The sequence below is a fragment of the Protopterus annectens genome, chromosome 5.part1, assembly GCF_019279795.1.
Source record: "Protopterus annectens isolate FY-2018-M chromosome 5.part1, PAN1.0, whole genome shotgun sequence".
NCBI lineage: Eukaryota > Metazoa > Chordata > Ceratodontiformes > Protopteridae > Protopterus > Protopterus annectens.
The window spans coordinates 549,485,721-549,629,899 of record NC_056736.1 but is presented as its reverse complement, the minus strand read 5'-3'; positions in this window follow the sequence as shown (position 1 = coordinate 549,629,899).

Below are 144,179 nucleotides of genomic sequence, written 5' to 3'. Positions count from 1 at the left end.
GTAGCTGGACCCCCCCCCCCCAATAACATATGTATGTAGTACAATGCCAAATACAGCATTAAACCCTTGCTGAAGTCTACATCCTCTGTAGGTGTTACGTAGCTGCAGATCAATGACATGTCACCTGTACAGTTTAAGAAAAGCTTACCGATGTAATCCCCATTCCCCCGATTATATTAAAACATATGCATCATGTTGAAAACAAAATGGTTACATATCTGATGGAGTACAATACTCCTCTTTTGAAAGATACAGATATATACATGTTGTGACAATTAGTTCACCATATAAAGTAATTCATATACAATGGTTTCCTTAGCAAGGAATTTGCCTTTTTAAGATGGTTCTCATTACCAGGTGATTGCCTCTGAACAAATCTGTGGTTCAGGAATGCTAATTGAAGAATACACAGGTGATTTGCAGTGTAATCAGACAATCCCATGCAACTATTGAAGGAGATATAAGGCCTGTATGTAGAATCCATCCCCTTTCTCATATGATGGGGTGGAAATACTGGGGTAGTGATACTACATCAGCACAGAGAGGATGTTTGTAGTAGATACTTATTACATACACATGTGTGTGCTACAGACTGCAGCTGCTGTTGCAAGCAATAAACATAGTGAGAGAGGATGCAGAATGTGGAGGGCAACAACACTTATGAGTAATGGTGTGGCCAGTGACTGCCCTGGTGTACAAAGAGAGTCTGATTAAGGGAACCCATCTTACAGGAAATCGAGGTATGTGCTTAAGGTAAGTATGTTAGCCATAGGTATCATTAACAGACTAAAAGGCAACATGTTTGTTATGTCCTTGAATGAGGTAGAGGGTACACTTACCATTATCTCAACCATTTGGGCAACTGCCACGCCATGTGTTATGTTACGGTGGTCTTCTGGAATGTGTGTGCTGGCAACCCTTGCTTCTAGCACAACCTACATATATGTGTGTTACTTGTGCAGCTGTGCTAATCTGTAATATCAGTAGCAAATGACTGTGTGCTGTAATCAGATATTAGTGGGCCTCCTTTGTATTACATAACTTAAAATCCTCTGTGAATGCAAAGCAATGTATGACCTGACACTCTATGCACTTTTTAGTGTTGTAATAGGAATATGTGAACTGTGCTCCTATCTGCAGGCCTTTGACTTCCATCATTGAAAAGCAGACAGTCCATCTGAAATGCTTTGGGTGGATAAATAGGTGATGCGATAGTCAATGATATCAGAACTTACAATGGTGAAGTACACATACATTTATTTTAAATGATAGACACCACTGGACTTGAGCCCAGGACCATGTGTAACAACAATTAATGTTTTCAAAGCATTTAACAGACTATGCTACTGAGTCACTGCTACAGCAGGTGTATTTATCAATATATAATTTCACACTTACATGCTGTTACATAACTCATTTACATCCATTATTCTGCGTATGGCTTTATATTAAGTCTGAGTTAAACACAGATTTTTCCACTACTGTTTTAGTAGCTGTATTTCTAAATGATGCCGATAGAAAGAAATCTCACTTACATCCATTATTATGTGTCTGGATTTTTAGTGCTGTATTCCTATACCAGAGTTCAAGTTACATTCCCATTTTTCTATTATTCTTTTATCAAATTTTCGTGATGTGCCAAGATGCGCAGCATTGCTTAAACACATTTAATGATGGGAAGATGGCAGTTATTATGTTTTGCTTAAAACGCCTCCGTTAATTAACAGCTGTGTGGCTTGGTGAATTGATGCACTATAGATCAATATAGCACCATCTAGCTGAGCTTAGAGACATTATGCATTGCGCTGCGTCACGCAAAAAATCTTTAAAGAAATGAAAAATGACAAGATAGGACATTGGTGAAATGGAGTGCAACCAGGGGGGAAAACATAGTGAAAGGCATGTAGTTATGTGCAGGAAGGGTGTAGTAAAGAACCATAGCTATACTTTAACAGATTTTTAGCTGAATTTGGATGGTCACCCCCAGAGAGAGGGATGAGGCAACATAAGTGCATTGCCAAGACAATTGGACCAAATTAAGTGTGTCCAGTGGACACGTGTGTGAAATGGAGAGCTGTTTGGGACAATATATACATATATATATATATATATATATATATATATATATATATATATACATACACATACACAAAATATATATATATATATATATATATATATATATATATATATATATATATATATATAGATATATATATATATATATATATGGTATACCTTCATAAGTTCGAAGGCTGCTGCAAACCGGGAAATTCAAAAATTGTGAAAACCGAAGTGCCGAATTATAAAACCTCGTTCCCTTTTTGACCCGTGGTAGCACTTGTTTCAGGGGTGGAGTGATCGGGAATTTCAAATTTCAATATTTTTATGACGTTTAGGGGAAGCTGGCGTGACGGAATTCGGCTAAACGGTTCACATTTCAGCACATTCGGAAATGTGCCTTTGCACATATGAAGGTATACCATAAATAAATGCATTATCTGTTAGTTAATATGTAACAGTTGACTGGTGTCAGATTAGAACACATGCAGTGAATACAGGAAGAATGAACACTTATTTGAAAATATTACTTATCAGAGCATAATCTCTTTTAAAATTTTATTGATAGTTTTTCTTAAAATCTAGCATTTAGACACATGGATAGCTGTCCAGGACTTCAGTTAACTTACTCATATATCATGTTTATTTACTGAATGGAATATACATCATTATCTCAGACAAAATGAGCAGAAAACAGGCTTGAACCTTACTCTGGGTATTGCACTACATTCATTTCAGACATTTGTTGCTGCATTCTTTATTCATTTGCATTTAACAGTTGACTGGTGTCATATTAGAACACACATGCCATCAATACAGGAATGGTGAACAGAATTTTTTTTTTTTAAAGATTAGTTATCAAAGCATCATCTCCTTTTAAAGTTTATTGATAATGTTTCTTAAACTCTGGCATTTAGAAACAAGGATAGCTGTCCAGGACTTCAGTTAACTTACCCATATACCATGTTTATTGACTGAGTGGAATGCACATAATTATTTCAGACAAAATGAGCAGAACACAGGCTTCAACCTTACTCTGGGTATTGCACTACATTTAGTTCTGACATTTTATGCTCCGTTCTTTATTCAGTTATATGTAACACTTGACTGGTGTCAAATTAGTACACACATGCAGTGAATACAGGAATACTGAACACTTTATTTGAAAACATTACTTATCAAAGCATCATCACCCTTTAAAATGTATTGATTAATATTTCTTCAACTCTGGCATGTAGACCATCAATAGCTGTGTAGGACTTCTATTAACTAACCCATGTATCCTGTTCATTTATTGAGTGCAACCTACAGCATATTTCAGACAATGAGTAGACCAGAACAGTGATTCTTAATCTGGGTATACCACAACATTAACTGATGGTTGGCAGCTATACTACACAGTACTTCATGTTTTCTTGCTTTACCATTTCAGGAAGGCAGTGACACATTAATAAAGATGTAAGATGTCCCAGGTATGTCATATCTGTTAAGACTGCAAACTCTGTAATTTAATTTATTATATAATTACATTATATATTAAGTTATTACTTTGACGTTTTCCTTCTTAACACATGATTGCCTCACCCTGACTAAGTACCCTGCATGGGACTGGACATTGCGAGCCCTCTCTTCTGCAGCTGTGGGAAGAGAAGCAAACCATTATGCATACCAGTTTTACACAAATTCAGCTTGTATATTTCTAAATTACTGACAAACATACTTGCATATCTGTGGGGGTGTGCCCATCCCTAGCTTCTTGGAACCAGGTGTCCAAGGTTCCCCTCTTCCTACACCTCAGGTAATCATAGTGGTGATGACACTGCTCACCAGTGCGGGGAATACCAGTAGCACTGGTAAGTTCCCTGGCCAAAGGATCCCAAGCCTCAGACTTGCACTATGAGCCTTGGTAGTCTCCCTGCAGCAGCCAGGGTTCATAATTCTTAACCAGGACTCAAAAAAAATTCTGGACTCCTGCACTCCCCACATCTGGCACAAAAGCACACTCCTTCATCAACAACACCAGGCATATCCACAGCCAAGTTAAGACTCCAATGAATGATGTGAAATTATTGCCTATTGGCCTTTGAATAAGCTGCATTCCCGCCCTTGCACCTCATACTGTAGCTTCAAAAAAGTGCAGCACCACTTAGCATCATGGAAATTCAGACAAACTGTGTGTAATTGAAGTATAGCAACTTGCAAATGGGAATAGACTGTTGACCATGTTTAAGCACTGCTTAGCATTCCACAGCTTTTCCAAATGTAGCAATTTTTTAATTTTAAAATAAACCAATGTTTCAGTCACCTGACACATTTTCACAGCAATAAATGTAAAAAGTATGACAGCTCAGGACTTGAACCCTGGACCTACAACACTGTAGGTCATGACTCTGACTATCTAGACTGGGATAGTGAAGGGAGCTCGTATATCTTCACATATCCTACAAAGGCTCCTGTAAGCATAACACAGCTTTGTTGAGTGGGTTTGCTCTTTGCTAAGCACCACAGGACTGCAACAATTGAATACATCTGGTTTGTATTTTTAGATGTCTGGCTGATGTCTTCTGTGTATATATATATATATATATATATATATATATATATATATATATATATATATATATATATATAAACACAGCTCAGCATTGCTAAGCAATGCACCACACCGCAGAAACATGCACATGAAAAAAAAAAATTAATTACAATTGAATACATCCAGTTTCTATTTTTAGATGCATAGCAGATCTCTACTGCATATGTGAGCAAAGAAACACATAAAAGTAAAAAAAAATTAAATTGCAATTTCATGTAGTAAAATTGTTCATCTTTTGGTCCAGGCTAACAGGCTGAGATATTCTGCTGTGCTTACCAACTGTCCAGAATTTTCTGGACAGTCCACAAGTACAGGACAGTCTCTACACTGTTGCTTTCATGGATTCAGTATCCAGGTTGCTGTGATCTCCCTGTGCTGCTGTGGGAGAACCTTGGTTGTGTACACTGATTTTACTGAATCCTGGAGTGTGTTTCTTCATTGGTAATGTTTTTTTTCTTTAGTTCATTTTGAAAGACTTACTAGAAATTTCCTAGACAGAGAGTAACAAGCCTCCTCACATCTTCTGTGACTAATCAGCAGTCTTCTGTGAATAGATTAAAAGACTACCTCAGCAGAAAATACACATCTGGCAGACAAGAACTATCATATCCATTGAGTTAGTGATTTTATAGCAAGGAGAAATGCATCATAAACCAAGAAAACAATTTCCCTTTCCCATATACATTGTAACACTTTTGGATAGTTCTCTGCTAAAACTGCTATTCTCACTTGTTTTGTTTCGTAAAAGACCCAGAAACCTTTAATAAATGCATTGCCCAAACCATCACTTTTTAATGACATTTTTGCTTTTATGCCTCCAATGATCAAGCCTCCCCTCAATCAGATATTACAGTATCTAAAGAGGGTTTCATTCTAAGAAGTCATAATGGTAATTTGTACTCTTTCCAATATTCCAGCAACAACATATTTTTTTCTATTTTATGGCCTATCCTTATCTTGATTATTACATGATAGTGCCATGAGCACGTGCATCACAGCAAGGCCATTTATGCCACTTAGCTTCTGTATCCATTATATGTCAAAGGGAGCTACCATAAATTGGTTATGCAGCCATGCTCACATCTACCCAACAACAGCTGACCCTGGGACTCTATTCTCCAGCCAAGGCTATGCCATCAAAGCAGTAACATGAGCCAGGCAGGAAGCACTGTTCCCTGCTCCAGGTACATGATCTCCAAGTCAGACATCTGCTGCCTGAACTTTAGTCAAGGCTTCATACCTCTAAGTCTATGTTTCAGAAACTATCATCCCTTTTGGTCATAAAAATAATCCCACTTTATGCTACTGAATATCATCCCTATATTAAATACACTCACTTGTTTCTGTTTCTTGCTTTCTTTAACTATAGCTCTGTGTTACCTTCATTGTGACACAGATGCTGCTAGACTTTTGGTCATACATGAGCAGTCTGTTCTGTATCTATTTGCCACCCTACAATCTACTCGAGATTTGTTATTAAAATCTTCACCAAAGCCTCTGCATCCAAACTCATAGCATGGGGCAGAAGGTAGCCATGTTATCAGATCCACTTCGCATTCTCTAATACTCACTAATGACTATTTACAACTTACGTTTGAGAAATTAGCCTTCTTTGTGGAGCAGAACCTGTAAGTAGTCATTATCTGACATGTTTCATTATACTGATTTTACAGTCATGGGTGGGTATGAATTCTGTTCATGATGGTGAATGTAATATATATATATATATATATATATATATATATATATATATATATATATATATATATATATATATATATACAGACAATATATTCATATGCAGTAGGATTTGCAATGGAAGCAAAATTCATATTTATTTTTGCTGTAGAACAGTGACTTTGTTATTTGAAAGATATCATTATCTATTATCCTTCCACTGTGCTCAGAGATATAATCGGGTCTATATCATAATCGCAAAATCTCACATACGCGAATTCAGAAACGTTGACACATATTGAGTGAACCACGAAAATACCGAACGGCCTGAACTGCGAAATTCAAAATGTCAAATCGGCATAGTTGGCCAACCCCACCGCCTGCTACGTACTACCTACCCAAACAAAATAAATAATCCACATACATACACTTAACAAAACCCTACTTCTAACCCTAAAATAAAGCAAACATATATTACTATGTATGCACTTACCTTAACCTGCACACTAACTGTAAGGTCCGTAACTATTGCACACTTACCTTAAGGAGCCATACCGGAGAATGGCCAACTATGATGATTCGACATTTCGAATTTCGCGCTTCAGGACATTCGGTGTTTTTGCGGTTTGCTCAATATGTGTCTACATTTCCATATTCACGTAATTGCGGTTTCGCGGTTGTAATAGGTAACCGATATAATCAGACAAAATTCAATGCCAACTTGCACTTAAGTCTTTAATTTTGGAATGACAGTCCTAGCTAAGTTTTATTATGTGTGCATGCTAGTGTCATGGTCTGCAACCTTTACTATGAATTGTAAATGACTGATTGAGACAAATCTTGTTACGCCTATGATGAATGCAGGATTTTGCAGGACATATACAGAGATAATTATACTGAATTTCTACTAGAGTTCTTATGGATGACTATCCAGAAATGTTATATATTAACTTGACATTACACAGGAAGTAAAGTTATATAGATGTTTTTCCAAGGCAGTGACCTTTTCTGTCATTAAAAGTTGTTACCACCAAAATTCCAGATAGTGTCCAGGGATATATTGCCAAGCCAACTTCAACACTAAATTGAATTTTAACCATTAAGAGATCAATGGAAATCTGAAATGCAATATGCAAGTGAAAATACAAGCATAATTCTTAGATTGTTTTCTGAGATCTGCCAAATGAAGATTGACATGTGCCCTATTTTATAAAGGTGCAGAATGCAGTATTCTAAAGAGAAATTACACTGACAATCTACCATGCAATGTTATATAAGTGGATATATCACTTCTTTTCTGTCCATAAAATTTCTGTTTCTAAAATTACATCAGATATATAAACCATTTGTATCGTCCCAGAATACTGATCTCTCTTATTAGGAGGAGGTCACCAACAAACTCTTTATACTGACGATGGCAATATGGTCAGGACTACTTCAACATTAATCTGAGTTAGCATCTTTAAGGGTGGAATTGGATCCTTTGGTGCATTATGCACCTGTATATCTAAGCACAGGACTGTTAAATAGGATTATATATGGTATGTTATACTGAGGCATGCAACAGAGGGTTTTACAAGAAATTAGGTAATAGTCTACAAGTAACATTATGCTCATTTTCCATTGGGTGGGCATATGACTTCGGCTGTCAGGGAAAATGCAATCAATGATAAGACATAACTGTATTAACACTACAGTATATTTTAGTAAAATTAATATACTTCTACACAACAGTAAATTTTTATGTCATTGGAAGGATGCCACAGCTGAAACCCAACTGACCAACATGACAATATTGAAAGTCATCTTCAGACTTGAGCTCCATTTAGTTCCTTAATGGTAGAATGACATTCTTAGTCTCATGACCATTCAAGTACAATTCTCAGAAAGGTGATTCATATATGATTATATATGTGGGTTGCATTTATTTGATCTTATATGTGGGTTGCATTTATTTGATCTGAGGTCAGAATATCTATAAGCTTTTGCTGACACAAAATATCTAAAACTCAAAATATCAAAATATTGGAATTTGTCCCTTTTGGGTCTATATGACATCATTGAACTTACTATTTATTGAATAACTCTTCATCAAATTCACTTTGGTAAAACCCCTTTTTGTTGAATGATCATTTAGTTAATATTTTCCCAGGGAAAAATGCAGTGGACCATGACTGGGAATTTGCCCTTTTCCCCACTGTAGTGCAATCTTAGAGTTGGTATATTTATTTGGGGGGGATGTGGAGGGGTGAAGCCCCCAACCTGAGTTGGTTTTAGATTTTTTGCTTTTTTGTGATGCTTGGTAGTTGGACTACAGGTTCTTTTCCCTGGGAAAATACTTGCTAAAATGATCATTTGCCAAAAAGGAGTTTCGACAAATTGAGTTTGACAAAAGGTATTCGATAAATAGCAAGTTCTATGATGTGATATAGACCCGTCCCTTTTCACTGATAGATAAATAGATAGATAGATAGATAGATAGATAGATAGATAGATAGATAGATAGATAGATAGATAGATTAGATAGAGAGATATATAGATGACAGATGGATAATGAATGATGATATTACTGGCATTTCCCACTGGCAGTCTGCTATATTGCATTATACTATGGAAATATGATTATTTTTCTCATTCAGGATTGTAACACATGCAAAAAAATATATGTATTAAGTTGGCATTGCACTACAAATAAAATGTGCATAAATTCATCTCTAACAATGATACTTAAGTTAAAATTACACAATAAATGAATGTCATATACATTTCTCCATAATAATGATACATTCATTCTTTGGATTTATTCTTGCCAAACTTCCCAACCCCCAGAAAATGTAGATTCATAAAGATGCACACTCTGAACATGCATTTTAACCTTAAATTAATAAATAACTGTATTTTTGTAACATAGGTGTCCTCGCTTCCATTCCATAGAAATTTGCCAGAAGGTTTTTGGTGGTTTGTGACATATGATTCCATATTTGTGAACACATCATCTAATCTTATGTAATTATTAGGTTGCCCTGTTTTACCAGTTAGTACATAGTCAGCCTTTTCAAGTGAACAAACTCAATAAACATAACTATTTAGTGTTATGTCATCAGAACCCAAAGTTGTTGTTTCTTAGAAATAGTGAGATTTTGATTATGCTATGTGTTGTAGAAAAGGCAGTTTCACATGGGTAGACTGCAACCTACACATTAAAAAAATCACAGTCTGTTGCAGAAGTTTATGTAAGTGAGTTTTGTAATAAAGCTTTAAAAAAATTATATTAAAGCAATTTAGAGATACTGACATTTCTAAGTAGAGTGTAGAGTCAAGTTAAAACCAAAATAGACAACAGTTATTGACAAGCTGTGATACTTGTAAAATGCTGAGTTTAAAATAAGTGTGGATCATTACCTTCATATCAAACTAACAAATATGAAAGCTATTAAAATATTTAAGTGTGATAGCAGGCATAAAAAGAATATACATTTATGTGTACAAATTCACTTTTTAAAGAGTTGCAGTACATTTTTATTTTCTATTATTTTACTAAAATTCAGTTCAAACTGCCATTGTTTCTGTTGTAATTAATTATTTCAGACAGTACAATGCCATGGTGTGTAGCATTAGCACCTCATAGGAAGAGATTCTCCAGTTTAAGTAACAGCCGGGGTTGCCTTCTCTCCAGAGTCTTAATGTCGATGTTTTTATGTGTGTTTTTTTTTCAGATACTCCGTTTCCTCCCAAATCCTAGAACTATGTAGTAGGCAGATTGGCAATTGTAATTATTGACTAGGTGTGCACATGTGTGTGTGTGTGTGTGTGTGTGTGTGTGTGTGTGTGTGTGTGTGTGTGTGTGTGTGTGTGTGTGTTCTGCAATGATTGCATGATACAGAACAAAAGGCCTGTCCATCTATTTTCCTTGACCAGTAAACTCCATGTATGTTGATAGCTGTTCACAGAATTGCTATCAAAAAAATATTATATGAGTCTTGGTCAAGCCATTTTCACAACACATCCTTTATACAATAGGCCAACATAGCTTGAAACAGTCAGCAATAATGGTACAGATTTTTTAATAATTATCAAACACTAAAGGTGTTAGTAGACATAAACATTTCTAAAGCTTGGCAGAAAATATTTTTCTCTCACTGGAATGAGTGTAATATATTAAAATACTTTATATTAGTAGCTCTGTATAAACCATTGAAGTCAGGCAGTAGAACATCAGTTTGAAATAAGCTTAAAACCTTTCTAGAGTGACATGTGATGAAAAAGCAACAGAGAGTAGGAAAGGAGCTAGTATCTGCAGCTGCAAATCTTTGTCTAGACTGAACCAGCATGCTACTGAGCTAAAACCATTTGCTGAGATCTTTCATCAAGCAAGTATCATAATGCTGAAAATTGCATTTTTTTATTTAAAGTGCATGAAAATGCTTGCATTTGTATAATTGTAGAGTTACATTTTTCTGTTTATCTCAGTGCCACTGAAACCTAGGCTGAAAGAACAACTAATTGACAACATTTTTTTTATTTTCTTATACATAAATCCTGTTTTCTGAAAGAAGTATTGATTTCCTTTACAGGAACTACACATATCCTTGTTTAGTCTGCAGTACAAATAAAATGTCCAGGACCCTTATACAACCTAACCTCCCAAGACTGAAAATGAGGACCAATTAAGCATGTCAGAATTGTACAATATCTGTTTGCAAATCCTGTTTTCCTGAGTTATTCAGTTAACCTTTAATTCTGAATGATGCAGAATTCTTTCCTGGATCCCAATAGAAATAAGAGATTCAGCTCAGGTTTGCTTTATTGAACAAAAAAATTGAGTGAAAGTAATACAGTGAAAGCAAGTTAATTAGTAACTTCCTTTTATGTATAACTTGAGAATATCTTTAGATGTGATATTATGCATGTGTTATCAAAGGGCATGTTGTGATGTACAGTTTTATTTATCTAGTTACTTGTTTAATTTTGTTTGCCAGAGTATAGCACTGGTAACTTTTTTCTTGCCTTTTATTGAAAACAATACCACTTACATTATTCAGGAAAAGAATAAAGAACCAAAAACTCCATAAGTTATTCCCACAAATAGACAGAGGATATAACAACCATTTAAACACATGTTTCACAGCATCAATAACCATAACGATGTTTAGTTCAATAATAGAAATGACCCCCATATTCAATCAAAACCAGGATGCCTTCAAGCCCATGATCAGTTTGGATCCAGTTGTTAAAATGATCTTACATTTTCCCATCTTTTAAAAATTCCCATTTTTTTCCATATTTCCTAGCACACATGCCATTTTGTAATAAACCCTGATATTTTTCCCCACCTCACTCCATTCCAATGACACCCCTTTCCAATCCTTAGCTAGTTAACTCCTTACCCATCCTCTTAATATTAACATTACATTTTTTTTCTGATTCAGTCCATCTTCTTTCTTTTCATTTTCAACCAGACAAAAATCTCCAACATTTGGGGGCTTGCTTATCAAAAATGCTTTGCCAGTAAAAAATGTACATTGAATATCCATGTACCCACAAAAAATGTGTAAAGTTTCCACCAGTTGTGTATGTCAACATCTTCAACTTTTCCCCTCCACAGTTTTACAGTCTTTTGCTAATTGCACAGGAGTTCTAAATCACTTATGTAGCTAGCCCATATGATGTTCTCATATTCCTGTTAATGCATTTAATTTAGCTCCCATTTTAAAACAGTATAGCCATGCTTTGTTTAAAAACTTAATTCCTTCCCTATCTTCCCACGATGTTTTCAATTTATCCATCTCTTTTCAATATTTATGCTTTATGAGCACCTTAAACAACATTCTATATAACACTTTCCCTCCCAGTTCCCTTGTTTCAACAATATTGATCTACCATCACAAGTCCTTATCCAATATGATTTTTAACTGTTTCTCATCAGTAGTTAAATTGCTTTGGTCGCTCAATCAAATTGAAGACAACTGCCTACTAGCAAATGATACTTGCCCTTAAAGGAGTGCCATTTTTCAAATCTGGGGACCCCTCCTCCTCCCAACATATCAAATCTCCCACTATCCGCACTATCTTTTCAGACCATTTCTTTCAGTGAAAATATTTTCTATGTACAGTAATACTCATGTTGTTCCAAATCCCTACTCGTAATATACCCGATATCTAATTATAGCATCCTTTTCTTGCATGTGCCAACCTATCTAATGCTCTTTTCACCTCTAAATCCCTTCTCCTGTCTACCAGTTCTGCATTCCTCCACCAGAAATCATGGGAGAGAAGGACTGCAGCAGCACAGGGCAAGGCATATAAGACAAAATCAGGAATTTCCCAACCACTCCATTTTATTTCCTTAATAAATGCATCCTATCCTGGGTTATCCTACTACCCTTTCGTGTTCATTTTATTAACTGTCTTCCATCCTTCCGACGTACTAGAATCTGACAGCATACATACAAGAGCTTTGCAAGAATTCTTACTTGGATTAAATGATTTCTGTCACTTAAAGTAAAAACTATGGCTAACCAATTTGCCAATACCTTGGCTATCCTCTGCCATTGTCAAATTTAGATATGTCTCCTCAGCTTTCCTAACAATCTCTTACCTCAATGACTTACCTACTCTAACCTGAAAGACTTCGGACTAGTAACATACCAACCCTGTAGACCCCTTAAAATTAACAAATATTTTGAAAAATCATTGATAAAATGAGATCTAATTTATTAATGGTCTTCCATTCACAAGGAATGCTCTGCACACAAGACCAAACATGTTGAGTGAGGGTATCCATGCCCAAAATAAACAAAATTGGAGATAGTGGGCAACACTTTTGAATGCCTCTGCCATTAATGATAGCCATTGATCATTACCCATTTATCATGAGCATCCCGATAAAGTGCAACTCCATATTCAAAAACATATTGCTAAAGTCCACCTTTCAATACTGTAAATAAAAAACTCCCATTCAAAGAAATTAATACTTTCTTAAAATAAAAAAAAATATAACACCAACATGTTCCCGTCCCTCATTTTCTGCTTGTCTCAGAAAATTATTCATTAACCACTAGTTAGTCTCCATTAACTGATACATCACAAGACCCCTTTTTCAAGAAAAGTGGCTATAAACTGCTGCAACCTGTTTACCAAGATCGCCTCCAGACTTTTTGCATCCACATTTATCACTGATATGGAATGATGATTTTCTGGGATCCACGTTTCCTGCATGCCCTTAAGTAACAACAAAACTAAAGCTCTAGCATTAATCTGGTACAATTTCCATTTATGCTCCATATTAAATATATTCTGGAACATTTTATAAAATTCAGTCATAATACAATCACACCCCAGAGATTTACCCCTGCTGAGGCTTCCAACCACCACTACTACATCCTCCATTATTATTTTCTTATCCACTGCCACTTTTTTCCCCTCTGTCAGTAGGCACCCTTTCCAATTAAAATCACCTCTTCCTTCTTTTTGGCAACCTACTCTTCCTTTTTCTGATGCATATAAATTGCTGAAAAATTCAAAAATGATTTGTTTAATAGTAGAATTTTCCTGCTCTATTCTAGCATCCTTACCACCTTCTTCAATGATGCAGCAGTCTACCTGTTTGGCCTTAACCTTAATGACTATCCATTTGCCTGTCTTCTGTGCTATACACCACCAAGAAGTTTGTATCTGAATAAGGCCCTTCTCCATCACTGTGGTAAAGGCCTCCTCTATCCGTGTCTGCAGCCTATACATATATACTACTTTTCGGTACCCCTCCCTCATTGCTGCTCCCACTTCATTATGAATAACTCTAAGTTCTTCCTGTTATCTCCATATATTTCTGCCATCTTCAATTTCCCAATGTCCTTCACAACTCATCATATGGCCTTTGAATGAACATTTAATTGCTTACCACCACTCCCATGGTGGGATGTCTCCCACCCTGCTTGTATCATTCAACAACAGAATTTCCTTCCCCACCTACTTCCCTTTCTCTCTTCTTTGTTTATCTAACCACTTCTAAGCCTTTCATTCCAAACACCCCTTTGCCTTCATGCACACAGTAGAAGAAAATCATTCCCCCTAATTAGAAAACTATCTGTTCTACTGGTTTGTTTAGTAATATTCTTAACAAAGGTACACCCCACTACATCATAATATCTCCACCTTCAAATATCCAAATAACCTTCCTCTACTGTCCACTGAGCGGCTACCTGTGATGCTTTCAAATTCCTTTCTCTCTCTACCCAGATACACAGACATGCTTCCTACCTACTACCAAATTAAAATCCCCACCTATAACTTCTCTTTCATAATAAAGCAGGAACGCCTACATTTTGTGTAAAAATTTAGGAGAAAATCTGTAGAGTTATCATTTGGCCTGTATAGTGATTCTCTTTTCTATTTCTGTCCTTCAGTTTCAATACCTGCCATAACCCATCTCCTCTCCAGATCCTTTTTCACCTCCTTCCCTCTAATAGCTATTTTATTTACTGGCTAAAATTACTATATCCCTCTTGCTTACCCCTTTCACCATACTACAGCCTGCAATATCTATGTCTCGCTCATCTAATTTCAGGGCTTCCTTTTTCTTCAGCTCTACCTCCTATAACATGACTGCATTTACTTTCAATCTTTTAAGCTTATTTCTTATCTTTCCTCTCTTTATCAGGTGGCATATCCCACGTACATTCCGCATAACCAGTTTGTCGCCCACATTCCACATAACCAGTTTAACTCACAACCAATCCCCTCCTCATGTCTCCCCTTCCCTTGACACCATCCCCTTCTTCAAATCTTTGTTTAGGTTCCTTAGGACCCAGGGATCCTCAATAGAGCTATGCCCAGCTTTCTGAGCTCTAGAAATACTGGGAGCTGCCAGTTTGCAAAAGCAGGCAGAAAACATTTGGTGCTATCACACCCTCAGTTAAGAGCTTATACTATAATTTCTGCAACGGACTACCACTGAAACATAATTGCTTCAATTCTCATGAATCGATGCATCCACCATTAGATCTTTACATCCCATCAACAAAACTGAGAAAATTGTATTCAAACAACCATCACCACAAGCTTTAAAGATAGATTTCTAGATGTTTCACACACATATATTCAATGGTATATTATTCCATAAATTAAGATCCCAGAAATCATAGTCTCCTCCCTTAGTATAATACTAAAACATGTAAATATAAAAATATTTAGTATATTTCTAAACATATTAGTCAATATTCAGACATAACTAGAAGTTAATTACTTTTTTCTAACAAGAATTTTTGAAAAAGGAAAAAAAAACAGTGTTAGAAAGATGTCTACAATCCCATGGTGTTTTTTTTTCTATGCAGTACAATAAGCAATAACTAAATCACAGAGATCCTGATAAAAAAACAAAACAGTCAGATCCTTCGATTTTCAAACCACCCCTTCTTAGCCTTTCAGTACCTCTGTCCACAGAAAGCACTGTTTTTCTATGACCCACATCTATCAGTTCTTCCACCAAGCCATCCAATGCTGTCACTATTGAATCCACACTGTTATTAACACCGCAAGCTGGGATCATTATCAGCTCTTTTGGTGCGCAGGACTCACTTTCCTGAAAATCCAGCCCATGCATGGACTACTATTAGCCAGTTGATCCATGTTTTGTATCCTCCTGTTTTCTGCCTTGCTTAAGCACTGTATTGGTCTCCTGCAACTCTTTCTCACTGCTGGGTTTTCAGGATCTACAGTGGTTTGCTGCCCAGTTCATCTTCTGACAGGAAACACCTTTTTCCTCCATGCATCCATAAATCACTGTCCTCTCTTTACCCTTAAAACTACATTGTGGAGAATTATTCTTTTTATTTACATAGGTCTTTCACTTATCTATAAATTGTTCTGCCTCCTCTGGGGAGGATAAAAAACTTTCTTCGGGACCCCACCACAGCACTAACATTGTAGGACACACAATACAGTAGGTAATTTCAAACCAACCTTTTCAACTCCTTTTTCACACTGGCATACATGGCTGTCTTAAGAAAGAGAGCTTTAAGGAAGCCTTGGTATATCCACACAACTGCAATATTTATTCATACCCCATTGCTAAAAAGAAAACACTCCTTTACCACATAAGAATGCAGCTTTACAATCACTTGCCTGTGGAATCATCTGTCATGCTTTCTCCCTGCTGTTCAGTATGCCCAGTCAACCTCCAAATTCATGCCTGCAGGCACATTGAGAGGAGACAGGAATTTAGTATAAAAATATGCCTGCAAATCTTTGTCTTCCACAGTATTCAGCACTCCTACCAGGCAGATATCCCCCAACAATTTTTATGATTGTCTACCTTGCTGTGTAACATGAATAACTCCACTTCTCAAGAATCAATCCATTCATGCTGGGCAACTATTTTATTATTTTTTTTCTTTGCCAAGAACATTTTAAGGAGCATAACTCTTGCTGAATGGTACTAATAGATTCCTGTGACTGGTGATTTCAGCCATGGGCCCCTTTCCTTTCCAGAGTCTTGTAACATCTCTAGCATTTTTATCAATAAAGGTTTTTCTAAAGGGCTCACAGAAACTTCTTGTATTGTCTTGTCCTGCCATACTCTCAGTGCAAGGGGCCCTTTTTCTTGAAGGCAGTCAGAGCAGTAGAAGAGTTAGACTACCATGTCCAGCTGCTGGCCAACTCCACACTATGATCAGTGGTCAAATCTGACTATTTACAGACTCAGCTTGGGTTACATACTTAATAATAACAGCAAAGTAACATGAAAGGTATAACTAAATTATACAGTATAGCGGCATAGCATAACATAGATTAAACAATACCCACATTTACAAGAAGGTTTAAAAATAAGCAGGATCAGGCATACACAATGCATAGTACTGGTGTTATAGTTGAGGTAAATGTGGTCAAGCCAAAACATAGATATGAAGTGTACAAGTAAGGAAGAAAATGTTAGCTAATAATAGCAGAAATTGGTATTAGGTAAATAGAAGGGAAAGGATAGAGCAGATGGGAAAGCACAGGATTTGATTTTTAAATTGAAGAGGTTAGGAGATTACACAACCATGGATTTCCAAGATGAATGTAATAGTGCAACAATGGGAGTTGGGTGACATGGCCTGTTTTCTGTTGGTGACATGGATGTGTTCTGATTATGTGCACTTATATTGTTTAGTTAGATATTGCTTGAACTGATGGCTGAACTGTTTGCATTCTCTGATTTCAGTAAGAAGTAATATGATTGTCATAGTTTAAGGACAGGAACAGAGAAGCTGTGGCCTGTAGAATGAAGTTTAGTGGATGGAATCATGAGAGTAGTGCTATTAGTGGACTGGCTTCCTAGGTTGCAGTGTGGGTTGGATCTACTCAGTCTCATAGTTAGGGGAGTGGTGTGTCTTGGCATAACAGCATGAAGAAAAGACAGCCAAGAATGATTTTGGATCTGCCTTGAATGGAAAGCTAGTTTTCCTTTTACAAGGAGTTCCAGTAATGTTCATGCTGAGAGGAGAATATGATTAAAATCCATATTTAAGTAGAAAGAGATTGTAAGGTGGTATCATTGTTCTTATTTTTATTTATTTTTTTATTGTTTTACTTTTTTGTTTGTTTTATTTTTTTTGTAAGTGTATTGTGAATAGTGTTAAACCATATTCTGTCTGAATTGTCAGGGCATCTTTGCCTGTGCCTGATATATCAGGTTATGAGAGGAAATGAGATATTTGTGGATCCAGAATAGGAGGTAATTGACTTTGTATCTGACTTTCTGAATGTTGTCTTCCAAGCTGAGGGACTGGTGAAGCCCAATATCAAGGTATCTAAATGAGATGTGGTGGAGTCTAAGTTTGTTTTCCAGGTCTTTGATATGGAGAGGACTAGAGGTGTAGTGAGTCTTTTCTTTGTACCAAACAGTATGGCATTGTTTTATTTAGAGCTGTCAAGCACTTTTTGGAAAAAAAGCCAATTATTTAGTTGCAGAAGGCATATTGTACTTAATCTTGAATTATGCTGTGAGAAGGGTTGGATCAATAAATAACCAGGTCATCAGTTTAATTTCTCCAATTATTTTGGGTTTTTATACCATAATGGGAATGGACCCCATTCCTAAGTCAAAGTATGATTAAAGTTCATGAAATTAGTATTGTTTTAATCTTTGATGTTAGCCAAAAGTGCTGTTTGCAGCACCTGCAATTTGCCTAGAACTGACTCCTGCAATTCATACAGAGTTACATGTATCGGTATAATATCTAAATACAACTGTAAATTCATTATGAGAGCCATTGCTCCTACTACTGTTACTGGAACTGTCTGGGTATCTTTTCTCCACATTGCCCTTGTTTTTGCCTGAAAATCCTGGTAGTTTAGTAGTTTGTGTCTTTTTTTATGTAAAACACTGTAATCATTGGGTGTAGCAATTTCAGTGATCAATGCTACTTTTGCCTTCTTTTCATGGACTACTATATCTGTTTTTCTTGCATCTATTTTTTGAACTGCTGGTAATGGGTTATCCTAAGTGATATAAACCTCAGGATTTTCTATAATGCTTTATGTCTCATGCTTCCAGTGCTTCTCAGCAACTTTAGCATTGTAATGTTTGCATAATCCCCAATGAAACAGTTTTGCCACATTATGATGCCTTTCAGTATACAGGCCCTCTGCCATTAGTGTATCACACCCAGCAACAAGACGTGCAACTGTTTCCAGTCCTGTTTTACAAAACCTACATTCTTACGTTTCTCTGACATGTTCAAGGGACTTAATAAACTAATGTGTACATATTCCATTTTCCTGGACCACCAATAGTAACCTTTCGCTTTTTGGTTTAAATTCATCTCTCCTTAACTACTCCTGCAACAGATTCTCATCGACATGACGTTGTCCCAGGAGTGTTCTCTACTTGCAGCTATATTTATGTTTTTTCCACATTTCTTGCCTTCTCATCTGATCCTTCACCTTATATTCTTTCTTTTGATTTTTTAGCACATTCAGTTGCCTGATTTTTCTCTACTTCTGTTTTGATTTCCATTCCCTCTTGACACTGATATGCTTATGCTAAAGAAAGCAGAGAAGTCATCTTAGACTTTTTCTACTCATATTTTAAATCTTTCACTACATTTGGGTCTTGTGAGATCAGCAGATATGTATGCAGTCTTAGGATTGCAGAGCTATATATGTGATCAATTGTGAGGAGGCCCATACCTCCTTCAAAACAGGGAATATATACTCTTGGTACACACTGATTTTTGTAAATCATTGATAACAGTGAAGCATTGTTCTTGTTTTCCAGTCCAACTGATCCAATACCTTTTAGAGCCAGTCAATCACCCCAAAGCTGCAAGTTAGAACAGGAAGAGATAATTGGTTTAAAGCTTAGACTTTGTTCCTACATGTCAGGACTGTTTTTCAGTATTAATTGTATTCTTCTAAAGTGTTCCTTGTTAAGTTTTATTTGCATTTGTTCATGCTTTATTGGTGATCCTTCATCAGTTCTCAGATATTTATATAATCCCTTCTGCTCAAGTTCCTTTATATCACATTCATGTTCCAGACTATTTTCTTGGTGCTGCAGTTTTCTTGCTTTAAATGCTGCTTTTCACATTTATCAATCCTAAATTACATTCTTATATTATCTGAGAAAGCTTTGACCACTTGCAGTTCTGATTTCCGCTCCTCATCTGATGACGTATGCAGTTTCAAATCATCCACAAAAAGAAGATGCAAAGTCTTTATGCTTTGTTGTTTTCTGGGAGCCAAATTGTAACCATGACCTAATCTGTCAAGTAGACAGTTTAATGGATCAAGGGTAAGACAAAAGAGCAGCAGTGATAGTCACTTTGGAATATCCCCCTATGATTTTTTATCCCAGGAATAATATTTTTTTTTTTATCATGGCTTAGCTGCAGAGTAGTTTCCCACTGTTTCATGGTCACTGTAATGTAATCGATCAGTGTAGGGTGTATCTCATACATTTTTAAGCACTCTGTTTTCTCTTTTAATAGCGGCACATTTTGTCTCAAATGCTTTACAGTTTTTTTCTATTCGCTATTTCCATGATGGCATTTTATTTCTGCCCTTCCTTTCCCTTATTGCTCTCTGCTTTTGTGATATGAACTTATCTATTATAAATTTAGCACAGTAATATATCCTATTTACTTCTGTTATATCACATGAATTTTTGTAAACAGTCTTGGTTGTTGTGTTCATTTGTTTTATCAAACTTCTAACATCTTGGGTCTTAGTTCTGCAATCTTTCCATCTCTATTAAATCACTCAACTCCTTACTTAGATCATTTTCAAATAAGCTGAGGGCACATTCATTGTTCCCTGTTTTCAGTGGACATTCTTCATAAAGTTACAGAACATTTTCCTGTGATATGTTCACTTCAGCTTCATCCTGCATAATCTGTATATGGGAGTGCACTGTTCTGTCACCCCACAACATTAACTGCGTCAGAGCTACCGCTGTTTCTTGCCCCTTCCCTTGCTGTGCAACTCCAACTGGTTTCTTATTGAGGGCTCCAAAGTATCGTCAAATGCAACTGATCAGATGTTTCCCATTCCACCAGTTTCTCCTTAATCTGGGGACTCACTCTTCTATCATTCTGTGATGTCACTAGAGTTGTATTTTCTACAGTAAATCATTCACTTCACAAGTAATCAATAACGTCAGTTTTTATGTCTTTAATTTCTCCATTACTAATCCTCTTGTCTACTTCCCTCCTTTTTTTTCTTATTTTTGTATTGTAAAACCTATTTCCATATCTAGATGTACTAATCCTCTTTTCTACTTCCCTCCTTTATTTTCTTATTTTTGTATTGTAAAACTTATTTCCATATCTAGATGTACTAATCCCCTTTTCTACTTCACTCCTTTATTTTCTTATTTTTGTATTGTAAAACTTATTTCCATATCTAGATGCCTTTGCCTGTATTTCTCCTCAAATATCTTTGGTGCTGCTTTTTGCATTGATTAGATTTGCTTTTGCATAAATATTACACAATATTAATTCTCTTTTTCTTCCCATGTCCATATTTCTTCTTCAGATGTCTCCTACTCTTCCTGTTTTCTCTTTGTTTGGGGTCTAATTGTTCCATCATGCTGTGACATGACCTGTGTTAGACATTCTACACGAAATCCTTCACTTCGCAGGTATTGCATAGCATTAGCTTAATTTGTCTAACTTCTGCTTTAATAATCTTCTGTTCTACGTTCCCTCTTCATGATCTTGTTTCTTGTATTGTGAAATGTTCCATATATGGGCCTGTATTTCATTTCTAATATCTTTGAAGATGCTTTTTTGTGTTGATTAGTTTGGCTTTCTCCTTTGCATAAACATTGTTCCATATCAGATCTCTCTCTTTCCCATGTCTATATGTCTTTTTTATACCTTTCAGAAGTCTCTAGATTTTGTTCTTCATATTTTCACACTCCCTCAATCACTTCTTTTTCCAAACAGCTTAAGGTTTCTTGGTTTATATATTTTCAAGAATCTGTTATATTACTGTACACATATTTGCATTTGAAGCTTTTGGCAGTTTTTCTTGTGCAAGTATTTTTCTTATACACAGGGTGACCATCCTCCCACTAAGCTTGGCCTTACCCCATTGTAGGAATATTTCCTAGTTTTGTGTTGTATGATATTGTTTGAAGGGATGGATCTGTAGACAACTAAGTCATCAGTGTAAATGATGAGCTGTAGATATAGTATGTCAAGTGGCAGTTGATTTATAAAAATCGTGAACAGTATTGCTGCAAGAATTGATCTCTGAAGAATCCATGAAAGTGCAAAGGCTGCATTTTATAAGGCATGCCTGATTTTAATTATGAACATTTGGTTGGTCACAAAATCTTTGAATCATTGGTTAGATTCAGAACTTGCACCAATATCTTGTAAGTGGGACAATAGGATGGAGTGGTCAGCTAAGTCAAAGGCTTGTGTAAGGTCAATGAATACAGCCCCATTGAGACTATCTCTATCCATGTTAGTAAGGACATCATCAGTGAGTGTCCAGAAAGCAGTCATGATAACTGTACCAGTCCAAAAGCCATGCTGCTATAAGCAAGTAAGTGGCATTTGTCAATGTAAGTGGTGAGATGACTGAAAATTATGTCTTCAAGGATTTTACCAAGGGAAAAGTATTAAACTTGGACAGAATACAAAAGAGAAGAAGGCTTTCTGATCTCTTGGCACAGGTAAGACAAAAACTGATTTCCAGATAGAGGGCATGATGCCGGTTGTGTTGCTAAGATTGCAGATGTGTTTTATGGGTCTATGCTTAGTCATCAAACTGACTAAGTATAGAATGGCTAATCAACAAACACAAATCAGCGGACATTCATTTATTGAACTTTCACTTTATTGAAGCTGTGAGATGCAGAAAGTAACTAGTTGGCCAACACTTCCCTGTCTCACACATGGCAGTATTTCAAGCACCCTTTCCCCACTGTAGTGTGGTTTTGGAGTTGGTATATGTAGTTAGGGGGGATTTGGGGGGGCAAAGCCCCCATGTCAGGGGATGTGGAGTGATAAAGCCCCTCAACTGAATGGGTTTGTGTGAAATGGAAAAGTGTTGGCCAAGTAATTACTTTCCTCATCTCACAGGTTTGATGAAGTAAACGCTGAATGAATGAATGTTCGCTGATTTGCTTTCCATGATTAGACATTCAATGGTTAGTCCATTCGATGACTGAACATAGACCCATGTATTAGAGAGGTGACTGTGAAATCTCTACAGTGATAGAGAAACCAAGGTAAAGGTTATCAGGACCAGAGGAAGAGTGAAGAGGAATATCGTTTTAGTTTCAATGTATTTGCTTGTCATTTTGGAGAACTAGAAGGTTGGGATGCATTCTGGAGGATTTAGTTGAAAATTACTGAAAGATGATGTAATGTTCTGCTGCATTGGAAAACTAGAGCATTTTTTGAGAAAATCAGGAGCTGACATGCTTCCAATACAGCAAGAATTGTGGCCAAGAGGGTAGAAATCTTCAGGTAGATTTCTACATCAGATGAGACTTACCTCATGCCAGAACTGTTTGTGGGAGTGTGAGCAATTTGTTTTGATTTGAGGTACCTAGCTTTATGCCTGCATGTGGGTTGTTTAGTAGCTTAGTGTATTGTTCCCTTTAGATGGGAATGGAGTGATTTATTTCCAGAATTCCCAAGTTTTGACATGCAAATGCATTAGCATTTTCAACCCTTTTGACAGACAGTCTTGTTATGTTTAAATACTCTAGAGATTATTGGAAAGAGTGTAGTTTTTTTAAGTTCTAGTAAAAGTTGTGAGAGTATGTTGGCAGCAGAGTTTCGACTCGTGAGGTTGAGAATTGGGGACCAGTCTATTGTTGCAGGATGGGAATTCAATCTAGCATTTTTTGGTCAGCACAGAATAATTCTAGGGGAATATTTCATTTTTAGACTTTATTAATGAAATACTAAGGGGAAGTGTTATGAAGGCAGGTAGATGGTTTATGACACTAGAAATTTTCTTAGGGTAGGTGATAATTATGAAGTCAAAAAGTGAGTGATAGTTTTAACATCAGATCTGGTATGTATAGTCACTGGTTTGGTTTAACCATTCTTCATTTTGATGAGCTGTGTGCAGCTGAATTTGAAGAACCTGATTCCATTGACAATGGGGTTTAGACTCCAATTTTCTTTGATGCACAGCTTCTTGTTTTGTCAAGCTCCATGCATTGTGTTTGTCTGCTAATAAATTTTTCCTTGCTTAACATCTGCTTACAGTGACTAATGTGCTAGAATGATATACTGTCATTGTCCACCTAAATAGTCACAATTCCCCTAACAAATTGTTCTGAAGAGGAAATAGTAATAATACAATAGAGAGCAGAGTCACTGAAAACAAAATGGTGGCTGCAGTGAAAGCACTTTTTGGAAATAATTTCTTGCTGTTATTACTTTTGTTCTTGGGGCTGCAGTTTTAAAGTACAGAAAAAAGAAGAAAAAGAAATGTACATAATTTACTTTTATCTTCATGCCTCTATAAATTGGGGGCAACTGGACAGCTATAGAGGATTATGATTGGCTTGCTGATCATAACCCACTTATTATGTATTCAAGACATGGATGCCAAGCAAGAAATTCACCTTAAGAGTGAAGCTCAAGAGGTGAATCTTGGCATCCATGTTGATAACATATAATACAGGGTTATGATCAGTGAAACAATCATAATGTTTTGTAGTGTATGGAGTTATATCTGTGTTGTGTATTATTAGTTATGAGAAAAAAATCCCAAAGTGTTTTGCCGGCTTTCAAAGCCATAAAATGCTTAATGGACGCTGTCAAAAAGGCAATGTAATACTGCACGTTAAGTTTACACTTCCTTTCATGCCTCTCAATTGTCCATGTTTTGCAGAATGTCTGGATTATTCCTTCATGTTTCTGGTTTGATTGTCATAAAAATCTGTGTTTTTTGGACAAATCACTGAGGACAGAAGTTACTGAATAATGGTATTTGTCTGATTTTCAGAGTTTGTATCCTTCAGAAAATACATGCAGACACAAATCTTATTATTCTAACAAGTTCCCAAGTTCATTATACAAACTTAGGCACACGTTACCAGAATGGACAGAAGGCAGAAACAATTTCTTATTCTGCTGCTGTCATTTGTTGGTCAGTACAGATACCTATGTATCACTTTGATGTCTCATAAAAAAACTTTAATTTGGTATAAAGTCACTAACTTGGGATCCAACCTTAAGAACATTCGCAGGCGGGACATAACATGTGTTATGGTTGAGTCTTGCACTATTCTAGTGCTTAACTGGTTTGACTTTTCCCGAATACTGGAGTGTAATCAGCGTGCTCCATGCACTACAGGTATATTTGGAATCAGAAAAGAAAAGTAATGTTGCCTGCATCAATTACAAAAATATTATACTATAGTTTGCAAAATTTAATTTAAGGTTGTATTCTCCCATGGGTCCTAAAATACTGAATTATTTTTTGTAGTTAGCACCTTAACATATAAATAATCACATAAAGCTGTGGCAGCATTTTTACCAAAGGAGAAACTTAAACCTTTGTGTTAAGCCTTTTCATGTGACTTTATCCCATTTTTTTATAAGACATCAAATTGATACATGGCTGCTACAAAGAGGCAGCTAAAAGTAAGAAATAGTAATGAGGATGCTTGCATTAAGCATAAATGCAACTATCAGAGTGTCATGGTTACCAAATATTATTGTTTGAAAGAGAATATATAGCTTTTCAATTGTGGCTGCAATACTCAAATAATGATACACCATCCATTTCATTAAGAGTAGCAGCAGCAAAAGCAGTAAAATACCATTATCAATGCTAAATGACATTATCTCCACTATAATTACGACAATCACAAGTATTCTAACGTGCTTTAGAAAGGTATGACTAGGAAAAGCTAAGCTAATGGCAGAGATGTGAAACAGTGCTTTGTCACTGTGCCTTAAATAATACGTTTCTAATCTCTCGAACAATGTATAATCTCTTGAACTATTTAAAGTAATTTTGTAATATATATCTTCGCATTTCATCCCTCAATGTATCAGTATGTCTTTATATCCAAATGGAAAAGCAGTCAGGAGGCTGTTATCTTATTCCAGACAGTGCTGAAGGCTTTCTATGCATTATTAACTGATGGTAGTCTTCGATTTTTGCTTTGAGGCATACTGTAAACAAACCTTCTCTCTGTCTTTTATGTTTCTTTGTCAGAAAGTATTCAAAGCAGTTGCCTCTATGAAACAATAAAATCTCTTTAGCTAAATGCAATGCTGAACTATCCTCACAATGCAGTGCTGGGTATTCACTATATTCCCATACTTTGTTATCATGTTTAATTAACTATATATGCATATGACAGATTGAAACTTTGGTAGCACACTAAATTCATAGATCTGAGCAAAACAAAGAGGACAATAGTATATTTGTGTGGATACATCAGTATTTGGAGTAGGAACTGTTAATGTAAATGATAATCATAACACAGGTTTCAAGTAATTTTAGTGTTTGTTCAAAAATACAAACTAAGATAGCAAAAAAGAAATCAAAATTAACTTAATAGCTTATTCTGACTGAATGTTTGCAATTGAGTAATGCTTTAAAAACTATAAAAATAAACACATTTTGTCCTCTTTGCCTGTACCATCAAGCACTCTAGCTGCTAATAAAATGTGGGCTTCCTGGGCCATAGTCTGGGTTATCCATCCATATAGTGAATATGCAGCACCTATACTAATAGGTTCATATGTTCATAGGTAAGTACTATGCTAGCTGTCCATATGGGCCATTTTAAGACTAGACAATTTCCATCCATTTTTTGGTTAGAGTTTGGCCATATCCATCCCATGGTTGATAATTATATATTATCACTAACAAAAGTAGCTTAGATCATGGCATAGATAATTTGAGCAGACTTGTGCATGGCATAACACATTTAGGAGCTGCCTCTTAGTACAGGTGGCATCCTGGGGAAATTTTCTATTTCCCCATCTATAGATCCAAGATGCACTTGACTATGGACAGGGATGAGCTTTATTTTATGTGGATGCAGAGTCCATTCCAGATCATTAATATCCTCTGCGAGATATACCTGTCCCTCCAAAGCATTCTGTTGCTGTTGCAGAAAAGGTTTAGATCCCTAGACTGAGTTTATCTGATGCCATTTGATTTACTGATGTGAAGTAAGTCCATCAGTATTAGGTCAGAGGATGTCTTGTATGCCAGACATGGGCCACCTCTTAGCTGTCTGTAGGATACTGATTACAGTGACAGTGCTTTGAGTCAGTCCATGTAGGACATATTGTTTAGGTCTTGTATCCTTTTAGTAAGGTATCTCTATGGATATTCCAGTTGTTGCATGTGTCTGGACAGGTACATGTCAAAGGGGCATTATATTTAATGACTGGCCTAAGGAGAACTGAGTAAAGGGGAGGGCAAAGGCATCCTTCACTCTAGACACATTCCCTTTGTTTATATGCTGTGCAAAATAGAAAGACTTTCTTACAACAATGAACACGTGCTGGTCAAAAGTTAAGTCACTTCCCACATAAGTTCACAAATCCCAAACAAAAGGGTCAGTTCTTAGGGGCATATTGTTAATATTGTAGTTCCCTAGGATAGATGATGGCAGTAAACAGCCTGAAGTGACTGGCATGAGGAGGAATACTATACAGGTTGTGGCTCAAGTTCACAACTCCGGTGATTTAAATGGGGCTTCAGCTATTTGTAGAACTTCAAACGGTGCAGCAATAAATGAAGAAGACTTTTTATGCAATAATGGTCCAATGACTTTAACGTTCCCTTTACCACTCAGGGAGCAGAAAGTACAACAAATATAGCAGCAACATCATGGATGCAGCAGAAGCAGAAACAAACACAAACACTAAGAGACAATAGTGAGTCCGTACAATATAAAGAAATCCTTTTTTCAATCAGAGAAAGGCCTAGTTTGGAATTTATCTAAATATGCTTTAACTGACCATGAGCTGAATGCCCTTAAGAAGGGGCTGTCTGATTTCACAGACGTTATATTTGATGTTAAAATGTTCACCAGAAATTTGATGTTAAACATCATGTTTAAAGATACAGATAGTATGCAAGTGCAGGGGTTAAATGTATGTAAGAAATCCAGTACTTATTGACCAGTTTTGAGTCCTCTAGTGAATGCCTTTGAGGAAATGTGTATTGAAGGCATATATAAACTGAATATGGGGAAAGAACAAAATATGTATAAGAGAAAACATTATAATATGACCAAAAATGAAAATGAGACACTGAGTAAGCTACAAAGTAATGTGAACATTGTAATAAGGCCTGCAGTCAAAGGAGGACCTATTGTTGTGATGGATAGAGTGTGATATGATATGGCAATGTTGAATAGGCTTAATAATGATGAATTTTATTTGAAAATACATCTTAATATGATGCCTCAACTGGTAGAAAAGGTGACTGCATCACTTAACGATATGTTCCTCAGGGGACTGATTGATAAAGATTTGTTGAAATATTTTAGTGTTACATCCCACCACAACAATTATACAGGGGTTTCCCAAAATACACAAAGCTGTTGTCAACCCCACAATGAGGCCGATAGTGTCTGGGAGGAATTGGTGCATGGAACCAGTATCTATATACACTGAGAAATGTTTAAGGCCCATTTTGAATCATTTGGAACATGTTCTTAGCTTAGGGATACTGAACATTTTCTAAGGGACCTGCATAGTTTTGGTATGAGTCCTGGTAATAAGTGTTTTCTACTGGTCACATTAAATGTGGATGTTCTTTTTACAGTGATTTTCAACACATTTGGAATTGAAAGCATTGTACAGTTTTTGAAAAAGTTCTCTAACTTAGATGAAGCAATGTTTTTACGAATTAGTCAATTATTGACTCTGGTACTTGAAATTAATGTATTTCTATTTGGAGATTTAGTGTTTTGGCAGTGTAATGGCGTAGCTATGGGCAAATCTTGTGCCTATAGCTAAGCCAACACTGTTATTGTTATGTGGAGAATTGCAATACTTATTGCATGGCCCTTATCATCAGAATATATTTTTTATGTGAAGATTTGTTGATTATATTTATTGTTTGGGAGGGGACAGAGGAAAGTTTTGAAAAATGTCATATATTTATTGATAGGTCTACCCCTTTTTAAGGTTTGTTTCCACTTATTCCAGAGCAAAGATATTACTATTAATATGGATGACGATTTTAATATATACACATGTTTACATAGGAACGATTGCCATGTGAATCATCTTTTGTGTAAAGGAAGTATGCATCCCCACACATTTTCAAAAATGTACACAATCAGTTATTCAGGGCCTCTCGGCTTGATGTTAGAGATGTCGATTTTTTAAAAGTAGAGGTCACTAGAGATGAGTTGAAGGAAAGGGGTTACAGAGAGGTGGACATCAAGGACCATGTAAAGGACATTATGAGTTTGAGAAGTACCAAGGCTAAGCCATACTTCTCAGAAGGTTTGGATGGTAGCAGTAGAGAAGAGCAGAAAGGTAACCAGAATAGTTCTAAGCTTAAGGTACCTTTATGCTATTTCAGTAATATGAACTCCTACATGGATATTATAAGTAAACACTGGGAGATATTAACAACAGATAAGGAAATTATGAAGTTAATAGCAAGCCTAGGTTTTTGTTTAGAAACATGAAGTCACTGAAAAGAAGACTCTGTGCCCCCAGATACAGGCATATGATGTTGGATGAAACAGGGACCAAACTATGTGAGAAATGTTCCTATTGTGGTTACATAGATAGTAACATGCACTTTGTACATCCTGACCAGAATAAGAGCTATGTATTTAAAGTTCAGGCCACTTGTGAGAGTCGGCATATTGTTTATCTGGCACATTGTTTAGAATGTAAGAAGTTCTATATCGGTAAAACTGACAGAACCTTAAAGGAAAGGATTCGTGAACATATCTACCATATTGGTAAAAAGAATAGACTTAATGCCCTTGCTAAACATATGAGCAATACTAGCTCTGCACATAAGTTTAAGTTTATGGTCATTGCTAGAATTTTTGAAAGTTTGAGGGGTGGAGATGTCTGTAACAGGACAGAAGAGATGGAGGCTTGGTGGACTTAGATCAGATGTAGGGCATGGTCTAAATGAGTATGTGCCTTTAAGACCAAAACTGAAGTCTAGACCCCTTTTAAGATGATCTGGTAAGTAGTTATAGGTCTATTTTATATCCCTAATAATGTTAATTTAGGAGTATTTCTGGATTTTATATCATAAGTCTTACATGATTAATGGTTATTTGAATGTGTAAGTAGATATATGTATTCTTGATATATTATGATGTATAGGGTTATTTAAGGAAGGATCATGTGATTTTTATTCTGGGATCATGTGACTTATCGGATTTATTTAAAGAAGTAAATTGTATTGAGTTGATATTACACCTGAGGTAGCAGTTTGTGAAAGCGCTTGTGTCTCATTAAAGGATTATTTATACTGAACCTGGCACCTTCCTGTGTCTGTATTTGTTATTGGATACTTAATACTCGCTTTTGTTTGGATACAGGTACCTGGTGGTTGGTGGCTGTTTTTTGTGCTTGTTTGGACCTCTGAATAAATGATATGAGATGGAGTAAAGGGATAGGGCCTTTATTCAGTTTGTATAAGACGTATGTCTCACACTTTGTAAATTTTTAGTGAGAAACTTCTGGGGCTGCTTTAAGTGCCTGGTTAGCTACATGCAGAAGGGATCATTGTACTCAATTATGGGCTTTATGAGGGCCAAGTACAATGGCAATATGACTTCCTTTGAAGTTTATGCCATGGCATTACTTATATGTTGAGCCACACCAAAGGATTTCCTCACTACCATAGCTACCTGGTGGTCAAAGTTTAGATTACTCTCTATATGTGTTCCTAAGTCCCTTACCACTGGTTTTACTTTTAGGGGTGTGATATCAATATGATAATTTTCAGGTATATCTGATTTACCGAAGGGTATGATTACACTTTTTTTAGCATTTAGTCTTAGACCATGGTTTTTGTCACCAGTCATTTGTCAATTTTAGGCCTGTTTGTAGGATATCATCATCATTTTGGATGCAATGATTGTTTTTGTGTGCTCTTCTTTGGGAGTTTATATCTATGTTTTACTTGTTCATTCAATGATTGCTCCCAGTTTACAGTCATCGGTGAACTTGCTAATGCAAAGGCCCTCAATATTGGCCTTCACTTCAGAGAAGCAAATACCAAACATAAGGGGATCCCAAAACTGAGCCCTGTGGGACACCGCTAGTAACAGGTTTCTTATTGGAAGTGGAGTCACCTGTCTTGACAACATGTGTCCTGTCAATGAGGCAGTTTGCTACACATCTGAAGATTTAGAGGTTTATGCCTAGCTCAGAAAGTTTATCTATGATACCCGAGTGGGGATTGTGTCAAACACCTTGGTCAGTTCTAGATAAGGGGTGTGTATCATTTTACCCTCATCCATTTCCCTGTTGACTTTCTCAAAGAAGTCCACCAGATCGAGCAGGCAAGACCTCCCTTTGACAAAGCATATTGGGCCTGGTCCAGTGTTTGAAGATCAGGTCCATGACAATTCTCTTCATGGTGTTGCAGATAAGGCTGGTCAAGCTTTTGGGTCTGTATTTCCCTGGGTCAGTTGATGGACCCCCACTTGTGCAGAGTGGCTACTGTTACAGTTGTCCATTCCTCTGGGACAAATACCATCTGTAGGCTGTGTTTAAAGACGGTTTTTAGTGGCCCTCATAGTTTCTGTGTTATGCTATTTAAGAAGTTCTGGAGTGTTGTCAGGACCAATGAAGGCTGTGTTTTTGGATTTAGCGAGATCAGTAAGGATCTGCTTTCATGTAATGAATGGTAGGAGGATGGCTGCAGGTATTTCTTTGGTTGTGGTAGGAGGTGATATTGGGAGGGGGAGTTTAAAGTGAACATGTTGGACAGCATGTTTGCTATAGTTTCAGGCTGGGTGTAAGTGCTGCCATTCATGATTAACTCAGCACATTGCTGAGCATTTCCCCTGATGTTATGAATATAATTAAAAAAGCCTTATGGTTATCTTTCAACTGGAAGGCTATCTTTGCCTCTTAGTTTGCTTTGGCAGATTTGACCAGGTCTCTAATTAGTTTGTTTAGACTGGTGAGTGGCTTTTTACACTGTTTTGTCTGTTCCTTTTTGGCTTTAGAGAGGATTTTGTTTCCTTTTCTTGACTAGCCTGTTTATGCTAAGGGTCTACCAGGGTAGTATATTTTTGCTAGTTATCATAGGTTTGACTCAGATAGGTACTGCCTCCTTTCTGTAGCTATGAATGTAGTTGTACAGTGCTTCTGTGTACAGCTCAAAGTAGGCCTCAGCATCATCTGGGTTCAGAGGTATTTGAAAGTTTAATAAGCTTTCCCGTTAGTTTAAGGTAATTGGCCTTAGTAAAGTTCTTTATAGGTTTGAAGTTTCTAGCTTAGTTTTAATACTAAAATAGATCATTTTGTGGTCAGATCTTACCATGGACAAGTTAATGCATGGCAGGAAACAGCGGTCCTCCATGTATGTGAATACTAGGCCTAGGATATTTGTACTTCTAATGGGGAGCTAACTAGTTGCTCCAGGGTGCTTGCATTGATGAAGTCCCAAAACCTCTGAGCAAGTAAATTATGGGTCATATATGCCTCCCTGTTTATGGAGGGGTAGATGAAGTCACCCATAAGTATGGTGTTGGACTGAATGTTAAGAAATGTTGTTAAGAAATTCCAGTAGGATTAGGTAAAAGGTGTGGTTTTCCAGACTTGTGTTAGAAGATCTGTAGTTAGCAAAGATATGATAAGGGTCATACCTATGATTAGTTAGGCATGGAACAGCTCAAGTGAGTCATGTTGTTGGACAAGTCTTCTCAACTTCTCCTTTTGTTTTATGTTAAGCTGAGGGGAAATGAAATGTATAAAAAACATTGCAGCCTTTGATAGCCAGGTTGCATTCCATAGTTTTGAACCATGGTTCCATGACTGCACATATGTCTGCATTGTCCAGGGTAAGGAGTGCTTCCAGGAACTACAGTTTTTTTTATTTAAACTCCAAGAATTGAGCAGCAGTTCCTTCAGGCAGTCTTGAGTGATTTTTTGTTATACGTTCACAGGTTCATAGGTTGGTATTAGGCTATCGGCACTAGGGCCTCTACAAGCCTAGCCATAACAATTCCCTGGCTATTCCCACAATATTTACTTCCCAGGACCCCTGTCTAGCAGGGCGACTGATGTGATCCACAGGGTGAATTTTCTATCTCCCATCCATTCGTCAAGGTTCCTTTTGAAGAGAGTCAAAGAGGCGCTGTACTTGACATGAATGGGCAGTCTGTTCCAGAGTCTTGGGAGCCTTTGGGTCAGGAACTTATCCCTCCAGCATGTTTTGTTCATTATGATGACAAGGTTTAGATACCTGGAGCATATGGCTCTGAGGGATTGGGATTTCTTTAAGTGTAGCATGTCCAACAGCTCTGGGTTTGACATGGCCTTGTATGTTAAGCAGAGATGACCTCTGAGTAGACGATATGCAACAGAGTATAGCTGGAGTTTTTATAGGGCATCTGCTTTAGGCCTGATATTCTTTTAGTGATGTATTTCTCTGGCCTTTCCAGTTGTTGCAGATGTCTTGAGAGGTACATACCAAATGGGGCATTGTATTCTATAATGGGTCTAATAAGGGATGAGCACAGTGGGACAATGACCTCCTTTTTTCTGGATGAAAAGCCCTTAGTGATGAGGTGTGCCACATAGAAGGATTTCCTGATTGTTGTGGTGATGTGGTTATCGAAGGTGAGACCACTGTCCACCTGTGTCCCTAAGTCTCTTATCACACTTTCAGTGTTTAGTGTACTGCCACCTATGTGGTAATTCATGGGTACATGTTTTTTCCCAAAGGAGATAACTATACATTTCTTGGCATTGAGCTTGAGCCCATGGCTCTGGCACCAAGCATCTGTTTCTGTAAGGCCCTTTTGTAGAATATCCACATCATTTGGAGATCCAATAATGGCTCGCAGTTTGCAGTCCTCTGTGAACTTTGCTAGCCAGAGTCCCTTAATGATGGCCTGTACTTCAGAGAAGTAGATGCCAAACAAGAGTGGTCCCAGGACTGAACCCTAAGATACTCCACTTGTCACTTATCTGGAGCTGAATTTGGAGTCAGCTACTTTTACAGTGTGGGTTCTATCAGTAAGCCACTTGGCAACCCATCAAGTGACGTAGGGATTAATGTCCAGCTTAGTAAGTTTATCTATGATTCAAGAATGGGGGATGGTGATGAAGGCCTTGACAAGGTCCAGATATGCTGTGTGGACTGCCTTACCCTCATCCACAACTCTAGAGACTGATTCATTGGTTCATAGGTTCATAGGTAGGTACTAGGCTATTGGCCCAAGGGCCTAAGTAAGCCTAACCAACAAGGTTCCCTGGCTTACACCATCCAAGAAAGTTAATTTCCTGTGCCCTTGTCGAGCTGAGCCATAGAAGTGATCCCTGGGGTGTATTTCCTATTTCCCATCCACTCATCAAGATTTTTCTTGAAGAGTGCTATTGAGGAACTTTGCTTGACATAGATGGGTATCTTATTCCAGAGTATAGGAAGTCTTTGGGACAGGAATATATCCCTCCAGCATGTCCTGTTTATTGTGGTAACAAGGTTCAGGTTCCTAGAGTGTGTAGCTCAGAGGGATTGGGATTTCTTTAGGTGTAGCATGTCCAACAGCTCTGGGTTTAGCGTAGCTTTATATGTTAGGCAGAGATATCCACAGAGTAGGCGATATGCTACAGAGTAAAGCTGAAGTTTTTTGAGATGGTCAGTGTAGAGCATATGTTTGAGGCCAGTAATCCTCTTTGTGAGGTACTTCTGTGGCCTTTCCAGCTGCTGCAGATGTCTTGTGTTTGAAGAAGTCAATCAGATTCAGGAGACAAGATCAGCCCATTATGAACCCAAACTGGGTGGCGTCCGGTGTTTGAAGGTTGCCAATGTCTTTGTTTATAAGTTCCATGATGATACATTCTATGGCCTTGCAGATCCGGCTTGTCAGACTGCTGGGGCCGTAGTTCCCGGGATCCAAGGTGGATCCCCCCTTGTGTAGTGGGATAACTGTAGCTGTGTGCCACTCAGTGGGCATGAAGCCTGAGGTGAGGCTATGATTAAACATGACACTTAGGTGATGTACCAGTTCATTTTGTAGTTCATATAGTACGCAGCCCTGGATGTCGTCTGGTCCCATGGATGCTGTATTCTTAGCCTTGAAGAGTGCATTTTTTACCTGTGTAGCCATTATTACCAGAAGTTGGCAATCTTTCAGTATTGAGACGGGACCTTTAGGGGTTGAGAGGGGGGTGAAGTTGGCACTGAATTGATCTGCCAGGATATTCGCAATATCCTTGGGATCAGTATATTTAATGTCATTCTGTTGTAGCTCAGAGCAGATCTGAGCATTGCCATTTAGATTCTTGACATAGCTATAGAATGCCTTGTGGTTGTCTTTGGAATCGTTGGCAATTTTATTTTCATAACTAGCTTTGGAGGATATTATGAGGGATCTCAGCTTCTTACTGAGGCTTGTAAGGGAGTTTTTTGCATCCTGGGATTTTACTCTTTTCTGCAGCAGTTTTTTTCCTATTTGTTGTAAAGTTTCTTTATGGCAGGGGACCACCAGATTGGCTTCCTTTTTTTGGATGAGAGCGGCTTGGGTCTATTTGGGATGGCATGATTCATGCATGAGTGGATGCGCTTGTACAGTGCCTTAGTGTAGGATTCAGCAGTCGAACTTTCAGTTCCCGTCTGCATGGGTGTCATGAAGTTTGTCACTTCTGACTTGAGTAGCATGAAGTTGGCTTTGGAGAAGTTTTTTATGGAGGTTTCCTTACTGGGGGGTGGGGGAGGGGTGTGTATGTCAAGGGTGATTAGCTTATGGTCAAACCTGACCAATGAGGGGGTGATCATAGGTGTGGACCATCGATTTCCCATGTTGATAATGACCAGGTCTAGGATATTGGAGCCCCTGGTGGGACTATGGATTAGTTGATCTTGGGCATTGGAATTTATGAATTTCAAGAACCGTTGGGCAAAGGTGTTGGTACACAAGTAGTTTTCCCAGTTAATGGCAGGGTAGTTCAAATTACCCAGTATTAAGGTGTTTGGCTGTATCTTGATATTTTTCAGTATGTTTAGAATGGTGTAGTGAGAATCTTGGGGTATGGCAAGGAATCTGTAGCAAGCTATAATTTGGATTGCAGTCTTATCTAGTGCTAGTTGCACCCGGAGAATTTCAGACACATTGTGTTTGGCAACTAGCCTGGAGGTGTGAATATCCTTGGTGAATATGGACACTCCTCCACCTTTAGTTTTTTGGTCCTGGTTTGGTGGCAGAAAAGTGTGGTAAGAGGTGTAGCTTGGTATTGCAGGGGTGCACTCTGGAGCCTTGAACCAGGTCTCAATTACTGCACAGATATCAATGTTCTCAATTTTTAGGAGTGCCTCAAGAGAGTGCATTTTGAGGTTTAGACGTCTAGCATTGAGTAGCATTACCTTCAGATTTTGCTTGCTTGTACCTGTTACAGTGGTAGTCTTGTTCTTTGAACTTTACCTAAAAAAGGCATTATAGGGGTGGCAAGAGCCTTAGCCAGTAACCTGAATCCCTGGGGAGACAGGTACAGGCCATCTCTGGCAAAACATCATGGTTTGTCAATCATGTCATCACAGGCAGACAGATACTGGATCCCCTCTGAATGACACCAGAAGCTTAGCCAATTGTTGAAGTCAATCATTTTGTCCTTATACTGTGGTATCATTCTTGGCAAAGGCAGGATGCTACTCAGGGCTAGGGTCATACCTGCCTGGGCCACATGATCCAAGAGCTCTTCCATGTCTCTTTTCATGTAGTCCAGGGAGGTAAGTCTCAAGTCATTCACTCTAACATGGACAATGACAGAGTCATATTTGTACTTGTTGTGGAGTGACTTGAGTGCATGCATTATGTGGTGGATCTTGGCACCTGACAGGCAGCTGACTGTAATTTTATCCTTGTTCAGCCTGGTGAGTGGGACATCAGTGTGCCTGACTATAGAGTCATCTATGACTAAATTGTTGGGTACGTTGTCTTGCCTTAGGGGCTGTTGTTGGGTGGTGCACTGGTGCTGTGAGCTATGTGACACTTTAGTTGTGACTGGTGTTTGTTTGCGTTTCAGCTTTGGAGGTCCTTGTTGCTTGGGCAGGTTACTGTTAAGGGCCTCCTCATATGTGGGTTTAGTGTTGCTATGTGAGGGTGTTGGTGGTGTGGGTTTAGAAGGGCTATGTGTTGCTTGAGCTCTAGTGCATGTGTTAACCTTCTCCTCTTGGCTGTCTAGCAGAATCTTGGGTGGAGAGAGCTTTGCTTTCAGTTTGGCTATGTAAGTGCATCTCTCGCAGGTTGCAGTGTTGGGTGGTAGGAGGAGAAGGTTGTCTGTATACATGAGGCAATCGCTGCATTGCCCCAGTATGCCCAGATTCATCAGGTGGACAGGAGAAATCACCGGAAGCTGACCAATGGACATGCCTAGTTTGGTGCTTTTTTTTGTAAAGTACAAGAGCTGTTTTCCCTTACCATTGAAAGGTACTTTCCAGTTATAGGCTGTTTAGTGCCTATGATTAATTTCTCCTTATTAACAAGGATGGTTGAGTGCTTGCATCAGTTTGAGGCTTCCTAGTGCTTTCCAGAAGGTTAAGTGCTAGTCACAAGGATGCTTAAAGGAAAGATAAAAAAAATGGTTTATCCTAAACACTGCAGTGTGCACTAGAGGAGTAACTTAAAGTTTTACCTGTCTAAAAAGTTGTTTTAGTGGAGAGTCACTATTTTTAAAACAGCAAGATAGATTGAAAGGGGGTGGTCACTTTTGTATTCTGGTACTAGAGAATACAGTAGGATGACCAATACATTTAAATAGTTGAAGGGGAGTGATTTCACAAAATGATAATTCTGTGTTTACTAACACAAGCCAATAAAAGTAGAGAGGAAATGAGATATATGGTCAAAATAACATAAGGGGCAAGCAACTAGAAAGATGGTGTGTTTTAAGAACACAAACGTAACTGGGTGTGGGAGTGGGGAAATGATTTCTGCCTAACTCACAAGAGACAGAGCTGTGGTCTCTTTTCAAGTTTTAACATCCAGTTAAAAGCAGAATACAATATAACACAAGGTAAGGAAAATAAATCACAGTATTCAAAATAGAAAAAGGCAATAAAGTAATACAAAATACAACAAATAAAAAGCAAACTAAACTTTCCCTCCCAGTAAACTGTAGTAGAGACTGGGTGAGCCTTTCTAGTAAAGGGTTTAACAACTTGGCATGATGTAAATAAAGCACTATCAGGATAGATAACGTTTTTGCCAGTATATGAAAGCCAAGTGATAAGAAGTGCAAATCATCTCCGGCAAAGTATCATGATTTGTCAGTCCTGTCTCCCCAGTCTCACAGATATTGGATCCCCTTGTTCTGGCACCAGAAAATAAGCCAATGGTTGAAGTCATTCATTATTTGCTGGTACTGTGGCATCATCATTGGTCAAGGTAGGATGCTAATCGAGGCTAGATTCATACCTGCCTGGGACACATATTCAGAGAGGTCCATCATGTCTCTGTTCATGTAGTCCAGTCAGGTACATCTTAGGTTGTTTATGACCACATGGAGTATGACTATGTAATACTGGTACTTGTGATTTAAAGACCTAAGTGCATGAATGATCTGGTGGAACCTGGTGTCAGACAGACAGCTCACTGTGATCTTCTCCTTGTTTAGCCTGGTAAGTGGAGCATCAGTACACATTACAATGGAATCCCCAATAACTGTAGTGTTTGACTTTGTGGTGTGTTGCTTTATGGGCTTAGAAGCTGGGCTACTATGATTTTCAGAGTTATGCATTGTATGAGATGATGTCTTTTTTGAGAGTGTTCATGTCCAATGAGAGATGCTTTTAGGAGGTCTTGGAGGATTGGGTAGATTACATGTGAGTACCTCCACATGTGGGTCTATGTGTTTGCTCTTCAGTGTTAGCAGTGAGTATTGTGGGTGTAACACAAACAACCTGGTTTGCATTTTTTGTGTGTATGTCAGAGCTTTGCCTCCAGTGACATTATGAATCTACAGCTCTCACACAATGTGTTTGCCTGTTCTAAAATTAAATGGTTGTCAGTGAACATGAGGTGGTTACTAGCCTGCCTCAGGATGCCCATATCTACCAGGCCAGAAAAGGAGATGACAGAAATGCCTATGCATTACACCAGATCCTTAGTAGATGGGAAGGAGTAGGGAAGAGTCACTTACAGGTCTTTCATTCCAGCAAGATGAAAGACTTTACACAGTTAAGCCCTCAGGCCAGTCATATAAGCACACAATAAGCCTTCCACCAAGAGTTTTCAACTCAATGGGTGGAATCATTCCTGTGCTTCCATCAGAGTGCAGATGTAAAACAATCTCGTTTTGAGCTCAAGTTCAGTAACAGATGCTTTACAACAAAAGGCTTAGAAATAAATTTAAAAACTTCTACAAAGACAGAAAAAACTTTGCAAACCTTAGAAATATTTTACCAAGCTCAAGAGAACTTTGAAAAACTCAGAACAGTTTTTGCTGTGTCAGGGGTGGTTAGGAAATATAATACTTTTAAAATGACCGAAAACCAGTACAGTACAGTAACAAACAGATCACATTTCTTTAACAAGGGCAAGCTTAAAATAAATGATAAATTCAGCCAAACCAATAAAGGCCACACAGAACTGTTAAATAGCACTGACATAGGTAAAACAAGTGCAAAAAATACTTGTATCAGCTTTGTAGGTACCCAGATGGTTATAGATGTAAACTAAGGTTTTGTAGTCACTGGTGTCCAAACCAAGCACAGCTATACAATATTAGTATACCACTTTCTTTTTGTGTCTTGCACAGTGGTGCCTGGGTCATGTCTGAAAAGGGTTTCTGTCAACCAGTCCACTAACCTAGTTATCAAACTGAAATACATACATTGGAAATAAGTAAAGCAATAAATAAATAATGTGCAGATCAGTAAGCACTAATCTGTGCTCCTGCCCAGTGAAGATAGTACTTTATCACCTTGTTGCACGAAGCAAAGTGTTATAAGATGTCATAACAGTATTCCTCTTGTTTTTTACCTCTGGCACTATTATGGATGTATAAAATGCTGACTACAGACCAGGAATCCCAAGTTTGATTAGAAGCTAGAGTGCTTGATGGTACAGGCAAGGAGGACAAATGTGCCTATCCTGGTGGGGAGGGAGCATGCTGTGTGGAGAGCTGTGACAGAAACTGAAGTTTTTTTTCTGAAACACACTGCCAGGCTGGGCATGTGATAGGTTGGGTGCTGGGCTGATCTTTGCATCGTATTCTCATCATAAGGATGTCTCCTTGAGAAGTTTAAGGGACCAGCTAGTGTTATGGTGACACTGGGAATGACCTGTAAGGAGCAAATGGGGATACAAAGATTGTGCAAGTACAACTGTGGGATCAGCTGAAGAGTTTGATGGGACTATGGAAGTTCAGACTAACAAAGTATTACTATAGTTTACAATTTAAAATATGTAGAGAACAGTCTGAAATATCAGGACCTGCTATAATGAGTCCCAAGACACAGAGATTGAAAGGCCTAAAAACTGACTTAGAAGTCCAAGGTGACCATTTCTTGGAATATTCCCTTTTCTCCAATGTATGGCAATCTTAGAGTTAGTATATATACATTTGGTAATGGGGGGGTGCATGGGTGTTTCCCCCTGCAAAACAGAAGTTTAAAGGAGAAAAGCAATGTTTGTGATTCACACTTCTGCATTTTCAATTTTTTTTCTGGCATTTTGGCACTTGGCACTTTGAATGCCAACATTTCAAATGGGAGCCAAGTATGAAACAACAAATTCAATATGCTCGACTTCATCTAGTAACATACAAAGTCAACTTGGAACTGTGCTTGCTTAGAAACTATGATCCCATACACTTAAGTAGAGCTATGAGCAGAATCTCTTCAGTAACACAATTAAAATTGGCTTTCATTGAGAGAAAAGATCGGTGATTTGAGTATTAGAAAATCATTTGCAAATGATTTGGTCTCTTAATTGTGAAATGAGTGTTGCACAAAGTTCATTAGTTTTCTCATTGTTTTCTCCTAAGTCTGAAAAAGAGAATGCCTGTTCAGTTAAGGTACGTGAGTAATGAAATCCATACATCATCACCTCAACATCAGGCTGGGACTTAAGTACTGTGTGAGTTTTAAATACAACATGAGAAAGCTGAGGAAAGAGATTGAATTTCAGAAATGTGAAAATAAGAATATGTATAGGAAAGTTGATCTGGGAACTCCTTTATAAGAATTATTAGGCTGAAAAGAGTATTACACAGTGATGTTTGTATTTGGGATATAGCAAAACAAATTTCCCCAACAAGTGGAGAGGATCCTGAGATTTTAAACATTCATGACTTTGAAGCCAAAATCTGTTTCTGTTTTAAATTACCCTAACCAAAACTTGTTTCTGTTTTAAATTATCCTAAATAAAAGCAGAAAGTTAGTTCCTGTGGAACGAGCTTTTTAGATAACTTGATACTAAAAATGAAGCCTGGCTGATTTTGAATTGTAGTTTTAGATATTACAGTGAAATTGGATTAAGAAGAGGCCTTGTGAAACTCATAAGGATCTCCTAAAGTGAATCAAGAATAATACTGATAAAGATGATATGAAAATCAATACAGGGCTAGCATGGTATATACTGAGGACACTGCATAGTGTAGTAAGGGCACATAGACAATGAGAAACAGAGAGCTCCTGCACATTTACATGTAGCATAAGTGCTTTTAGAAAAAGGAATGTGCATTCCAGAAGCAAGTGAAAATTGTTTGAGCTTCAGTAATAACTCACAGAATGTGTCTGGGGATCATGTGCAGTTATCCTCCATAACAATAATAACATTCCAAGTCCACCAAAGTTTATTTATACTGTGATTCATTCTCCAATTCACACTATATCCAAATTAGGGTCACAGGGATGTTGAAAACTCTCCTGGCAGTCAATGGACAAAATGTAGGGAAATTTGTCCTTGACAGCATGCAGGGTTATCATACATGCACATAAACACACACACACACACACACACACACACACACACACACACACACACACACACACACACACACACGCACACACACACACAAATGTGCACATATACCCACACGTACCTTCCCCACCAAACACACATTCCCACACATATCCCCCACTCACAAACACAGACAGACACAGCCATATAGGCGTGCACACACACACGAACACACACACACACACACACACACACACACACACACACACACACACACACACACACTCGTTCATTCACACTTGACAAACACTCCCACATTAAATTTGGAACATAAAATATTTAGTTCTGGCATATCTTTAGAAAGTGGAAAGACATCAGAGCCCCTTAAAGATCAACATGAAAAAAAGGAGGACATGCAGGAACTACACACAGAGGTACCATAGTTATAAATTGAGTTGAAGAACTAAGCACCTTGAGGCTATCTTCAGTAAGTACTCAAAGGTGTAGCCAGCTCATCTGGCACCCTTTGATAATTTCCCCCGAATGGTGCTCTCTCCACTGAAAGTTAAGGAGCAAATAACATGTTATGCAGCATGCTGCTTTATACAGGTGTAACCCTATTATAGGTAGCACACACTCACATTAAGCTACAATCACAAATACAGTATCAGCTTTCATTTATGAAATGGTGTGGCTCTCCTGGCTTCATAAATGAATCTCAGATCTGAAGTCATACTCCACTGGCATATGCTAGTCACACTCTTTAACAACTTGCACCTAGACAGATGCCCCCCCCCACACACACACACACACACACACACACAGTTATGGTACTGTAAGTTCCCATGTGCTATTATTAATAATATGCTGCCACATGGCAATTAGTGGAAACCAACACTAACATAAACACACAGGGTAGGATGCACAAATGTAAACCTACTGTAACACTATACAACAAAAATCAATAAAGCACATACAATGCACAGTAAGGAGCATGGCTTACTCCAGTGAAAGGCATTGAGACAGAATATAGAAGTATAACACAGTTGCCTAAAACATACTTTGACACTAACTTTACCTTGCTACTATGTTACAATGGGAGCATTAACTAACTAGTAGAATATATTTGAGATTAGTATGTATACTACCTTTGTCGTGAGAGATTAACTAAGAACCAGCTTTGAAAAAAGATAAATTAGGAGAGTAAATTATTATTGTTAACTGCATGTGCAAACTCCAGATGATACAGTTTCTAAATGCTGGTAGTACTACGCTTTCTGTACATTGTAAACATAGAATGAGATATGCAAGTAAGAGAAGCCTTCAAGATGGAGTCTGTAAATAGTCAGTAAGCTCCATTATTCAATTAGAAAGCTTACATAATTGCTTATGCAGGACTTAAAGATTTTCAAAAGTACAATTTTGCCTTAGGATATAATAAAATCAAGCTTGTTTTTTGGTATTTCAAGATGGCATTATTCACTGACTCCTTTTATTATATTTACCTCTCCAACTTTAGCATATACTTTAGAAAAACTTTTTCACAATTAAATCAAATACAAGGCATTGCTTACAAATAATGTATGAAGTGCTGGAAGTAATTAATCAGCACAGATAGGAATCATCAATAGTAACGTCTTTCTTTCTTTAATGCACAAATGTACTGTTACTTAATGTTAATAGACTACATACAACAGTGAAATATTCACACACTGATTTCAGTTATTTATATTCATTTCACCAGATGATTTTTTTAAAGAGACAGTCTTCTCAGAAAGGAAGATGAGGTAAACCATAAATCAGCTCTTCTTTATCCTCAAAACTAACCAATCCATGATTACATTACTAAAGCAGACAATAGCACAGGTTTCTCAAAAAGCAATTCGACATGTTAATGGGCTAACAAGGGCATCTGAAGTGTGTTATAAGGGTAACACCTGTGCACTGATATATGAAAACTTATTAATGAATTTGGAGTTAAAACCATTAAGCTTATCATGAACACACACACACACACACACACACACACATATATATATATATATATATATATATATATATATATATATATATATATATATATATATATATATATATATATATATATATATATATATATATAGTTTCATAGTTTAGTACTACGCTATCTGCCCTGGGGCATTTGTAAGCCTAGCCATAGTGATGTGGCTTTCGCCACCCCATAAAATGGTACAAAATGCACAGAATAGATTTAGAATACTGTGCCTCTGTCTAGTAGTGACACAGTGAAGGTCCCCTTATATAATAGAATTAGTTTACTGTGCCCCTGTCTAGTAGTGACACAGATGTGACCCCTGGGGTAAACTTACGCTCTCCCATCCACTCATCAAGATTTCTCTTGAAGAGAGTCAGTGAAGGGCTCTGCCTAACATGAACTGGGATCTTGTTCCAGAGCATGGGAAGCCTCTGGGTTATGAATCTATCCCTCCAGCATGTCCTATTCATACTTGTGCCAAGGTTTAAGTCTTTAGCTCTCGTGGTTCTGATGGATTTGGATTTTTTGAGGTGGAGCATGTCCATCAGTTCCTGATTGGACATGGCCTTGTACATCAGGCAGAGATCACCTCTGAGCAGGCGGTATGCTACTGAATAGAGCTGGAGTTTCTTTAGTCTGGCAGAATAAGACATATGTTGGAGACCCTTGATCCTCTTGGTGAGGTACTTTTGTGGTCTCTCCAGCTGTTGCAAATGCTGGGTGAGGTACATACCAAATGGGGCATTGTACTCAATCATGGGTCTGATGAGGGAGGAGTATAGGGGTACAATGACATCCTTGGATCTGGATGTGAATCCCTTCATGATAAGGTGTGCAAGGTAGAATGTTTTTCTAACCACTTTGGCAACGTGGGTGTCAAATGAGAGGTCTACAATATTTTAATGACCCTACAATAGTTACATCAATTTTTCCATTTGTAGTACACTTGCACACACAGGAATATTTTAGTGTGCAGCATAGTTTTATGACTGCCCCCGGTCATATAAATATTTTGACACATGCTTTTTGATATTGCTCCATATATATATGTTATCTGGAAGTTTTTGTCAAAAATTATAAAAGACCTTTATATGAATGAAATGGAGCTAAGCTAGTGTTATAGCCTTGGGTGTGGCCCTTAAATTTCTTTTCAAATATTCATATGTAAATGGCATATAGGCTATTCTGTGCTCACACAATATTCAGTTTTCACTTAAGTGTATATGCCTTAATGCCATGTTTTCTTCTGGAATCATGGACCTCAAACCTTGGTTATGATAAAGTTCATGTTTGGTTGCTTTCAACTAGTAATAGTATGCTATAACATAACATGGCATGCGGTCGAATTATTTTATGAATATATCTTAACACTAATGAAATATCACCTCATATTTACATAGACCCACTGGTGATTTTCCACCATATACTATTCATACTGGTTACAATAACATCTGAGGAAGACATTTGACTTACATCGGGAAGCTGTTTATTCAACCCCGTTATGCCTTCATAGGAATTTGAGCTTTCTGTTAAACCAAGACCCTATGGCAATTCTACATTCAGCCATAATAAGCACCAGATAAGAAATGCTTAACTTTATATCAGGGATGAATCTATGTTTATATTTTAATGAATGTCAATATGGTTGGGTTTAATAAAGGATTATATTTTATTCTGACACTATTTTTGTTACTAAAGTCAGATATATTTTTTGTTTTCTGTAATCATATATACCATTGAGATAGAAGTAATATCCAGGTCTAGATGGATTATTTCTTCATTCTAGATTTCTGAGGCCGTTTTACGGCTGACTCTCTTGCCCTCAGTAGGCACTTGAATAACTAAAATAGAGCATGGACGTCTTAAGGTGATTAAGCTCCTAACTTGGTATCAAGTATGGAGTTTCATATAGCTATGAGTAAGATTACCATTCATTTGGATGGCATATGGCCTTCCTCTTTCCTTCTATTTACGTATAATTATGTACCATTCAACTTTATAATAGAACATGACTAATGCTCCAATGAAAATGGATTCTTTCTTTCATTGTGCACAATATTCACATATCATGAAATATATGCAATGAAAATAGCGGAATACCATCTCGCTTTTGACACGCTATGCTATTGGTCTAACACGGGCACAATTATTTCTATATATATTTTTTAAGTACTTGAAATGCTGCCTCTAGCAACAGCCTTTCTGGTATGTCTTTATCTATTGGTGACATATGTATGCACTGACGCTAGTCAGAATAATATTTTTTCGGGTTCTCATCTAGTTGTTATTATAAAATGTATTGTTCTTTTGTTGATGATTTCTCATGAAATGTGATATATATAGATATGACTAGTGATACAGTTGGTACAGCCTTTAAATGACAGCATTTATGTTGATGTTTTTCTGTTTGTCTTTTGACAGACTTCATCGAATGCGGGATGAGCAGCAGTAGTAGTGGCTGACTTTTCCTGCTTGATTTTGATCTTGTGTTGTGCTTTGATGATTTTATTTAGAATAGTGTATGCACAACGCTGTTTGTCTCAGAGAATGTAGGTGCATCCTCTTCTAGCCACGAATGCAGGCTGTACCGCATTTAAATGGTAGAATATAACAGCTATCCCGTGCGGTCCTATATAATTTGAATTGATACATGTTATATTATATGATTATGAACTATTGGAAAGGTAGTTACTATTTTTTATATAATTTATATTGATATATGTTTTACTATATGACCATGAACTATTGAAAATATAGCTATCAATGACATCATGAATTATTTAGGTTTTATTATTGTGAATTTGGAATTATTTTAAAAATGTGAAAACGTTCCTTTGTATTTGTGATTCAATGTTTGGCTTGCTTCTTGAGCCAGCATAGGAAATGGGCGTTTTCGCTTAGCAATTTTGTTTTAATTGTTTGCTTGGATAATTGATTAATTGATGAATTGTTTTCTCTTAACTATAGTGAATCCTGCTATATAAAGTGATTCATTTATTGTGTAAACCATAACCTGATGAAGCGCACATCAATGCGTGAAAGCGCTTGTTTTACTTCAATTTAAAATAAAACCATTTCTTCTTTTACCGTGGTGGTTCCTGGCAGTTTTTCATCTATTGTTAACTGCATGTGCAAACTCCAGATGATACAGTTTCTAAATGCTGGTAGTACTACGCTTTCTGTACATTGTAAACATAGAATGAGATATGCAAGTAAGAGAAGCCTTCAAGATGGAGTCTGTAAATAGTCAGTAAGCTCCATTATTCAATTAGAAAGCTTACATAATTGCTTATGCAGGACTTAAAGATTTTCAAAAGTACAATTTTGCCTTAGGATATAATAAAATCAAGCTTGTTTTTTGGTATTTCAAGATGGCATTATTCACTGACTCCTTTTATTATATTTACCTCTCCAACTTTAGCATATACTTTAGAAAAACTTTTTCACAATTAAATCAAATACAAGGCATTGCTTACAAATAATGTATGAAGTGCTGGAAGTAATTAATCAGCACAGATAGGAATCATCAATAGTAACGTCTTTCTTTCTTTAATGCACAAATGTACTGTTACTTAATGTTAATAGACTACATACAACAGTGAAATATTCACACACTGATTTCAGTTATTTATATTCATTTCACCAGATGATTTTTTTTAAAGAGACAGTCTTCTCAGAAAGGAAGATGAGGTAAACCATAAATCAGCTCTTCTTTATCCTCAAAACTAACCAATCCATGATTACATTACTAAAGCAGACAATAGCACAGGTTTCTCAAAAAGCAATTCGACATGTTAATGGGCTAACAAGGGCATCTGAAGTGTGTTATAAGGGTAACACCTGTGCACTGATATATGAAAACTTATTAATGAATTTGGAGTTAAAACCATTAAGCTTATCATGAACACACACACACACACACACACACACATATATATATATATATATATATATATATATATATATATATATATATATATATATATATATATATATATATATATATATATATATATATATATAGTTTCATAGTTTAGTACTACGCTATCTGCCCTGGGGCATTTGTAAGCCTAGCCATAGTGATGTGGCTTTCGCCACCCCATAAAATGGTACAAAATGCACAGAATAGATTTAGAATACTGTGCCTCTGTCTAGTAGTGACACAGTGAAGGTCCCCTTATATAATAGAATTAGTTTACTGTGCCCCTGTCTAGTAGTGACACAGATGTGACCCCTGGGGTAAACTTACGCTCTCCCATCCACTCATCAAGATTTCTCTTGAAGAGAGTCAGTGAAGGGCTCTGCCTAACATGAACTGGGATCTTGTTCCAGAGCATGGGAAGCCTCTGGGTTATGAATCTATCCCTCCAGCATGTCCTATTCATACTTGTGCCAAGGTTTAAGTCTTTAGCTCTCGTGGTTCTGATGGATTTGGATTTTTTGAGGTGGAGCATGTCCATCAGTTCCTGATTGGACATGGCCTTGTACATCAGGCAGAGATCACCTCTGAGCAGGCGGTATGCTACTGAATAGAGCTGGAGTTTCTTTAGTCTGGCAGAATAAGACATATGTTGGAGACCCTTGATCCTCTTGGTGAGGTACTTTTGTGGTCTCTCCAGCTGTTGCAAATGCTGGGTGAGGTACATACCAAATGGGGCATTGTACTCAATCATGGGTCTGATGAGGGAGGAGTATAGGGGTACAATGACATCCTTGGATCTGGATGTGAATCCCTTCATGATAAGGTGTGCAAGGTAGAATGTTTTTCTAACCACTTTGGCAACGTGGGTGTCAAATGAGAGGTCGCCGTCGACTTGGGTTCCTAGGTCTCTGATTACTTTTTCCGTACTCAGTGGGTTGCTGTCTATGTGATAATTTGTGGGTACTTTGCTTTCCCAAAGGGGATGACTATACATTTTTTGGCATTTAGTTTAAGGCCATGACTCCAGCACCAGTTGTTCGTTTCTGTGAGGCCTTTTTGTAGGATGTATGTGTCCGCTGGTGTATCGATTATGGCACCTAGTTTGCAGTCATCTGCGAACTTTGTCAGCCACAACCCTCCCATGTTTGCTTTAACATCTGAGAAATAAATGCTGAACAAGAGGGGTCCCAGGACAGATCCCTGTGGGACACCACTTGTGACTGGCTTTGAGTCTGACATTGCTCCAGCGATTTTAACTTTATGGGTTCTGTCCTTTAGCCAGTTTGCAACCCATCTAGTGACATAAGGGTTTACATTTAAGCTGTTGAGCTTATCTATGATGCCTGAGTGGGGTATTGTGTTGAAGGCTTTAGCCAAGTCCAGGTAGGCTGTATGAACTGCTTTGCCCTCATCAATGGCTCTAGTGACTGTTTCGAAAAAGTCAACCAGGTTCAAAAGGCAGGATCTGCCCTTTACAAAGCCGAACTGGGAGGGGTCAAGTTTCTGTAGGTCCCTAATATCTCTGTTTATGAGTTCCATAATGATTCTTTCCATAGCTTTGCAGACCAGGCTGGTTAAGCATATGGGGCGGTAGTTCCCAGGGTCTGTAGAGGTACCCCCTTTATGGAGTTGGATCACTGTTGCTGTACGCCAGTGTTCAGGTACATATCCTGTAGTAAGGCTAAGGTTAAATAGCATTTTTATGTGCGGGTTTAGCTCCTCTTGGAGTTCACGTAGCACGCAACCCGGGATACCGTCAGGTCCCATTGATGCTGTGTTTTTAGCTTTGCTGAGGGCGGCTCTCACCTGGACATCTGAGATGACAGGGAGATTACATTCAGCTGGGATAAGTATTTCTTCTTTTGGGGGTGAGGGAGGGGAGAAATTTGCACTGAACCTGTCAGCCAGAATGTTGGCTATATCTGTGGGTTCAGTGTATTTTTTGTTGTGAACTAACTCTGAGCATATCTGAGGGTTTCCGCCTAGGTTTCTAACATAGCTGAAGAAGGCTTTGTGGTTATCTTTAGTGTCCTTAGGGATTTTTCTCTCAAAGTTGGCCTTGGATGTTTTTATGAGAGAACGTAGTTTTCTGCTAGTGTTGATCAGAGATGTCTTCCCTTTATGGGATTTTGCTCTGTCGTGGAGTAGCTTCCTTCTTTTGTTATACAATTTGTTTATGGCTGAGGTCCACCAGACAGGATGCTTGCCTTTGGTGGAGAGGGACTTGGATTTATTTGGGATTGCATGATCCATGCATTCTTGTAGATGTCCATAGAAAGCATTTGTGAAGGATTCAGCATTGTGGGATGTGGTATCCACTGGCCCAGTGGGCTTAAAGGATACCATCTCAGTCTTAAGAAGAGTGAAGTCTGCTTTTGAGAAGTTTTTCACTGTGGTCTTTTGTGCTGGGGGTGGAGGTGGGATATGTATATCCAGGTTGATTAGTTTGTGGTCAGATCTCACTAGTGAGGGGTATACCTCCAGTATGGAGCATTTTGTCCCCATGTTTGTGATGATCAGGTCTAGTATATTATCTCCCCTAGTGGGAGAGGTGACTAGTTGTTCCAGTGCATTTGAATTTATGAATTCCAGGAACCTTTGGGCTAGGGTGTTAGGGCTAGAATAATGTACCCAATCTATGTTAGGGTAGTTGAAGTCTCCCAGTATGATGGTATTTTGTGATACATTCATATCCTCCAATGTCTTCAGGAAGGCTGAGTGGGTTTCCTGAGATTGGGAGGGTGGTCTGTAACATGCTACCAGTTGTATAGCAGTTTTGCCTATGGTTAGTTGCACCTGTATGGTCTCCGATGCTTTATATATATATATATATATATATATATATATATATATATATATATATATATATATCTATATATATATATATATATATATATATATATATACACACATACACACACACACACAAATATATATATATATATATATATATACATATATACTATATAAAATAGCGGCAGGAGAATTCCTTAATTGGTTACTTGTTCCATACATATCCAGTGCAGAGTAACCATTAATGCTACATTCAAAAGCCAAATGCCTTAAATATGGATTGCAAATTCTTCTTGCTAAACAACCTGTTTTGTATTCTTCTCCAAGAGTTAACAATGTGTATTTGACAGCTACTGGTATTGGATCTCCCATAAACTTGTCAGGCAAGTTAGCAGAACAAATTATTGGCAGGAGCTGCCAACAAGTTTCATCCTGTAATACAAGAATATTAAGTTTCCTGAGTTTTCCATTCATTGCCAGATTTGCAAGTCTAAATAAGTTACTTAATTAGTCAGCAACTTTTAACTTAACTTAATTACTTTAATTTAACTTTTCAGCAGAGGCACTTGTACTAGTTTATTTACCCAGTTACCAAATATATAAACATCTTCCAAAAAATGGAATTCTCTTTCTGTAACTATGATGTTAAGCATACAGTGATCTGAGATCATCATGGAGGGATAGTAGACATTTAATTCCTGCAAGGGTTTGTCAGTTATGATACTTATTTTCAGATTTCATCAACATGAAACAGTGTACATCACAGCAAAAATCATCACAGATAAAGACATAGATCTGTTTATAAACATGAGGACTGTATAACATACTCTGCCTCATCATTCATATGAAAAGAATTCATAAATATTATTCAAACTTCAGTAACAATACACATGTTCATGGCAAAGGATCGCTAATAAACTCATATTTAACATTAATGAAACATTGATGTCAATTGTCTATCAAAAAGAAAAAGAAACTATGAAGCCAGTTAGCATTGTTGAATTACAAGAGGCTGACACAAATGTGAATACTAGAAAACAGTTGGATTGGATGGATCTAAAAGGGAACTTTCCAAAATATTCCAAGCAAAAAAAAAATGTGATGGTGGTTACCTGAAGCAACTAATTAAGAATTAGTGGCTGTATCTCAGCTAACTTCTTAAAAAAACTTTGGCTATAACTGCCATCCAAAATCAAATGTATTCAGAAGATGATGCTTTAATACAGAGCACTTTTACTGAATAACGCAGTCTATAAAATATAGCATGCATGCATATAGTCACACTGACCATTGTGGTTGTGTGAACTTGGTCAGCAAAGATATATGCAGGGCAATATGTATAATGCAACCAAACACCAACACACACACACACACACACACACACACACACACATCTATATATATTTGCATATATATATATATCTATATATATATATATATATATATATATATATATATATATAGAGAGAGAGAGAGAGAGGGAGAGAGAAAGAGAGATGCATGTACATATGCAGATATATAGGTAATGTAGATATACATCTATGTTCATATATATATATATATATATATATATATATATATATATATATATATATATGTTCTCTGTATACACACCCACACACACACACACACACACACACACACACACACACACACACACACACACACATATATATATGTGTGTGTGTGTGTGTGTGTGTGTATATACAGAGAACAGATATAAATAGATATTTATATGCATATCTTTATATATATATATATATATATATATATATATATATATATATAGATACATAGATAGATACACATATATAGATTTATGGATTACAGCTGGTATATCAAGTAAAATTATAATGAACTTAAATGGAGATGTGTTTCATCAATTTTTATTTTTTATTCTAACATAACAATGCAACTATATAGTGTAGTTCTACTGCTATGGATCTTGGAGGAATTCAGGACTGTTGGAATGGAAGTAGTGCTGTGTTTAATTGTACATTGATTCAGTGCTATCGCAGGTGCTGTTATGCACAATTGCAGATTAGTGCAGTAAGGGTGATTACCTCTTTCTTGCACTGTTGTGTGATCCTGGTATGAGCATATATAAAGTAGTCAATTAGTGGGAAGCAGTCCTAATATGGAGTTACAATATGGCTTGTTTTCTACAAAAAATATTTTAATGACTTTGTTGGACCAGTACTCAAATCTATATTTTCCAATTTGTTGGCTTGCAGTGTAGTTGTAATGCAACAATTTGTTATACATTCATACGAGCGTGCACGCACGCACACACACACACACACACACACACACACACACACACACACGCGCGCGCGTGCATGCGTGCGTGCGCGCATGCGTGCACATGTGCACACACACACACATAGATAGATAGATAGATAGATAGATAGATAGATAGATAGATAGACAGACAGATAGATAGATAGACAGATCGATGAGAGTGCTTTGGATAATGTCTGGTGAGAAATTCACACTGAATTTGTGTGCTAATATGTTTGCAATGTCTACTGGGTCAGAAATTACATGTAAGAACTTTGGTGTGTATCCTGCATTTGAGGAACAGATGTTTCAATTTATTGATGAGTAATTAAAGTCTCATGAATCATTTTGTTTACAAGGAGTTCATTGAGTACATTTGGTAACCTTGCATGATTCCCATTGGTCATAGCAGTTGTCTTATACAGGCTACAAAATGAAAGTTTGTCCTGTTTAGTGTAATTCGAAGCCCCATTGCGGATCTTTGGGAATCTGTCTAGAGATGATGTGGTTCATTAGAAATATGGAGACACCATCACAGTTAGGAATCTCTTTTGTCCGTTAATATCTCAAGAGGAGTAAACTTTTGTTAGAATGAGCTTTTTAGCAGATAATCCTTTCAGCATGCTTTGCAATGCCAGTTTAAAAGAGCATTGTTTTTTTCCAAAAGGCGCATTCCCAGTTACCATGTTCCCCGCCAAATAAATCCAACAGCTGTCATTAAGTTGTAGAAAAAATGTTGTCAACATGTTTGTTGTATAAAAACAGCTGTAGGGCATTACTGTGCAAACATTCTGATTTTTCTTGCCTTAGTTGCAAATTTTGGAGTCAAGCAATCCACTTACTACTTTATCAGTTCTAAATTTAAACAATCACATCACACTTTTATTATTTTAAATGTATTTCTTTTTTTCCCAGACTGTTCTTATTGTTTCTGATATTATCCTGTTTTTGTGATAGAATTTATCAAATCTGCTTATTAATCTTCTGTACTTGTTAAATTTACTTTGACTTCGATTGCACCTGAGATGATATCTGAACTATTTTTTTCTCTTCCTGCTATTATCTTTGTTAAATGTTTCTGCATACACATAAACCTCATTTTGTCATTTGCTCAAAGATGATACCTTATTTTTGTTTCTTCCCAAGCAATGATGTTATCTCCCATCTTTAGCCTTGGTTCTTTATTCCCTTTCTTTCATTGGTTCCTTATTCTAATGCTTCCATAGAACTGCTGAATTATTTTCCCTGTTACTTGAAGGTAATCCTATTGGAAGGATCTCTTGACACTATTTCTCTGCCCACGTTCCAGTAACATTTTCCAAGATAGTTCAGTGAATCTTTCAATATAAGTTTTACCATTTTTGCAGTTTTCTCAAAATGCCAAAAAGAAAGTCTGAAAATGATATAGAAATCCCTTTTCTTTTAAAGCCATTTCTCTCCAGCAGATCCTGAAGTCCTATTTTTTTTGATAAATATGTAAATTTTTTCTTTTGCAGATCTATAATAATCTTCCTGTTGTGGAAAACGTAGACCACCCATACAACAATGACATAGTACAGTTGTGTCCCACTTACCATAACTGTAGATGTTCAAGTGGATCACTGTTGTAGTATTGATTCTTGGGTCTTCCTGCCATACAGAAGCCCACCACTGGCCTGATTTCCAGAGTCTTTGCATTATCCCTAGTTGACAAACATCAGACGACTGAAGTCTAAACATCAAGTTATAGGAAGGCCATCCATCCATGTCATATTCAGGTCTTTTTAAGTAGTAAGCAAGCAGTCTGATGCCAAAGGATAGCACCAACTCCCATGATGTCTGAACCTGAGTGAGTAGGAAAATCATGAAATCATGAGGCAGAGAGAGAATGATGGAGATAAGAGGACTATCTGCATAGAACTCCTCTACCGCTTGCACCCAGCAAAGTGGAGACAAGTGGTCAGCAGATAGACGGGCTGTAGCATGGGGATATGAACTGCCACATTGATCTAAATAAACATCTACAATTATAGTAAGTAGGAAACAACTGTACTATGTTCTTCGTACAGTCCTTGGGAGGACTCCCAAAGCTGACAGGTGGATGGTAGGTAGGTCATCTGTATGACCCTAAGAAATAACATTTTGTAGGATGGCAGTACTGAAACCTGCTCCAACCCTGGAAACATTGTCTAGGTTATAGTGTTTTGTAAAGGTGTGCAATGAGTTCCATGTAGCTGTCTCTAGGATAGCTTGGGCAGGGAGTCCTTTGAGGAAAGCAGTGGTGATCGCCCTATGCCCTGCACAGTGGGCTTTAATACACTCAGGTAGATATTTTTCATTGTATGAGTAACAGAACTTAATGCAGTTTGCTATCCATATTGAAATGGTTTGTTTGGAAATAGGCTAGCCCTGTTTATCCTCTGTAAAAGCCACCAGTAATTGTTCTGCCCTATTAGGGTTTTTTGTCCTGTCTAGATAGTACTTGATCTGTCTGTGCACATCCGTAAAATGAAGAATTTGCTCTGCCCTGTTCTATGGATTTGGGAAGAATACTGGCAGGTGGATAGCCTGGTTTAAAGTAAGTTCTTATACCAACTTAGACATAAAGGATGGGCTTGTTCTGAGGGTTAACCTATCTCTGTGAAAGACAAACAAAGTTTTTTTACACATGAGGGCTTGTAGCTCTGAAACTCTCCTAGCTGATGTAACAGTTATATGAAAAATGGTCTTCCAGGTGAGCATCTTTAGCAGTAGGTTCAAAGGGGTGCAAAGTTAGTTTTTCTAGCACATTATTTAGATCTCAGGCAGAAACAGGAGTTCCTTTTGGATGTTCTAAAGCAAATCACCCCTTTTCGGAAAATCTTCATGTAGGGGTACACAAAGATAGGTGGAGCATTGTGCAGGCAAGCTTATATGGCAGACTCATGTACTTTAAAGTTTGAGTAGGAATGTCTCTGTCTAAACAAGCCTGACAGTAACTGTAGGACTCAGTTAATGTCTGCCCAGGAAGGGTTGCTGTTCTTGCTGTGACACCAAGTGATAATCTTTTCCATTTTGCCAGGTATAATTTCCTGGTATTGGGCTTCATTGCTTCCCTTAGAATAGAAAGCATGTCCCTGCAATAAGAGGCATTCATTGGTGTCAAAGCCTAATCCTTCCTGCTGTTTACCTGAAGGTTTCTAGGAGAGGATGGAAAACAGATCCTTTGTCTGAGAAGATCTGCTTCCTGTAGCAGAGTTTGTAATCTCCCCTCACTAAGTGTCAGGAATAGGAAGAACCAATGCTGTCTCAACCAGTGTGTGTGTGTGTGTGTGTGTGTGTGTGGGGGGGGGGGGGCACTAGGATCATGATGAGCCTGTCAGCCTTGACTTTTGTCAGTACCCTGTCGATAACAGACAAGAGCAGGAATGCATAAAGGAACACGTTTTTTCCATGTGAAAGACAAAACACCTCTTTTCCATGTCCCAGTCTGTTGAGTTCAAGAGCACAACTCCTGTAATTGTTTTTGTGGTAAAAGGTGAACAAGTCTTTGGAGAGGCCTCACGTCGTAGGGTAGGTCCAGGAAGACCTTTTTTAGTCAGCATTTGTTCACTGGAGTCTAGAAAATTTCTGCTTAGAGAATATGCCAGGGTATTGTTCCAATCTGGAATATAAGAAACTATGAAGGTTAGCCCTATTTCTTGAAAGGCTGCACACAGTAGGACACTGCTCACTCTTGATTGTTTATGTATCACATCATTGTGGTAGTGTCTGTCCAGATTTTCAGGATCACTGGGTTTAAGTTCTGCTGAAAAGCATTTATGGCCAGGTAGACTGCTAGTAGCTCTATCCGACGCATATGCAATTTTCTCTGCAGAGGGGTCCAAATGAACTGCACTTTCAGGGAACCTAAGTGGACCCCCCCCAAAGCTATGTCTAAACATCTGTGGCAATGGTTCTTTTTGCTTTCAGTAAAGTGAAATTTGCCCCATGTTGTGCCATATGGTGTTCTTCCATCATAGTAGCTTCTTCTTCAGGCATGGAAGAAGATGCAGTAGGTTCCAGAGGCTGAGAATGTTGTTCCCAAGCATTTTCAGGAACCATTGACGTTTTCTCATGTGTAACTTTGCAAGTGGGATCATGAGAATGCAGGACAACATGTACCTGAGAATCCTCAGAAATTCTTAAAAACTGCACTCAGACTATTACCCTTATCTGTCTTTTGAGATGCATTGTTTTATCCATCTTGCATTTACCTCCTCCCAGTTTATGTTAATATAGCTGGTACAGCAGACCTATTTGTTTGTTTACTTTTAACATTTTCCGTAGGGACCTTTGCCATTACAATGTTTTAATAACTACGTACAATTTAGAACTATTTATCAACACTCCTTTGATGGTCATAAGTTAAGACCTGGATAGATAACTTCAATGACAGACTATTTCTGTTGCTATTAGGAGGTATGGTCCCATATTCTCTAGCATGTGTTGTGTATTCTATAATTGTTCTACTTTCTATTCAGACCTTCATTTGTGTACTCCACATTTTCTATAGAATGTCAGATATTTTCATATGTCATAATATAAGGTATCATTAAAATCAGTACCTTAACATTTTTCAACCTTGCAATAAGTCCTGTGCAGTGTTAATTCTTGAATATAACTATAAAGCAAAAATCAGTGATTTCTCTGCTTCCCTCACAGTTACACCATTTTTGTACTGTCACTTCCAATATCTTTCATGCAACATCATGCACAGCTATTATCCAGTTTATGCAAAATGTAAAATACGTTTTTGAAAATTGTCAGTTTGCAAATGCCCTTTCCTTACATTTATAAACTTAATAATATAAATCTATTGAAATAAACAGTTCAGTCGCAGCATGTCAGTTCAAAGTGCTACTTCGTCTCTAAGGAAAACAATTCTGGCTAACCAATAAAAAATAATTTATACCACTCCTTTAACAGTGTTGATTTATCCAGAAGATAAAAAGCAATACCTTTACCTCCCACTTCCAGTCATTTGTATTGCTTTTCTTTATCAATAATTACATTACCTTCCATGGAATATTGTACACAGCTTAGGGCAATTAACATGAAAAAAATGAGTTTTTTTTCAGTTTGCAAATTGACCTTTCTTATATCTGCTGATTAATATTTAGGGATGATAAACTTAAAAGTACAGTTTCACTTCATCATTTCACACTAGTTATTTTCTCTGCCTAAAAGATAAGAAAAGCTGGCAATAGACTTCAATCTTCTAGCAAGGAAATGTAAAAAATATTTACCCTGCTCTTTTAACTGAACTACTATGGAATTCACTAAATTTAGAATAGTCTATACAAACGGATTAAAAAAGCAGTTTGGGGGGGGCATTATATTTTGTCCGTTGTGCATTACTCCTTTTCACCTAATTACATTTTCCCACTGGTCTTGCCCCTTCTTCTTGTATTACATTTAGGAATGTTCACTTAGAATAATTTCTTTATTTTTAATATTTTCCATATGAACCTTTCTTATTGCAATGTTTAATAACTATATGCATTATCATAACATAAAACTGTTTTAACATAAAACATTTTAGACAGTGATTATGGGGACTAAACAATTATTCCTTTCTGCATTTTCAAGAATGTGTATAAACCACAGCTTCTCCTTCCTCCATATTTCTTATAGTTCTGTTAATTTATTTTGTAATCTCCTATTTCTGGACTTCCAGTGCAGTGAGTTCATTTTACATCAGCGATATCCTCAGTAACTGACTGAACGGCTTTGGGGATTACACTTAAACCAGTTTCTATCTCTTTTATCTTATTTTTATTTCAAAGCATGTAATCTTCCATGTATCCTCCAATTTTCAAGAGCTCATTGTAGATTTTGTTTCAGTATCAAGAAATGCCATGATAAATTCAGCAGGAATAATTCTCTAGGATATATGTATATGAGCCACAAGGGCTGAGTTTAGGCCAGCATTTTGGCAACTTCTCTCTCTTTCTCTCTCACTCTCTCCCTCTCTCTCTCTCTCTCTCTCTCTATATATATATATATGTGGGTCTACTTGATATGATCGACATTTCACAATGTCGAAACCCATATGGCCAAGACCATATGCTCGACATTCCAAATGCCGAACATACAAGTAGACAAAAAAAAAAAGAATAAAACTAACTTTAAAGATGCTAGCAGGGGGGGGCTCTGCCTCCCTGCACCCCCCCCGTGGTGGGCTCCACCCCCATCCCCCCGTAACTTTAATATACCAACTCTGAGATCGCACTACAGTGTGGAAATGGAAATCTTTCCATTCCGCACTGTACGGAATGCCGGTTCCCCATGGTTGACATTTCAAATGTCAATCATATGGTCTTGGCCATATGGGTTTCGACATTGTGAAATGTCAGCCATGTGAAGGGGACCCATATATGTGTATATATATATATATATATATATATATATATATATTTTTTTTTTTTTTTTTCATTCTTAGCAGGCAGAATCAGAACACTTTTATATAGCAAATTAATAGTCTTGGACTGTTTTAGTGTTATAGTGAGCCAAAATAGTGCTATTTACCTTCATGGTACCGTACCCAAATTTCCATCTTCCCTTTCCTTATGCCTACAAATTCTTTTAGACCCTGTGTATTTATAACTGCAGATAACTTTCACAGTCCATGCCGGACCCAATAAGTAGTCACAATATGTTTTTCCTCATGGTAAAATGTTTAAACTTCAACAACATGGGCCTTAAGTCTTCTGTTAAAAAGATACACATCCTAGATGTACATTTTTTTCAAAATCAAGTTATCATTGCATACAAGTAGAAACAAAAATGGTCTAAGAAAATGACATATGTTTATTGGACCATTGAGATTATTTAACCTGTAAATCTCTTCACAGATTATTGCTTTTGAGTGGCAAGTTATAATGGTCGTAGAATGACCACCTTCATGATAATGAAGAAGGCCTGATATTGGCGAAGTGTTCCACTCCACAGACCCTTCTACTGTGGCTCTTTGTATGGGATTAACTTTGATGCCCTACCCTTCTTTGTTTCCTTCTTTAACTCTCTGACCAATTTCCATACACATGACTGCCTTGTTACCACCATACCTCTCAATTGTGCATATTTTTGCAAAATGTTCAGATTTTTCCCTCATATTTTTGGTCTGTTTCTCATACAATTTGTGGATTTCTGGCAAATCACTGAGAGCTGAAGTCACAAATAATGACATACATTTAAGTTTCAGACTTTACATTCTTCAGAAAATACAGGCAAATACAAATCCTGTTATTCTACAAACTTTCTAAGTTTATACAAACAATATTAAAAGCTGTCCCTATTTTTGGTCCTTTGTCCTCATTATAATAGGTTTTATTCAGATTTCTTGCACTAAGAGTTTGAGAAGTATGGTTACCACCACAAAGGCCATTAACATAACCCAAGTCTCACTGCTAAATAGACTGTTCCCTTGAGATGAAAGGCAAACCAGGACAAACAAGTATGAAATGACAGCATAAAGCAGGATAACCTGAGCTTGGTTCTGCTTATATCTATGGGATTCTGTGATTATTATTTTTTTTTATCTTCCACACTTAAAGTCAATGGCAAAGTTGATTGTGTTCTAATCTCTGAATCTTTAACACATGTCCATGATTATTTCCTCTTACTACATTATTGTTCAGATTACAAGGCCATTTTTGCAACAATAGATAAAAAAGTCATTGGCAGCCTTTAACTTTGAAGGTGTTTATTACTACAAAATATCCAATTTGATACAGACAAGCATTTCAGGTATTAAAAACATTACATAATATTCCACCATTTGTTGTGTGAGTATGTTTTAACATAGAGATTCAAGCCTGTTCTCCACAGACAATGGCAATTTGCAAATAATAAAGCTGTATGAAAACTTTGCAGTGTGATACTGATAAAGCCTTCCAGGTCTGGATGTAAACAGGATCTACAAAGAAGTTTTACATATGTATCATGGGCAGGAGAAACAACTTTGTAGTTTAAAATACAATCATCTCTACAGTGGAATTAGAAAAGCCTTCAAACAATGCCTGCTTGTTAAATAATCATATTGATAAATTATTCCCTGTCTTGTGGTGCCTTGGACTGACATATTGATAAATTCTTAGACATCAGAGTAAAACGACAGCTAGGACAGAAATCCACCATCAATACAACCCATCATGACTATATGGAAATTAACCCTAATAAGATCAATAATTGCTTTTGGCAATTTTACACAAAATAGTATGCTGACAACTTTTACTTGAATAGCTCACTTGGAATACAGGGAACCGAGAATTTTTCAATAAAATTGCTACAACTGTCTAGCTCATTATCAGCAACTCAACTGATTTATTCTTCCACTTTTGGCTTTTTCCGGTTAGGGTTTGCCACAGCAGATCACCTGTCTGCTCATGATTGGCAGTGAAGTTTTACGGTGTTGAGTTGTCATCCCAGCACCCAAACTTCCACGGAAGGCACGCACATGCATGCACTCATGCCTAGGGCCAATTGGATTATCTAATCCACCTACAGCATGTCTTTGGGATGTGGGAGGAAACCCACGCACCCATAAGGAGGACATGCAGACTCCATACAGAAGGGACCCCAGCCGAGGATCAAACCGGAGAGCCTCTTGCTTTGAAGTGGGAATGCTAACCGTGGCACCACTGTGGCCACCCAACACAACTCAACTCAACTGATTTATTAATGACCATAATCACTGAAAAAGATGGAAGTCATCCCACGCTATCAAAATATTGACATCTCATGGAATTAAAGCTGAATTGTGCAAAATACTTCAGCAAGTATCTTCTCCTGACCTCACTGTTTTTGTCAGATAGACAGCTGCTATAGGGGGTTATTCTTCCTCATTCAAACTGTCACATATTACAGGTTTGCCCAAACGAAGTGATGTCATCAAAGTTAGCATCTATTAATCTAATTCCGTATTAAATAATGAAGCTAAATTATATACTAAGATCTAAGCCTTCAGAATCATTGACTTATGCTTAAATCTAATGTATTTTTTCATTAATTACAATGTACTGTAAAATTATTATCTTACTTAAGAAACAGTTGTTGTGTTTTACCAAAGAGGCAAATGACTCGAGTTTCAGTAGAGCTCCTTGTGAGAATACTGCAAATTGTGCAGACATAATTGTTGTCTATTCTCTTTACATGATGACTGTCATTTGAACATTTAATCAGCTGTGATTGTATGAGCAGATAGCTCACAATGTAGTGTGAGAATCCTTGCATTTCCATTTAGTGCCTGATGTGAAAATGGCCTTCACCATTTTTAGGAAGGCTGTTGAGTATAAATGTATTATCTCTTCTTTGCAAATTCACTGATATTCTAGCCCTACCTTGCTCTGTCCAAACAATGAGTATAGGGAGTGTGCAGAAATTTAAGGTAAAAGAAAAAAAATATGCCCACTTTAATCTCACAGCTTTTGCAAAATGGATATATTTATATTAAAGTGATTTAGATAAACATGGAACATAGCATACTGTCAGAACATTAGTTGTGATTAAAAAAAAAAAAGAAAAAAAATATAGTAAGTCATATATTTAAGTTTGCTTTTTTCCAGGTAGAAAGGTTAACCTGCTTCAATAGCAGTGTTGAATTTTGAAAATCAAAGCCACAATTGTTTCTGTAAAATATGTAGTGTTGCAGGGTAATGAACTCTAAATCTGGTGGACGTTTACATCAGTTGTCCACATACGATTTTGTACATAGCCTGGAAATTTCCAAACCAAGGCAGTGAAGTCTTCTGACAGAAACAATAGCTGATTTTCCTGTGAAAGTCTCTGTGGAGATCGCATGATAAGTAGAATGTCCACATTCTTTCAATAGGTAAGAAACTTGATTATTATAGGGGAATGTTGTTGAAGTTGGGCAGTTTTGGATTTCAAGACTCAGTGGATATCCTCAGTTATGTACCCTCTTCAATGGTTTAAAGACCCTACAGTCTTCAGAAAAAAATAATTGAAAAAAAATCCAGTAAATTGCATGTTTCTTCTACTTCTAGTAGGTCAAGCAACATCAACCAGATTTGTCTGGAGTGCCTCTCCATACTTTCTGCTGTATTATAGCATTATAAATGCTCTTATTTTTTCATCCTCAAGTATCTGTCTTAGCTTCATTTCACCAACAATTTTATTTGCAGAAGCAATACATGCTTTAAAATCAGAGATGATGGTCTTATTTTTCTCATACTTCATTTGCAAGTAAGGCACTACAGAATTCAAGGTAGTAAGCAGCTACCTTAAATCACCTACTTGCTCCATAAGCTCTTCCTCTAACAAGGGAATGGCAACATTTTTCTTTTTAGATTTGTTAAGGGTGGGCTTTGAGACACTATCTTGAAAGTTTCTCAGCGGTGTTAGGTGAGTATGTCATGAGGCAGTCAATTCTTCTTCAAAAACATTTAATCTGACATCATTTATCTGGCACAGATTTTATGGATAAAATGGTGATAATGACAGCAAACAACTTTATTTTGGTTTCTACATTTAGTTGAATACTATGGCACTTATGCAGTGGAAATTGATGTGTAGTGCGAGCTCAATAAATACGAGTCTTCACTCAGCTTCACAATTACCAGAATTCTTTCTGGGCTTGCTGCTATACTGTTGTCAGAGGCTTAGACTAAAAAGGTAGTTTATTTAACTATCTACCCAAATGGAGATGAGTCTGCTGTCAGACTTTGAAGATTTGATGGATTTGATGTAGGCAACACTCTTCTAGAGACCAATCTCATTGCCCATCTGTTTGAATATCTCAGTTGATGTGGGGATACTAGCTGTGTAGAGAGTACAACAGAGGTGCAAACTGAAAGCTTTTTTAGATACAAGGTAAAACCTTATGAGCAGCATAGTGGGATAGTGTTTATGATCTATGCCTCACAGAGCCAGGAACTGGAGCTCAGTACTGGTCATCAATCACAGTCCATGTAGAATTTGCATTTTCTTTCTAAATATGTGTAGGCTTTCTCCAGGTACTGTGGTTTTCTCACAAATCTTAAAGACATGCTGATTGATTTGATGGTCCAAATTGACCATGTGTGTTGCATTTACCTTTGCCTATATGTCCTTAGTCTTGAATGAAAAGGGCTAGAATGGACCAGTTCAGTCACTTATTTAATACAAATTGAATACAATACTCATATGAAGATGATGAATAACAGCAGATGTCCATGCTTACTGTAAATATAGTGCATTTTATGTTATTTTGGTTCTTGTTTTACTGTCAAGTTAAATAATTTCTGCAAAGTAGCAGAGAGGTTGTGGTTGCAAATCTCCAAAGGACACTCCTTCTTCCTCAAGCAATTTGTCTCATCTGAAATTAAATTGATGCCATGTTCTGTGTCAGTGTCTCTCCTCCATTCTGGTAAAAATTGGATGCAATAGACAAGTCTGCTGGTTAGCAGGGGATAATTATTCTACAGTGTAAAGTATTATACTGATGAATCATAGAGGCATACTTAACCTGTTCTGCTGTGACCCTGAGCTGTAATGCCCACTTGAAAATATTCTCTATGCCAGAAAATGCACCATCTATGGTTACACCCCTGCAGTGATATCTTCTAGGCTGACTGTAACCCTTTATGGATTAGCTGCTGCTATCATGGCATTTCACACTATATCCCAAGGTATTGCCACACTGATGATTAACAGAGTCACATATAATGGGTGTTTGAAAAAATAAAGCCTTTCTGGGAAGCCACTAAGATATAGTTAAAGACTTTGTTGGACATTAACTTACCATGAACTACTGAAGTATGTATGTTTGGATAGTATTAATATTTTAATGTTATTACCTCTAATTCTATCTAGTAATATTTACACATTTATAAGCAAGGAATGCTCCAATAGTAGAGGGTCAGAAGGTCTAAGTGCTGCATAATTTCTATGCAGTTCATGTTCATTGAATGGTGCTGGAATGTAATATAGATGAGCCGGGTACAGCTGGTAAAATTCTGTCTTTGGCGACTATTGAAAAGTGATTGCAATATCTACTGCAGTTAAGAAACTTCAATAGACATATTATGTGATCATGCTTGAAATGCTTGGGTAAGAGACCAGTGGACAGGGAGAGTTTGTAAAATGGGAAAGTGATTTTGATATGCATGAGGATATAGTGCATGGCTTTTGGAGGAGGATTTTACATCATCCTTGTTCAGCAGTTTGAGAATTGCTTTGTGTAAGATACTTTTAAAAGATAAGGTTGGAATATAGTCAGCCAGAATAATGGAGAATGAAGTAACAGCTGGGCAAAGATAATTATTTAGACCTGAGATATATCATGAAGGAAGGTTATCTTTGAAGCTAGTAGATGATAGATAGCTGGAAAACTAAGATGTGGAATTGATTTTTCTGCCAGTTAAGACTTTTATGACTCTTCAGAGGACAAAGGGAGGGGAATCCAGATCAGTCTGCTTGTCTCTGAGATATATAACTTTGTCAAACTTGGTGACTATTCTGCATTTTTCCTTAAATTAAAATACTTGCTTTGTAAGGTATTGTTTTGAGACTGTTTCTTCCAACTATATCATGTCAAATCTTTTCTTTGAGGATGGATTTTATTTCATAACTCAATCAGGAGCAAGTATTGCCTTTTACTCATCTAATCTTTGTAGGGAAGAGGAAATCCTGAATATTAAAGAGGGTGGGTTTGAAATAGCAGTATGCTATGTTAGGCCAATTGGCATTAATGATTGATCTCCAGATTATGTCCCATAGGTGGGTAGTTAATGAAGGTTTTATCTTGGCAAGGATAGGGTGTTGTCTTACACAGAATGGAAGGTATGCCTTGGATTTGAATAACCAAAGAGATATAACCGGGCAATGGCTGTATTGTCTGCATGGATGAAAAAACACATTTATGTGGAATATTCTAGAGAATAAGGTATAAGGCTGAGTCTGATCATCCTGATATATTTGGCTTGGTAGGTTCCATCTGTAATAGTCTAAGGCCAAGAGATCTATGAAAACTTTTTTTCATTGGCTACCCAATAGACCTTACATAAAGCCAAGGAAAGAATGCTTGCTGGGTTAGAAGATTTTGACAAGACAGACATTTGGAGAAATTTTTAATCTGATTAACAGACTTCATCTTTTTTATATGCACTCTGGATGTGCGGTTCATTTTAAAGAACTTTGGGCTTATTTTATTGATGTTTGCATTGTGTTATCTACATGTTTAGATTGTGACATGTTGCATTCAGAAATATATGAGTATGTGTTTATCCAGAGATTCAGCACTTCAAAATTAGTTTAGGGTGAAAAGTAAATCAATGTAGTAAAGAAATAGCCTGTAGAATGCAGAGGAGAGTTAAATGAGGGGGGAAGATTTCTAGCTTTCTTTAGTGGAAGCATTTTAAAATTAAGGAAATCACTGAGACAAATACTAAAAAAGTATAAAGGTTAATTTGCAGCTAAAAAGTGAACTAAATAAAAAGCTGTAGAATCATAGCATGGATTGAAACAGGGAGGCTGTATAAATAAACTACTGTTCAGCATGTGTCTGAATTAAACAAAAAGTTAGGAAAGATGAAATAAAATATATGTATTTTACTTGGCCAAAGTAATTATTTCCCTAAATTTTTGTCATGGAGACTATAATAAATATCTCCATTCAAAATCTGAGGTGCCGTCTTTCTTGAAAGAATGTCGCACCATACCCATTCACAAAGGAGGTAACTCCATTGACATTATAAACTTCAGACCCACCGCGATCTTCAAACCACTCTCAAAAATACTGGAAAAATGCATACATAAGCAAATCATGAAATAGCTTCTACAGCAAAACTTGCTCACTCCTACACAGCATGGCTTTCGCTCTAAACATAACACTACAACTGCCCTTATATCCTTCATTAATACTATTTCTCTAGCCAGAGACAATTATAAGTTGGTCTCCTGCCTATTCCTCAACCTTTCAAAATCCTTTGATATGGTCTCTCACCCTCTTCTGCTAAACAAACTGGCTAACCTAAACTTTTCTGCCTCTACTATTACCTGGTTTTGCAGCTATCTCACTGACTATCTACAATTAGTGAGATGGCTCTCAGCTCTCTCCCTCCTCTTCCTGTCAAAATGGGAGTCCCCCAAGGCTCTAGCCGTGGCCCATTACTATTCAATCTATTCACTAATCTACTCTATACCTCCTGTCCACAGTCATCCCTTGTACAATACACAGATGACTCCACCATCATCACCATTGCAGAAACTCCCTGTGACCTTATCTCTGTAACTCAAGCATCTTTTAATTCAGTCAAATTTTAGCTCTGTGACAACCAGCTAATTTTTAACCCTAAAAAGACAAAACTCTTACTATTTCTCCCAAACAACTTCATCCACCTTAAACCTACTTTTCATGTACTGTCCCTCAATAACACCTCCATTAATATTGAACCTAGTGCAAAACTACTAGGAGTAACAATAGATGACCAACTCAAGTTTGATCTACATGTAAACAACTGCATCAAAAAGACACACCAAAAGCGTGGCATTCTTTATCAAAACAAATTCTAACTAATAAAGCAAAATACCCTTTCTCATGCATACCTCCTACCTAGCCTTCTATATAGTTTCCAGATTCTTACCAATCTTAACTCCACACTACTAATTAAACTAGAGTCTACCTATAATAAGGTTGCCAGATTCGCTGCTCACCAAACTTATAAATCTTATCATTGTATTTCACTAAGATACCTAAACTGACTGCAATTACCTCACCAGCTTCTACTCTCTCAACAACAGGTAATTCACTCTATACTATACCTGAAATCCTTCTGCCCTAGCCTATCTCCTCTCATATCTCAATATTCCCCCACAAAGTCCCTACGTAGATCTGACCTTAACCTACTACAAATAAACAAATCTAAGACTAAAATCGACTGCAACCTCTACAGCTACAACCCTACCATATCATGGAACAAACTACCACTAGAAATCATGTCCCTCAAACATCCAAAACAATTCAAAAATGCCACTAGAGAGTACCTCCAAACTCACTGGTCCTGAATCTGCACTCATCCTTCCTGATCTAGCCCATTAATTCTTATGTAATCACCAAAATTTCAAACCTTTGTAGCTCGTAAACCTCTTCAACGTATCGCTCTTCTTCTCCATCTCTTATCTCCCTTTCTAATGTCACATATCTCATGAAATAACTACATACACTATGAACTCTTTTCACTGTTTATTGAAATGTTTGTATCAAATAATTTCTCTTATGTATGCTTATTATATTTTTTCTCCATTATTATTTTTCTGATAAAAATGTATTTCATTGTAGGTATACATTGTAACCTGCTGATGCTGTTAACACTAAAATTGTAAAACTGTGGAGCTTTTCTCCATGGGCCTCCGCTGAAAAAGGGCTACTTAGCTCAGTCGGACTAACCCAGTCAACAAATGTAAAATAAATAAATAGTGAACTGCTGATAATGGGACTACTAAATGAAGAATGAAAATATTGTTATTGTTAGTGAGCCTATAGATATTAACAAGATTATAACTTCTGAATATCAAAGTATTAATATCTACCTTTCTCTGAGATTCAAAACCTTTTGCAGAAGATTGTTTAAATATGGTTAACCAGGATGACAAACTAATATTATTTTAGCCTATAGCCTCATCAGAGATATTTGAAGCTCTAGATTATATCCATTTAGGAAAGCACAAGTACCTGATAGGAGTACATTTTCACTTGAGTTTTAGAAAGCAGTTAACTATCCGAGTGTTGTACTTATTTAATAAGACGAGTAATAAGCACACGAGTAGAAAAACAAGTAAAAATCACGACAGGATGTCCCAAAAGAGAACGCCAGCAGACTGTGTTCTTTAATATTAACGCAGTTTTATTTTTTTAAGAAAAAGCGTTTTCGCCACAAAAAGAAGAAGCTGCATTGCTTTTTTGTGGCGAAAACGCTTTTTCTTAAAAAAATAAAACTGCGTTAATATTAAAGAACACAGTCTGCTGGCGTTCTCTTTTGGGACATCCTGTCGTGATTTTTACCTATTTAATAAGACGAGGTATAGGGGCAATTTCCTATTTTATCACATTAACCAAAGATAGAATCCTTTGCAACAATTAGTGATACATATTGATTTGTTTACCGACGAACATCTATACCAAAATTTTAACATTTAGAGCCCATTCCATGGTATAGTGTAGTAAAACCCTGACTGTGAGTCAAGCAACACAAGTTTGACTAGTTGTCTAGGTACATATTGGAGCTGGTTAGCTGGAAGAGGAATTATGAGAAATCTGCCTCATCTCCTTCAAGGGGGAATGGTGAAAGGAAATGCTGTGAGGAGGGGGGGTGGGTGGCCATTCTGTAAATCATGATGTTGATGCCTGAATCTAAAGAAGAGCTATAGCTGTTGTAGAGGATAGAGGCAGATGTTTGCACCACGACCTCAGTCCAGGCCTTAACCATGTGAAACAATTATGCCCATCAGATACTGTTGCCCTCCACCTCATTGGGGAGGTAGGGCTTAAGAAAGAAAACCCCCTACAAGCTGCTGTAAGATGGAGCCTCACCTACCTAGTCCCAATCTCAGTGTATGACTGCTTCCACAACTATAGTCCATGTAGGAGGATCAGTCACCCTTTATACATTCATACATACAGGCTCTGACCTAAAGGGGAGATCATTCTGGTGTTGTTTACATGGGAGGGCCATAATGGTTCAGAGAACTGAGAGGATGGGGCAATTTGGGTGCCAGTAGAAGAGGCAGATATCCACAACAGTAGGCAGCCAAAAACCTATTTAATGAATGAATGAATGAATAAATGAATGAATTAATGAATGAATTAATTATTAATTTAATTACATGAATCAAATAAAATTTAGGCAATAACAGTTTGTTCCATATTACACTTATGGCACATAGCAAGCTTGCTTTTTTGTTTATGTATGTATGTATGTATGTATGTATGAATGTATGTATGTTTCATGTATATATTGTTGCCCTCCACTGGTCCAGCCTGATGTCCCCTCTACTTTCATACAATTGGACAATTTTCTAGAAGAGGAGGTTAAAAGTCAGGCATCCCAGGCTAGATGACATTTGTTCCAGTATACTTGTGGAGAGAATAAGATGGCAGACCTAGCCAGCTTCAAGCACAGCAGAGAATGGGATGCCCTCTACCATGGGTTATTCACACAGCTTCTTCATTAAGATCCACATGCTGCAGATTGCTTGATGACTTTGCATGGCATAAGCATGTTCTCACAAGGATCATACTGATGGGTGTACCTCCTAGAGCTCGCACTAGATGTCACCCAAGTGAAAAACCACTGCAGCTTTCCTCTCTATAGGAAGGTCAGGCTGATGTTAGCTGCTTATTCCCATCCTGCCAGGTCATCCACTCCACCACCACTGCTGCTACTTGAACAAGGGTAATTTGGATCTCTGCTGGGGTTTCATATCTCTTTGTTAATACAAAGCTTTATTAAGAAATGTATGGGATTCCAAGTCATGTTAGACTTTGTCTTATGCATTGCCCATAGGACTATAAATTCAGCAGACATATTTTTGTATTTTCAAGAGTTTTTGATATAGCTTAAAGGGCTTAAGTCTTGGAATTCTTGGTTATCCGACCTACTTTCCTAAAGATGAAGTGAACTTCTGTATTCTGCACTCATCACAAGAGTCATCAGTAACAATGCATCTTCAAACTTTACTAGAAAAAATAGACACTGCCTGTGCCTTTTATTACCACTTTGTTTTGGTAGTTTTTGCTTATATTATATTGTTATTATTATTCTATAATATTCCTTACGTTTGAGACTAAAGTTATTTTTTTTCTTTTTTTTAAGCTTTAGTATCAGACTTGAGGAATATTATAGAATAAACAAGAATATCTGTCCAACATCTTAACAATTTATCATCAACTTTATTTGCAGAAAACTGCACAATAAGGCTCTCTCAAACAGATAAATATTTGCAACAAGCTTTACTAGCTGTCTGGTGTTTTTTTTTTCTGCAGCTATATTATTTTCAAACATGAGCAAGACAGTTATACTTCTTGTCCATAAGTCATGCTTGGAATACATCTCTGCAAATGATTATAGATTGTGTCAGAATTTACTGATTTGGGGGCAATTATGAAACCAATATTAAAAAAGTGTTATTATATTCTCCTGTTGTCAAAGAAAGAAGGATTCATTTCTTAGTTTAAAAAAACTGTATCCTGCTCTCCTCAGCAAAATCCAAATTGTAAAGATGGCGGTTCTCCTTAAAATGTTATTTCTTAGGCATCTTTCCTTATTAAAGTTATTTAAATAACTTAACATTCTTCAGACTAACATATCTTTGCTTCTAATGTAATTCATCAATGCTTAACAGTTTGCATGAAATAAGTTATTTTCCCAAAAAATTAAAGAATGATTCAACATTCTCGCCACTCTTACTATCTGACCTTTGTATACATTTTTCTTACCGTGATAGAGGTGGTAGCTGTTGTAATGAAGGTGTATGTTGGAAAAGGTTTCTTCCTATAAATAGTAGACTCAACATTTTGATTAGATTTGTTCCTCATTACAGTGACATCTAAGAATTCACCTTATCACAATTAGAATAGTAGGTGAACTTCAAACATTCTATGTAGTCTGATTGATGTATTCAATACATTTGACCATGGAACTTTCTTCCTGGTTCCAAATAATAAATACATCATCCAGGAATCTTAATAAATTTTCAAAATTAGATTTGTGGATGGAATCTAAGACATATTTCTTTATATATATATATATATATATATATATATATATATATATATATATATATATATATATATATATAAACTAAGGTTGCATACAAAAGAGAGCAAGCTGTGCCCATTGTCACCCCCTTCAACTATTGAAAATATTCACCTTCAAAGTGTATATTATTGTTTTATAAAACTGTCTCCATCACATCAGCTAAAAATCTGATTGATCTGTAGTCTAAGTCTATGAATTCCACCAATGCTATATGGAAGCATTTCAACCCCTGATGGTGAGGTATACCGGTAAATAAATAAATTTACTGTTAAAAAATATTTCAGTTTCTGGTGGAGTTTTGATACGATTTTTGTTAAAAAAAAAACAAGAATCTCTTAGGATATGGTGAATATCTTAAACAAATTTCTTCAAGATTCAGTCAATATAGACAGCCAGTGGGTATGTTTTCGAACCTTGGGCTGAGGCTATTATCTATAAGGTGGATTTAATTTATTTCTGTGTACTTTAGGTATCCCAAATAGGGAATGTATCATGTTTTTTTTGACACTAAGAAATTGTAAGTATCCATAGAAATAAAACCTTATATAATCTTCTAAAAACAAATCAGTTTTCTTGTATGCTATATATATTTCATTTTTCGATACTGTAGTGTAAGCATCAATATCACACTAATCTGTTAAGAATTTATTTTACTAATGTAATCTATTCTATCTGCCAAGACCACACCCCCACCTTTGTATGGTTTCATAACTCTTATGTGATTGTCAGTATGAAAATTATGTAATCTTTCTCTCTCCTCTGTCTAAATTCCAATGGTGTCTCGTTTTATATTTAGTTTGTAAAAATGTCTTTCTCAACATTTTTTGAAAATTGTTATAATAGAGTTGAAAGGTGAGTTTTAAGCACTTTTCTTTTACATATTTATTTATTTATTTTTATTTTTATTTTACATTTGTTGACCGGGATAGTCTGATTGGATACATGTCCTTTTTCAGTGGAGTCCCAGGGAGAAAAGCTCCACTCATAACTTTAAAAATTGTTACACAAAGTTATTAAAAACAATAAATAAATAAATAGAGAAAATATGCATAGTGACAATCATAGTTCCAGATACACAGAGTAATTTCTTCAGTATTACAGAAAAGTAGAGTGTTTCTATTTTACAAACTAGAAAAACAAATCGCGATGGTAAAATACCTATTTATGACTTGATTACATTGAAGGCGTTAGGATTAGCACAGTGGCAAAGCCATCTCATTTTTAGATACTGTTTTAGGCATTTCTTGAATTGGGCTAGAATAGACCTGGAAGTGATTTCAGCAGGAAGTGAGTTCCAGACTTTGCCAACAGAGTTAGCATAGAATGAATCTCCTACTGAGTTGTTGGTACTGATTGTCTGAACTAGGATTTTGTTGGATGAGTGAAGTGTTTTGAGGTTGCTATAAGGTGTGATAATGTTTGTCAGTACAGGAGTGTTTTCAGGTTGATATAAAATTGTATGGGCTACTATTAACTGATTGAACTGAATTTGGTTAGGTATCTCAAGCCAGTCTAGGGTCAGACAGTTCAGACAATTCTAGAGTTCAGACAGTTGTGTGTTTGATATGTGGATCCAGTGGCAAATCTAGCGATATGATTAAAGCATGTAGAGAGTTTATTAAGTTCAGACTTACTCAGGTTTGTGAAGAGGGGAGATGCATACAGGAGGGTGGAAAGTAGATGTGTATGGGCAATAACTGTCCTAGCTGTTGGAGTGAGAAAAGGTTTGATTTTGTATAGAGAGCCAAGTTTTTAACTTTTTTAATGGTTTGATTTATATGCATATCAAACTTGAGGTTATGGTCAACACTTACCCTTAAGAGTTTGGTACAGGGTTCTGGGACTATGACAGTGCCATTGTTAGACTTTAAAGTCAATGTAGGGGAGGGGGCTTTGTGAGTGAGGGGAAACAGGAGTTTTGTTTTGTTGGGATTTAGCAGGAGACATCTATTTCATAGCCAATTTTTGACTGTGTTAAAGATGTTTTGGGAAAGAGTCAGCAGACTTAAAGGGGAGTTGGCAGAGCAAATCAAAGTAGAGTCATCTGCATATTGTATGCAGGTGGCTGTTGGGATGGCCTTATGGAGCTCATTAATAAATATAGAAAATAATAGGGGTCCTAGTATTGAACAGTGAGAGGCCCCAAGGGTAATGGGAAGGAGTGTTGATAGTTTACTCTGCCACACGGCTGCCTGTTGTCTGCCACTCAGGTAAGACTTGAACCATCGGATAGATTGAACCTAGAGGGGGATAGTTTCAAGTGAGTGTATGAGTAATTGGTGATTGACCATGTAGAAGGCTTCAGAAGGATCAAGAAAGAGGGCAGAAGTGAGCTTATTGCTGTTGCAGTTTTGATTAATAACATTGCAGAAGGAGAGAAGAGTTGTGGTTGTACTGTGGAATGGTCTGAAGCCATGTTGTGAGCTGGCCAGAAGATTGGTCTGAATGACTGACTGACTTATACACATTACTTATACACCGAGTCAGTGCATAGAAAAGGCATAGTAATCTTTAGTCATCACTTACTTCTCCTTGTCAAAGACTCAGATCTGCTCATGGTTATCTGTTAGTACCCTCTGTTCCTGGAAGTGAAGTGCCAAGTTCATTTTCCTTATAAAGAGTTTCACTTCTAATAATAAATATGGTATGTCTAGTTTGTTAATAGGAACAACCCTGAAACCCTTACTGAACAGGGAAGAATGTCCTTCAGTAATAGCTTCATTTGTGTAATTAAATATGTTGAACACCTTGATGTTTAAAACCACTCCTTCATCCATAATCTTAATTTTAAAACTTTCATCTGTGTGTGTTTTTATTTTTGATTGTGTCATTCAGTTGTTTTAGTTGTATTTTCTTTTGTTTTCCCCTTCCCCCTGCCTCTTTCCCTGTTTCCCTGATTGCCCTTTGGACTGTCCATGTATAAAGGGATGCTCTCAGTTTGGGGTTCAGTATAAGGTTCGGTGGTGCATCTTGGGGGTAGAGGTGGAAATTATTCTCTGTTAGAAAAATCTATTCCATATGCGATGTGTGACATTGGTGAATAAAGAAGAAAAGAGACTACAGAAGCAGGGAAAAGAAGAATGGACCATTGATTTACTACTCACTGTAAAACATTACTTCTACACTGAGTTAAGGCAGAAAAAAGAACATTTTGCACAGGAGGCTGTCTGATCCAGTCACACCTAACAATAATTCAGGGGAATGCCCTGTAGTTAATATAACGTCCATAGACAGATTATTTATTTATTTATTTGCTTCTTTCTTTTTGTTTTGGCAATTGAGAAATGATAACACGCATTAGAAATCTGAGGTCTTCTAGGTTTTTCACTTTGACATGCTGTGGGATTATTAGGTTTAAGTTCTTCTTTCACAAAATCTTAACAGCTTTGTCAAAATTATCAAAAGCAATTGTTTCTCTGATGGTGTGGAATTTTTTAAATGGATGTTGCACTTAATATTGTCAGGTTTCACCAACTGCATTAAGGGTTGACACTACCCTTTCTTTTTCAGTACTAAAAAAATATTGGTCGATGTGTATATTCCAAACTTCACACAAAATTGTAACCTGGGGATGCACTTATCCAAGATCATCTTTTTAAAATGGCTAAAATATTAATAACATAGTTTTGTGTCTATGACCAGGAGAGACAATTGTTGAGGTAAAGAATGCAGTTCCATTTCTTTTGTAGTAGATCTGAGTCTTTGACAAGGCTAGTGATGGCTAAAGATTACTATTCCTTTTCTACTGCACTGAACAGCCTCCAACAAGATTTAAAACTTTGGAATCCATGTTTTGAAAAAATTGTGTATGATAGCTTGCTCTTTGTGCTCGGCAGCACAGTGATGTTTGACATTATGTAAGTGTATCTCATTGTCTGCTCCTCAATTATCTTCAGTAGGAAATGGTTTGCTTTTGTTGGTTTGACTACTTCATCCACTGGTTCATAGGTTCATATTTTGTTATTAAGCTAATCACCAGTAGGGCCATTACAAGCCTAGCCATACACCCCAAACTATTTGGGTCCTGAGTATTATGAACATCTACATGGGGGGCATGTTAGTAGGGAGGTAACTAAGGATTTGTGTGGGAGGGATAGTTAGGATGATACTTTTCTGATTGACAACCTCTGTTCATAAGGGACATGGGGACCAGACTGGGAGTAAATTTTCAATTTCCCTTCAAATTGTCAAGGTTTTGTTTGAATAGCATCAGAGATGCACTCTGTTTTACATGGTTGTGGAGCCTATTCCATAGTACAGGGATCCTTTGGGGTGCATATTTGGCTCTTCAGGATGTTCTGGTTATGTCACAAGCAAAGCTCAGATACCAGGATCTAGTGTTTTTGGGCTGTTTATTTTGCACATGTGCAGCAGATGAATCAGGGCTGGGTCTGAGGAAGGCCTGTAAGCTAGGCAAAGATGTCCTCTCAGCAGCCTGTAGGAGACTGAATACAAAGACGGAGCCTTGTATAGGTAAGGGTATAAATGCCTTACATTCACCTGGGAAAAGCCTTTGTGGGCATTCCAACTTTTGCAAGCATTTGGTTAGATACTTGCCAAAGAGGCATAGTATTCAAGCATAAGCATAATAAGGGTGGAGTACAATGGTACTATAACTCTCTTGGGCATGGATGCCATATCCTTACCTATAAGTTGGATGACATAGAATGATTTTCTTAGTGTCTTAGATACATGTTGGTCAAAGGCCCGATTGCTGCCCAAATATGTTCCCAACATCTCTTACTACTTGGTCTACTCTTGGTGTTTTTTTATCAATGGAGCAATTAATTTGGGTTGACATTTTCCCAAAGGGTATTATAATGCATTTTTTGACAATGAGCTTTAGACCGTGGCTTTGGAAGAAGTCATATGTCTGTGTTAAACCTTTTTGCAAGATGGGTGTGTCTTGAGGCGGATCTATAATAGCTCCCAATTTACAGTCATCTGTAAACTTTGTGAACCAAAGGCCTTGAACATTAGGCATGACTGCTAGGAAGTAGATACCAAACAAGAACATGCCCAGCACAGAGCCCTGGTGTACTCCACTGGTGACCAGTCTCTTGGTGGGGTTGATCTCACTGATCCTGACCTCTTGGATTCTGTCTGTAAACCAGACAGCCAGTAGTTTAGTGAGCTATGTGAGGATTTATGCATAGAGCAGGGAGCTTGTCAACAATGCCTGACTGGGGTAATGTATTGAATGCCTTGGTTAGGTCAAGATATGCAGTATGTGCTGTTTTACCCTTGTCCATTGTCTTGGCTACCATCTCAAAGGAGACTACCAGGTTAAGAATGCATGTCCTTCACTAAGTAAAGTGAAATTAGGATGGATCTAGTTACTCATTGTCCTTGTTTATCATTTCCACGATAATTTGTTCCTTCGGTCAGTGAATGGTCTGCCCTTGTGAAGGGGAATGACTGTCACGGTCTTCCATTCACTTGGAATGCAGCCTGTTTCAAGGCTGTAGTTGAACAGTGCCTCAAACAGTCCTGCTAGGTCATATTTTAGACTACTTAAAGGCTACTGGGGATGTTGTTGGGACTCTTGGAGCCGGTGTTCTTGACTTTAGTGAGTGCTGTCAGCACCCTTTCCCTACTAATAGTTGAGGATAGTATGTTGGAGGAGATTTTACCTGCTTGAGCTAGAGAGGAGTGAGAGGTGAGGTCTGAGATAAATTTTTCAGCAATTAGATTTGGTATGTCACCCTAATTGATGAAGGTGGTATAGTTCTCCACCAGTTCAGCACACTGTTGTGTGTTACCTTTAAGGTTCTAGACATAGCTGAAGAAGGCCTTGTGATTGTCCTTGACCTGTATCCTGACCTCATGATTGCCTTTGTTGGACTTTAGACCCCCTAGTTTCATTTCACTATCTAATTTCCCCTGCAAAGGAAACTACCTTTCTAAAAGACCCAATCAGACTTGCTGTTCTCTTTAACTTTGCTGCTGTTTTCTCCAACTCACTTTCTCTTTTCCTCATTTCCCCTTTTATTTGTTTATCTTTTTATTATCTGCTTTGTCCTCTAGACACTGAATTAAGTATGAAATGTTCTCTGCATTGATTCCCCTCACATGAACCACACTCACTCCTGGAAACATACAAAACACACACACACACACACACACACACACACACACACACACACACACACACACACACACACACACACACACACACACACACATGCACATATGGGCATGTTTTCTTAACTTACAACCAAGTACTGAAACAGGTTACATGCAGATGGTGGTTAAAACACTGGGGTGTGTGTTTTTCAGGTTGCAGTTTGAAAGTGTGGTCTGAAAAAAATCTCACAATTGGGTTTGTATACAGAAAAGCTGTCAGAAGGACAGCTCTACAAAACTGTGGTGAGAAATCTGAGATAAGGCCTTGACAAAATATCTCTGGTGGGGATGTAAACAGGTTGTCAGTATTCAAGTGTCATACCCAAAGGTGATGAACTACTGCACCTTGAGAAAGATTCTAAAGACTGTTCAGTAAACTGATTGAGACAAACGTGCTAAATGTTTTAATAACTCTTTGGACATTACACCTCAGGTCAGCAAGTTTTTGTTTTGCTACAAATTGACATATAGTGACTCAAATGAGGCTTTACATTCTGCTTGTTAAATGTTGAAGATATTGCATAGAAAATGTAGAGAAATAACAGAAATAAGTAAGATATGAACAAATGAATTTGAAGACACTTTGGGTTTTATAGGAATAGAAGGTGCGGGTTGGGGGGCAATTGGGAGTGAAATCAAGAGGTGGTGAGAGAGAGTAGTATATTTAATGGTGAATGGAGGAGGGATTGTAATAAGAAATCAGGCAAGGAAGGGTTAAGGTTAAAGGGAACGGTGCTAGACAGGAAGTGTGATAAGTGGAAAGTTAATGTGGTTTTATATAAGAGTTGTTGTGTATGGAGATCGGATTTAGGTGTGATCTTGCTGATGTATTATGTCCATGATTACCAGTAAGTACTTATGGAACAGGTATGCCTGGGTTAATATTTATAGGTGCAGTAGAAAGGGGCACATGTATATGTACATATATACATATATATATATATATATATATATATATATATATATATATATATATATATATGCAAAATGTCAAAACATAGAACCTCTGAATAACAAAGACAAGAGGATTGAAGTTTTGAAATTTTTAACCTTTTCAATGGAGATTGCTATACAGTGCGGAATGGGAACTTTACCATTCTGTTCACTCTAGTGCGATCTCTGACTTAGTATATTTAAGTAGCAGGGTGTAGGGAGTTCAGGGGGGCTTGACCCCTGCAAAAATGTGAAATTAGTAGTTTTCACCTTTTAGGTTTTTTTCTTGGTTCGAGATTTCAAAACTTTGATCCTCTGGTCTTCTCTATTCAGAGGTTTGATGTATTGAAATTTCAAGTATTGAAAGTGAATATATATATATATATATGTGTGTGTGTGTGTGTGTGTGTGTGTGTGTGTGTGTGTGTGTGTGCATTCTTTGAGGTCTTAAGTTTACTATGTAGGTGTGATTTAAGTTAGAAATACATGTTATTATTTGTACTGAGGGCATGCGTTTGGCATAAATTCTGAGTAACTAACTTACCAATGCATATTATTTGCTGTAGTAGGGCATGAGTTTGGGTTATATTCCATTTTGTCTGAAGGGGACTGTAGGGGATTGCATTTTCTGGTGTAAGTTGGTGTGGCTTCTTATCGATGGATCGGCTATTGTTGGCATATAATTTGTTTATAGTTCAATCCCTCTCAGTTGTGTCAAATGTCTTGATTTTCACTAAGCCCCCTTCTTTCATTGGTCATAAGGCATCCATGTGTCATCATTCACATTTACCAGTGGCATGGTACTTTTTGTGTTCCCCAGTCTGTTTTGGCTTCACCCCTCCTTTTATTGTCATTGTGGGTAGTGGTTTGATAAATCAAGGTTAACTGTGGCTGGCAAGGAGGTCTGAATGGTTCTCTCTTGAAGACAAGAAATGTGTGAGCCATGAAGTGCCCACAACAAGCAGTCACCCATCACGCATGAGCGGTGTGATGTTAACCTTTGTTGGGGGAGCATGTAGGAAGAGAGTTGTTGCATACAAACTTTCAGCCTGTTTTTTGGGGATGGTAGTTAGGCATCTAATGTTATTTAAAAAATAAAAAAGAAGGGGAAAAAAAGAGAAACCTAGCGACGAGCGACTTGGTACTTCAGTATGAATTATTAGGTTAGGGGAATAATGTTGGGGCAACTGCTACATAATAGCATAAAGCTTAAGGTATTTATCTTCGCTGGCAATGTGCTTTACCTGCAGGGTGACAGGAGACACCATTTAACTGACCAGTGTTTCAAGTTGAAGAGAGAAATTATTTTGGGTGTCATGCTCACTCCTATCAGCTGTCCCTGCTTTTCAAGGATATGATTCTGCACTTGAATCCTAGGTCTTTCCCTATTAATCCTCCTCATACATTGTGACTGTGGATGAAGCTGGGGAACTACACTGCAGGAAGAATGATAGTGGATAGGGCAGACATTTTGTTCATTCAAACAAGGTATATTTTAATGCACATTATCTTAATCTGTGACAGCCTTTCAGTTAATGGAGCTAGTGGCTTAAAGTGTTCCTGATCATTCCTGATTATGGCAAAACTTCTTACTGATTCTGCTATTATTGGTCTCTTAAGGATTAAGAATTATGTGGCACTCGGTAATGATTTTCTGTAGTTTCTGCCTGGCAGTTGGGGCAAGGTTATGGTCGGATGCTGTAGTTTAGTTGTGCAGGGTTCAACTTGGTTTGCAACTAATCTGGTTTCTGGACTTTGAGGGGCATGAAATGGTGGGTACCTGCTTGGGTAGCTGTTTTGCTTGGAGAGTTTTTAATCATTATCAATAAGGGGCAGAGTGTAGCATGCTTTGGTTATTAAGATAAGTTATAGGAAAGGTAATACAGCTATCAATATGTCATTCAAGATGAAGATAAGATGGACTATCCTTCTGGATAAGAGATATAGTCATATCATTGGCTGTAATGTTGTTATGTAGGAGGTTTAATGCAATTTTTTTCTTACTCTGTTACAGTTGTTAATGCTATTCTTTCTTTTGACAGACATCTAGAACTTGCAGTCTGCAGCAGAGATGGGCAGTGATTGTATTGCAAGCTTAAAAGTTGTTTTGGGAGATGGCAGTGAGAGAGTCTCCTTTGGTGGATGTGTCCAGCATAGCAAAGAAGAAACAGTGAGCATCAGCATCAAAGAGCAATTTGATGGCAAGAATAAAGCAAGTTATCAGGCTGACTGTTGATGCTGCAGTGGTTGTTCCAGTTCATGCAGCAGTGTCCGATACCAGTTCAGGTAATTATATTTTGTCAGGGTTAGATACAGGTACTGCAGATCTCTCAAGGTCTAGGGGTAGGCATTTGGGGAGTGAAGGGGGGGTCAGTACATAACAATGGCGAGGTTATGGGTGGTGTGTTGGATTGGGTTTTCCCTAGGGAAATTGGGCAGGTGCAAGGGTAGGTGTTCTTTGCAGGATTTACCTTAGGGTTCCCGTGTGGGAGTTTGGGGCCAGGCTTGAATAGGTTTGGGTCATCTCAGCAGGAGGTGGGTTCCAATTTTGGTATACAAACTGGGGACAGGTTAGCTATTCAGACTTTGTTCAATGCAAAAGGAGGTCTTTTCTGACCCTGCACATCCCTGCATCAGCTAAAGAGAAGATCTTGAAGAGTGAATATATTGATATATTTGAATTAGCTGATGCAGAAGGGGTCCAGCATTTGTTGAAATCTGAAGTGGCCAATAACAAGGGTCTCTTGGTGGCCTTAACAGCATTGGGTCATAAGAGAGTCAGGAGACTTGTAGCTTAGACTTGGAAAAAATTTATGCTGGGTTTTATGTACAATATGGCAGTTTGGCTAGAGAAGAATAATTTGCTGGCTTTACTGCTTTTGGCTTATTTCATCACAATCCGTGAGGTGCAAAGGTTACAGGCTGGGACTGCACTGATGTGGTATGATGAGCAATTCCGAAAATGGAAAGTGGTGGATCAGTCATTGAGATGGCAAGTTAGGCACCCTGACATTTGGCTGGCTACCATAATGGATACCTTTGGGGCTTCACTAGATGGGGTAAATTAGGGAACGAGGTGGCTGGGGTATGCTGAGTATTTAATGCAGGTTGTTGCACATGGGCAGCATGCAGATTCCCGCACACTTGTTTGATCTGTGCAGCTGTACATCCAGCATCTCAACATATTCATAGGGAGGGGAACTTGGTCAATGCAAGTTCTTTCTTGATTGATACAGGATCATTATCTCCTCCTCATGGCTTACAGGGGTTTTGAGATCAATTCAGTTTTCGAGGACAGAGAAGAGGCTTGAATTATTGGGCAAAGAGGGACAAACAAGGCTTACCATTCACCCACTAATGCACAGGTTCTTAGTCATATATTGAGTCATTTTCTGGATTTGAGGGTTGCGTCAGAGTTTTTAGAGGGATTGTCTTGGGTGGTTTCTATTATGTCTGGTTCTCTGCGAGGACAGGTCAGTTTGTAAGAACTTACAATCAGTGTGAGAGAAGGAAGAGGTATTGAAAGGTTTAATGGAGAAGGATTTGCATGTGGGCAGGCTATTGGGTCACTTTGATTTCCTTCCTTTTGCTAATTTTAAAGTGTCACCATTAGGATTCATCCCTAACAAGTTGCCTGGAGAATTTTGGCTGATTCACAATTTGTCCTATCCAGAAGATAACATGGCCAATCATTTCAATTCCAAAGAGGATTTAAAGGTTAAGCATACTTCATTTAATGAAGCAGCAGCAATTATTAGAGGGTTTAAAGATCTGTGGATGGTAAAGATTGATATTGAATCAGCATTTTGATTGCTGCCAGTGTGGGAACAAGAGAGACCTTTATTGAGCATGGCGGCTGGCAAGAAATTTTATTTTGATAAGGCCATACCAATGGGGGTGTTCAGCAGCTTGTGTCACATTTGAGAAATTTATCACCACATTTCATTGGATGTAGCAGTTAAGAGTGGGCACTCTGAGGGCTGTACATTACTTGGACAACTTGTTGATAGGTGAATGGCTTATAGTGATGTTAGAGGATATGCAGGTGTTCTGGTGATGTGCAAGGAGCTAGGTGTTCCACTTATCACACACAAATTAGAGGGTCCCACTAAGGCACTGTGTTTTCTAGGCTTGTTAGTGGATGTGGAGTGGGGGTTGTTTTGTCTTCTGGTTCAGAAGATAGAGCACTTGAAAGAGAAGATTGCTTGAGGGGTTGGACGGGGACAAGGTGTGGATTATGGATGCCATGGAGCTGTTAGGGCTGTTAAATCTTGCATGTTGGGCAATTCATCCTTGTCGTACATTGTGCATTTTTAGGACAGTGGCATTTTTGTTAAAAGGAGGGAGGAGCAAACACCATTGGGTAAGGATTGGCAAACTTGTTTGGGCAGAGTTAGCATTGTGGTTGTCCTTTTTGGATCATTTTAATGGCATTTCATTCTGACAGGTAGATTGGGTTGGTCATAGGGATTTGCAATTGTTTACAGATGCAGCAGGGGGGATTGGGATGTGTGTGTTTTTTGGGTCTACATTGTATTGTCGACAGCTCACAATGTCGACCGAATTGTTTGACACCAAAATGTCGAACTACAAAAATAGCGAACGGCCATATAACCAATTTCTTTCCAACGGAAAGAAATCAGTTGGCCAAACACCAACAACACACATAAACAGATATATTTAAGTGGGGAGCTTTGCCCCCCACACCCCCAACATGGGGGGCTGTGCCCCCCACCCACCTTAACTAAATATTCTAACTCCGAGACCACACTACACTCAGGAAAAGGGCAGGTGTCAGAGAACGTCCAGAAATAAATCGGTTATTTGGCTGTTCGCTATGTTTGTAGTTTGACAACTTGGTGTCGAACAATTTAGAATCGACATTGTGAGCTGTTAACAATATAATATAGACCCGTGTTTTTTAGCAGGGAATAGTTTGTGGCTCCTTGGCCAGATGATTGTGAGGATGAGTGGAAGAAGGATGTTACCTTCTTATAATTGATGCCCATTTGGATGTCTTCAGTGGTGTGTCAGGAGCAGCTGCATAGTAGGAGGATAATTTTTAATTCTGATAATATCACAGTGGTGCAGGTGTTACAATCAAACACAGCAAACTCTAGGTTGATTTTGTTAGTTTTACAGAAATTTGTTTTGCAGAGTTTGTTCTTAAACTTTTCTTTTACAGATGTACACTTGTCTGGTCCTGATAATGTGTTATCTGACAACTTTTCTAGTTTTCAATTTCACAAGTATTGGAAATTGCTTCCTGAGGCAGAGGATGAACCATCATGTTGCCAGAGGAGGTGAGGCAGATTTAGTTGAAGTGATGGGACAGCTGATTCAGTAGTCTTGAGCAGTCTCAATGAGGTAGGCATATAGTAGGGCATTGTCTGAGTTTGATGCATTTGTTTTGCAATTGTCTGAGGAAGAGGTAGTTTGGTTGCAGGAGCTGCTAGCAATATTTAGTGCAGACTTGGATTAAGGGGAGGGTGGTTCAGTCAGTTATGGCGGATTTGGCTGTCATTAGCCTTCATGCATGGGTGGCAGGGTTGCAGGACTTGACAAAATCATAGGCAGCACCTTAGATGTTAACAGGGTGGGGTAGGGTTGCTGATAGGAGGGTTGATAGGCACTGGCCAATGACTAAGCAGGCTGTTAAGGTTTTGTTGAAGGGTTTGAGGTTAGTGAAAGGAGACAGAATATTATAATTTGTGGGTGACTTGTCAATATGGATGAACGGTGGTGCGTTCAGAGTGAAGAAGTTTCTGAGATCACTGGTATGGCAGGATGTGATTATATTTCCTTTGTCAGTGGAGAAAAGATTACAGAAGTTGAAAACTGACCAGATGTGGAGGGGCATGGAGATTGTTTTGAAGATGGATAGGAAAGAGGTTATGTGTCCGGTGTTGTGGGTGAGAAGATTACAGCTGTCAGGTGGGGGAGCCAGCAGGATTTATATTTGTCAGTTGCAGGGAGGAAGGTTAATATCAGATAGGCCATTTTTGTGTGTGATAATGAAGGCTTTTCCACTCATTCTTTTCATATTGGAAGGGCATTAGATCTGGCAAAAGAGGGTGTGTCAGTGGAGGTGATTAAGAGGGTGGGACATTCGTCTTCAGGTGCCTTTTTATCTTACATTAATAACACTGTTATTTGGTAGTTGTCACTAAACATTTTTTTAGGTAAAAATGTGGTCATTTTGCATCATTCCTATATTTATTGGGAGGCAAAATGGGGAGGCATTAGGCTGGATAGAAGTAAGCTGACATGGTAGCATTATGAGTGGAGAGCTTTTTGGTAAGGTGTAAGAGGCCTCAGGTGGCATCAGTTTGAGGATGAGTTTGCTGACATATGTTGCCAGACTGGGTTCCATTTGTTTTAGTGGTTCATTTAACAGGTAATGATTTAGGTGATATTCCAAAATGGCAGTCGGTGTTTAGGATGTTGAAGGACTATGTAGTTTAGGCAACAGGTTTCCCGACATCAGTTTTGTGTGGTCCAAAGTAGTACCACATTTGGTTTGGAGGAATGAGGGTAGTCTTATAGGTCTTCAGTGTGCCCAGCATATTTTTTTAATTTTAGACTATTAAGGCAGTTGAAGAACTCAGGTATTCACACTATTGATCACAGGGATTTTGATTATAGGACCCGGTGTCGTTTAGGAAGTATGAAGTACATCTGAGTGAGTTGGGATTGGATTTATTCAGTGTACACCTGGCATTGTTTTAGTTGGTTTGGTAAAAGAATTGTAGTGTTTGAGGGGGAAAAGCCTTGGTCGGCTGGTGGGCAGATAAAAGGTATTGGCATGCCCTCTTCTGTTCCCTCTCTGATGTTATGTGTTGGATTTTACAAGGTAGTTGGATGGGAATGTAGTGAGTGGTGCCATGCTGCTTCCAGTTAAGTCTGAGTAAGCTAGCGGTTGGGTAACGCTGATTATTTCGTGGTAGGACAGAGATAACCTGGGAACACTGCTGCTGGTCTGTGTTAAATCACTGAATGCTTAAAAAAGCAAACGATGATTTATCGAACACATGTAAATGAAAGCTTACAATCTCGAATGCTTAGAACAGTGATCTTTTTCCAAGGGAAAAAAGATCGCTGTTCCACAAAACAAAAAAAAACAAAAATATTGTAAAACATTATATAAACTGGGGGGCTTCACCCCCTCATACCCCTCTACTTAAATACTCCAACTCCAACATCACACTACATTCACGAAAATGGCAAAGTAATGGAAGTGGCCAAGTGATTTCTTTCCCAGGAAAAGAATTTGCTTATATGCCGTTTTGCTATTTTGCTTTTTCATGCTTTCAAGTTCGATCAAGGCGCATTCAAAAAAATGCATCTTCAATCATTTAATAGAAACCCCACTGGCGCTATTAAATTATGTGAAAGTTATGCTCATATGATGATTATTAGAGTTTATGATTGATCAATTAATTCTATGTTCAAGAATGCTATTCAATAAAGTTCATCATATGCCATGTTGGTGTAGTATATTTCACTGTGGAAGGGGATCAGGAAAAGTAGCAACAAACAATCTAGCAACACAGACTCTGTCTACTCCTTCATCCCACCACAGACCTCATCTCCAGAGCTCCAACAGCAGCTTGAGCTGCACAAAGTGGCAGCACCAAGATAAAGTTTTAAAGATCAGCAAAGTGAAAGAAAGTGTGTGAAAATGAAAATGCCAAGACTTTGGTCATAATATCTAATAAGTTCATGGTTCTAAAGTGAAAAAGATAATAACTGAAATGGAGTTTTTTGGGATCCAATCCACTGATGCCAGCTTCTATAATTTGTTAATGAAACTACTATAGCAACTAGCAGCCTGCTGATAGTGGCTGCTAAATGTTTATTAACCAGTGCTGTACTCTCTGGCGTCACCTTGCTGTCTTTCAGGATTTTAAGTTTTGCTGTTAATGATCTGATATGTTCAATGATCAATGAGAAGGATGTTCAACTGTATTTAAGCAACTATATGCCACTCAATGTCCTAGGAGTCAATTGTAAGTTAGGAAGACATGCTAACACATGTTCAAAATTACACTGCAATTTTTTGTGACATTTATCCAGGAAGGACTACAGCAGTGCAAGCCATCCATCCATCCTCAACCCCCCTTTCTCCCATTTTGTACATGGGGTCTGGGTGTCCCTTCAGCAGTGACAATCATCTCGGACCAAGGTTTACACAGCCAAGTGGCTAGCCCTGCCATGGTAGTTCATTCATCCCAAACACACTCTCACTTATGCCCAATTTAGAGTGCCCAATCCACCTACTGCATGCATTTGGAATGTGGGAGGAAACTGGAGCACCTGAAAGAAACCCACATGACCACCGCGAGGGCATGCAGACTCAGCACAGAAGGCACCCCAGCTGAGAATAAAACCAGAGAGCCTCTTGCTATTAGGTGACAATGCTAACCACTGCACCACCGCAGCCAACCTCAAACAAAATCTAAAATGGTTATTCTATCCTCTTTTGTCTGGCAACATTTGTGGTATATAAATCAGAAATGTATAATAATCCATGACTCAAATTCATTTGCATATGTAAATAAAACACGTAATTGTATTTGCCTTTACAAACAGATAGGTTCATAGATTAGTACTAAACTAAATATCATTGTGGGTCATTTTAAGCCTACCCAATTACCCCAAAACAGATACAAGCACTCAGCTCTCCTTGTCAATAAGGAGAAATTAATCATAGGCACTAAACAGCCTATAATTGCAAAGTACCTTGCAAAGGTAAGGGAAAACAGCTCTTAAACTTTAGATAAAAGCACCTAAACAGGCATGTCCAAGGGTCAGCTTCTGGTGATTTCTCCTGTCCACCTGGTGAATCTGGGCATACTGGGGCAATGTGGCAACTGCCTCATGTACACAGACAATCCTCTCCTCCTACCACCCATCACTACAACCTGTGAGAGATGCACTTTCATAGCCAAACTGGAAGCAAAGCTCTCTCCGGCCAAGATTGTGCTAGACAGTCAAGAGGAGAAGGTTAACACCTGTATCACACCTCAAGCAACTCATAGCCCTTCAAAACCCACACCATCAACACCCACACATAGCAACACTAAACCCACATATGCGGAGGCCCTTAACATTAACCTGCCCAAGCAAAAAGGACCTCCGAAGCCAAAACACAAACAAACACCAGTCACAACCAAAGTGACACATAGCTCACAACACCAGTGTGCCACCCAACAACAGCCCCTAAGGCAAGACAACAATGTACCCAACACTTTAGTCATAGGTGATTCTATAGTCAGGCACACTGACGTCCCACTCACCAGACTGAACAAGGAGAAAATTACAGTCAGCTGCCTGTCAGATGCCAGGATCCAGCACATAATGCATGCACTCAAGTCACTCCACAGCAAGTACAAATATGACTCTGTCATTGTCTATGCTGGAGTGAATGACTTGAGACGTACCTCCATGGACTACATGAAAAGAGATATGGAAGAGCTCTTGGATCGTGTGACCCAGGCAGGTATGACCCTAGCCCCGAGTAGCATCCTGCCTTCGCCCAGAATGATACCACAGTATAAGGACAAAATGATTGACTTCAACAATTGGCTAAGCTTCTGGTGTCATTCAAAGGGGATCCACTGCCTGGGAAGACTTGATCAACAAACCACGATGCTTTGCCAGAGATGGTCTGCACCTATCACCCCTGGCATTCAGGTTAATGGCTAAAGCTCTTGCCACCCCTATAGTATCTTTTATAGGCAAGGTTCAAAGGATAAAACCACCACCGTAAAAGACAGAAGCAGTCAAAATCTGAAGGTAATGCTACTCAAAGCTAGAAGTCTAAACCTCAAAATGCACTCTCTCAAGGCACTCCTAAAAATGGAGAACATTATATCTGTGCAGTAACTGAGACCTGGTTCAAGGCTCCAGAGAGCACTCCTGCAATACCAGGCTACAATTCTTACCACACTTTTCGGCCACAAAACCAGGACCGAAACACTAAAGGTGGAGGAGTGTCCATATTCACCAAGGATATTCACACCTCCAGGCTAGTTGCCCAACACAATGCATCTGAAATTCTCCAGGTGCAACTAACACTAGGTAAGACTGCAATCCAAATTGTAGCTTGCTACAGATCCCCAACCATGCCCCAAGATTCTCACTACACCTTTCTAAACATACTGGAAAATATTAAGATACAACCAAACACCCTAATACCGGGTGATTTCAACTACCCTGCCATTAATTGGGAAAACTACTCAGGTACCAACTCCTTTTCCCAAAGGTTCTTGGAATTCATAAATTCCAACACCCTGGATCAACTAATCCATTGTCTCACCAGGGGCTCCAATATCCTAGACCTGGTCATTACCAACATGGGAGATAGATGCTCCACACCAGTGGTAACACCCTAATTGTTCAGGTCTGACCATAAGCAAATCACCCTTGACATCCACATCCCACCCCCACCCCCCAGTAAGGAAACCTCTTAAAAAACTTCTCCAAAGCCAACTTCAAGCTACTGAAGTCAGAAGTGACAAACTTCACAACACCCAGGCAGACGGGATCTGGAAGTTCGACTGCAGAATCCGACACTAAGGCACTGTACAAGCACATCCACTCGTGCATGAATCGTGCATCCCAAATAGAACCAAGATGCTCTTCTCCAAAAAAGGAAGCCAATCTGGTGGTCCCCTGCTGTAAACAAACTATACAACAGAAGGAAGAAACTGTTGCAAAAAAGAGGAAAATCCCAGGATGCAAAAAACTCCCTCACCAGCCTCAGTAAGAAGCTGACATCCCTCATAAAATCCTCAAAAGCTAGTTACGAAAATAAAATTGCCAACGATTCCAAAGACAACCACAAGGCATTCTATAGTTATGTCAAGAATCTAAATGGCAATGCTCAGATCTGCTCTGAGTTACAACAGAATGTCATTAAATATACTGATCCCAAGGATAGTGCCAATATCCTGGCCGATCGATTCAGTGCCAACTTCACCCCCCTCTCACCCCCTAAAGGGCCCGTCTCAATACTGAAAAATTGTCAACTTCCAGTAATAATGGCTACAAAGGTAAAAAATGCACTCTCCAATGCTAAGAATACAGCATCCATGGGACCAGACAACATCCTGGGCTGCATACTATATGAACTACAACATGAACTGGCACCTCACCTAAGTGTCATGTTTAATCATAGCCTCACCTCAGGCTTCGTGCCCACTGAGTGGCGCACAGCTACAGTTATCCTGCTCCACAAGGGAGGATCCACCTTGGATCCCGGGAACTACTGTCCCATCATTCTGACAAGCCTGATTTGCAAGGACATGGAATGCATTATCATGGAACTTATAGACAAAGACATTGGCAACCTTCAAACACTGGACCCCACCCAGAATTGGGTTTGTGAAGGGCCAGTCTTGTCTCCTGAATCTGATTGACTTCTTCGAATCAGTCTCTAGAGCTGTGGACAAGGGTAAAGCAGTCCACACAGCCTATCTGGACCTCGCCAAACCCTTTGACACCATCCCCCACTCTGGAATCACAGATAAACTTACTAAGCTGGGCATAAATCCCTACATCACTCGATGGGTTGCTAACTGGCTTACTGACAGAACCCAGACAGTAAAAGTAGCCAACTCCAAATCCAGCTCCAGACAAGTGACAAGTGGAGTAACTCAGGGTTCAGTCCTGGGACAACTCTTGTTTGGCATCTACTTCTCTGGAGTACAGGCCAACACTAAGGGACTCTGGCTAACAAAGTTTGCAGAATACTGCAAACTGGGAGCCATTACTGAATCCCCAAATGATGTGGATATTGTACAAAAGGGCCTTACAGAAACAGATGCCTGGTGCCAGAGCCATGGGCTCAAGCTTAATGCCAAGAAATGTATAGTTATCCCCTTTGGAAAAAAACATGTACCAGTGAATTACCACATAAGTGGCAGGACACTAAACATCAAAAGTGTGATGAGAGACTTAGGGACACAGGTGGACATTGGTCTCACTTTTGATAACCACATTGCCACAATAGTCAGGAAATCCTTCTATGTGGCACACCTCATCACTAAGGGCTTTTCATCCAGAAAAAAGGAGGTCATTGTCCCACTGTACTCATCCCTCATTAGACCCATTATAGAGTATAATGCCCTGTTTGGTATGTACCTCACAAGACATCTGCAACAGCTGGAAAGGCCACAGAAATACCTCACTAAAAGAATCACAGGCCTAAAGCAGATGCCATATACTGACCATCTAAAAAAACTCCAGCTATACTCTGTGGCATATCGTCTACTCAGAGGTGATCTCTGCTTAACATACAAGGCCATGTCAGACCCTGAGCTGTTGGACATGCTCCACTTAAAGAAATCCCAATCCCTCAGAGCCACACGCTCCAGGGATCTAAACCTTGTCATCACAATGAACAAAACATGCTGGAGGGATAGGTTCCTGACCCAGAAACTCCCCATATTCTGAAATAGACTGCCCATACATATCAAGCAGAGCGCCTCATTGGCCCTCTTCAAAAGGAACCTTGATGATTGGATGGGAGATAGGAAATTCACCCCGGGGATCATGTCAGTCGCCCTGCTAGACAGAGGCCTGGAGAAGTAAATATTGTGGGAAGAAATATCCAGGGAATTGTTATGGCAAGGCTTGCATAGGCCCTAGGGCCGATAGCCTAGTACCAACCTATGAACCTATGAACCTATGTGACAATCTAACCCCATGATTTGTGTGTGTAAGGTAAACACCTTCACCATTATGCCAACCACCATCCATATATGTATGTATATGTATACACATGTGGGTCTATCTATCTATAAATCTATTTTTCTATCCATCTGATTAGCTACCTATCAATCTTTCTAGTTATTTGTTCGTTTTTTAAGCCTTTTTAAGAGGAATAATGGAAACATTGTCTTGTTAAGACATTGTTAGTGTCATGCAGCTTTGTATTTCGTCAGTGAGGAATTCATGCCATGATGAGATAGCATTCATTAGCAGTGTTTAACCTTAACCTTGTGCAGTATGATGCAAAACTGCCAGTGTCTCAGACTTGCTTAATTTTGGTCTGACATGTTTTGACTTGAAAGAAAGTAAGCACTGTTTTGTGAGCTGATTTGCATAAAAGAAGAACAACTGTCAGTTATTCTCAAAAAAGTGATGTATTTTTGAGTTTGGAGAAAAGCACTAATTATTCAGAGTTTTAACATATGTATCTGTGTATTATGGTCAGTGGTGTACACTTTAATAAAAGTATACCTGTCCTTTGTCAAGCTAATGCTCACAGCCATCTGGCAGCAGTCGACATTTTATTGACAACTGATACTCCTACTGCAGATCTATATAGCTATCCCATGTGCTTTCTGGCCTTTAGGCTGACTTGATAAGCCTTTGAAACAAATACACTTAGTTAAAAGATGGACTATCAGTAATCTAATGCCATTAATAGACTCTGCCTCAAAAGCTCTGTCTTCTCAAGCCCTGGCTCTGAGCTATTTGTGAAAGGCAGCGGCTGCATGTTCTGCTTGCATTTTCTCTTACAATATTAAATTGTTAAGCATTATTGATACTGTCCAGAAACTGGAAAGTTTATTTCTCACAGGAATCAGGGTATGAAGTCTTTCTTTAAATGCAAACTGACTGTATAACTACATAACAATGTTTACAGATTTCTGGGGGAACATGACTCCTACCTATTTATTGCATTTTATCTCTTTTTGATGTTTTGCAGACAATTACCCTGAAACTATAATTTCTGCTTTGTTTGGTTAACGGTTCATGTTTAATATTCTTAGATGAAAGTATGATATGATGATGATATAACAATAAAAACTGCTTTTTGATAAGTTCGTTCACAACATGATTCCCAGAAATGGAAAATAAAAATGCAACTTATAACATTAGTTATGTTGATAAAGTTTAAAATGTTTCAAGACTACCAAAAATACAATTTTTTCAAGTATTACATGTTTCTTGTCATTGTTAAATAATGGTCAGGTAAGTAGAAATAATGCATGTATTCAGCACTGAAAACCTTTTTGTTTCTGTGAGGAATAGCTTGTATTAAAACGTAATGATTTTTTCAGTGACCAAGAAGCATAACAATGCAATTCATTTTACATCTAATACGCCTTTGTTGAAGAAATGTATTATCATTCCATTACTTTAAAATGAGATATGGTTCTACACTGATCATTACTTTTACTTGTCAATGTGTTAAGATCAGCAAAAAAAAAAAAGACTTGGCCAGAAACATTTACTGTCTGCAACAGCCAATTAAACAGCACAGTCCTTAAGGCAAAATTAGATCAATATCTCCAGGAAGCTAAGAATGCATTGAGGTAAACATGGTGAATGATTTGTTACATTCAACTGTGATTAGCTCCTGGAGGTGTAAACCTCCGTATCTGTCCTCCTGTAAGACAAATCTGAAACAAGTAAAGCAATGCAAACAATGTTAAACAAAGTATTATCAAATGTGCATTATATAGCAGTGAAGTATTTTTGCTGATAGTTATTTGTTATAGAATTTCTTTCATAAGTTGTTCCTTGCAAAGAACATTGGCAATTACAACATTAAGAAAGAATAATTCAGATAAGAATTAATACCTGTATACTATGGTTTGTATCATAAACACAATGCAAAGTCAAAAGTGCCACTGCAACGAGACATCTCATATTATACCAATTTGTATACGCATGTTATTAGTGTTAAAATCCTGACATGTAGTGTACATATTTAAAAAAAATACAGCATTTCTATAGTGTGAGATTCAGAGACATACTTGAGTACTGATGATTAGCCAATGCAGACAGCGAGGTGTATATCAGAAATGGATTTACCACCATGTGTGAAAAATGAAGTTCTTCTTGAAAGCCTTGCCACAGCATGTGGTATTAAATATAAATTCCATTTCTTCAGTCAGGCATCACTAGATGCCATTAAATGAAAGCTGAATTGTCATGCTGAGTAACATGAACTACTCTGTAATTGCTGTGAAAGGAAAGAAAAAGGGGATAAAAGTCATTATTATAGTCATATGATGCTGTATTACAATGTTCCCTATTGCAGTCACATATAAATTAAGCTCATCAGTATAGTTTATATTGTTTTGAATCAAACAGCGTGCACATTGTGGTACTGTTGATCTGGAATATAATTCTTGATGAGAGATACACAAAATAATTCACATACCTCTTCTAGTAGTAAACGTATGTCTAATAATATAAAAAGTTTATTTCTGTCACATATCAGCTGCATTGAAGAAGCATTAACAGACTGAATGAGTTGGTTCTATCAGTGAGCCAGTTACCTTCCCATCTGGTAACATATGAGATGATAGCTGGGAGGGTTTAAGGCTTTGGCTAGGTCAAGGTATGCACTGTGCACCATCTTCCCCTTGTCCATGGCTTTGGTGACTGTTTTGAAGAATTCAACCATGTTTAACAGCTGTGATCTCACTTTGACAAAACCAGACTGTGTGAGGTGCAGCGTTTAGAGGCTGCCAATGTCCTTGTTTATAAGGTCAATGATAACACATTCCATAGCCTTGCAGATCAGGGTAGCTAGGCTAATGGGCCTATAATTGCCTGGGTGAGTGGATGCTCCACCTTTGTGTATGGGGATGACAGTGGCTGTCCTCCATGCAGGTGGGATGAAGCCTATGCTCAGACTGTGGTTGAATAGGGTGTCTAATGGAGCTGACACATCATGCCTGAGTTCATGTTGGATGCAATCTGGGATGTTATCATGTCCCATGGAGGCTGTATCTTTTGCCTTTGAGAGAGCAGTGATGGCCAGATCCCTAGATATAAGGGAAAGAGGGCAGGTACTGGGAATGTCCTGATTCACTGATGGGGGGACAGAGAGGTGACATTTTTGCTGAATCTGTCAGCCAGCAGGTTTACTATATTTACATCATTTGTATTTGTGGTGTCCTTGACCACCAGTTCTAAACAGATCTGGGTGCTACTTTTGAGATTACAGACATATGTGAAAAAGGCCTTATGATTGTCTCTAGTAGATGTGGCCAATCTGGACTCAAAGTTTGCTTTGGAAGATTTCACTAGTGCTCTTATATGCTTGCTTAGGCTAAAGAGAGATTGCTTTCAATTAGACAGCTGCTCCTTCTTGGTCCTGGATAGCACTTTTTTTTTTATTTTGTTATAGAGTTTATTTATTGCAGATGGCCACCGGATAGGTTTACTCTTTCTTGCAGAGGATGATTTAGTGTTGTCAGGTAATCCTGATTCCATGCATCCATATGAATGTTCATATATAAATTTGGTATAGTTTTGGATACTAGTGCCAGTTCCTATAGAGGGGGAGGGGGCTGTGAAACTGATTATACCATCCCTCGGGAGGCTGTAATCAGCTTTGGAAAAGTTTTTTTTTTGTTTAACCCTAGCTAGAGGGGGGGGTCACGGGAGATGGTGACTTCAAACATGACTGCTTTATGGTCTGATCTTACAAGGGAGGATGATACGGCAGGGCTGCTACATGGTTATACATGTTGAATAATACCAAGTCCACTATATTATCACCTCTTCTGGTGGTATCGACTAGCTTTTCCAAAGCATTTGCATTGACAAAATCAAGGAATCTCTGGCCATTTGTATTCTGGCATGAGTGGTACTTTCAGTCTATATTTGTGTAGATAAAGTCACCCCAGGCCAGGGTAAGGGGTTGAATCTGGATAGATTCAAAGAGGTCAAGATAGGCAGTTTGGTCATCTTGGGTCAGATTTGGAAGCCAGTAACTAGCTATGATTTGTATAGGGATCTTGTCAATGATTAACTGCACCTGATGTGTCTCCTGTGCGTCATACAGTTTGACCAGCCTGGAGGTGTGTATGTCGTTAATATGTTTTGGAACTCTACCTCCTTTGACTTTACTACCCACAGTTTGGGGTCTGAATGTATGATAGCATGAGTAACCAGGTATAGCTGCAGTGCTCCCCACAGCTTTGAGCAAGGTTTCTGTGACTGTGCAAATGTCAGCATTTTCCATGGTTAAGACTGTTTGCAATGTGTGCAGTTTCAGATTTAGACTCCTAGCATTTAGCAGTATGACCTTTAATTTGAGTTTTGTTGCAATTGTTATGTTGGTAGTTTTAATCTCATCACTTTCTTGCTAGTATTCCCATCTGTGCAATTTAAATAAGGCCATATTCCCTCCCTTTGCCATCACTGGACCATTTTCAAAAATGCTATGAAAAGCTGAGCAGTGCACAAACCCACTAAGGTTATTTGAGCAGTGCTTAAGGTGGCAAATGCTGAGTAGTACGTAGCAGTGTGCAACTCTGCTTAGCTGAACTGAATACTACTTAGAATAAAACTTATTAGCAATGCTCAACCCAAATAAGCAGAGCTGAGTACTGCTAAGTGCTGCTCAGACAGGTACTGTTTAAGCATTGCTAAGCTTGGCTTAGCAGTGCTCAACAAAACTGAGCTAAGGGCAAACAAATGTTTTCATTTAAAAAAGAAGTCAGAATTGAATATTAATGACTCATTACTGATACATTATTATGTATATATTTTACTTAAGCAATAACCAGCAACGTCGGTGTTGTATATTAAGATTTATCCACGGTTGTCTTGGTTTAATCATGAGGCTGAACCCCGAGTGATTAAATATAGGCAACCATGGGTAAATCTTAATATACCACAACCACGGGGTCAATTATTGCTATTAAAAAATGACATTGTTTAAGAGAAAATATTTATTTTTCTTAAATAAATGTCTTTGTATACCAGCAACATGCTGTCCTTCCACATTTTCCAGTATCTGGGTGCATTTTCTGATGTACTGCACATGAAATACAAGGAAAATCAGGTACATGTCTTTAGTTTTGAATAACGTACCTTATTTTACTAGTATTTTCTCCATCCTGTATCTCCGCTATGTCCAGAGTCCAGATTATGTTTTTTTTTTTTTTTTTTTTTTTTTAATATATATAAAATTACAGTATATAGCAATGGAATAGAATTGGGGCAACCATACCTTTTTCCATTGGTTTATGCTAGGATTTATAATGGGCACGCTGACTGGGCTGACAAATCAGTGCTCTCGTTTTGGAATATCAATGACCAGACATTGTATAATTTACATGATCTCCACCTATGTGCTTTCATTACATTACCTTGGGGTGTGACTGTACCGCTTGGGACACTTGTGTTTAAATGGGGGTTTTCACCTTATATCTCTGCAGACACTGGGAATTTGGACCAGTTACACTACCCTGGTTAACAAATATTAATTACTGCATTATTAAATAAAATAAAAAAGTATATAAAACTGTTTTCCCATGTAAAAGCTAAATGGCCTGTCTTGGTATTCAAGTTGTGCACCTACTACATGCTAAGCCATGACTCTAACCACTAAGCTAATGGAGCTGTCTGTATTTCAGCTATACATTTGTATATAGCTTCTTATATAGCTGAAATTTGGAAAGCTCCATTAGCTAATGGAGCTGTCCAAATTTTAGCAATACATTTGTATGTAGCTTCTTCTATAGCTGGAATTTGGACAGCTCCATTAGCTAATGGAGCTGTCCAAATTTCAGCTATAGAAGAAAAAAACAGAGCTGTCCAACTTTCAGCTATACATTTGTATATAGCTCCTTCTATAGCTGAAATTTGGACAGCTCCGTTTGCTTAGTGCACTGCTGAGCAAGACGCCGCCCCCTGCAAACCTGCTCAGCTATGCTTAAACTTTCAGGAAAAATACAAAAAAAAAAAATAAACATTAATTCAAATATAAACTGTTAACCTTCACATTATTAGATAAGTGTCCAGAGACACTTTCTTTCTTGTTTTAATGCTGTAAAGCACTTTTACAATGCAGAGTGTGTGTTACAGATACTGTGACACCCCCCCATATGACATGAGTTAATATTCCTAAGCCTCTCAGCTGTACAGATTTTCACATGATGTCCAGATTTGTGCCTCGTATTCTTGGCCTGTTTGTCATGGGAGTGTGTTTCTTTGACAAATCATTGACAAATCATTAAAGACTGCAGTTAGAAAATATTGAGGGATGTTTGAGTTTCACACATTATACTCTTCAGGAAATCCATGCTAATGCAAGATCTGTCATTCTATCACCTATCTAAGTTTGTAAGGGCAATATTTAAAAACTATTCCCTAGAATGTCCAGTTTTGTAATAGCATGCATTTTCTGAATGATACGAAGTCTGTAATTCAAATAACTTTATTATTTAGGGACTTCAATTCTCAGTAATTTGCCCGTAAACCAGTAATTTTAAGGGAGACAGACCAAAACTATGAGGCAAACATCTGGACATTCTGCAAAAATCTGTACGGTTGAGAGGTATTTTATTTGTAAAGTGCTGTACAGTACTTTCACAATGCAGGGGGTGTGTCGCAGTAACTCTCACACACCTCCTGCATTGCATTCATTTCCCATTCATAATTTCAGTGTCTGTGACTGTTTTCTAATGTAAAGTGCCATACAGCACTTTCACAATGCAAGGGGTTGTGTGACAGTAACTGTCACACAAACCCTGCATTGATTTCACTTGCCATTACATATTTAAGTGTCCACAGACACTATTTTATTTTGTAAAGTGCCATACAGCTTTTTGTCAGTGCAGGGGGTGTGTTACAGGTCTGCTGGCACTGTAACTCACCTCCTAGCACTCAGTATCCATGTCTGTGGTTCCCTCTCAGTAGCATGCCTTTATTAATATGTAAGGTGCACTGCAGAGAGGGGGGTAGGGACATGGACACTAGTCAGTGGGACTTTGTTGTATAGCTACTACTCCACCTGTATGTCAGAACTGACACAGGCATATGACCTATAATTGAGTAAAATGCCCCTTTTGTTATGTACCTTTCCAAGCAACTGTAGCAACTAGAGCAACCACAAAGGTTCCTCACAAGAAAAATTCAAGGTCTACAGCATGTCCTATGTGGATTTCTTGAAATTACTGTCACTTTATTCTGTTTCATACAGACTACTCAGAGGCAATACCTGCCTTGCATGCAAAGCAATCTCTGACCCTGCTTTACTGGAAATGCTGCATATCCATAAGTAAAATGGTACACAGGTTATTTGGTCTAAAGACCTTAACTTGGTATGTGACATTAATAGGACCTGCTGGAGGGACAGATTTGTCTCCCAGAGGTAACCACAGCCTTGGAACAGACTCCCACTTCATGTCAAAAAGAGTTCCTTATTGGGCTTCTTCAAATGCAGTCAGGATCATGGATGGGTAACCATGGATTTACCCCAGGGGTTTCACCTTTTTCCCTCTTGGACAGGGGCAACAGATGCTTATCATGGAAATAAGAGTAGAACTTGGCTAGGCTTGTAAGGGCCCTATGGCAATTAGCCTAGTAACTTCCTATGATCCTATGATCCTATTACAGGCATTATAATGTTACAAATGACTGTAGCACCATTTCTGACATACATGACCTCCATCAATAAATGTATTTGCACACATGGACAGTAGTGCTTACTACAAGTTGCCACATCTGTACACAGGGAATGACTCTTTTTTAAAAAGGTTGAAATGTACTTTTGCACTGTAATCCCACAGCATATCATCCCTGTAATTTGAAGCCTAATATTGCATGCATGACAAAGTTTTACCTGTCATGTAGTATTATATCAAGCTTGCAGTAGTAGGTAGTACTGCGGGAATGTCCAACTAAAAACATGATCTGGGAGCTTATGAGATGCGCTTGCTTGTGTTCATCCTCTGACAACATTTGGCAATGAGACTGATTTACAAAGACTATTGCAGACTATCCTTACCTGTTTTCTGTGCAGCATGCATTGTACAGACTTGATATGTTAACAAAGTATGGAAGTATGGCTCAGAGAATCATTGCAGGATAAGGGAGAAAACTTTTGATGTGCCCTGATACTTTTGGAATCTGATTTTAGGTCCGTTTATCTGAGTAACCTGTCCCTTGTCTGGTCACATTTTACACCACAAACTGTTTCATTTATTATTAAGAAATCATACAACAGACATCTGGCTGAACTCTTTAGTTCAGGAATGCAAGCGTGCATAATCTATTTTTGGCACTGTAGCTTTGTGTTCATAATGGCAAACAGATAGCAAGTTTATTCTAAATTCAGAAATGATTTGGTATTTTTCAATAATTGCTGCTATTTTGTGTTCTTATATTTTTACAGATACAAATATTAAATGCCATCAACACTTCTTCACCAGCAACACAATGGAAGGTAGCAGGCAGTACCGTTCCTCAAGCATGAGGGAATTTCATGTGTTTGTAGCAAGACAGATTTACAAATGAAAATTATACCCATGTACCCAAAATAAATGAATTTGTAAAACATTTGTTCACTTGTTCCAATGCAGTCCTTGAATTCAAATGACATGTAACATGTAGATGCTTCTCAGGATGGTCAGCAGGCAGTGTGAATATCTTTTCATCTTTCATTGTATCCTTACATTGACTGTCTTCTTCTGAAAAGAAGTGTGACAACTGAAGTGCACTTCTTGTAGTGAGGCATTATGCCTATAGATGTACACCCCACACCTACTGTAATCATATCCTCATCTGGTAACTTGAAACAAATAGATGAGTCATGCAGGCATTTACTGAAAGTCAACTTTACATGTCAATTAAAAATATCCCTGGCACTGAGACTATTCGTTGTTAATGCAGACAGGTTACTATAATATCTAAAATATTGCATTACAAAACAGAATTAAAGTATCGACCAGCTTCTAACAATTGTAATAAAATATCCCCATGGTTTTCTGAAGGTAGAACTTAAAGAAGACATAGGGCAAGGTGGCAAATAACATCTCCAGAGGATGAAAGACTAATAAATGAAGACAATCCCTAACATACCATATTTATCTGATTTAAAGGAAGCTAGCATTTCACAATAACAATTTTTTTTTTCTTTCATATTAAGGTCAAGTCATCCAGTAGAATACTGAAAACACATTTGTTTGCAAATTGTAAAACATAACTTGCTGACATGACAATAAATTGGAAACATACACATTGAATTCATGCAGTCTTTTTAAATCACGTACATTTTTAGTTTTGAATTCCTTGGAGGTGAACTAGCACTTGGATCGTCTTTCATTTTTACTTGTTCCTTTTTTGTTTCCATATAGAAAAAAAAAAAAAACTATAAAGTGGAGAAATAGAAGGACGATTGACACAAAAATGGTAACAGTAGTTTGAACGGTGCAGTGCTGCTGTTTAGTGATGATTAGAATGCATTGTACAAGCTCATTTGCAGCTTCTCTTTTTTTTATATTAATATTGCTTTTTTTAATCTTCAGATGTTTTCTCTTGATGACAACAGTTACACCAGGATTCAATAAAGTCGGTGTAACCTCTGTGCAGAGCCTACATGGAAAGCATCTGTGTACACGGCCATAGTTCCCCCTCAGCAGCATGCCATAATGATGGTGCATGCCTAAGGGAGGTCACAGCAACATGGAGATTAAATCTATGTAAGACTTATGACACAGACACACACCATTCGGCCCATCCACCTTGGCCAAAAGGAGTACAAGAGATTTTATTTGATTAAATTGCAGTTTAAATTTTTTTTTATGTGTTTGTGAGGTGCAACATGTTTCTTAACTTTGCACACATTTATATCAGACATCTGTTAGACATCTAAAGATAGAAAATGTATGCATTCAATGTTAATACATTTTTTTTGTTCTTTTTTTTTTCTGTTTTTTTTTCTTTTTGTGCTTGTTTGGGTGATGCAGCTCATTGTTTAGCTAAGCATAGCGCAGCATGTTTAAGCATTAGACATCTGCTAGACATCTAAAAATAGGAACCGGATGTATTCAATATTACATTTTTTTTCTTTTTGTACTTGTTTGCAGGATGCAGAGCATTGTTTAGTAATCTGTACTTAATCAATAGGCATCCTCTAGTCAGCTAAAAATAGAAACCATGTGTATTCAATTGTTGCAGATCTGCAGTGCTTAGCAACATGCAAACCCGAGCAGTGAAGCTGCGCTAGGCTTACAGGAACCTTTGCAGTATATTTGAAGATATTCCAGTCCCCTTCACTATCCCAGTGGCTAGATCAGTTGAGTCATGATCTACAATGTAATCTTTCCTGGGCCTGAGTCCTAGCTAGTAATTTTTTTACATATAGTGCTGTTTACATATAGTGCTGTGAAACTGTCAGGTGACTGAAATATCGGTTGACTTTAAATTAAATATTTGAAATATTTGTTACATTTAGAAACAGAAAAGCTGTGTGATGCTAAGTAGTGCTTAATCATGGGCATTGATCTTTTCCAGTTTGTGTGATACTAAGCTTCACCTAAACACAGATTGTGTGAGTTTGCATGATGCTAAGCAAAGCGGCGAATTTTTGAAAGTTACAGTATGACGGGAAGGGTGGGAATGCAGCCTATATGAAGGCCAATAGGTGGGAATTTCACATAATTTCTTGGATCCTAACCTTGACTGTGGGTATGGCTGCTGGAGTTGGAGAGGGAGTGCATTTTAGCAAGCAAAAGTGGGGTGTGCAACAGTCCAAGGTTTTTATTAGACTTCTGGTTGAGCGATATGGACCCCAGCTGCTGCAGGGTATCTGTAATGGCTCAGAGTGTAATTCTGAGGTCTAGGATCATTTGGCCACGGACCTAACCAGTGCTGCCAGAATCCCACGTACTGGTGAGAAGTGTCATCATCACTATGATGACCTGAAACATAGGAAGAGGGGAACCTTGGACACCAGGGTCCAAAACGCTAGGTATGGGTGCACCCCACAGACATGTAAGTATGCTTTCCAGCAATTTATAAATGTACAAGCTGAACCTGTGAAAAACTGGTATGCATAATGGTTTGCTTCTCTTACCACAGTTGCAGAAAAGTGGGCTCACAACATACAGTCCTATGCTGGGCATTTGCCTAGGATGAAGCAAGTATATGGTAAGTAAGAAAATCATTAAAGTAATAACATAATTCATAACTTAATAATACAGTAAAGAAAATACAGATTTTGTGGTCTTAACAGTCAGGTATGATGTACCTGGGACATCCTACATCTTTATTAATGTGTCAATGCATATCTAAAATTCTAAAGCAAGTTAAAGCAAGTAAGCAGTACAGTGTAGCATAGCTTCCAACCATCAGTTAATGTTGTGCTCTACCCAGATTAAGAGTCACTGTTCTGGTCTTCTCACTGTCTGAAATATGCTGTAGTTTGCACTCAAATGAATAGGGTATATGGATAAGTTAACAGATGTCCTATACAGCTATCCATGTGTGCAAATGCCACATTTGAAGCAACATTAATCAATACAGTTTAAAAGGAGTTGGTGTTTTGATAAGTAATGTTTTCAAATAAAGTGTTCAGTATTCCTGTATTCACTGCTTGTGTGTTCTAATCTGACACCAGTCAACTGTTAAATGTGAAGTACTAAATAATGTGCCAACAAATGTCAGAAATAAATGTAGTGCAATACCTAGATTAAGGGTCAGGCTTGTGTTCTGTTCATTTTGTCTGAAATATGCTGTAGGTTGTACTCAGTAAATGAACAGGGTATACTGGTAAATCAACAAAAGTCCTAGACAGCTATTCACATGTGTAAATGCTAGATTTGAAGAGACATTAACCAATAAGGTGTAAAATGAGATGGTGCATTGATAATTATTTTTTTTTCAAATAAAGTGCTTGGTATTCCTGTAGTCACTGCTTGTGAGTTCCAGTCTGATAACAGACGCAGCCATGCATGTGTGCAAATGCACAATTTCACACACAATGACTCAGTAAAGGTTTTAAAGGAGATGGTGCTTTGATAATTCATGATTTTCCAATATAAAGTGCTCAGTATTCCTGTGGTCACTACTTGTGGGTTCTAATCTCACACCAGACACAGCTATGCATGTGTGTAAATGAACGATTTTGCACATGACTCAATAAAAGTTTTAAAGGAGATGGTGGTCTGAAAATGTATTGTTTAAAATAAAATGTTCAGTCTTCCTGTAGTCATGGATTGTGGGTTCTAATCCCATGGCAGCCAACTGAGAAATGACCAGTTGTCTAGTTTAATTATTGTACATGAACATACCTCCCAACTGTCATGATTTTTGCAGAAGGTAATGACTACTGCCCCATATGTCTGGTCCTTTCATTGCAGATATTTGACATTACTTGGAATGCAATTTAATGGCAAATCTGTTATCAGAACACCTTGCTACTAATGTATGAGCACACTATGTAAAAATGCCTTTGTACCACTATTTTGTATGACTTTGCCTTTAATGTCCCATGCTAACAGGTTGAGAGCTATGTATGTTCAACATCATCTATACAATATAAGCAGTCAGTATTTTCACAAGTGAAATCTAACATATTGAGAAGTATGTAGTTCTAGTCTTTGTAGTTATATTATCTATGAAGTTACTACTGTTCTTTTTGTCCCACTCACCCCACCCCTTTGGGCCTTATGTATAATATTATATTGCTTTGCTTTTAGAACAACTTTCGTTTATGTTATTTATTGTTGTGTTCCGCATTATATTCTTTTCAATTTCTTTTCATTACTCATTTATTGTTTTTTCTTATGTTATTAATTTCATTTATTTAGTTATGTTTATTTTTCCTTATGTTTATATTTAATTTTCCACAGTGCAACAAGGTAGGCTTGTTCATGATGATCCCCGGATATTGCACTGGGGCCCAGCACATCTGGGCCGCAGCCTGGTGGCACGCCTTTTGCTGACCTTGCATTACCTGGTCCATTGAGTAGTTCCACCGCACAGGCTGGTGATGGTCCCCCTTCTGGGAGTGGAGGTTGAGGGAGTGCTTTTGTCAGCTACAATGAGCTTCCAGGCCTGGTGCATGGGTTACCGCACCAAACTTTTGATGCATGCTTATGATAGATGGACATCATGATGTCCATCCTGGTGGAACAGTCTGGCCCAAGGCACTGGTGTTGACCACTGCCTTAATAGGATCAGTGATGGTTCAGTACTGACAGCCTCATGGGTGAGGACTTGAGTCATACTGCTGCTGTGTCTGACATGGATTCCACAACACCCTCTCCAACCAAGGTGTACACCCCCTTCTTGTGTCATACACCAACCTGTCTGCTGTCTTGTCTGTCTGCAAAAGCTACCTCACCTTCCCAACTTACCTCCCCCACACATACCTATGTCCCTTCCCCAACATTCCACTCTCACCTTAAAAAAATGGGCACCTGTCCCAAAAAAGCTTCCCACACATGGCTCTCCATTTTGCATGTGTCCACTGGACACACTTTATTTCATCTAATTAGCTTGACAATGCACTTATGTTGTCACCACCCCTCTCTCTGGGGGGTGGCAGTTCAAGTTCAGCTAAAAAGTCTGTTATGTGCACAGTTGTTGCTGTAGAACAAATGGCCCTTCCTGCATATCCCTACCTGCCTTTCACTATGTTTTTCTCTCTGCTTGGGCTCCATTTCACCAATGTCTTATCTCTCCATTTCACTTTTCTTTAAAGAATGTTTGCACAATGCTGAGTGGCGCACAGCATCACTAATCTAAGCTAAATGGCAGTATTTTGATATACATCTTTAAAAAAATAGTAATCATTTTCAGAAATGACACCATTTCAAACCCAGGACCATTACACCTCCAAGTGCATCACCCTGCCAAGCCACACAACTGTTAATTAGCACAGCTCTTTTAGGCAAAACATTGTAATTGTCAAGTTCCTGTCATTAAGTGTGTTAAAGCCATGCTGCACATTGCGCCACATCACACAAATTAGCTATAGGATTAATGGAAAAATAGGAGTGTAACTGGGACTCTGATAGAGAAATGCATCACTATAAAACATTACACATAAGAATAGATGTAAGTGAGGTATTTTACAGCAGGCAACTGTGTGATTATATCTACAACATGTAAAATACACCTGTTACATGAGTAATGGAAAATAGGAATTTAACTGTGTCTCTGGCAGAGAAATACATCATTATAAAGCCATACACGTAATAACATATGTTACTGAGGTATGTAACAGCAGGCAAGTGTGCAATTATATCTACAACATGTAAAAGTATGTTAGCCAAAGGTAACATGTAAAAAATACACCATCTATAACAGTGACTCAGTAGCTCAATTTGTTAAATGCTATGAAAAAATTTATTTTTAGTCCACATGGTCCTTAGTTCAAATACAGCCATGTCTAGCATTTAAAATACATGTATGTGTACATCAACAGCAGAAATTCTGATATATATGACTGTCTCATCACCTATTTATCTACTCAAAGCAGTATAGTTTCAAAGCCTGCTTCTAACTAATGGCAGTCAAAGGCCTACGGATAGGACACCATTTAAACTACTCCTATTACAACACTAGAAAGTGCATAGAATGTCAGGTCATACATCAGTATACAATGAGGCACAGCCATACCAGACAGTACACCACAATAATTTGATAGTGATATTACAGACAACCAGAGCAGCAAAAGTTGCATACATATATGAAACTTGTGCTATAAACAACAGCACACACATTCCAGATGATTACCATGACCAACACGTGACTTGCCATTTATCAGACTGGTTGACATAATTGTTCTATGATACAACTGGCATGTTTCTCTTTACTTTGTTAATGATGCCTTTGGCTAACATACTTACCTTAAACACATATATTACTTTGCCGTAGGATGGGTTCCCTCAATCAGGCTCTGGCTGTACACCAAGGCTGCCACAGGTCACATAGCTACTCTTAAGTGGTGTTTCCCTGCACATTCTGCAGCCTCTCTAACTATGCCTGTTGCCTGCAGCAGCAGCAGCTTCAGCCTGTAGCTCACACATCTGTATATAACGAGTAGTGGCTACACGCATTGCCTCTGTGCCAAGATAATCCCTGCCCCAGTAATTTTCAACACAAAATGTGAGAAAGTGGATGGAATCTACATTGAGGCCTTATATGTTGTTGAGTAGTTGCCTGAGATTGGCTGTTTATACTGCAAATAAGCTGTGTATGCTGCATGTAGCATTCATGAACCACAGATTGGTTTAGAGGCAATCACCTACTAATGAGAATCATCTTAAAAAGGTAAACACCTAGCTAGGGGAACCATTGTGTATGAAAGCTAGTTTTCATGGTTAACTTGTTCCCAAAATGCTCATATAGCTGTATCTTTCAACAGAGGAGTTTTGTACTCCATCAGGTTTGTAACCATTTTGCTTTTAATATGATGCATATGTTTGAATATACATAGGAGGAATGGGGATTATATCAGTAAGCTTTCTTAGAAATGTAATGATGACATGCCGGTGATCTCCAACTGTGTTGCACCTGCAAAGGATGTAGAGTACAGCAAGGGTATAATGCTCTGCATTAAGTAGGTACACAGGTCTCATTGATACTTCCTTTGTTAGCAGTTGTAGTACCCTGCTATTTGGCTGACACTGTTGTTTATACATATGTTATGGGGGGGGGGTCCTTGCTATGGGGCACACTACAATGAACTCCTGTGTTTTGTGTGTGATCATACATGAGTATATGTCATGTCACAAACAGCAGTGGGTCACTATTGCTACTATCCTAGTTGCTTCCACAACCTTTGTATGGTTGGCACATTGTTGATTAAGAGATATGTAATCAAGCGGGGAATACCAATAGGCTTCATTTCATAGTAGCATAGGAGGTTACTATGCTAATGGCCCTGGGGCCCTTACAAGCCTAGCCAAGAGTTTATCCCCAAAAAAGCAACCTCAGTCAGCACCTGTCACCCCTGTCAATTTGGGACACAGGTGGAACCCCTGGGCCAAATTTGTGGTTTCCCATCCACTCATCAAGGTTGCACTTGAAGAGGGTCAGCAAGGTACTCTGTTTGACATGTATGGGAAGTCTATTCCAGAAATGGGGCAGCCTCTGGGAGACAAAACTCCCTCTCCAGCAGGTTTTGTTGATGTCTCATATTAGATTTAGGACTTTCAAGTGGGTAATGTGTGAGGAGTTAGACTTATAGATACGGAGCATTTCTAGTAGGACAGGGTCTGCTCTTGCCTTGTAGGAGAGACACAGATCACCTCTGCGCAATCTGTATGATACACCTAGCTAGGGGAACGATTGTGTATGAAAGTTATGTATGATATCTGTATGATAGAGGACTTGCAATGTTGAATCCCTTGCCGGGTACCTGGCCAGGTTGCAAACCAAAAGAGTGGAGATGCAAGCCAACAGCACAATGGACAACTTCAGTGGTGAAAATGAAAAACTTTATTCCAATAACAAAGGTTAAGCACTTTCATCCCTCAATAATAGGGACTTCCTCAGAACAAATTACTGTTGGCTTGCATCTCCACTCTTTTTGTTTGTCTAAAGTTCAAGTGCGTGTGGTTATACACCTGGCCAGGTTGCACCTTGAGTGTGGTAAGTACAGATTTATTATGCTAACTATAGTGCAATAAGCAAGAAAGAGTAAAGTATTTACTGAAATAAATTATACACAATAAAAACTGTTGTGAGATAAATGGGCAAGTAGAACTGTAGTGCAATAACAACTGCATTGCAAAAAACAATAAACAATACCAATAGCAGTAAGCAAAATGCTATACAGCAGGATTCTGTTGTCATCACCATTGCAGCAAGGCTGTATGCATTACTTGTCTATGGTAAGGTTGCTGCAGTCAAGTGTAACACTGTTTCCATGCCAATATCAGTCACATAATGCTCTCTGTTCCTCCTACTCCAGGTAATAAAGGTATATGGGTGAGGTAGCTCACTCTATGGGCAAATATTGTGCATGTACTTCACAGACATTTATCAGCAATACCAATAATGTTTTAAGCAGCACTGATGATTCCTAAAGAAATCTGTCTTAATAAATGCAGTATGGCTGTATTGCATGCATGTGTGTTCTACTGCCACTGTAGTCAAGTATAACACTGTGATAATTCTAGAATGCAAAATGAATGTCCTGTAACATGGATTCATAGTACATTCCAAGGTTGTCTCTAGGCCAATATCAGTCACATAATGCTCTCATTTTCTCCCACTCCATTAACAAAAGGTATATGGTCGAGGTAGCCCTTGTTATGAGCAGATGTTTTGTTTAGATTTCACAGGCACTTATCAGCAATACCAATAAAGTGTTAAGCAGCATTGTTGATTCCTAAATAAATCTGTTTAAATATTTCCAGAACAGCAATATTCTTTGCATGTCTGTACGAAGTTGCTGCAGTCAATTGTTCATTATTTGCAGATGTCCCCTGCAGTCACAGATATTGGGTTCTGTTCCCATGCCTGCCAACTAAGGCATGATGACAGCTGTCTAATTTATGTACTGTACGTAAACATGCTTCTCAAGTGTCAAGATTTCTCATAATGTAATTAAAATTACCTACACCGTCTGTCACAGGATTACCAGAAAAATGATTACCTCAAATGTAATGCATTGCCAAATCACTTACAGAGCACCTTGGCAGTTATATAAGTTCATATTATGTGAAACTGTTCTGTACCTGCATTTACTGACCCATGCTAGCAGCTTTAGATGTATGTACATCCTACATCAGCTATAAGAAATTTGTAGTCACTGTACTCAAAGCTGACACTACACACCTGTAGAGTATTTATTGTCAATGTTATCAATAGTAGAATGTCTCTCTCTCCACACCCCTTATCTTCAATTATTTATTATTGTAATTTATTATTATGATTTGATATTAGCATATTTTGTTTAACTATATTTTGGTAAAATGTGATTTATTATTGTTATGTTTTATTATGATTCAATTGGTCTTATGGTTTAATTCTTACTGGCTTGCTGTTAACATACTGACTGTTATGATACTTAATGTTGTGTTACTCATAATATACATTAATGTGTATTTGGATTAATAAATATGATGTTCCAATCTGTTAACACTAACAATGGTTTGGTTATTACTAACCTTAACATATTGCTATACCTCATTTACCACAGGACATCAAGGTATGTTGGTTCTGTCTGATCTGCCTACCTTGCCTCCTCTGGCCGTGGTACAGGGTCCCAGCACATCTGGAACCTAGACTGGTGATGGTCCCTCTACTGCCTATGCACTACCTGTAGCATCGGGTAGTACCTCCCCATGTGATGGGGCTGTGCCCCCCTTTGGGAGTGGTGGTGGAGTGGGAGTTTTCACCCAGGTTGAGCTGCTGGTTTTGCAGTGCAGGATAGCCTGTCATGATTTTGGCCACTGCCTGCTCCAGATTGAGGACATGCTGGTCAATCTGGTGGGGCAACCTCACCCCAGTACCCAGCCTCCACCACTGCCATTCCTGGTGCAGTGACAGAGCAGTGCTGACAGTCCCATAGATGAGGATGTGAGTCATGCTGATGCCTTGTGGAGGTACATGGGACTTAGACTCCAGAACACACAATCCCTAGTCTCAGATGCAGCCTGTAGCACATCCATCTCTATGTAAAAGTTGTTGCTACAGATCTACCATCTATGATGAAGTAGTATTCTCACCCCAGTAATGTCCAGCACAGCATATCAGAATGGGCCCCTAATCTACATGAAGGCTATACTGTGGTTGCATGTGATTGGCTGATGACAGTGCAAATAAGCTGTGTTGACTGCAATTAGCATTTCAGAACCACAGATTGGTTAAGAGACAATCACCTGCTGATGGGAAGCATGTTAAAAATGCAATTAGCTCGCTATGGGGAACCATTCTGTATGAGATTTTTCTCACACAGACCATGCATATGCAAAGTATTAACTATCAGGATATAACAGCAGAGGAGTACTGCATTCCATCAGGTATGTAACCATCTTGTTTACATTAAGATGCAGATGTCTGGCTATACTTGCAGGCAATAGGGATTACAACATTAAGCCTTTGTTAGAACTGAGATAATGACATGTCAATGATCTCCAGATTTGTTACACATACAGAGGATGTGCGAGACATCAAGGGTGCAATGTATATTGTCAGTGTGGCACAATGGGTTCATGGAACTCTCCCTTTACAGTGGTTGTAATAGCACACTGCTATTTGTTTGGCACAGTTGGCTTGACATATTATCAGGATGAGTTGGTCCTTAGGCACACAATACAGTAGACTCCAGTGTCAGCTGTATGAACATATAGCAGTATCTGTCATGGCACAAACAGGAATGCCTGACTATCTCTAGTATCCTAGTAGTCCACACTCTTAATATGTTAGCACATTGTGGAAAATGACATGTGTGATCAAGCAGTGGATATTGCCAACCATTCTGTCCTTGCGGTATTTCTACATAATGCACTTACATGTATGTGACCCTGACATCTGTTTCCATGTTGTTGTCTTTCAGGGAACATATATGCAAGATGTCGTGCAGCTTTCACAGATGCAGAGAATTAGTTAATACTGGAAGAGCTCTGTCAACACCACGAACTCCTACTTTCCAGAGGGAGACAAAACAGGGAACAGCAGGAAGCATTGTGGCCTGCCCTTGTCCATGATGTCAATGCCAGTGGTCATCAGAGCAGGACATATGAGTAGGTTCAACACCATGCAACAGACATGATACATGCCATGCAGAACAGCAGCAGATGTAGCCTGGGATTGTGGCACCACCAGTGGAGGGCCTGCAGTGGAACAGCCACTCTCAGCCACTGAGGAATTCCTGGCAAACCTAGGCACACACAACAGGTCCCAGGCATCCATCACACCCCACATCATGGATGTGGGTGCTACATTGTCCATGGCAGAGGAGTGTGCAGATAAGATTGGTTTGATCAGCATTCAGTATATCAGGGTGCACATAGTCTTACATGGGTGTCACGTCTGTCTACGTTTGGTGGGGGAAAAGGTTTTCAGTGCAGCTTGACTGTTGTGCACAGATTTTGACCAATATACCAATTAACACAGTAACTACTGTAAAAGTGAGATATATGGACATTACCCTGTGATGGTGGAACATGTGGTGGTACTGATATTACCTCTTCCTCAACTTTTCACAGCTCCATCAGGTATTGGCCAAGCCCATGGTCCTGTTCCTGGTACGCATGACACTGTTTTGTTATAGATGTAGGCTTACAGCAGGATAATCCCAAGTCTGTCATCCCAGGCTTGCTGCCTGCACTGCTGCACTGTCGGCATGATTGTCAACTGTACACATATATTCTGACTGTACACATGTTAGACTCACACCTATGCCTTGTAGGTGTGACCACACTGATAAATATGATGGTATTGTCATGACCCAACAGAGTGTCATATGTGTCAACTATGCAGTGTCTACACAAACATCAACAGTTTAACTCACTGTTGCTGATGGGATTGTAATGTAATGAGATGTTATTTTCAAATAACTACACCTGTTAGTGGGAAGACTACTGTCCTCAAGTTCTGCTATATGAGGTTGGATTTTCAACAGGTCTGTCATAATGATTAAAGTGCATAGAGCCTTACATATATCACAACATAGCACTGCATATCATAATAGTGCAGGTATTAATGCACTGCTTTTTCCTTTCTTATCACAAGTGATTGGGGAGGTTGGTGTCTGTCCACTACACAATTTGATGTCAGTGTTTCCTCAGACTCTGATGATGATGGCGGTCACAATGTGGCACAGGTGGGGGTTTCAGGGGCTGAATCTGTCCCAGAGGTTGACATCCCTCTTCTGCCCTCATTGTCACTGCACACAGTCAGTATGCCCTTACATACCCAGTCCCCAGTGGACACAGATATTGGACAGTCAGAGGGTGTGGACATTGAACAGAAAAGTGTGGCAACTATGGCTCCAGTGAGTGTAGACACTGGCCATAGCCAGAGATCTGATGAGGTCCCACACAGGCAGATTGACAGGGGTGCTTGTAGAGGCCTGCTGTACATCCAGCACCTGTTGTAGGTGTCACATCACAGGTCACTCAGCGCATGTTTCGGGCCATCATGGAGGTACAGATACGTTCTGAATAGGACACCAGATGGATGCTTAGGCTTATGGATGCAGCACAGTCTGACATCCGTGACTGCCTTCACTACACTGGGGACACCCTGGATTGGTTCACTAATGCAGTGGACAGAAGGTGGGCTGAGACAGTGTTAATCTTGGACAACACATTGTCTGTGCTGGAACATGTGGTTCAAGTTGAGCATCACCTCATGGACATAGGTCAACAACCCCATCTGCTGAGAGTCCACGTGGCCATGCACAATCACAGTCCAGTAGTTGAAGTACATCCAGCACTACAGAGGGGGGTATGCTGTCCACACCACAATGTGTCAGGCCATGGGCTCATGGTCCTGGGTGTTCCAGTGGGGGACACGATCCTAGCAGACAGCATCACTGTCAGGTGCTATCACCACTTCTGACCTTGGTCATGGAGGTGCCAGTGCAACTCCTGGCAGAGTCAGTTCCCGTGTTCGAGGCCAGAGACAGTGAACTGTCAACTTTCCCATAGACTGTCCAAAGCTGTCCAATGTGCACACATAGAGGGCTAGCACTGAGCTTGACTGTACACACACACAATCACACACCAGTCAAATTCAGGTCACCTACAGAAACACACGGCACCTTTCCATGGTCCATCTTACCTGCTTCCCTTCCTGACTCACACACATGCTGTCAACCATTTGGGTCAGCCTAGGCTTCCTGTATCCCCATACAGCACCCTGTGCAAGTGATGATACCTGCGTCATATCCATGTCATCCTCACCGTTGATGCAGGGAAATGAAGCTATGTGTCTGACGCACAGGGTGACTATATCAGGTAACATGTATTTGTGGTAATGCAGTGTTGTTTTGCCATTCCACTTGTAGTGGTTACTACAGATACTGTATGCTGGCATTTGTCACAAGTATGCCTCATACTTTTGTGTACTTTATGTTGTATGATGTTGTAATGACTGCATAGTTACATAATGACTGGTGTGCCATGGACCTGTTTCGGTTTTTGTTTCAGGAGTCTTTTGGGATAACCTATGGATACACATCAGCAATAAAGCAGCACAGGATGGTATGTCAGCACAGCAGAAATATGTCTGCAGCAAGGTACAGTACTATAAGTGCATGGCTCCATAGGTTCATATGTGTATAGCAGGCTAACAAAGACAATGCCAGCATTCATTAGACTCATGCATCCCTAACCTGTGAAAAGGTCTGCTACCCTTGATAATAGTTACCAGGGTTTTGGGAACTAACACATCTATAAGCTGTGGTGATAGATATGACCCTTGTATCAATATCCTGTGTCAAATACAGACAGTTGCCTAACACCCATTATAACTATTGTGTTTGGCATCCCATTGAGTAACCTGCACATGAGATGTGTCACAGCAGATGTATGCTTCACATGCTTGGGGGTCTGTTTCATGTAGGGTGTACTGTCTATATTACATAACTGTTTCTCAAGGATATACTATGTATACCGCAGTAATGTTGGCATTTAGAACAGGTGAGGCATGTGTTAGTCCAGTCATGAATATGTAGGAGGTACACAGTGGGATCCAACACTTCCCTGTATGGAGACATACACATCCCCTCCAAAGCATTTATGAGACAAGAGTACACATATATGGTCATGACTCAGACTTCATAGAACATGTTATCTACACTGTGTATTGGTGTACCATGGAACCTGTGTGGCTGCTACAGTTGTACGATATACCTGTGTAGTGACATAGCAAGGGTGCCATTGCATACAACTAATAGGTGTGATGACTGCCACATTCACTATAGCAGTGACAGTCTGGGATTTACATCTCAAACCTGTCGGTGTAGGTTGTACAACAGTGACTGCATCCCCACATCTTACTGACCAGTGAAAGTCAAAGGCTTCATTACTCTCTGTGTCCATAACTCCACATGTAATGTCTCAACTGTGTGTCGTGTGCGAACAGGATAATATTATACAGTCATTGGCATTTAGTCTTTGTCAGTGGCTCAGAAAACAACTGATTATGTCTTACGCCATCCTGGATAACTGTTGGTTCTGTGTGGGATTCTGTGACAGCTCCTAGTATGCAATCACCTGCTAATGTTCTCAGTCAGGGGTCACGGACAGTGGCTGTGACTGCAGAGTGAGAATAGATATATAGGGTACGCTAATAATGGAGAATGGTGAACTCCACTGATGACTGGCGTCATTGCAGTGTAAGTCTCACAATGCTATCTTCCCAGAGTATGACTGTCAGACACTTGCCTATCCACTAGCTGACATAATACTCTGTACATGAAGTGCACAGTTTCCTGTAAGGCCTACTAGCCTAAAATTGTCATACACCTTGTCAGGCCATGGTTGGTGGAGTGAGACATATGTCCAACAGCCATTGCATATTGTAAAAGTCAATGGACTTTGCCGGTTACACTCGGTAGCATGATTTAGCCTAGAGAATAAGTAACAGTGTTTGGTCTAGTGTCAGTAGGCATATGACAGTGTTAGTGCTCATATCCATGCTAACTCCTGTCATGGTATTTCAGGTGACATAACTCAGAGATCTGGGAACAACACTTGGCACTGCATGCTAGTTGTTCTCTATTGCAGTTACTTCCAGCATATTGCCAGAAAAGAGTCATGCAAGGTGTCTGTATAGAGCACAAACACATTAGAGAAGTGTAATACGTACACACTAGTTTGTTTAGTCATGCAGCATCTGACTTACCCAAAGGATGGTCTAGGTCCTTACCTACAATGCCCTGCAGCAGTGCTGTGACATCCCCACATGGGGCACCAACATATTGCATCATGTATTTACCAATATAGGTGACCACTACAGCCCCCACCCAATATGAAGTCCTCCCTGGTTGGATCTGGCCACAGATCAGTTTCCTTAGAAGTATGAGCACATACCCCTCCTTGTAGACAATATAGACATATATGTCAAGAAAGCCATTTATTACCTCCTGTGGGATGGTTGACATAGAGTGACTATACCTCCCCCTTCAGAAGGGACATGAAAGTATGCAGAGCTCTACACCCATGCATTATGTCAGCAGCATTACAACTGCATAAACCTGGCTGCAAATGACAAGAGGGACACAGGCTTGTCATGGCTGAGCAAACCTGACTGGTGGACAAATGCCATTAGCAGGCTGTACAATAACAGGTGGACAGTGCTGTGTGACAGTTGGAGTGAGGGTGCCCCCTAACATGGAGGCACTACTTTCTCAGCTAAAACAAGCACATATTGTTGTTGTGATGTTGCATAGACATGGTATGTGACAAAAGTAGCCACCGACACAAAGCAGAACCATAACGCACAGTGTAGTTACATGTGTGAGCCCAAGGGACAGGCTCAGATTGTTGGTCACCTCATACATCATGATGCCACCTCCATAAACAACACAAGTAACCAAAAACTGAGGGTAATGCTACTCAATGCCAAAAGTCTAAACCTCAAAATGCATGCACTCGAGGCACTCCTCAGCATGGAGAAAATCAATATCTGTGCAGTAACAGAAACCTGGTTCAAGGGTCCAGAGAGCACCCCAGCACTACCAGGCTACAACTCATATCATACCTTTCTGCCCCAGAACCCGGACCAAAATACAAAAGGAGGGGGTGTGTCCATTTTCATAAAGGATACCCACACCTCCAGGTTAGTGGCACAGCACGAGGCCTCAGAGACCATCCATGTTCAACTAACAGTGGGCAAAGCTGCTTTTCAGATTGTAGCTTGCTACAGATCACCCAACTTGTCTCAAGACCCCCACTCAGCATTCCTGAGAACATTGGAAAATATGAAGGTCCTACCAAACACCATGATATTGGGTGATTTCAACTACTCAAACATTGACTGGGAAAACTACTCAAGTACAAACTCCTTTGCACAACGCTTCCTAGAGTTTATAAACTCAAACGCCTTGGAGCAACTGATCACCACTTCCACAAGAGGTGACAACATACTGGACCTGATCATCACCAACATGGTGGATCAGTGTTCCACACCAGAGGTAAACCCCTCGCTGGTAAGATCAGACCATAACCTAATCACACTGGACATCCACACCCTGACTCCACCCCCAGTCAAGGAAACCACTATGAAAAACTTTTCAAAAGCAAACTTCACACTTCTCAAGACCGAGGTGGAAAGTTTCAAAGCCCCCTTGCTAAAGGATAATGCTGCCCAAACTGCAGAATCCTTTACAAATGCATTCTATGAGCACCTACAGGAATGCATGGATCGAGCCATCCCAAGTAAAGCCAAGACTCACTCCTCCAAAAAGAGGAAACCAGTCTGGTGGTCCCTGGCCATAAATAAGCTATACAACAGAAGGACGAAACTATTACATGATAGAGCAAAATCCTAAAAAGGAAAAGCATCCCTGATCAGTATTAGGAAGAAACTACGATCCCTCATAAAATCATCCAAGGCCAGTTTCGAAAGAAAAATTGCCAAAGACTCTAAAGATAATCAGAAAGCCTTCTTTAGCTATGTCAAGTATCTAGGTGGCAACTCTCAGATCTGCTCTGAGCTAGTGCAAAATGGCAAAAAATACACTGAACCAACTGACATTGCCAACATCCAGGCTGACAGGTTCAGTGCAAACTTTAGCCCCCCGTCACCCCCAAAAGGGCCCGTGTCCATCTTTGAAGAATGTAGAGCCCCAGACATCATAGACACACAGGTGAAAACAGCCCTCTCCAAAGCCAAAAACACAGCATCAATGGGAACAGATGGTATCCCAGGCTGCGTCTTACAGGAGCTCCAAAATGAACTAAACCCTCACCTAAATTCACTGTTCAAACTCAGCCTTTCCACAGGCTATGCACTCAAAAAATGGCGTACAGCAACAGTTATCCCGCTCCACAAAGGTGGTGCCACAATAGATCCTGGAAACTATCGCCCTATAATCCTGACTAGCCTGGTCTGCCAAGCTATGAGCACCTCATTATGGAACTCATTAACAGAGACATTGGGAACCTCCAGACACTGGACCCTACCCAATTCGGCTTTGTTAAAGGCAAATCCTGCCTCCTAAACCTAGTTGACTTCTTTGAAACAGTTGCCAAGGCCATAGATGAGGGAAAGGTAGTCCACACAGCCTACCTGGACCTTACAATGGCCTTCGACATCATTCCCCACTCTGGCATTATAGATAAGCTTACCAGCTTGAACATTAACCCCTATGTCACGAGATGGGTTGCCAACTGGCTCACGCATAGAACTCACATGTTCAGAGTTGCAGGTGCCATGTCCGACTCTAAACCAGTTACAATTGGCATCCCACAGGGCTCAGTCCTGGGACCCCTCCTGTTTGGCATATACTTCTCTGAGGTACAGGCAAGCACGGGAGGACTATGGCTGACCAAGTTCGCAGATGATTGCAAACTGGGGGCCATAATCGACTCTCCGGCTGACACAGACATCCTCCAGAAGGGTCTCACGGAGATGAATACCTGGTGTCAGAACCATGGCCTCAAGCTAAATGCCAAAAAGTGCATAGTCATCCCCTTTGGGAAAAACAAAGTAACCATGAACTATCACATAGGTGGTAATCCACTAAGTACGGAAGATGTAATTAGGGATCTGGGGACCCAGGTAGATAGCAACCTCTCCTTTGATAATCACATTGCCAAAGTGGTTAGAAAATCCTTCTATGTAGCCCACCTAATCACAAAATGGTTCACATCTAGATCAAGAGAGGTCATTGTGCCCCTCTCCTCATCAATCATCAGGCCCATAATAGAGTACAATGCCTCATTTGGAATGTACCTTACTCAACACCTGCAACAGCTGGAAAGACCACAGAAGTACCTCACCAAGAGGATCGTGGGCCTCAAACAGATGCCCTATGCAGCTTGACTAAAGAAACTCCAGCTCTACTCGGTTGCTTACCACCTACTCAGAGGTGATCTCTGCCTGATGTACAAGGCCATGTCCAACCCTGAATTAATGGACATGCTCCACCTCAAGAAAACCAAATCTCTTAGAGCCACACGCTCCAGGGATTTAAACCTCAGCACAACTATAAACAGGACATGCTGGAAGGATAGATTCCTGTCCCAGAGACTTCCCTCACTCTGGAATAGAATCCCAATTTATGTTAGGCAAAGCCCCTCACTGACGCTCTTCAAGAGAAATCTTGATGAGTGGATGGGAAACCGTAAATTTACTCCTGGGATCACTTCAATGGCCCTGCTAGACAGAGGCCCAGGAAACTAATTTAAAAGGGAGGCGAAAGCCAACACATTCTGGCTAGGCTTATAAATGCCCTTGGTCAGAGAGCCTAGTACCTACCTATGAACCTATGAACCTATGTCACTTCTGTCCACCTAGCCCACTGTATTTCCTTGCATAAATGCAGCAGCTCCATACATGTGATACCATATTATAGTAAGCCTTACAAGTACAGTGTAGGTTAGAGACTTACCTTGCGAAAGCAACAGTTGATAGGACTGTAGTTCAGGGCTGACTCTGTGTGATACAAGCAGTACACAGCCAAAAAATTGATAGGTACAGGTAGTGTGGGTTGCATGGCATCAAAAATGTTGCTATATATATATATATATATATATATATATATATATATATATATATATATATATATATATATATATATGTGTGTATATGTGAGTAGGAGGAAGGTGTCAGTCCCTAGGGCTCTAGGTTGTCAGTGAATGTACTGTATGTTGTCTCTTAGCCAAAGCCAGGATGTACTGAGCATGCCTATGTCTACCTACAGTGACATCATAAGGGGGTTCCCTTTCCGAGTCATCCTGTGACTGTAGCTGTGGGGACCTAGGCACTGGTATAGGGTTGTGTATCCCTTCCCTTTGCTGATCCTGCTGCAGCTGTTTCCACAGGATCATATTGTGTAGCATGGCACATACTGTGAACGTATGTGCAAATGTTGCTGGAAAGTACTGCAGGGCTCCACCAGATATATTGAGGCACCAAAACCATGACTTCAGAAGCCCAAACACACATGCTATGATTTTCCTAGTTTGTGCATGTACTTCATTATGAAATTCTTCCATGGGTGTGCGGGCATTTCTGATGGGTGTCATCATCTACGGTATCAGTATGTATTCAGCATTCCCCAGTAAATAACCGAGTGGGATGTCCCCCATAGCAAACATCTGGTACAGCTGTAATGTGTGCCAGATATGGGAGTCATAATAACTGCCAGGACTGCCAGAACACACATTCATGAGAATCCCCTGGGTATTGCACACAACCTGGCAGTTGATGGAATGGTAACCCTTGCGGTTGATGTAGATTTTACCTTCGTCACTGAGTGGGTGACTTGATGTGTACATGAGTTCAGTCTATGGCACCCAGTACCTCAGGGTAGTGTGCTACATGGTAGAAGTGTTGCATATTGCTGTCCTCACCTCAGGAGTGAGGAGATAAGAAATGTGCTGACTGACATGTGCTAGCATGGCATCCAGGAACTGGTAGAGTACCATGGATCCTGATGCCTGTGAGACCACCATCATGTCCCCAGTTGGTCTTTGGAAAGCACCTGTAGCTAGTATCCTAAGGGCTACACATGCTTTAATTTCCACTGGGATGGACTCCCTTCTTTGGCTCTGGGCCTGAGTTGAGGGCAACAGAGCTGAGTGATTCCTTGTAGTATGTCCCTGTCCACTCTGCAGCACTCTACACTCTCTAGCTCATGCAGCTGCTGGAAGGTTACTCTGGGCCTGAACCCCCTTTTCCTTCTCTGTCTAGGCCTATTGTCAGCAGCAGCACTGACTTCAGTATCTAGGACATACAGATGTAGCAGACCTGCAGCAGCCTCTAGCATCCTCTCAGTTAAAATTCCCAAGTCTGTACTCCAATGGTGTAGAGTATGGAGGAAAAATCAGATTATAAGGTTTATGCATACTTTATAGTGCTCTGCTGTAGGTTCTGCCTCTGTGATTGGCTACCTATGATGCAATTCACCTGCCTAGTATATCACTAACATCATTGAATGGCCCTAGTTTAAATTTAACAGGGGTCTAAACTAATAAATTTGTCAGTGGCTTTTAGATACAATTAGCACTGTGACCAGCCACACAAACATGCACCCCGTAGGTAAACAAAGCTTAGCACTTAGTGTGCACACCTTCCAGCCTTCCACTCTCACCATAGTGGCACACTATGCAAACACACAGAAACAAGGGGCCCTTAGCTAAACAAAGCTTAGAAGTTAGTGCACATATACCCCCTCCAAAAGATCACACTCAGCATGGCAGTGCACTATGCAAACAGGCACAGCTACGCTGAAATTACCTTAGAAGTCATTGGACACAACCTTCCCTGCTACCTCCTCTGTAAATACCAACATGGTTCTCTGCCTACATGAGGGGTATATGCAGACACGATTACCCTTTATGCTATTCAGTAACTCCACCTCATTTGCATAGGGATCCATGCTGACAACCTGTAAACTACATGCGTCATAGCTCTACCACGTTAGCAATGGTACAAATGCACTATTGTTGATACTCCAACAAGGTCCTGTAATACATTTCTGTCACATAATATTAAATTTGTTTTTCCAATTTTTTTTTTTTTTTTTTTTTTTTTTTTTATAAAGCACTTGTGCAGATTGTGGTTATCAGAAAAAAATAAAATTAATTTAACTTATTTCCATTAATTTATCAGACAAACAGGAGGATAGTTTTGTTCATATCTGTAGGTGGTATGCCATTTCAGTCCATATATCTACATTTTTACTGCCCCTTTTGTCTGTCTACACTCCTGTACATGGAATTTTTTCATGTGCACTACAGACACTGATATGTGGTCTGAAGAGCTGCTTATCTGCTTGCTGGATTGCTTTACCTGACTCATTTGCATGAGATTCACCTGTTTATGAGTTAATTTGCATGCCACAGAACTTCCCATGTTAGCGAGTGCATGCGTGTCACTCAGCAATGTTTACTGAACCTAAAGCCTGCTTACTTTAATGTAAGCAGTGCAGCATGATGCTTACACAGCAAAAAATACCATGTTGTCTTAGATAAAATCACATACTTAATAATCTACTTAATAATTTGGTTAAATAAGAGGTACCACATCATTATATAATTTTATTTTAAAGTACATAATGGTTATATATTATTATGACAGCTACTAAGTAGGGCAGGACCAGCTCGAATGTCACACTGATGGGGGAAGGGATGTGAATTTAACATGTGTGCCAATAACACTTTGTTTTACAGCACAATAAACCACTCCCATGCCTGATAAAAAGTATATATATATTTAGAAAGCTTGTGAAGAAATTATTACTCTATTTTTGTTTTACTTGGATCGCTAGTCTGTGTACTTAATAAAGGATTTTCGACTGGAAACAGACTGCCTGCCTTGCTTGGATTACTTTCCAATACTTAGTAATGCTGTACAATTATATATTTTCTATTATTACTTTTTGTTTTGTTTTGTTTTGACTTAAGGTGAGTTTACGTTCTCTACTTCTACTACTATTGTCTGATCTGATTAATATACAGTGATTAATTAGAAATATATGGACTGAAAATCTTCCACACAGAGACGTTTCTTACATTGTTTTCTTTAATAAATTTCCCTAGTAAGTATTAGTTCAAACTCTGCTTTTCTAGCATTTACCTTGTGTTTGACATTTATATAAATATTTAGGCAAGCTGGGCTATTCTCTTATAATTAAATGTACATATGCATTTCTCTCCTACTTAATTTTAAATCAATGTTGACATCCTTACACTTGTGTAGATCCTATACCTGCACTTCTAAAAGAATAAGTAAATATATATTTTAATGAACATATGAAAGGGGATATTTGGAAGATGCATTGTAGCTTATCATTTCATATCATGTTATGCACATTATGAACAACCGTTTGCCTCAACATTCTGCATATTTTCATTACATAAAATATATAATAGCATAAAAACTCTGCAACATGTCTGATATATTTGTAGTTGCAAGTGCAATGCTCCTGATTAGCTACTTATCATCCTTATGCTGTACTGTGATACTACTGTTCTGTGTTGTCTATCTTGCCTCACCCTTTTTTCTAAAATAAAATCATTCTAATCCAACTGTCAAACATAGATTTATCTTGTGCAATCCAAATGTACTTTTCTGGAGCAGAGCTTTAGGAATGAGAATATACTATATATATATATATTCCTATAGAATGTGGAATACAATAACAGAGCTGCCAAGCAGGTTATCTTTGTATACCCCTGACATATTAACAATAAAAGAAACCTATCTTTAATCTCACACAAAAGATGAAGTAATATGGCCTTCTACTAATGACATTATCTGTAATGACTATTTATGAACCAGCTGATGATGTAGTCACAGTATACTCAAATGTTTTTAACCTTTCAATGCACACTGTACAAATACAAAACTTAAGTGGCCCTGAAATTCTAGTAGCTACATTTAAAATTAAGTAAAAAAATCAATAGGGGGATTTAATAAAGCCTACATGTTTTTTTTTTTTTACTATGTAGGCATTGTACCACACTACTTACATAGTTGAGAACAATATTATATTCAGTAAGTGCTGCTGAGCAGTGTGCACGCACACACCAACAAGTAAACGTCCATGGCATGCAAATCACCTCTTAAGCAAGTGAATCTCATGCAAATGAGGCAGGTAGAGTGATCCAGCAAGCAGACAGAAAGCTCTGCAGATCCCGTGCCCATGTCCATAGTGTGCACAGAAAAATTCTGTGTACAAGAATATAGACAGACAAAAGGGGCTAAAAAAATGTAGACAGATGGACAAAAAGGCCATACCCACATACAGATATGAGTGAAACTATCCTCTATGTGTCTGAAAATTTAAAGGAAATAAGTTAAATTACATATATATTTTTTTAATAATTTAAATATGTTTGCATGATATCCTGCAGTGCACAAACATGGTTTATAAAAAAATAAAATTGGAAAAAACAAAATTAATACTATGTGACAGAAATGTATTACAGGACCCTGCATGGAGTACCAGCAATGATGCATTGGTGCTGTTGCTAAAATGGTAGGGCTTTGAAGCATGTAGTTTCCAGGCTGTGAGCATGAATTCCTATGCAAATGAGGTGGTGTTACAGAGTAGCACAAAGGGATAATAATGTCCGCATATATCCTGTTTGTGTAGGCAGAAAACCATGCTGGCATTTACAGGGGGGGTAGCTGACATCAGGGGAGGTAGCTTTCCAGTGACTTCTAAGCTTATTTCAGCTTAGCTGTGCCTGTTTGCAGGGCGGACCACCATGCTGAGCATATCATTCCAGGGGTGTGTGTGCACTCACTTCTAAGCTTTGTTTAGCTAAGGGGAGCATGTTTCAGTGAGTTTGTGAGATGCACTGCCATGCTGAGCATGCAAGTCTGCAGGGGTGTGTACACTGACTGCTAAGCTTTGTTTACCTATAGTGCATGTATTTGTGTGGCATGGTGTGCCACAGTGCTGATTATATCTAAACACCACTGACATATTAATTAGTTTTTGACCTATGTTTAACTTAAAATAGGGCTATTAAATTATGTTAATGATATACTAGACAGATGGACTGCATCATAGGTAGCCAATCACACAGTCAGCACCTACAACAGAATACTATAAAGCATGCATATACCCTAAAATCTGATTTCCGCCCATACTCTGCACCATTGAAGCACAGCCTGGGGAATTTTAACTGAGATAATGTTAGGGGCTGCTGCTGCTCTGTTACATCTGTATGTGCTAGATGCTGAAGTCAGTGCTGCTGCTGCTGCTGACAATAGGCCTAGGCTGAGAAGGAGAAGAGGGTTCAGGCACAGGGCAACCTTCCATAAGCTTTATGAGTTGGAGATTGTAGAGCACTACAGGGTGGACAGGGACATACTGCAAGAACTCACTGAGCCTTGCTGCCCTCAACTCAGACCCAGAGCCAACAGAGGGGAACCCATCCCAGTGGAAACAAAGGTATGTGTAGCCCTTAGGATAGTAAACAGAGGTACTTCCCAAAGACCAACTGGGGACATGATGGGGTTTTCACAGGCATCTGCTTCCAGGGTACTAGACCAGTTCCTGGATGCCATGCTACCACATGCCAGTGAGCACTTTTCTTTCCCCTCAATGATGAGGTGAGGGCCAGCAATATGCAATACTTCTACTGTGTAGCACACTATCATGAGGTACTGGGTGCCATAGATTGCACTCATGTATACATTGTCACCACCCATTGTGGAGGGTAGAATCTATGTCAACCACAAGGTCTACCACTGTGTCAACTGCCAGGTCATGTGCAATGTCCAGGAGATTCTCATGAATGTGTGTGCTGGCAGCCCTGGCAGTTATTATAACTCCAATATCTGGCATGCATCACAGCTGTACCAGATGTTTGTTATGGGGGGCATCCCACACAGCCATTTACTGTGGGGATGCTGGCTATGCACTGGAACCTTGGATGATGACACTCATCAGAAATGCACACATACCCACTGAAGAATGCCATAATATGGAACTCACACAAACTAGAAACATCATAGTGCATGTGTTCTGGCTTCTGATGTCACTGTTTCAGTGCCTTGATATATCTGTTGAAGCCCTGCAATACTCTCCAGCCACATGTGCACAGATATTCACAGTACATGCCATGCTAAAAATATGATCCTGTGGAAACAGCTGCATCAGGTTCAACAAATGGGAGGGATACACAGCCCTTCACCACTGCCTAGGTCACCACAGCCACACTCACAAGAGGACTTGGAGGAGGAATCCCCTGATGATGTCCCTGTAGGCAGATGTAGGCATGCCCACTGCACCCTAACTTTGGCTAAGAGACAAAGCATAGCATATTCACTGACAACCTAGGGCCCTAGAGGCTGACACCTTCCTCCTACTCACACACATATATTAAAATTGTTTATGCCAGGCAACCCACACAACCTGTACCTATCCATGTATTGGCTGTGTGCTGCTTGCATCACACAGAGTCAGCCCTGAACTACAGGTCTGTCTACTGCTGCATTCGCAAGCTAAGTCTCTAACCTACACTCTATCTGTAAGGATTACTATAATATGGTATCATATTTATGGATCTGCTGCATTTATGCAAGGAACTATAGTGGGATATGTGGACTGTAGTTAACATCCACATGGGACTACAGATACCCAGTCCAATAGTATTTGTTCCCTAATAATTACTAGGCCTTCATGGTTGGAATATTCAGTGCATCAGTCAAGGGAAATGTTAAACAGTGGGGTTACATGATATTTGGACTACTTTCTATCTCAGCAGATCATGTGATGTTGTTCCCCCACCCCCAACACAGCAGTGTTCCCATATACCTGCTTTAACAGTAAGTCAGCAATTTTATATTGGTTGACCAGGCAATCTCAGGGCTGTAACACAGAACTCAGTCACACATTGTATGTCACACATAACCCAGGAATAACAAAGTACATATTTATGCTGTTGATTGTGTGATGAATGACTCCAGTCTGTCTAGCAACCTGTATTGCTCAGTGGACTAGGGAAGTTAGTATGGATGATGGTAATGAAAGTTCTAATCTGAAAGTAGTCACATCTTTTGCATGTGAGGTATTATTATGTTGGTGTTTTCACAGACTGTCAGTCTGTGTGTGGTGTAACATTATGAACCTCAGTCACATATTAAGTACAGCAGACAGCTGGGGAATGCCATGAACATATTGAGTGATGTGTAGTACTGCACAAACAGGGACAGATATCAATGTCTGTAACATACCTCTCAATCTCTTAGTGCAAGAAATCTGTTCAAAGCCCAATGAAATGGGGGGTGGGTGGCAAAGGCCCACAAATAGGGCCATATGTTAAATACTGCTTTCATAAACTTAATGTGTTGCTAAAATAACAGGGTTTGCTTCAATAGACATTTTTCTGAAATATTTGTAGTTAGAAACTCAAATGTATGTAACTATTTAGTGATGTCAGCCTTGCGTTCTTCCAAGTGATTTGCCAGAAAACTACAGATTTTATGAGGAACACACCAAAACTATGAGAAAAAACTCTGGACATTCTGTAAAACTCATGATAGTTGAGAGGTATAGTCTGTAACACACAAAATCCCAGACTGGAATACAGCCAGGTGTGGCCTGGAGTCACTTTATAAGTACTGACATTCACACTGGGCATGCCCAAACAGTTAAAATGAGCACAATTCTGTTGCCCCATCATCAGACTGACCTGTTATTTATAGATATGTCTATACATACAGACATATATGTATACATATGCATCTGTCACTAACTCTCTCTCTCACAGTGTTGTCTCTACAGGATCATAGGAAGTTACTAGACTATTGGCCCTAAGGCTCTTACAAGCCTAGCCAAGACTTTAGCCCATGTTCCGACAAGTCATCACCTGATGCCTCTGTCTAGCAGGGACAAAGGTGGAATCCCAGGGGTTTATTTTCTTTTCTCCATCCAGTTATCCAGGTTGTGCTTAAAAAGTGTCAATAAGGTACTCTGCTTGATGTGGAGCGGGAGTCTATTCCACAGAAAGGGGAGACAGTACATTTATATATACATACCTCTTAATTACATACATATGTGTGTGGATGTCTGTATTGTCCTACATACCCTAATAATGGTGAGTAAATCTGCACTATCACACATCCATATTGTTGCTCAAAGGATCCCAATTAAGGGAGCAACAGTACATAATCCAATTGCCTACAGATCCTTGTGCCTGCTGGATGTCACCACATAGAGAGACGCAGGTGAGCAGGTGGTGTAATGTATAATGTTGTCAACACACACATGGACAGGACATGTTGTTACTGCCCACTGGTTTGCCTATCTAACTGCAAGCAGTCACATATGGCCATACTAGTAAATGAACACATATAGCTAGGATAATAACAGTTATCCCACTGCTAGTATACTAGACACAGATAACAGTATGAAGCAATATCACTCTGCAGGCCACAGATGCTGTTCAACACAAGCCTAGTTTGTGTAATGCACAAGTACTGTGTAGGCAATAACAGACTCAACCTGTGGGGTGTTTAATAAGTACTGTGATCTATAGTGAATAACAGTAGACAGGCAGGAGTTCTAACCTCATTCCAGGCTACTTGCTGTGTGTGTGTGTGTGTGTGTGTGTGTGTGTGTGTGTGTGTGTGTGTGTGTGTGTGTGTGTGTGTGTGTGTGTGTGTGTGTGTGTGTGTGTGTGTGTGTGTTTTACAGACTGAACCTGTGGGGTGTTTAATAAGTACTGTGATCTATAGTGAATAAAAGTAGACAGGTAGGAGTTGTAACCTCATTCCAGGCTACTTGGTGTGTATGTGTGTGTGTGTGTGTGTGTGTGTGTGTGTCTGTGTGTGTGTGTGTTTGTGTGTATGTGCCTCTCCCTACAGACCAAATGTTATGCTCTTATGGGCTATTCACCTGCAATGGTTATACACATTTTGGCCCTGAAACTTGCTGGCAGCTTTGACAATGCCCTCTTTTACAAGGCCCGATGATGTGTGGAGGGAGGGGGTTGGCATAATGGTTAAGGTGTTCACCTTACAGACACAAGGTGCAGAGTTCGATTCTCACATGGGGTAATTGGCTAGGCTTAAAATGGCCCACAGGGGCAGTTAACATAGTAATAATCTATGAACCTATGAACTTGTGTGTTTTTGTGTGTGTGTGTGTGTGTGTGTGTGTGTGTGTGTGTGTGTGTGTGTGTGTGTGTGTGTGTGTGTGTGTGTGTCTCCCTACAGACCAAATGCTATGCCCTGATGGACTATTCGCCTGCAATGGTTATACACATTTTGGCCCTGAAACTTGCTGATAGCTTTGACACTGCCCTCTTCTACAAGGCCTGATGATGTGTGGGGGGAGGGGGTTGGCATAATGTTTAAGGTGTTCACCTTACAGACACAAAGTGCAGGGTTTGATTCTCACATGGGGTAATTGGCTAGGCTTAAAATGGTCCACAGGGGCAGTTAACCTAGTAATAATATATGAACCTATGAACTTATGAACCTATGTCAGGAACCTTAAGACTACCATCTGATAGTGTAGTATCAAGACTTAACCTGTAGCATGTGTGATAAATGCTGTGATCTATTGTGTGTAAGACCACCATATGTAGTGGGTCTAATTTCACTCCAATCTACTTATGCATGACAGTGAGTAACCCCCTGCAAAACCACTGCCATCTCCTTATGGGATATCCATCTGCAATGATTACACACTTTTGGACCTACAACTTGCTGCTGGCTTCCACACCGTCCTCTTCTACAAGGCCTAATGATGTCATCCACATTAAGACTACCAGCTGACAACATAGCATTAGGACTTTAGCCATGGTGTGTGTGATAAATACTGTGCTCTAAAGTATGGAGACTAGATAGGTAGGGGTTCTAATCTCACTCCAAGCTACTTGTTGCACATGTGTGTCCCAATGACATCAATATTATCATCTTGGTAACAGCAATAGGTAGGGTTTTGCAGTATTTTATTTATAGCATGTAATGTAGCCCCATAAAGGATTGGGCACAAAAAAGCCCACTGACATCATCAAGTATAATATGTCCTGAACTGATAGTACTAGCAGATATGAGGTGTGTTGTGTGCATCATGTTCTGTGATTTGCAGTGTGTATCATTACATAGGTAAGTGTTCTCATCTACAATCAGCCAGCTTGCACTACGCATGTGCCTTGATGTGTCCTGTACACAGTGATTGGAAGTGGTGCTAGCCTCGGTGTAGCCATGGTTGTGTCAGCCTATTAGAGCATTTTACTTCATGTTATGGAACCATAGGATGTTTAAACATCACTGGCATAATGGCTATACAGCCCTTACAATCATAGAAATATTTATACCCATAGTTACAGGATCAGCACATATTGCCCCAGTCCAAGAGGGACACAGGCAAATGCCCAGTGTTGAGATAACGGTCACCCAGCCAATCATACAAATGGCATGTCCTGAGGTGCACTGCAGTGCTCTGTGTGCCTTTAGGTAGGGTTCTGTTTCAAGGGTATGTTTAAATCTGCTAGACAAATCTCTCCCACAAGCATGTAGTACCAACATCACATACGAGGTTAATGTCCTTACAGTGGGTTATCCATCTACTATGCCTTCTACAGAAAGGCAGCATATGCAATCAAGCAGGATGACAAATTGTTCTGTATGCAAGGCAGAGATCACCTCTGAGTAGTCTATATGCCAAAGGTGACAATAACACTCCTTGCAGACTATCCCCACTGAACACATACTGAAGACGTGAAATGTCCTTATGAGTGAGCATACTGTTGTGTGCAATTGTCAGTACTGCCTGGAAAGGAACATCAACAAATGGCCATTGCACTCAGATATCGGCATGTTGAAGGAAGAGTACTTGGAGGTTATGAGTATGTTACTTACAGGTGATTGTGACCTCAGCTATGCCATATGATTCCTGCCATACCACTGTAGAGACATGGTGATCTGAGGCACATTAGGCGTAAATCACTGTGGCCAGGTCTGTGTGCCCAGTTTGTTCACCCCTGAGCATACCTCTCAACCTCTTAGAGAAAGAAATCTGGATAAAGTCCAAAATAAAAGTGGGACAAAGGCCTGAAAATAGGGGCATTATTTAAATATTACTCTTGCAAACTTAGAAAGTTGATAGAGTAATAGGTTTTGCATTAGCATGAATTTTCCAAAGGGTATGAAGTCTGAAACTCAAATGTCTAACATTATTTTCTAACTTTAATGTTTAAGGATTTACTACTAATTTGCCAGAAAACCACAATTTTATGAAAAATAGACCAAAAATATATGGTGGGCACCCGCGGTGGTGCAGCGGTTAGCATTGCCACCTCACCGCAAGAGGTTCTCTGGTTTGATCCTCGGCTGAGTTGCCTTGTGTGTGGAGTCTGCATGTCCTCCCTGTTGTCACGTGAGTTTCCTCTGGGTGCTCCGGGTTCCTCCCAAATCCCAAAGACATGCTGTAGTTCGATTGGACACTCTAAATTGGTCCTAGGCATGAGTGCTTGCATGTGTGTGCCTTCTGTGAAAGGTTGGGTGCCGGGCTGGCAACTCAACACTGTAAAACTCCACTGCCAATCATGAGCAGACAAGGTCATCTGCTGTGGTGACACCTAACTGGGAAAAGCCGAATGAAGAAGAAGAAGAAGACCAAAAATATAAGGCAAAAATCTGGAAATTCTGTGAAAATCTGTACAGTTGAGAGGTATGCCCCTGAGTATCTACATTACATGTTGCGAATGACATGCTACTTACCAGGTATATAGTTCTAACTGATGGAACTAATACTATATATATCTACATGGAGTTTATGGACATTACTATGTCAACAAGCATGTTAGCAATAAACATCTTGCAGGATAGTGACATACCACAGAGTCTCTATGATGCTCACAATTTGCAGGCATCAGCCAATATTGTTACCCACAGTCAGTCAGTAGTCATGTGTATTGCAGTTGAATGGATTCCAAGCAGTAGAGGACCCTGGACTGTGCCCTGTTGACCACTGCTGCTGAAAGATCAGCTATTGCAGGTGGATGTCCCTATGGTACATATGTGTACCAGTACTGGGCCACTTAGTGACCCTGACAATGACAGTATCATGGATGCCTAAGTAGGTGCTTTGTAAATGTTGCTGGTATAGTCAGACTGCTTGGCTGAGACTAGGGTGTTGTATGTCTTGATGTACCCTAACCCAGATCCAAGGTGACTGCCTCAGAAATGTCCAACATGTGTAACAGTCATGCTCCCCCTGTAACACATACAAACTTTGTACATTCAACGGTGTGTAGAACACATATATGTGTGCTGATCAGCTCCACGATGATTGCCTCTATGGGCATACAGATATGGATACTCAGACAAAGAGGTGTATAGTTAAGTCCATCAGTGGATGCATCACTTCTATGCAAGGGTATAACAGTTTCCATTGTCCACTCAGCTGGTGTGCAGCCAGTAGTGTTAGTATGATTGCAAGGCTTTCCCAGTGGTGTTAGTAATCCTTGTCAGATCACATGTGGGATACAGCCTGGAATGTTATCATGTGCAATAGATGCTGTGTATCTTCCAATGAGAGGCCAGTTATGAACTGTTCTGTAAATATGGAAGTTATGGGACAGGTTGTAGGAATGTCATGTGACACGTGGTGGGGACAAGGGAGTGTAATTGATGCAGACAGTGTGAGTGTACAGGTTAGGTATGAGTCCAGACTCATATGTGTCATCATGATGTATGAGGTCACCGACTATCTGGACCTGTCCTTTGAGGTGACACATGTAACTACACTGTACATTGTGGTTCTGATTTGCATGGGTGGCTACCTTTGTCACTTACCATGTCTACTCAACATCACAACAACACTGTGCTTCTTTTAACTGAGGAGGTAGTGCCTCCATGTTAGGGGGGACGCCCTCATCCCAACTGTCACACAACACTGTCCACCTGCTATTGTACAGCCTGGTAATGGCAGTGGTCCACCAGTAATGTTTGCTGAGCCATGACAAGCCTGTGTCCCTCCTGTCACATGCAGCTGAGTTCATGCCATTGTAATGCTGCTGCCATAATGCATGAGTGTAGAGCTCTGCATTCTTGTCTGTCCCATCTGAAGGGGGAGTTACAGTCAAGCTATGTCAACTATCCTGCAGGAGGTAATAAATGGCTGTTTTGACATATATGTCTGTATTATCTGCAAGTGGGGGGAGTATGTGATGGTAGTTCTAAGGAGACTCATCTGTGGCCAGTTCCCACCAGGGAGGACCTCACATAGGGGAGTTGTACTGGTCATTCAAACTGGTAAACACTTGATGCACTGCATTGGTTCCCTGTATGGGGATGTCACAGCAGTGCTGCAGGCCATTTTAGGTATGGACCTGGACCATACTTTGGGCAAGTGATCCACAGCATGACTAAGGAACACTGTGTGCATATTTTACACTTCCCTAACCTGTTTGTGCTCTGCTCAGACACCTTGCATGACTTATTTTTTGTAACATCCTGGAAGTAACTGCAATAGCTACTTTCACAGAGGACAGCTAGCATGTAGTGCCAAGCGGTGTCCCCAGATCTCTGAGTCATGTCACCAGAAATGAGATTATAGGAGTTAGTATGGATATGAGCACTGACACTGGCATACGCCTAGTGACACTGGACCAAACATGGTTACTTTTGCTCAAGGCCAGATCATGTGTACTGACTGTAACTGGTGGAGCCCATTGTCTCTTACACTATGCAATGGACATTGGACATATGTCTCACTCCATCAACCATAGCTTGACAAATTGTATAACAGTATTACGCCAGCAGGCCTTACTAGAAACTCTACTTCATGTACAGAGTGTTATGTCAGCTGGTGGATAGGCAAGTGTCTGACAGCCATACTCTGGGAAGATATCATTGGGAGACCTGTGCTGCAATGATGCCTGTCACAGTGGAATTCACCATCCTCCATTATTGGCGTACCACATCTACCTATTCCCTCCCTGCAGTCACAGCCACTGTCAGTGACCTCTGACTGAGTACATTAACAGGTGATTGCATATTGGGAGCTGTCACAGACTCCCACACAGAACCAACAGTTATTCAGAATGGCCTAAGACACAGTCAGTTGTACTTTGAGCCACTGACAAAGACTAACTGCCAACAACTGTGCAAACTATCCTGTGGGAAATCATCCACCCCTCCAAAATATTGTAGTGTCCGCACACTGCACACAGTTGAGCCTTTACACATGGAGTTATGGATAAAGAGAGTAATGCAGTCTTTGACTCTCACTGGTAGGTAAGATGTGGGGATGCATTCACTGTTGTACAACCTACATCGACAGGTTTGGGATGTAAATCTCAGACTGTCACTGCTATACTGAATGTGTCAGTGATCACACCTATCATTGTGTGCAATGGCATCCTTGCTATGTCACTATGTAGGCATATCATACAACTGTAGCAGCCACAAAGGTTCCATGGTACACCAATACACAGCATAGATAACATGTCCTATGGAGACCATGTCATGACTGTAGTCTGTTTTCTAAATGCTTTGGAGGGGATGTGTATGGCTTCATACAGGGAGGTGTTGGATCCCACTGTGTACCTGCTGTGTATCCATGGCAGGACTAACACATGTCTCACCTGTTTTACACTCCCGCAACATCACTTTGGTATACATAGTACATGCTGGAGAGACAGGTATGTAACACATACAGTACGCTGTACATGAAAAAGGCCCCCCATGCACTTGAAGCATACATCTGCTATGGCACAGCATGTGTAAGTTACAAAATGGGATGCAGAACATGACAATCATAAAGGGTGTTTGGGAACTGTCTGTGCTGGACACAGGATATTTGTAGATGAGTCATCTCCATCACCACAGCTTGTAGATGCATGAGTTCCCAAAACCGTGATGGCACTTATCAGGGGTAGCAGACCTGTTTACAGATTAGAGATGCATAACTACACTGAATGCCACCATTGTCCTTGTTAGCCTGTTATACACATATGAACCTAAGGAGCCATGCACTTATAGTGCTGCACCTTGTTAAAGACATATTTTTGCTGTGCTGACATGCCATCCTGTGCTGCTTTATTGCCACTGTGTATCCATAGGTTACCCCAACAGATTCCTGAAACAGAACCATAAACAGGTCCATGACACACTCATCATTGTGTAACTATATAGTCATTGCAGCATCATACAACATAAGGTACACATAATTATGTGCCGCACTCATGACAAATTCCAGCATACAGAATCTCTCATTAACCACTGCAAGTTGCAAGGCAAAACAACACTGCATTACTCAAGTACATGTTAACTAATCTAGTCACCTTGTGCATCAGACACATAGCTTAATTTCTCTGCATCGATGGTGAGGATAACAGGGATGTGGCACAGGTATCATCACTTGCACAGGGTGTTGTGTGGGAGTGCAGGAGCCCTAGGCTGACCCAAATGGTTGACAGCATGTGTGTGAGTCAGAAAGGGAAGCAGGTAAGATGGGCCAAGGAAAAGTGCCATGTGTGTCTGTAGGTGACCTGCACTTGACAGTGGTGTTTGACTGTGTGCATGTACACAGCCAAACTCAGTGCCAGACCTACATGTGTGTATGTTGTACAGCTTTGTTCCATACATGGTAGAGTTGACAGTTCACCTTCTCCAGTCCTAAACATGGGAACTGGCTCTGCCAGGAGTTGCACTGGCACCTCCATGCCCAAGGTCAGAAGTGGTACTAGTACCAGACAGTGACTGCTGTCTGCTGGGACCATGTCCCCCATTGGAATGCCCAGGACCATGTGGTAAGCACTGTCCCCTCTGTAGCGCTGGAAGTACTGCCACTAGAGGAGTGTGATTATGCATGGTTACATGGATTCTCAGCAGATGGGGTTGCTGACCTACGTCCACGAGTCTGATTCTCAACTCCAACAACATGTTCCAGCACAGAAAATGTGTGGTCCAAGACAGACACTGTATCAGCCCACCTTCTGTCCACTGCATCAGTCAACTGATCCAGGGTGTCCCCAGTGTGGTGGAGGCAGTAACGGATGTCAGACTGTGCTGCACCCATAACCTTAAGCATACATCTGGTGTTCAATTCAGAATGTGCCTGTGCCTTCATGGTGACCCAAAACATGCAATGAGTGACCCATGATGTGACATCTGTGACAGGTGGTGGACAGACAGCAGGCCTTCTATAAGCACCCTTGTCAATCCACCTGTGTGGGACTTCACCAGGTCTCTGGCTATAGCCAGCATCTACAGTCACTGAAGCCATAGTTGCCACACTTGCCTGTTCAATGTCCCCACCCTCTGACTGTCCAACATATGTGGCCTCCGGGGACTAGGCATGTGTGGGCATACTGACTGTGCGTGATGACAATGGAGGCAGAAGAAGGATGTCTACCTCTGGGACAGATTCAGCCCCCAACACCCTCACCTGTGCCTCACTTTGGCTATTATCATGTTCATCAGAGTCCAAAAAGACACTGACATCAGGTTGTGGAGGGGACAGAGGCCACCCTCTCGATCACCTGTTATAAGAAAAAGAAAGGAGTACATGAATAACTGCACTGTTGTGTATGACAAGTCTACCAATACTCATAATAACAAAGACCCACAACATGATTAGCTGTCAAACTTTTTTCTTCTCTACTTTCATCCAAAATAGATTTCCTCAGAACAAAATACACATTCAACTCAAGACCTTTAAAAGAATAACTTCAAATAAATCAAGTAAAACATGATCACAAAAATGTACCTTTTAATTATGTAATATGACACTACACTTGATAAAACAACATATAAAAACCCAGTACACCTATCTTAACAAATATAGTGAAATACATGTTTCACTGCCTAACTTAATTTCCTTTCAACCTTTTGTTTTTTTAAAGGCATTTTAGAGTAAATTCCTCATTTAAATGAGAAGACTTATCTTTTTTAACTGTCATGCCCAAATTGTTTCTATTTGCTCAACTACACTCCTGTGAATGTCCCTTCTAAGATCCTTAGGTAACTTTTCCAGAATGGAAAATAAAAAACTTTTACCTTATTACACATGAAATTATGTTTAATTAGGGCATTATTCTGACCCTTAATTTTAATAGAATATAAATGTTACTTAACAAAACAGTCCCTGGGATTCAATAAACTTTTTTTTCTGTGCAGGAATAGTACAGCTGTCCTGCATGGAATATGGCCACTGAGCGATCCAGTAAAGAAGCCTGGGGACATGCACGAGCCTGCTAACACTAGTCTGCCACGGACATGACTGGATTATGCTATGACCTCATTTACTGTTGAAAACCATGAATATGAGGTCAATTAGTGATCCAGTAAGTGGGCAGACATCTGTGGAAGAAGAGTGCAGCATGCAGAAATGTATTTGGCTACTAGCAGAATCCATTTCTGCAAAAAATCAAAACAGAGGCATGACAGCTCAAACTAAAGCATGCATTCTAATCCTTAGGCATGCCAGTGGTCAAATATATGGCCATTGGCATGGAAAAGTGTTGCAAAATTATAAAAATCAAAGTTTTTTTTTTTTTTGGCCGATCACGGCCATTTAAGCATAGTGCAGAGGGGTGCAAATGAGATCATGCCGAAAATAAAAAAAAAATGTGTAAAGTCAATTCTAAGTGAAATTTGCACTTTGTCATTATAGTCTGTGGCATGCAGAATCAAAATAATAGCAGGTAACAGTGTGTTAGGAAAATGCATAATAGCAATGTGCATGCTTAGTACATTAAAGGCTTAAAAGGGTTAATACATTTATTCTGTTCATACTGCATGAATCTGCACAGCTATTAGAAACTTAATAAAAGACACTTTATTCTGCTTATGCAATGAAAATATGTGCAGCTACCGGAAACTTAATAAGAGACATTCTATTTCTGCTTATGCCATGAGAAAATGTGCAGCTGCTAGAAGTCTTGATAAAGAAAACAATAGATGTTTGAAAGCTTAAACCATAGTCAGCACTACTTATACCAAAGCTAGAAATGTACCTTGAATCTAGACAAAATGTATTGCATGTATTAGAACTGTACAATGGAAGAATTAAAGAGACAAGGTGGTCTAAAATAAGCCCAAGGCCAGGTTGTTTTTCTCAAATGTTTTTGCAAGACAGCAATAATCTGACCATGTCAGCAATAAGCCTGGTAACATTTTCTGTGTAACATACAGAAAGCTGTGCCCAACTACATCAGCAGTAGATTAGTAACATTTTCTATGAGACATGAAGAGAACTGTATAAGAATAATATAATGACCACCAGAAAGTTAGACAAACATTGTACCTACATGCTTTGTCTCCTTTCTGCAAGTAATAAAGAGTGCCTTGCTTAAACCTAACGTGTATTGATCTTTGAAGTTTTTCCTTTTACAGATTGGTCCTTCGGACCTGAACCATCTCTTCGTCTTGGATCAGACGGCCAGGTGGCTGAAACCATACGGGGAAGAAACCAAATCGGATCTTCTTATATGAAAAGTCCTCCGACTGAATTGTCATCAAAAGAGGCCAGCCACTTTCTGATCTGTGACTGAAGGACGGGTCTCCGCGAATCGGTGATCAGTCACGTGGGCTCAGGTAAGGTGAATCTACTTTTTTCTGTTTTCTGTTTCAGATTAGGGACTAGATGTGAATTGTTTTTTATCAGATTGTATTTTTCTTACAGTCAGGGATAAAAAAAGAATACTGTATTGTCATAGATCAGGAAAAGCAAAATAAGTAGGCAGTCATTCTGAAGAGACTATAACAAAATCCGTGGTACACGTTAAAAATTAAGAGAAGTTACGTAACAATCAAAGGTAAAATAAAATGGGTAATAATTGCACAAAAACACCCCAGAACCCGCCGTTAATGGAAGACGCAAAATATATGCAGTCGCAATGCGTCGATAATATTAGATATTTTTCAAAATGGGTTAATAAATATGAATTCTACGGAAAATTAGAAATATCCTCGCTTATCAAACTTATCAAACAACTCAAAAACGATTCCAAGGGTCAAGTAAAAAAGCAATTGCGGTTAGGAATTCCTCAAGCACACAGGTGGCTGGAGGAAGTAAACCGTAGAGACCAAGGGAACAAAGATTCAAAAGCAATGTTTTTAGATAAGGAGGATAATAACTTAGTAATAGCATCATCACCTCCACCTCCCTTACCAGAATATGAAGCAAGTGAACAGGTTAGTCCAGCCCCACTATATCCTGTGGTCACTGAAGATAGAGATATTACAAAACTAAAACTAACTAAAATCAGAGATCCCATCGGGACCAGGTCCCGAACAAAGGCAAGTAATTCAGAAGAAGGTATTGAGTTATGGCAAATGATTAAGAATTCACGATCTATAGGAGAAGAAGAAGAAATATGCCCGCTTATAGAAGTACTTAATCCTCAGGCAGGTCAGGACGATCAGGACCAAACTATCTTAGTATATAGACCTTGGACTCCGGAAGATATCTGGAAAGCCACTGAGAGAATTCCCCATCCGAAGATTAATTTTAGAAAATTCTCAGAAGACTTACAAGAAATAAGGTTACGTTATAACTTAAAAGGAGAAGAAGTAGAAAAAGTAGTTAGACAAATTGTAGGGACAAATTGGTACATGATTTGTGGCAACTGGAACCCTTGTGACGCTGCACAAAGACCCCTCCCACATAGCAGCGCAGAATTAGACACAAGAGTAGAAGGCCTTACAGACCGCATCTCTGAAAAATGGAAACCTAGGGCAGACTGGACTTGCATTAATCAATGCATCCAACAAGAAGGTGAAACAATTGATCGGTACTATGCCAGATTGTTAGAATGTTTTAATAACCACTGTGGAATTCAGGTTCCTGAAGATCAAACACAAGATTCCCCATATGAACAGCAATTAAAGAATGCATTTTTAAAAGGCAGTAGTACACCTATAAGCAGTTTTATTACAAAACACATGGTAGACCATCGTACCAGCAGATTACAATCATTGCTTGAATATGCTAGACATGCCAAAAGGCATTTTAATAGCAAAAAGAAAAAAAAAGCTCAAGTATTTTCTGTAGAAGATGGAGCAGAAGTTTATGTAGTACAGTCTGGGAAAAAGGGCAAAACAAATGCACAGGGAAACAAGCAGTCTGATCAGCGATCAAAGGACTTTGAAGGGCATAAGAAAAGGGGAGAATGCTGTAAATGTGGTAAAAAGGGACATTTGGCAAGGGATTGCAGGAAAAATAAGAAGGCAACAACGGAAGACAAGGAGGATGAGGACTGACTATATGATAGTCAAGAATCACCAGAAGGGTCCAGTAAGGAAAGGACAAATGAGAATGTGAAAGAGGGAGTAGAGGAAGTGCAGGAAGTTAGTGACAATGAAGAAAACAAAATATTAGATCTAGCTTTGTTGAGCCTGGAGCTCTATTTAGCAGACACAAAACCAGAAGTTACACTCTTGGTAGAAGGAAGGGAGGTCAAATTTTTGTGTGATTCAGGGGCATCACGGACCCTGATACACCCCTCCAAACTACCAGAAAACATAGAATCACCTGATTACATACTGGTCAAAGCAGCTAATGGACAACTGTATCGAGAGCCTCTCTCCCATAACATTGCAATAACTGATCCAGTTTCAGGATTAACACAGAAAAGCAAAATTGTAGTTTCTGCAAAATGCCCAGTAAATCTCTTGGGCAGAGACCTCATGCAAATATTTGGTATAGCAGTAGTCCCAACCATGTAGGGTATGGAAGCACAGTGACAAAATAATACCTTTGTGGTGCAATTGGAGGGTGAAATGTTTTACTGGTACAGCCAGGACTTGGTTACTACTGTTCCAGGGACCGTGACCGAGGAACTAATGTGCATAGCCATCAGTAAGTTTCCCTCCTTTGACATTGACAAGCAACACCTGTTGCACTGTACCCTGTATTTTTGTAACACACCAGGACCTGATAAGGAATATGAGAAAGAATTATTTAAGAATCATACAAATAGATTGATGCTCTGTACTGGGTCACAGAAGGGAACAGTGTAGCCAGCTGTTCACTGCCCCAGGAGTTTTTTGCACTTTATAAATCTAATCGATTACCACATGTTAGTTTAACTAAAAACAAAAACAGAAAATGGGCAGATCTAGGAGAAAAAGCCACGAGATGGGAAAAACAGACAGAACTAGAACTGTCAAGACAGGGGATATGAGTACAAAAATTGAATTGGATAACTCAGACCAACCCAGCTGTGCACTTGCAATCTAGCAAAGACAGCTGATGGGCACTCCTATTAAAGGAAAAAGAAAACGCCTTGCGAGGTATACCAGAGACTCTCTGGTCAACAGGGAAATCAGATGTAGGACTTATTCGTACAGCGGGGCCAGTCACTGTCATGCCAAAGTCAGCATTCAGACCACAAAAAAGACTGTATCCCTTAAAAAAGATGCAGAGGCAGGGATAAAGCCTATTATAGCATCCTTACTTAAAGGAGGGATACTAATAGAAGCTCCCGATTCACCATGTAACACACCCTTATTTCCAGTTAAAAAAGCCAATGGAGAATGTCATATGGTCCAGGATTTGCAAGCTGTAAATGACACAGTAATACCAAGGGCACCCATAGTGCCACATCCACACACCCTGTTGAATGACTTAAAACCTCAACAAAAATATTTTTCTGTGGTAGACATTAGCAACGCATTCTTTTCGATACCGATACACCCTGATAGCCAGTATTGGTTTGCATTTACATTTCAGGGATAAATATATACATATACACACCTACCACAGGGATATTGTGAAAGTCCAATGATATTCTCACAAGAAATGGCAAGCAACATGGCGGGATTCAACCCACCAAGAGGTAGCCAGGTTTTACTTTATGTTGATGACATTCTGCTGTTGGCCCCCACCCAGCAGGATTGTAAGGAAGATACCATAGCACTCCTACAATTTTTAGCTGCTGAGGGACATAAGGTAAACAAAGACAAACTGCAGCTCTGGAAAAAAAACAGGTTAAATACCTAGGATATGTAATATCCAAGGAAGGTAGAACGTTAGATGAGGACAGAAAAGTAGCAATTTTACAAGCACCAAAACCCACTACCAAGAAGGAAATGATGTCCATCCTGGGTACAACTAATTTTTGCCGAAGCTGGATTCCAAACTATGCTTTGGAATCTGCACCCTTGACTGACCTTATATATAAGATGCCTATGGCAGTGCAGGATTTGTTACAATGGACACCAGAGGCAGACTCTGCCTTTTGTAAACTAAAGCAGTTAATAGCATCCTCACTAGTTCTGGGATTGCCAAACTATCATAAACATTTTTTCCAGACTGTAGATTGCAGGCAGGGTTACATGACATCAGTATTAACACAATAGCATGGGGATAAGCAACGCCCCATCGCTTACTATTCATCACAACTGGACCCAGTGGCACGATCCTTACCCCGCTGTGTACAAGCAGTAGTTGCAGCTGCAATGGCAGTGCAGGCTTCAGCCTCAGTAGTCTTGTTCCACCCTCTCACTCTGAGAGTGCCCCATGCAGTCGCGACCATTTTACTGCAAGAAAAAGTGGCATATCTCTCCCCTGCTAGGCATCTTTCCTGCATGACTATATTGTTGAGAATACCTCATATGACAATTGAACGATGTACAACTTTGAACCCTTCTATGCTACTCCCAACCCCTGCAGATGGCACACCCCACGGCTGCCTGCAAGTAATTGAGCAAAAGACCCTACCTAGAAAAGATCTCACGGATGTCTCCTTGGACAATGCCGAGGTGACATATTACGGGGATGGCTTGTGCAAAAGGGGTCCTGCAGGAAAAAACCTAGTAGGATATGCAGTAGTCTCTGATACTGAGATTGTAGAAGCAAAATCTTTACCACACTATTTATCTGCACAGGCAGCAGAATTGATTGCCCTGACACAGGCATGTACCCTAGCAAAGGGTAAATGTATAAACATTTTTACTGACAGCCAGTATGCTTTTTCCACTGTACATGTGTTTGCACAACAGTGGAAAAAACGGGGAATGATAACATCTACTGGCAATCCTATAAATCATGCACAGTTTATTTTGGATCTTTTATAATCTATTCAGTTACCTCAGAAAGTGGCCATTTGCAAATGTACGGCTCACACCAAGCAACAGGATAGGATTTCAAAAGATAATGCGAGAGCTGATACAGCTGCAAAACAAACGGCCATAGAAGTATTTCTTTTAAATAAGGAATTGCAACCATCTGAAACCTTAGATCTAGACATGTTAAAAACAATGCAGACACTCACTACGCAAGCTGAAAAACAGCGCTGGATAAAACGAGGAGCGATCCTCGAAAAGGGGCTGTACATCTCTAAAGAAAGAAAATTGATACTACCCCTCTAATTTGTTTCGCTATGCAGCATTGTTGAGCCATGGGCAATGCCATGTCTCAACAGGGGGGATGGTACAGCTGGTGAACCAAGTGTTCACAATGTACGGATTTACAAACTACTCTAAAAAATTTTGTTTGATGTGTCAGATTTGTAACAAACATCATGCACAGGGGGCGATAAAGCCCAAGCAAGGGAGTTTCCCCACACCACCATATCCGTTTCACACTATCTGTATGGATTTCATAGAATTGAACAGATGTGAAAATAAAAAGCATTGTCTTGTCATTATAGATATGTTTTCCAGGTGGGTGAAAGCCTTTCCAACCAAAAATCTGGATGCAGCTATAGTGGCAAAAGTACTTGTCAAGGAAATTATTCCTAGGTTTGGCATTCCGGAAAGAATCTACAGTGACAATGGTACACATTTTGTAAATCAAACCATACAGCAGTTAAGTAAGCATTTTGGTATTTCTTTAAAAAATCATTGTGCATAACATCCACAGTCTGCAGGGCTGGTTGAAAGGCATAATGGTATATTAAAAAGCAAATTGAAAAAAAATAATAGCTGAAACAGGAAAAACTTGGTTGTACTGTTTACCCCTGGCACTGTTGAGCATGAGAACTGTCCCTACAGCAAAAGGATTGACTCATTTTGAAAAACTGTTTGGAAGAGCTTATTATACACTCCAGTGGAAACTTCTCATGTCATCAGACCAGGAAGCCGATTCTACACTAGCTGAATATATGAAAAAGTTGTTGAGTTCTAAACATCTATTGCAGTCAAATTATGTTTCAGATAAAAAACAAACTGAAACATCGGAAGTGGCAGTGACTCCAGGAGACTGGGTATGGATTAAAATCGTGAAGCGAAAGAACTGGGCATCGCCAAGGTGGGAAGGTCCCTACCAGGTGCTTCTTTCGACACCTATTGCAGTCAAAATAGCAGAACAAGCTTCAAGGATACACCTGACACACTGCAAGCTGGTAAAGAACTTTGAATTGGACAAAGATCTTACCTCTCCATCGGGACCCTAAGCACAAAGTCTGGCTACAAAGGGGGGTCAGATCAATAGGACCGATCCGTCTCAAACCCAGTGAAGAAACCATCGGTGGTGAAGGTCCTATTAGGGCAGAGAGTAAGATCACGTGTCCAAAATAAGATGACGGAATCCAGTAAGATCCAAATACACCTTCTTGGAAGAACCAGAGAAAACAGAAATGCAGAACAACCGTTTCCATAAAAATATTACATGACCATCCTGTTAACTGTACTGGTGACAATAATCTTTTTACTGTGGTCATTTCTTTTCTCAGCCACGCAAGTAGAATTAAATAAGCATACAGAGTGGCACCCAAACTTTAATACTTACCAGGCAATTAAATATGTGTATGCTGAAACCTTCAATGTTTCAAATTGCTGGATTTGCACAGCTTTACCAACAGCATATGGGGGGCTACTGTTAACTGCAGTTCCCCTAGGGGCTAACAAGACCTGGGAAAACTTAATTCATGATACATCAGATGTCACATCAAAAGATAAGGTAGCATTGCACTTGTCTATTCAACAGAAAGGAACTGTGTGTTTTTATAAGAATGATACAGTCAAGGTGGGTTGGAGCTATTGCAATGTAACTGTTCCCTATAGATGCTACACTAAATCCGATAACATCAGATTCTATTGCAACACGAGCTATGATTCATTTGTTAAACTGATGCATGGGACAATTGAAGAAGTAAAACTTAATGCTGATCTCTACAAACAACTGT